The sequence below is a fragment of the Ciconia boyciana genome, chromosome 1 (genome assembly GCF_034638445.1).
Source record: "Ciconia boyciana chromosome 1, ASM3463844v1, whole genome shotgun sequence".
In the NCBI taxonomy this organism is placed as follows: domain Eukaryota; kingdom Metazoa; phylum Chordata; class Aves; order Ciconiiformes; family Ciconiidae; genus Ciconia; species Ciconia boyciana.
Genome location: NC_132934.1, coordinates 125,734,638 through 125,878,046, shown reverse-complemented (window position 1 = coordinate 125,878,046; position 143,409 = coordinate 125,734,638). Strand labels below are relative to the sequence as shown.

At 45.6% G+C, this 143,409-nt stretch overlaps 1 protein-coding gene and 1 long non-coding RNA gene across 3 annotated transcripts; one reads left to right on the top strand and one right to left on the bottom strand.

Annotated features, from left to right (window-relative positions):
* Positions 1-25,296: 25,296 nt before the first annotated feature.
* LOC140647623 (uncharacterized) lies at positions 25,297-26,314 on the bottom strand. Its single transcript, XR_012040878.1, has 3 exons — positions 26,252-26,314; positions 25,916-26,014; positions 25,297-25,777 (listed from the first exon to the last, which is right to left on the bottom strand). It is a non-coding gene; the product is annotated as an uncharacterized lncRNA (long non-coding RNA).
* Positions 26,315-31,621: 5,307 nt separating this feature from the next.
* On the top strand, positions 31,622-134,328 carry TSPAN7 (tetraspanin 7). 2 transcript variants are annotated; one of them, XM_072852421.1, is made up of 8 exons: positions 31,622-31,764; positions 113,303-113,491; positions 115,699-115,773; positions 117,262-117,357; positions 120,440-120,595; positions 125,153-125,236; positions 132,836-132,908; positions 133,232-134,328. In XM_072852421.1, exons 1-7 carry the CDS (start codon positions 31,684-31,686, stop codon positions 132,902-132,904), a joined length of 750 nt encoding a protein of 249 aa, XP_072708522.1. In that variant the 5' UTR covers positions 31,622-31,683; the 3' UTR covers positions 132,905-132,908; positions 133,232-134,328. The 2 variants fall into 2 exon arrangements, with proteins under 2 accessions (XP_072708522.1, XP_072708528.1); XM_072852427.1 differs by having other exon boundaries at positions 133,154-134,328.
* The last annotated feature ends 9,081 nt before the right edge of the window (positions 134,329-143,409 follow it).

The following is a 143,409-nucleotide window of genomic DNA, read 5'->3' as shown; positions in this document are numbered from 1 at the left end:
ACTTTTATGGGTTGCTAAACCCATGAAATATATGGTATGTCTAGGATTTGTTGGCTGCGTTCTTGTGCTATGAACACAGATATTGTAGTTTGCTAACAAAGAAAAATGATGGACCCAACAGGCTATGGCAAAGCCATATCTTCTTTTCTCATTCTTACTGATTAGAGCCGAGAGAAAACTGCTCTGGTGAAACCTCTGGAGCCTTTTGATTTTTCCCATATTAGGCATGAGCTGAAAACAGCCTGGGTCTCCTATTGCCTCTTTTACCTCCAGAAAGGAAAGTAAAGGAAATATTACTGAGCTTTTTAAAGATAGAGTGGAAGATTCACTAGCTGTGACAAAGACCTGGAAAGAATAATGGATTTTTAGGAACGCTGCCTCAAGAGATAGTCTTAGGACCACTAAATCCCTCGTGTCTCTAGCATCTCCAGGTTTACGATAAATGCATCTTCTTTTCTGGACATTTGCTAGCTTATCTAAAGGAAAAAAATCACTTATCTTAAAGATGATCAGCAGGTTGCAAAAGCAACAAAAGAGGAAATGTATTGTATTATCTTTCCTTCCTCCTTACCTCCCATGCAGGATAGAGCATCCCACAAAAAAAAAAGTTCTCACAAACTGTTGCGTCTGAAGACTTTCAGCCAGGGAGCCATGGGGACATGATCCATAACATCCAATGGTGAACTTATTTTGGGTGCTGGAGATAGAGATGATCAAGGATGAACATGATGTAAGCAAAAAATACAGGCATAAATGAATAAATACAGAAGGCAGGTCTCAAAATATATATGAGGCATCACAAATGTATAATGAGGAGGCACCACAAAACGATAACAAAATGCTTTGATGCTTTGCAATGTAAATTCAGAGTTCACAGAAAGCTCCATTTCCAAGCATCACTGGAAAAGACGCGATGTAAATGATCTGCCCAGTTCACATCTTGTTTCACTTTCCTGAAGCTTGTGTTTCTTGGGTGTGGTGGCTGCAAAGGTAAGGGGCAGACTGTTGTACCTAAGGGACGTAACTGATTGCCAGTGAGATGCACAGTGTTTTCTTATGGAGATCTTGCATTTTCTTCTTCCGTTGTTTTGCTCAGTCTCTGTCACTATTCATGTTACAGTTGTTCTTCTGCTAATCTGTAAACTGCTTTGAAATTCTCCCAGTTGAATTATCAGCCAAAATTCAAAGTGTTGCCTTTGTTGGCAGCTAGGAGGGAAATCACAACATTGCATTATACAAAAGCGTTTAGCCTTCTATTCTCACTCCCTCTTTTTTAACCCCTTTTCTTTGGCCTGGATAGAAAGCAATGGCAAGTATGTTATTAACGCTCATGGGGACAATATTTCCATTGTGAAGTGTCCAGGAGATATTCTATTCAATTCATTATTTCAGTTCTGAACTTTCAGACTAATTCTCTTAGCAATTCCTCTAAGTTAGCCTCAGGAGGAAGGGAATTGTTCAGAAATTTTTTCAAAAGCCATTTTAGCTGGTTGAACTAGTACGCATATTTAAAAAGAAAGCTATTTCTTCCTTTCCCCCACCCCGTTTTGTTTCAGCAGTGACAACTATGTAGCCTTTTGCTATGTGGAAATGTGCAGTTTCCTAGTGCCTGAGGTAATGGAAAGTACCACAGGAGAGCTCCGACACACCTGCAGTGAGCACATGTCTGTCTCCACTTTTGTGCCAAACACAGAAAATTCCCACGTTAAACTAATGATGTTTTGAAAACAAATAGTATTGTTTAGACCCGTCAAGATTTACATTAGGGATGGTTTTAAAAGTAGGGTGGGTTAAGTTAGAGAAAAACCACCCAGTTACAGAAATGAGCCATCCGTTTGGTAGCTTGGGTTGAGTCATTAGCATAATTAGAGTCTCCAGAGAACCTTCTAGTGCTGATGGCGCTGTGTAGGCTAAGTGTGGACCTGCCTGACCTCATGGAGGCCAAGAAACAGGGTGTACTACACACAGGAAACAGCCTAAAGAAGATAAATCTATACATCTATATTCATACCATTTCTTTCTCTCACCCACTTGACCCCACTTTCACAAACTGACGCATGTGTATTCTTCTGCCCTTTTTACATATTGCACATTGACTTATGCCGATAGCTAAGAAAAGCAGTTCAAAAAGGTCAGAGAGTGGTGTATTTTTTCCACCTACTGGAACAAGGAAACTTAGGGAACACTGTAACAATCCGTACTAACAATAGCAAAGAGTACTAACAATAGACTGCATTCTCCAAAGAAAGATCAGGGCAAGGAGTGTGTTTTGAAGTGAGTGTAGGAGGGAAGAAGAAGAGCATTTTGTAAGCCAGATCATTTCTGTGTTGTGATCATTACAGAAAAGATATTTTTTCAAAACTCTCAGAAACCAGGAAAGGGGAGATCTCCATATCCTTCCCACAGTTCCTCCTTCTAGACTGGAAAGAAAGCAACATTTGACACGTTCCTGAGGATGAGCTGTGTGCAGTTGTTCTCACATGGGTACAGTGGCAGCACCAAAAAGCCCAAAGCAGATGGTGGGCACGTGGGTGGGGAGTGGATTGCTGAGATTCCAGGAGGAGCAAAGGGAGAATCGCTGGTTATTGGGAGAACTGGAGATGCGCATGGGCACGGCTTCACATGTGTCTAGCCTCCCTTTGCTGCACAAGCATATGGGACATGAACACTGGAGGGGTATCAGCTAGTGGGAGGAATGGGGTGGGACAATAACACTCTGAGATGATTAATAGGAGCATGGTGAGAGTTGCTGTTTATATCTAGTTATTCTTCTCCCCTGTGTTATGAATCATCCGATGCACCAGAAAGTGAGAGCAGATTGCAGCGGAGTATGAAGTGCTCATGCCTGGGTGCTGCTAAGGTGGCATAGGCCATGCTGGCACTGTGGTGAGCCCTGCAGACCTGCTCTCCTCTTCTTTCAGTGAGAAGAGCAGGCAAAGCGTGTCACTGCTCCTCTCTGGGCAGTTCATGCAGGCTTTTGGGATTCGGGGTGGGGGGCAGGAGGCTGGCACATATCCGAGTCTGGACTCAGCCCCGGGTCTGGAAGCGGGAAGAAGGCACACAAAGATCCAGAAGCTGGGAAATACCCCTAGCTCCCACAGTAAAGACACGGATCTGAAGCTGAAATTAGTAGATGAATAGATGAACCAGTAATTCAGACAGTTTTTTGAAAGACTTTCCCAGCCTTCCCAGTAGCCTACTTTTCCACCAGTACCTTCCTCAGAAACCTGTAGCACAAAGCAGCTGGGACGCTCTACAGAGCCTGCTGGAGAAGGATGCATCTGGGGCAAAAGAGTGGCCTTCGTCCAGTCTAGCAAGAGGGAGAGGAAATCACATTACTGTCTGTTTTTACATTCCTGTTGTCAAGATGTTTGTGCATGAGCATAAAAACATAGACATCACAAAGAGATCAGGAGTTGTGTTAGAGGTAATGTTCTGGTGGAAAAACTGGTAAGGAGAAAGAATTGAGAACCTAATCCCATTTTATATCCTCTTTTCTCTGTCTTCAATGTCTAAAATATCCCATGTGGAGTCCTAGGCAGTGTCAATGCCATCCTCTGTCACCAGAGACAGCAGGAGGCACTTACCCACCCAGACCCAAAGACGGGGATCACAACTCTGCATACAGTATTCATCACCATGTGCACACACCCATGCTCAGAGATCTGCCCCTGAAAATAACACTCAAAAGAAAGTCATTGTGAAGAAGATTAATCCGAGCATGTGCCAGCTTGCAGTGATGTGAGGCCACTCACGGCAGGATCTGCACTGCAAGGCACTGGCTTTTCGGGGCGGTGGGCTCAGGGTGGGCTACCCTTACACTGGAGCCCAGAGTCACATTCGGTAATATGACATGTCCTTTTTTCACTTGCAGCACTTTTGCTAGAGGAACTCCCACTTAATACTGTAAATTCCTAACACCAGGAATGTGTCTGTCAACAGGTATTTGAGGAAGGCATGTCTGAGTCCCCATGGGCACACTGTTTCTGATGATGCTATTTCAGAAGATCCAGGGATATGGACAATATACAGAATATTATTCCAGGAATGTCAACAGCACCAGGGCCAAGAGGTCTCCTGAAACCACTTAGAAGAAAATAAAGGCAATCACTCATTTTCTCTCAGTGCTCATACCTAGTTTATGTAACTTGTCCTGGTCACTATTATTTTTGTCTTCCCATCCTATCCCCGTAGCAGATGGTTCATCTTGTGTTAATTTGATTAATAAGATTTCTGGGACAGAGAATGTATCTCACTGTGCTTGCAGTGCGTACATCTGGCATTTCCTAACTTTCAAGTGCTTGACTATGCAACCTAAATAAATATAGCTTTTCGACATTTGTAATATATTTGTATTGCTATATTTATATTAATGATGTATCATTAAACATTGGAAGAAAGTAATTTGAAATGCAAACTGAAGAGAGAGGTGGATATGAAAAAATTATAATATTGTAAAATCTAGAAAATTGCAATATATTCACAAGATGACTGAATGAGGTGTTGCAGGGGTAACTATATACAGCACTTTTAATTTTCAAGTGTCTGACTTTGCAACTTGAATCTTGTTTCTTAACATAAAGTTTTTGCACGTTTTGTTTTTTTCTAATGTAATTTCCCAGGTTTTTTCCATAAAGTGGAACATAATAAAGAACAAATTATATGTAACTATAGCAACCTGCTGCCATTGTGAGAAGGACTTGTACCCCAGGCACAGACATAGAGGATGGGACTCGGCTCCAGACCCAGACACCTAAGTTGAGGTGTTGCTAGAATACCTGTTTACATGTGAGCCACTTACCTCTCCTGCCACTGTAGTCAATGGGGTCTACAGGGCTTCCCTAAAAGGAGCACACCTGGTGCCTTCACAGCTCTCCAGGTTCCACTGAATGGTACTAACTGGCTCTCCAGTGACAGTAATAGGAGCTGAGACACCTACTCCACCTGCAGATACCCGTACTGCAGACAACTATATTTAGTGTCTGAAAGTGGCGATGAATAGGAGGGTTTGAATCTGTTCTCTAATTGTAGGCATCTGGTGCTGTAGTAAATACTCTAGGGAACCTCACTTACTCTCCAGCCACCTCTCCAGAAGATGGTGGGTCTCCTGCTTTTCCTTCAGCCCCACAGAAATTTGCAGGAGAGAGGAGGACATCTGAAATAGCACAAGACAGTTACGTTTGGACAACTGAACTGGGCCCCGAGTGTCCCCTCCAGGCTGGGGAACGGACATACTCAGGGCTGCCGTGCTCAGCCTGCTCCTCACTTACTTTCTGGAGGCAGGGGGTCTCCGCAGCATGCGTGGGCAGTGAGGAGCTGAAACAGTGAGGAGCTGAGTGGGAACACTGGTGTTTAACATGGTGCCCCAGAAGAGAAGGTGCTCTGCTGCTGGGTGCTGGGCTCAGAAAAATGTATGATTGTACAGGGAGAGGGAAGGCCTCTAGCCTGTTCCTCTTCTCATCGCTGATTGCTTCAGCAGAGCTACTGGGGCATCCCGAGAGGAGTGAGATGAGCAGTTTTGCTACAGCCACAGCCCATCCTCAGAAAGCTGATGCTGGCAAGGAAGCAAGTGTTTCCCAAAGATGAAAAGTAAGGGTGATTTTTTGGGGACGATATACTTTTTCACAATTAATCAGCCAAAACCTAACAAGAATTCCACTTTTCCAGCCAAAAGGCTTTGCTGCTGCTGAAAATCCACCCCCCCCAAAAGACTATATATGAAAGTTTCTCATGAAACGTCACGATGGTCTTTTGTAATGGAAAGCATTAAGCAATGTAAAATGACAGGGCCCTTATCCGCTCCTCTTGAAGTAAGTGGTATAGACTTTTAAGAGAGCATAATGAGGACAGAGTTGCTTATTACAGACATGATGCCATTTAAATGGGTGCCTGACAGGCAAATCATCTTGGAACTTGTGAGTACTGCTGTGCCAACCCCCTGCATTGGCTTGTGTGATACTCACCGAGTCTGGAATGCAAATCAGCTGCTCTGGAGGAAACCGCAGCTCTGTGAGCTATTTTCAGAAGACATTAATGAGATTTTGCTTTGGGATTATCAGTACAAAATGGAAAACCCAAGGAGGATAGAAGGGACAATTGCTCTCTAGCAAAAATATAACTACATCTACATAAAACAGAAGTTCAGGTTTACCAAGAGCTAAAAAATTGGTTAGAAATTAATTTAAATGGGGCATCACCTGACTTGATACAAATCTGGTCCCATGCTGAATTAGAAGTGTAGTGGTTTTGTGTATGGACAGCCCTTCTCAATCATGCTACAGGCAGGCTGTCTATAACACCGCACAGTTTGATGTTCTGTCACGTGTCTTCACGGCTAGTGAAGACCTTGTGCTGTGTTCCCAAAATGTGCACAGCTGACAGGTGGTCACTTCCATGACTGTGTCATCCAGAAACATATCCTGATACACGGTCATGCTTGTACCCTGTTTTACTGTAGATGACACGCTCACCTAGATATGTTCAGTCCGGAGATGTGACTTCACTGAGATGTCATGCCCTCTCTATTAATGGCATACTTGGCCACACGTCACCACAGCGGCTGAAAGCCTCTGCGACTTGTTCAGAACGGGCACGTTAGCACACGGGTTTCGATTTCTCCTGGAGTGCGAGGACTTTATCCCAGCTTCCTGCAATCAGAGGTTTTGTGCTTTCCTACGCTGCTTCCAAACCACTGTGTTTAAGAGCTACTAATGATAGATTTTTGTACCCTTGCTGCTGGGCATTTGCGTCGGCAGGCTGTGCGGGAGCTGGAACAGACTCATGATTCTGCCGCAGCGGTGGCAGAGCAGCCCGAGTCAGAGGGCACATCCTCCAAGCTCCCTCAGCACGCCAGGTACAAATAGCTTTATTTTTCTTCATGTGTAGCCTCTACACACTCAGGCCTGGAAAACAATTCTGTGGCGTCTGGGAGGTGGGCTGAATGGTGTGCCCTGGCTGGAACGACCCGTGAATCTGTCTCTGCTTGACGCTGAACTCAAGCGGGGGCTGAGGTCAAACAGTGAATGAGCCCACTCAGGCAGGGGGATGAGGATCGATATCTGGGCTTGCATTAACTGCTCCTGTGAGTTCTTTCTCCAGGCCGAGCCAATGTCCAAACGTCCTAGTTCAGATTTCTATATAGTCTCATCTGAGATCACATCAGCCTTCCTGATGGACACTTTTCTGGTTTATATTCTGAAGCAATAGCCACTACAGATTTCTGCCCGGATTGTAACTAATTCATGTCTGACTCCTCAGGAAGTCTCTGGGAAAGTCCCTGATGTTGTGTCCATTTCTACTTCTCAGCTGCCAAGTTCCAACCTTTGGAAGATGAGGCCATGTTACAATGGAGCAACTTGTTATACTGCCTATTAGCGAAAGGCCGCTGTGACCCCCGAAGAAAATTATTGGAGTGCTATAAGAAATTCAATAATCTTAGTCATAAAATATGAGTGGGTTAAAAATCCACAGTTCTTTGTTTAAATATTGTGTTTTGGGCAGAGCACAGAGCTGCTCATGGTGTGCTATTAAAATACAGTTAGGCAGAATATTATGTACTAATGGAAAACCATACCAGTGATAGCAGAAGAGCTGTGGTATGGAACCAAATCAAACCATGTATTTTGTAACAGCTCAAATGCACCCTGACTCTAACTGATTACTAAATTACTGCTGTAGCTGCTGCATGGACATGCTGGGAATATACAAAGAGTTTCTCTGACTGTTACTCAACTCCTTTCCTCTGTGGAATGACAATTTCCCATTTTTCAGTCTCTGGTACTCCTTCCTCTCTGTTCAGATGTGCTTAATTATTCAGACACATTTAATTATTTGTGTTACTGTAGCACAATTCATACCCCAAGACTCAACACAGTAACTGTCATATCAAGAAAAAAACAAGATGTCACTGAAGACACCCTCTTCTGAACAGGTCATCTCTTCCTTTTCCAGTGGAAAACCCTTTTGCTTGGTTTTATCCTCCCAGCAAGACGCAAGCTTTGCTTTTTCAAGGTACTGTTTCTTTTCTGTAGCTACTGGGTACAGTATACAGCTATTTCTGTATCCTATTTTGTTCTTGTCCTTTACATGCATTTCTCCTTACAAGCACAGAGCCACGCTGTCTGCCATCAGTTCTCCACATTTTTACTCCTGAACTGTCACTATTCATCCAATATGAGGGTCTCACGCCTCCCATTCCATGGTAATATATGTGGATATGCAGTATTATACAGCAGGGTGTCCTGGTTTTGGGCTCCCATTCACAGCTGCCTCAATGAGTTTCTAAACACCATCTTTCCTTGTGTGTAGGGTTGCCCCTATCTGCAGCTGACTCCTCTTTCACTTGGTGCTCCCTTAGTAGGAGCCTTGCTCGCTGACCTCTGTTCCTCACCCTTAGTATGCAATGATCCTTCTTCAGACACATTCGTCCTCAGCACAACCACTTAAGTTTTACGAAACACGTGACTATGCCTATACACGCACACACAAACCCACGTTCGACTCCACCATCGGTACAGTCAGTGCTGTCCTCGCTGCTGAGTCCAATCTGCTCCAGCACGAGTTTGCACATGCACACCCATACCCTGGTGTTATTACACGAGAAATTACCTCCCACTCAGTCAAGTCCCTATTGAGTCTTAACCTCCTTTAGCATAGGAGAGAGCTCATGTCTCTCCCCCGAGGCTCCGTTTCAATGTCCCTTTGTATCCAGGAGGGCCTCAGTGAATCCACTAACCTTGCCCAGAAAAAGCTGCATATGGAGTATTTCAAACCAGTATCACCCGTCTTTTCCTCTCCCCACCCTCGCCATTCTCAGCCTGCTCAGAGCCGCCCCTCAGTGGAGAGAAGAAACCCCTTTCCAGGTATTTTGGCTTCTCTGGGACAAAAAATATTGTACAGCTCCCGTTTTGTTTTTTTTTCCCCCCGAAAAAGAACTGACTTTTGGCTTTGTGCATGAATCAAGACAAGGTCGAAGTGATGACCATTTATCTTGGTCTGCCTCTCTGGCCTCCTCTTCAGGGACTAGGCCAGAAGAACCAGGTGATGGCTCTGTATTGCTTCGTAACTTACTATATTTGTGTTTTCTTCCTACTGCTCCTCTGGAAAAAGATGCTGCCTGAGGCAATGAAGGCTTTATAGCATCCTGAATCATGCCTTACATGAGGCAGGGTGATCTCAAGGGCAACAGTTAGGTTAGGAGACAGTCTGAAAAGTCTCCTGGTCCTCTCTCCACTCCAGTATAAACATACTGGTCTCCTTTTCCCTAGGTTCATTTGCAGCAGCTGTGCTATTTGTGCAGCAGGGGATGGTCACTGAGTCTTATAGATTTTATCCGGTACTCCCTGAACAGAGTTACTGGCAGTGCAAAGATTTGGGAATTTGAGAAATTATGGGCATTTCTTGAGTTAGTCTCTGTAGACTCACCAAAACTGTCTGTAGAAGAGAAATATCCAGTAGAGAGACTTATTATAACCTTTTTTTGTCTGAACATTGATCCTATCTGGTCATAAAGATGAGCGGCTGAGCATGCAACTCTCATCCATTTCCTTAAATCCTCACTATGGCTTTTGGAGTATGCTTTTTTTTTTTATCATCTGGCTACAAATATTAGGACCTTGTTCTCCCTGACTGCTGTAGACACAGGGAAGGAGGTCCTGCTGAGTTCACCACAGAGCAAGAGTCGCTCTTCTCTAGAGCATGAAAACAACCCAGCATACATCAGACAGAAGAGGCATAATAATGACAATAATCTACTCAATGAGCAAATACAGTTTCCTTAGGAGCGGTCCCCACGGTCCCCCCAGCCCCCACAGCACAGGCAATGCTTTTTCTTAGTGTTCCTGAGAGGGCAGGTCAGCACAAAATGGATGAAGTGCAGCTCTCTGCCGGTTTCCACCAGTGCACACGCACGTGCACACACGCGCACGATCCATGTCATGAATCGGTGAAGACAGCCGGAGACCAAGCAACATCCTTTCAGCTGAACCGTAACTGACTCATATCTGATGACATAGAAACTCTTTACCTGAGCCATGCACATAGACTTCAGCCAAACCCTCAATGATGTTCAGTCATAAATCATTAAAAAAACAGAATTTATTTTCCTTAGTCTAAAACTTGAAAAGATATGAACAAATTAGCATGAGATCAGAAGACAGAAATGAAATGAGTTTTGAAAATAAGATTTGGGACAGGCTAATCTTAAGACCAAACTGCTTCCAGATGGGCAGAACCTCCAGGTAGGTTTAACATAGCAACTGGTGGGAAAACCACGCCATGCAATGCTAAGAAAGGAAGGGAGGTGACAGGGAAGAAAGAAGGTGCACTAGTCTGTATAGAAGATGGTGCAAATATTTCTTTGGTTTCTAGGCATCTAGAGAGTCATATTTTTGTAGCAGGCAGCTTCAAGGCACATGTACCTTTTGCCATTAACACAGTCTTCTGCAGACTGAAAGAAATAGGTATGTTTTCTGTACAGACTAAGAAACAAGAGCTAAACATAGCCCGTAGAGTCAAATAATTCTGAATATTCAATAATGAAATTACACTTAGTACTTGCACAATACATTAATTTCCAGAGCAGTGCATGAACAGTAATTAATAGTCATCATAACAGCCAAAAGAGTGTATAAATATTATCCCTGGTTTATAAATATGAGAAAAAGGGGAGGGACAATAAGTGAAATGCCCAAGGCTACTGAGGAGTTATTAGGAGAGGCAAGACGAGAAAGTGGGTATCTGCGGACCTCATCCTCCACTGGTCAGCAAAATGGGTTGTTCTTCACGCCACTGGAAGGTGAGCACAGGCTATCACTGGTGGAGAATGGGGGAGCATTACACATCCTGCTGGCTGCTTTAAATGGCTGCAGGAGTGGTAGGCAATGACACATCGGGTTCTTTGTCTCCCGGTCCCAGGTTCAGATAATAACATCCCCGTACATCACCCTTCTGCAAAGGAAGTATGGTTCGGTTACCAGAAACTCAGGGCAGAACTGGAATCAATTAACTCTACATTAAAACTGGAAAAAAAATCTATGTTAAACATTAATACTGGGAAATAATTTAAGTATTACACAACAGCAGAACACAGTACGAAAGGACTTTATACACATGGGCAAGTTTGTGCACTTAAAGTAAAATCCATGCCCCACTGAAGTCAGTAGGACCAGAAGATTTTACCTGCTTGGCTTTAATGAATCTAGTAATTTGTCCACAGGTTCTTGGTTTGAAGACTGCAGAGGACACCGTATGGTTCACCACTCTCATTATAAAACAACAAGGACAAGGAGAAGGATGGAGGACTTCCATTTCCTAGGATAGGTTAGTAATAATAAAATATTTCCATCACCCTGCAAAGAGGTGACATGAGTGCTTCACTAGCCATCCCTCCTTATCCACACGTTTCTCCTTCAACACCGTTCTCAGAACTGTTACGGCAATATTTATACTCCGCCAGAATCGCTTCTTTTTAAGTAAAAAATGGTTATACAAGCAGACAGCACAGCAGCTAGATGTAACTGTGAGCTCCTCTTCTTCATGTGCACTCCCAATATTTTGTTTTCAGAGGCTGGCTGCAGGGCATCTCTGATAGATTGCTGCTCTCATGTGAACATGCTGGTGGCTGAAACCACCAAAGCTGAGAGCTATGCAGACAGAGACCGGCCATAATCGGGCTTTCTAATTTTACAGCTGCACTACATTAGCACTAGTCGAATTCTGCAGGGCACTGAAATTGATCTCAGCAGTAAAACTGCACCCACGGATGCTGCCTGTATGACCCTGTTTAAATTGGAGCACTGCAGAAAAGACAAACTATTGTGATTGCTTTTATTCCAGTCTCTACAACAGATATTTTCCAGCCTGGTGTGTTGATAGGAGGGAGAAGCAGAATAATCCTTGACTGTCTTAGCTGTGTCAGCAGAAGCCTCTGATGCCGATCCAGCTACACTGGCAAGTGTTTATGTTTGCTGGGATAGTTTGGTTTGCTCATAAAACACAGCTTTGCTTTCTTTAGGAGTGCAAAGAGCAGAAATGGTGATACAGCTACGCACCCAAGCATGAACCGTTTTGTTCAAATCCGTGTGCCTATATTACTATATAAGTAAAGTCCTTCTAGGACCAGCACAGCTTATGACTGCCACACATGAACTTGGAGAAACTTGAGCTACTGCTTTAATATGTGACCAGCTCCAGCTGTCACTCACTCCCCGTTGCAAAGGTTATTGCCCCCTTAGCAATGTGAGGAGAAGGAAATGTCACCTGTTCCTTGGTTGCTCCAAATTATGGTCCACAGCATTACTTGAAGGCCTTAATGTGCGGGATTGTGAATGGCAGCAGATGCAGTTGGGTGCACGTCCCCTTCCGCTGACTCTTACAAGGTCATAACTTTGAATGGAGGGACAGAGCGGGCAGCTGGAGGCGATAACATCTTAAACTGCTACAGCAAGGGTTACCATCTGGCAAAGCCCTTTGTAACGAAATGGTATAAACTGAGTTGAGAAATATAAATGTTAACGAAATATCAGCTGCTAAAGCCCCAAGAAAAAGGGGGAATATGTGGGAAATTTCCTTTGTGTGCCAGCATTGCCTCAGGATTTCTGTGTCTGAAACCAGGATCCAACCCTGGTGCTTTCCCTTTTGACTCAGTCTCTAGCAAGAGAGGGGTGATGTTTTTCAAGCTTTCATGTGCTTGCTGGTAAGGAAGTCTGCAGACTGGGACCTTTCTGGTGCCCACATGTGTGGGCAGGGTACAGTACACCCCTGGGACCTGTTCTGGTACTTGAAGACACCTAAACACCTGAAGACACCTAAACACATGAAGAACCTCCCTGCTTACCCTGACTCCCCCTCTGGCTGGAAGGTGAGGGTGATGGAGCCAGGAGCAGAAGAGGCAAGAGGAAAATGGCTCCAGTTAGCCTTCAGGAAGAGGCAGTCAGTGTCTTCTCGCACAACAACCTACTCGGTGACCACTTGCGTTATTACAGACATATCGCAAGGAGCAGAACCTCCTGCCGCTTCCCAGATGAGACTCAGACTCCCTCTTGCTAGCTTTCCTGCTGAGCCCCTTGAGGCTTGGGAGCTAAGCCCCATTAATGATTGCACAGGGGTCCCCTGTCTAAAGGAGAGACAGAGGGTTCCTCATGCTCCCTGCCTGGCTGCCCTCCATGCTGAGGTTGGCATACTCTCATATCAGACAAAACCAGATCTTCTTAGGCTGAGGAAAGCACGGAGCCAAGGCTGCTCACACTCAAGGCACATTTTCCACTCCCTAGTCTTATTACATGGTGAGATGGCAGGGAGAGGCAGATGAAGAAAAAGACACACTACTGCCACTGCCTTTTCTTTAAAAAGCTGATGATCCTCCTCAGAAAAGCAGTACCTCTGGTGGAATGAGTCATCCAGCATTTCCTACTCACTTCTTAAATTATCAATGGAGAGAGAGGGAGAGAGACGTTCAAAGATGCTGAATTCATATATGGAAGTTTCTAGGGACACCTCTTTCCCTCTCTTAATGGTACAGAGAATTTGCTTTAGGAAGGCTGGAAGAGACGTTTCTACACCATGGGCTAGAGGCCTAAAAGTAGGCTTATGCTGACCCAAATTAGATATCTTTGTGTGCTTGTTTGTGCTTGGACAATACTAACTCCGGACACACACCGTCGGAGTACATCGATGGTGCTCCAACCACTAACTGGACCTCAGCTCATGGGACAAGACCAGAGCCAGACTCAGGTAAAACCCCTGAAATTCATGTAGTAAGGATGACGGATCCTTGCTGTCAGAAGACCACCCCTCGGTCTCCAAGGTCTGCCTCTGCTGCTCCTCCTCACAGGCTAAGTCAGCAGTGCTGCAGCTGCGGTGGCACTTATCAGGCAGCATGCTCCCTTCCCTTGTGGCTCACCCTGCTGCTTTCCTCCCTCCTCTTTTACCACTGTTTTCCTGCCTCTCTCCTCTCTTGCTCCCACTCAGCAAGCTGCTTGTCTTCCAAGGGTAGCTTTGCCCTCCAGGTCAGAGCTGCTGCTAGTGACTGCTTCATTTCTTATTAGTGTTTGAGGAGTTCCCTCCCTGCCTCCTAGGTCTGTCTGCAACGGCTGTAATGACATATCTATGAAATATCTGCACCTCCAGTCTAATAACACAAACTAGATTTCAAGGCTATTGAACTAACAGGGTATCTTAGCAACAAATATTTATTTTAATAACAGCATTCCTAGCCATGTTAAACAAGCACCTACTGCAATAGTCAGAATGCCCTAGAGCATTTTATCCTGTCCCACAGCCCATTTTCTGTTGACACGTGCCATGTTGAGGCATATGACTCATCCTCACTTAAAGGAGTTACTAAAGTCAATGCCAGTGTCCCAGAGAGGTTGCCTTCAGTGTCCTCCCAACTTTTTAGCGCAATATCAGAAAAGAAGCAGGCCACTGCGCTCCTGCTAGCCACCCACGCAGACTTGCTGTGGGGGCTTTCCTCTCACCACCTGCTAGATATTTCTGGTTGTGGCTTATGGTGATCTGCTCAGAGGAGAGATGTTGGACTGCTTGCTTGCATTGCCTGTTTACTGCGTATCCAAAGGCTGCAACACTCCAGCTACTTCCCGAGCAGTGACAGCCAGGCTGATGCCTGCTCTCTTCAGAGTCAGTCCTTGGCTGGCATCCTCTCCCTGAAGCTGTCAGGAAGCAACAAGCGACATCTCAGCTAACTTCCCTGCTACCTCTCATTCGTGCTGCTCACCCAACTCACCACGAGGTTCACCATCCATTTCCTCTAGCCCTTATTAGAATTCTGGGAAGGATTTTTCTTTAAAAGAAATTTTCCTCTTGAAGATTAGATATAGTGGAAACATTCACTCATCAGGAATAACTGCTAACATAACCACCTAGCTTTGCTGTTTTATTGTCATTGTACATTTTGCAATTACCTTTTTCTCCCCCCTACTAGCTAAACCGTGAGACTGCATGTGACATCAAACCATAATTTGTATGATCACGGTTATAAATTTGTGAAAGCAAGTAATAGTTTGCCCTATGGAATAAAATAACACAGCGTGAAATTATAGTAGCATATCTTCATATTCCTTGGGCAGCACATTGTTGCTCTCTGATGGATTGAAAGCTCTTTCTTTTGATAAAGCCCACTAGTATCTGCCTTTGAACTTTCCTAGTGAGCTATTTTAGTGAGAGAAAAATCCAGAGACTTTTTTCTCAGCATATCCCTACACAGGATAAATCCAGCCTTTCTTATCCCCAGCACTCACTGGGGTTCAGCTTTGTTTCAGGAAGGGAACAGTACAGTCATCAGAAAGCGCAGCCTCTCCTAGAGTGTGTTTTCCTGGGGGTTGTCGAGCAGTACATTCTCCGTCCCTCCCTATTTTTCCCCAAACTGCCTCCCATTAACTCGAGTGTCACCAGCAGTGAATCCCTGAGCAGCTCTGCTCCAGGGAGTCAGCATGGTCCAGCCTGGGCCAGCAGCCACTTGCCTGGCTCCTGGGCATGGTCCAGCCCTGGCTAGCAGGCACTCACCCGGCTCGCAGGCACAGCCGCTGGCTCCTCACTGAGTCGCTCTTCTGCCAGGGTGACTTCAGTCCAATTATTTTCTCTCTTCCTCCTGCCACCCTCCACCCCCGGTTACAAATGAGTGTTTGTGTACAGCTCAGGGAGAAACACCTTTCACAGCTTCATAAAAATAAATGTCAGCCTGCCACTGAGTTAGTCAGGAAGTTCTGACGAGGTCAAAAGCTGTTCAAAAGCTGCCATCATGCAGTATTTAGCGACCCCGCCTGTGTTAAGCGGGTAGACCTCCTATCCTACAAACTGTGTGCACGGGCAGGGGAATTGGCAATGACACCCATCACCCTAAAACAGCTACAAGACTGTAAGAAATGTTATGTGAAGAGTTACTGTTTGTACCTGGATAGCTGGTATTAACTTACATTGACAGAGGAGTGTCACTCACCTCTGTCACTCTTGCTTGGTAAGGGTCTCAGTCCAAATCAAACATGTGGTGCGACCTGTGCTCCTCCCCACCAAGTGAAAGGAGTGTTTTGGGTACGATGCTGGATGCTTTTGGTCTGAAGGCAAACAACTCTTCCTCTGATTCTCTCAGCACAACTTCATTAGTGACAAGGACTGAGAGTGGAAGTGACAGCCTCATCATTTGATCTGATTGCTTATTGTGTTAGTTTGGTACGGAAGCACTTTGAAGCTATTAATCTATTGATTCATTCTTACTTGACACAAATTTGATTGCTGTATTTTTTGCCTTTTTATTAGTTTTGTAAATAAACTAAGTAGCATGCTTGCTCCAGTTTATGTTTGCTCTATTATTCATTTTGATAAATTCTATACAAAAGGCCACTGAGCTGGTTAGGTTAGACCACACCAAGGGCCACCTGCCTAATATGGCAAAGGCAAGCCTAGCCATGTGGGTCTTCTTCCACACCATCCATATACAGCATATACAGCTGTACTCCGTCTCCAGCAGCACTACTCACTCCCCCAGTGCATCCTAGTCATAAAGCACAACTGGCTACTCCAAATGCATCACAGTCCTTTTTTCTGATTTATGAGCCACATTTTTTGAAGCTGCATTAACCAACCTTTGCCAGTGTCCCTCTAAGCCTGTAACAGCCCCAAAATATGCTAGAGGTTTTCTAGGCAGAGCTCTTCTTTCCATTCACCCAGAGTAACCGCGCATACATACGCACACGCACATACAGCCATATAAACTAGGGCAACCTGAATTCATAAAAGCAGGCAAGCTGTTGGTGTTTTTGTCTGGTTTTAGCACTGCTGCACAGCTGAAGCAGGAAAAATTGATGCAGGCTATCCACTTAACTTCCTGCTCTCCAAACACAAAGCAGTTTTCGCCATTGCCAAGATGTTCATTTCCAATCTCTGATTCTAAAAGAATCTGACACCAGTTGTAAGGCAACACCTCTTGGTATCAATTTGCTTTTTACAAGGGTCAAAAGAGGAGATGCCATGTAAGCTATAGTGTTGAGTGCTGCTTCATAAACTGGCCTAAAGTTAAGTTTCTTTATTTACAGCTAAAGTAGCAATGCATTTCAAAGCGCTGGTCGGATTGTACCCAGGAAATGAAAGATGAAATATCTGACCTTTAAAAATGTGAGCTCTTTGTCTAATGAAAGTATAGCCACCTCTTCTTCCTCCCTCCTATGAAGGCCGACCTTCACCCCCCAGGCTTTGCAACATTGTCCCCTTCAGTTTCACCCAGGAGAATGAAACACACTTCTCTCTGAAGACTATCGGTACTTTTTGATCATAGACACTGACAGTGGGTGATCAGTTAGGTAAGCACTTAAGTATGGAGCTGGAAATGAGCTGAGAAAACAATGGAGAAAGGTCTCCTCAAGCATTTGTGCCTAAGCAGACAGATGATCCTGCTCAGCCAGGCTTGCATCCCTCTCCTTTGTTTTTCAGCAAACATTTGAATTGCCACTGTTTGTTTGCAGGGATATTTGAAGAGGGACCATAGTTCATCATGCTTGTACACAGACAAATGTACGCTGCGGGAACTGGTACCAGCCAGGTTTAACCCTCACTGTGCGGGCAGAGTTTTTTTGGGAGGACATGAGGAAGCATGGGGAGACCAGGGAACAAAGCAGGCAACACTTTTAGCCCAGACCCACATGACTGATGGCTGGTGGCGGTGAGGAAGAGGAGGAATCCTTGAGACGTGGTGAAGTCCTTGACCAGAGACGAGCTGTTTGTGGTCCAGCCCAGGAGCCTGGAATGAGGCATCTGAGCAGGAGATGAGCAGATGGGTGCAGCTAAAGACAAATTCCTTATGTGCACAGCCCCACTCCAGCTCTGACCTTAAAGATAAGTGAAATGGGCTTGTTTGGGTGGCATACTGAGAAACTGATAAATATTTAGCACATGGTTCAAAATCTGACTGTTCACTGAATGAAATGGACAGCTACCAGCTCTGCTGTCCAGAGGTAAGTGTGGAAAGAGAACTGGGCATCTTGGCAAGATTTCTGCTGGAGCTGCATTCAAACTGCAAACGAATACATCATTCACAAATCCTGCAATCCTTATTACCCTCTTTGCTATGCTAAATCAAGGTCCTCTGTTTTCCTGGAGTTCAGTTCTTTTAACTGAGACGTTTTATTTGAAGAGGAACTCTCCAGTTTAGGGGCAGGGAATAAATTAATAAAAAGATTGGTATAAATCATCACTCATGATTTGGAATAGCTCTGCAATAATTTGGGTCTGTAAAGCTTAGCTAATGCTTCTAATGTAATGTTCTGCCATGAGATTTAATTTACCTTGTGCAAGCCATTTAGTAACCTAAGCACAGATGTAGAAACAACAAATACCTATTAAACCAGATCCAATGGGGTGGATTTGTCCATAGCTAGTTGCCATATCATGGCAACGCTACACAAATGATTTTGGATAGATAGCCTCAGCTCTAAACTCCGTTTAATTACGTTTGCTATTCTCTTATTGTGTTTGTTTTCCATTGAGCCATGTGCATCACAAGCTCTCACGTGAGCTTTCTAGTTACAAACAAGTAATTTACATTAAGTGGTTTTCTTAGTAATTTGTCTGTTATGTCGTTATCTGGACATAGTGCCACACCAAGAACTGGCCCTTTTTCCATGGATTTGGAATGGCTAGTCATCACTCCAAGAGCTTATGACTGATGTATAAGAAAGGATACCACTGAGGTCACAAAAATCATAGTAGGATGTAGTCACAATTACCATATATTCAGTTATTTTAATTAAATCGTCCATGACATTCCCAAGCACTGTCCTTTGTGTGTGTTAGAAATGATATTGCATTTTTCATAACTTAATAGCAAGTAGAAGTATCATGGTTCGCACTTACTTAAGGCAGTATTATCTCTTAAGTAATCTCTTAGTTTTCTTCTCAGCAATCATCATGGTGGACCTGAATTACTGTGATATCTCTCTTGGTCACATGGTCCTTGACTATAAAACTGGTTAAAACTGGCTTGAGCCCAAAGTAACTTGTCATTAAAAAGTTCTTTCAGTAAAAGCAATGGGAAAGCACCCACTGGTTAAAGAGAAGAATGTAAATGGAATTGAAAAGCAAAAGCTAAGAAGGGAGGGTATTCAGCCAAGACCTGACACCTGCTGTACCTGATCCGTGTTTTTCTTCACCATCTTTCTCCAGATAGGAGAAAGTGATATGCTTCTTGCTGTATCACCTGCCTGTTACCCAGGGAGATAAAATTCTTCAATAAAAAAATGAAATGCAAGGCTGTATGCTTTCAGAACTAAGCCTCATTATTTAAATTCAAACTCCTCTCATCTTCAGGAAAAATAGCATGCAGTATTTCATCTGCAGACTTCTTATTCCCATGTTTTGAATGAATATTAACCATGAACAACTATCCTCCTGGAAGAAAAGAGTGAACACCAGTGTTGCAGACCCAGATCCTGGATGTGTACAGGTTCCAGAAGAGACCATTAACATTTCTTTCCTTGTTTTACTGTGCCTAACTAGAGGAAACTCCCAAATGCTCAGATAAGCCTGGCACTGTGTGGCCCTAAACTTGCCTTGTCATCTACCTTCCAGATTTAATTCCTCCTGCCCTCCCTCTACTGCACTTTAGAATAAAACAGAGCTAAATAACTTATTTTTAATAAGTGTTGATTACAAAATGCTCTGGTCCCATCCTGCTTAGATTGTATGAATAGCCTACTGCTAGACTGTTCTGAACTTGACCCTCATTCTGCATCCAAATTCAATGATACAGCCATTCATCAGCTTGATTTTGGTAGTTATACATGCCCTCTGAAACACTACTTTTGGCAGGCTCTCAAAGCACAAGTGACTTTCAGCATACAAATCTCACTGACTTGCTGCATAGTCTCCTTCATGATCCTTGATCAGCATGAGCTCAAGACCTCAGCTGACTAGCATAAAACCAAAAACAGTGCATTTGACAATGCAAATCTGAATAACAATTAATATGCAACCTCAGTGATATCAGCTGGTATGTGCATCAGCTGCTCTGTGACTGCTTTTCTCAACCTCTGTTCAGCTGAGCTGGTCGGCAGGAAGAAGGTGCCCAAGAGGGACCTGCAGCTGGTCCCTAAATGAAGCAAATGTTGCTCTAAGTTGACTTGTCCCACCAAGAACTGTCTGGAGATGGTAACTGCAAAGAGCAGGCCCCTGAATCAGGGGCTTTTTGGTTAGAGAAGAAGTAGTAATGACTCTGCATATTTAGCAATTTTAGAAGCATTTCTATTCTTTTTGACTGCCTATAGCTGAATGTTAGTTAGCCCTGGGCTACCAGCAGGGAAATGGCAGCACAGAACAGGGCAGGGGCTGTCCCTGCCACTCAAATTTAGTACTTGAGGACCAGTTCCCAGGCTTTTTCTAAGATCGCTGGATCTCTTTAAGTCTTCAAAGCCTCCAGAGAAAAGTACAACGTGCCCTGGGATCCCTGTATGCAATGTGTGAGTGTCCCTGCAGCAGTTCTTTGGAAAAGCAGCAGGATATACTTGATTGCTGCAGTGCTTTATATAATCCAGCAACTAAATATGCATATGCAAAGGCATCTAGCCCACCCATAACTGAAGAAGTGTTGTGGGGATCTGCTCAAGTCCACTAAGGCATAATTGACACCACTGCACCCCAACCACCCTTCTACAGAAACCCCTGCAGGAAAAAACTTGGGAGAGTTACCTGGACCCTGGCACCATCCTCCACTCCCTAGAGGGAAACCTCAGGACCAGAAGTGATTCAGCAGAAGACGATGCAGCACAGAATTGATTTGTTTGGCAGCCACCCCACTGCAGGTCCGCTAATGCTGTTGTACAACACCTCTTTCACTGATAATGAGTAAAGCCAAAATCCTTGCCTTTCATGGAAGGGAGATACTAAACATGATGCAGCTTAGCGTCGTTTTCTGAAGATAACTTCCTAATCTAGCAAGTAGGAGTCATCCTTCATAGCGGCAACCCACACGTCCATCCTTTCAGCCATGCTAAACCGGAGTCTTCGTATTTCTCATGGTCCAGGAGCAGAATCCAACCCTCGCCAGAGCAGGTCTTCATGCCCCTTTAATGAAAGAATAGATGAGCACTCAGACTACAAGCCTGATTCTTCAGTCCCTTGTGCATATTTCATGCCACCAAATAACTGTAGTGAAATCTGTGTTGTAAGGCAGTAAAAGCTATTTTGTGATGATGAGGGATCAGGCTCTGTAAAATGTATCCAGAAATTAAACAAGTAAAACAGAGCAAACAGCTCTGGCCTATCAAGGTAATTTATATCCTGTTAACCAGAAAAAAACAGGCACAAGAGACATCTGGAAGTGAAAATTAACTAAAATCAGACTAATGACATAAACAAGAGAGAAATACAGCCTCCAGATCTGTGTAGCTGAGCCTGATGGATATCACAAGCAAGACTGCTAGGGGGTTTTATTTTTAAAGGAACATAACAAATCAGGGAGGAAATTTTCCATTTAAAACCACAACTACTCAATTCAGAGATTTGTGAGGACATAAAAGACACAAGCACAGACGAAAATATCAGCTGCCAACAGCTCTAGATGCATGTTGGGCCCAGGACTAACTGAATAACAATAACCATTATTTGAGAATCATTTTTGTTGCCAAAATTCAAAACTAATATTATTTACAAACTGCTGTATGACCACCTGCAGATCTGACTGAATTGAAAAAAATACATACTCACATACAAACACATAAATAGTCATGAACAACTATTTGAAAAAACTTAGAGTAGAATATGCATTTAAAAAATGCAAGTTAAGCAAGCAAATTCTCCCCCTGTTGCAATATCTTCTTGCACCGAGGGCATTTGCTTCTGGTAGTGAAGGAATTTCTGGGTTTGGTGCATTTCCTTTAAATGTGTGAGAAAGGCTGCACGTGCTCTTAGCAGAAGAAAATCTGGCCACAGTTTTCACCTCATCACTGACCTTGAAACCACTTTACTATTCTCTTGCATATCTAGCTGTGAAATCTTCATCCAAACTGCAGTGGGCTCTGCCATCTGTTTGATTCCCCTGCAGATCTGGGCAGAGCAGTTTTATGATCTGCATTCAGTCTATAATAGACAGTATTTTTATAAAGGTGACAAATGCTACTGCTTAAAAAACTGGGGGGGAAGGGGGGGGAGGGATGTTGGTTTATTTTTTATTTTCAATGTTGGCAAAAATATCTTTATGGAGCTTTTATCTGTTCATGTTACCCCAAAATCCCACCAAAGCAAACATTTGCTAAAATAATGGTAAGCTAAGCAAAGCAGAAATGACCAGGTTTTGGATTATATACCGTTATATCTTATGCACCAACAATACTGCTTCCCAAATTCAGAGTCCACAACATTTCTAAGCACAAAAGTAATTTTCAAATCCCAGGCTAGGTTTGCAGTATGGACAGATTAAATTGCTCTCTTTCCTTACTTAGAAGTTGACCCAATTTGACAGAAAAATCTTCAGGAGAAAGTAAATGTAGAACTCCCTATTTTATTTGATACTACTTTACTGACTACAGCAATGCTCTGAATGTCAGTGGTGTTATCCAGGCACTAAAAACCAAATCCTGCATCAAAACATGTCCCTGAAAGGTGTACCTGGTTCTCTCATCCCTGCATAGAAATGGTGAAGTTCTTTCCCTATGGTACCACCTCCATGGTGCACCCACCGTGTGTCTTTTTTGTCCTGCTCCTGCACAGGAATAATATCCTGTCAGTAATTCATAAGTATTATAGAGGCCCTTGCTGTGCTTCTGAAATCACCAGAACCTAGTAAAAAAACAGTATAAAATTTAGTTTGGCTTCATGTGACTTGTGCAGTTCCATGTGGCTCCTTCACTTATGTACACTGTGCAACTGCCATGCGACAGCCTCCCCAAAGGTGGCCTGTGGGATAAAAGATCCTGCACGTGTCTGTAGGCTGGGCTGGGACTTGGAGAGGACTGTAAAATGCAAGATGGAAGGAAAACAAGCAAATTGCTTCCCTGAAATGGAAAAAGAGAAGAGACAGAGAGACTTACTTAATTTTCTGAAGCCTGTAGGTTCTCAAGCACCAAAGTGATGAACAAGAGACTTGCTGAGTCCTTGTTCCCCACGAGGAACATTCACACAAGCGTCACTGGAATGCCTACAGTGAATCCCACGGACCGATGGCACACTTTGCTTCCCTCATCCATGAAGCCAGCATGATGGCAGGAAGACGTGGGATGTTCTGGTGCTGATCTGCAACTCTTGAGCACCAGGTCAGAAGCCCCAGGAGAAGCTGGACAGCATAGGGAGGTCTTCAGAGATCGTTTCCACAGTGTGTTGCAGTGCTGATGTTTATGCAGCCCCTTTTTTATGTTTCCTTTTGCCATGTGAGATTGAGTACTGAATATAAGTGATATTTACATCATTAAAAATTATTTCAAATTAGTCAATAAACCCTTTATCTCAGTTCCTCATACAGGTATATCTCTGTTGGTTGCCAGTAAAAAAAAGAAACATTAACAAATATATACAATTCAGGACAAACATGTAAAAGAATCATACATTTCAAAGGCAATCAACCATTACAAAACATTATCAGTCTCAGCTATACATGTTAAAAAAGGAGAGCCCTAGTTGATTCTGTGTTAATTAAAAATCTGCATATCTACAGTCTAAGTCTGGTTCCAGCAGACCCAGTGTGAAGGGCTAGCAATGCAGGCAACCTTTGTGCCTTATGTCAGCGACAGTGGTACCGGGACTTGCCTGCTGTGCTCTGTGCTGGGGTCAATGGCACCCGTACAGGACCTGATCTCCTTGCCCTGATGCTTGTTGCTGATACTGCTTTTGGTTCCACCTGCACAGTGGGCTGAGCAGGCAGCTAAAACAGCAAGGGCCTAGGAGAGACTGTAAGGCAAAGACAGGTGGGGGTGATGGTGGCCAAAAGCAGTAAGAGAGAGGGGAAGATGCCTATAAGCAACAGCCACCTCGGGGGCAGGATATCAGAAAGTGAAGTGGAAGAGGCACCCCCTCAGAGCTGCAGGGAGAGGAGGTAGCTGTGTGTTATCCACCAGTGCCCCATAAGGAGGAATGGGAGAGCATGAAGCAAGATGTCTTGATGCCTTTCCTGTGCACTGCCTTGCCCTTCTGCTCTCAACTCCCTTTGCCTTGAGCTCGTCCTTTTGCTCCTGCTGTTTCAGCATATGGTGCTTTGTTTCCAATGCCAGGGAGACATTGTGAACAAGCTGCATATGCTTCTTGCATTCCTTGACCTGAGCCCATCTAGGGTGGGTGGCCAGCTTGGAGCACAAGTATGGGCATGGGCACGGCTGCAACGTAGCTGCAGTGTAGCTCAGGCAGAGAGCACAGGTAGAGTGCCCAGCTTAAAAGCACGTCCCTGAGAGAAGGGCAGCCTTTCCCACCAAGGCTTCACACAGCATTTTCTCAAACACCTCTGATTCAAGACGTGACGCCTGCACCTGTTATCTAAGCTGGCCCTGAGCCCAAGCAGTCAAGACCCTAGGAAGGGTAGGAGGGTGTGCTAGGGGCCTGACAGGCAGTGCTTGTTATAGATCGACATGGATTGAGTCCCCGACTGTTTGCTGCTCCTCCATTTAGAGGAACGGAGCTCCTCACACAATGGCTTAGGAAATTCTATGGTTGTGGAGGAAATGAGGCTGCTCACTGAAGGAACCTGGGAAGGATAAGCAAAGGGTGTCTCCAGGAAAGAGTGCTGAGATTGCTCTTCCAGAAGGAAGGGATGTGGGTGCAAAGCAAAACATCCTCTGCAAGGGAAGAAGAGTTGCTCTCGTCCACCTCTCTCAGCTCATCCAAGAAACAAGCAGTGTCTGAGTGAGCAGTTCACATCTGTTCCATTCCCCAGCATCACAGGGAAGGAGCCTGCTCCAGAAACAGCAGCTGGGCCTTTAAGCTGGAGCTAGATCTTTTGCATGCTCATGTAACAGACACCTGTATGCAACATGCAAAAGGCTGTCCTTAAAAATCAAGACCTCTGCCTAGACTGGCACTGAGGCAGGCACAAGATATGCTCTAATTATGTCTTGTTTCTTTGGTTGTTTTAAGATTTGTTGTCATTATGCCTTATCTGTAATGAATTGTTTTTTAAATGTTATTGCTTTATACAGCTTAATCCTATTTGCCAAAACATGCTGACTATTACATTGTTGCAATTTTTTCTCTTTTTATCACCAGTATGCTGTTGTAAAATAAATGGCTACTTTAAAAATCAATCCTCTTGTTTTCTGAAGGCATGAAGAGGAGTCATTGTTTAGAGGAGGAGAAGGAAACTAGGCACCACATCAAGAGAAAACACATTGGCTCAAAATTCATGCAGTGTACCTCAAAGTCCCTTTCACTGTGTGTATGGTCTCATTTTGCCACCTTGAGCATGGCTATTTATTGAAGAGCTCTTGGGCTGACCGTGGCCTCTGTGACTCTCTTCACACTGTCCCTTGTCCTCCTCTGTACTGTACAAAGTAGGGATTCCTCTGGGTCTCCCAGGGTACCTTATTTCATCCTCCCACTGGGAATCAGGTCCTGCCAGTTGTACCCTGAAGTTAACGACAGAATTAGCAGGTCCCTGATGTGACTGTCTTCCTACGGTGCTTCGCCTTGTCCTACGCTGTTGTGTCACACTAACGTAATATCACTTTCCATTGCAATGGAAGTTCCACATCCCGACCTCCCTCAGCAGCATCCGTGTTGTCCATAGTCCCTCAGCTGTCTCACACCTGAGGTTTCCCAATCCCTCTATCCACAAGCTGAGGACATTCAGGAGTCCCTGAAAATAATGCACAATAAGCAGACAGTTACATGTCAGTCAGGAGTCTGCATCTGTCACACAAGCGGATAGCTGCGCCTGCGTAACAGAAAAGCTGGAATTTGCTTGCTTGCCCCTACTTCTTATGTGAACACTTACAAATCTGCGATGACAAGGGGTAACTTCTGCCAGTGCTGGAGAATAGGCCAGGATCCCCAGTTCTGCCTGCACTTGCTTCAGGGCAGACTTAGGAGAAATCTAGTGAAAACAAATCACGGCACATTCAAGAAAGGAAAAGGAGGAAAATGAAAACAGTATCGAACACTGTGGTGTTCAAATTTTAAGGTGCAGCTCCACCATGCTTCTTGACAGAAGCTAGATAACAGAAAATCATGGACAAGGGGGGCCTCACAGATGCTTCTTAACCCCTCACATTGATCCTTCCAGAAGAAATGATCCAATTCCTCCCAAGGTAATTGTAAATTACCTACTGACCTTAAGAAAATGGCCAGGTATTCCAGGGACAGCAGGACAGAATCTGGTGCTGGTATTCACAACTACAAAGAAAGAAAAAAATTTTAAAAAGAGAAACCACAGTGTGACAAACCAATCTGAGTGACTTGGCAAATGTGCAGGGTTAATTGTCACTTTATTGCTAAAAATGAAGATTATAAAATTGTATGGCTCCATTTTTCTTGCTGTGTGTCAAAACTCGTATCATCTGGAGATGTAATAATGCTTCTCCTGAAATAATATAGATACACTCTTTGCGTATTTTTCTGCTTTCTGACCTCTTACCTTTTCCAAGTCCTCCACCCTTTCTCTGTAAATCCTGGCGATCTTTATTTATCCTGTTATGGTAGTTATACTTAGTCACAAATGTATTTCTGTTCCACCCCCTTCAGAGAGGACACTTTGCATAGCTTTAGAGTAATCAGGAAAGTCATCACAAGCCATCAGAAATGCCTGCCTACAAAACAGCTAGCAACTTCCCTTTTAAATCAAGGTATTTGCTGAGAAATAGGAAAAGTTATGAAAAGCATATTCATATTGACATTACTGATAAAAGCCAGATAGTACATGTCTGCCCTGAAGGGAAACAGGATAAAGGACATCCCTCCATCACACACTCCCTCCTGCCTCCACACAGTTGGTTGGCTTTTGGGACAAAGCTGCTCAAGCTTCGGAAGTAAAGCTGCAAAAAATCAAGAATTTCATTGTCCTGTAGCAAGGAACAATCCAAGCGCAAAGGAAGATCACAGCACGGCAAAGTCCCTTCTTTATCATCAAATAATTATTATAAAACAGCGCTAAAACAAACGTTGCAAGTGGATATATCTAGTTGCCATCTGGCTTCCAGGAGGATGAGAGTATAAACTTTACCTCAGTTTTGTTAATCTCTGTACCAGTTTTGATCTTGTAACTGGCTAGTCTGAGTTGTTAGAGATATAAAGTTCCCTTTTACCACTTTTCTCTCCTAAAACTACTTCTTTTGATTCTTATTTCCTTGACATCTCTTTTTGGCCTAACATAAGCCAAAAGCCTTAATTTACTGCGCATAATTCATAAAGCATGATGTGCATTCCTCTAAAGCATGCCAAGACTTTCTTAAAAGGTCTAAGAAAGTTTCTTAGTATTACTACTTCTTCCCCTGCAAACATGTACTGCTTGCTCATCAGGTTGAGGTGGCACTACGTTCTCAATACTGCAGAGCCACCCCACAAGCCCTTTTTCCTGAACTGGTGCTGAATATGTGTTTCATCCTAACTCTTACTTGTTGCTGAACTACTAAAGCTGATGCCTGTATTTCCTCCCTTATGTCTGTGCTGCAGGACACTGGATCTTCTTCACTGGTTGTTGTAAATAGGCATACCTCAGTTGACTTCATCAACACTACATTTGCCTATCCCGTGGCTTCCCAGGGGACATAAAAAGCCTGAGGCTTCCTTAGAAGACACATTTTGGGGCTTGGGCCTGACAAGTTGGTCCCATTGATGCCCCTGCCAAAAGCTACCAGCCATGTAACATACTGGCTGTCATGCAAGAGCTCTGCTTTCTTAAAGCCAAATTACAATGTGGAGGTGTCGGTGGGACCTGTATGGAGCCACCTGAACTCACTCAAGACACATGAGTGCGGCGAAATTAACAGGCTTTTATTTTTCCCTCTGCTTTCTGCCTTTTGCGAAAAAGATTGTTGTTACTCTGCAATGGACTGACCCAGGCTGTAGGTACTGCTAGCCGAGGACAGCCGCTGGCAGGCAACATGGAGAGAGAAGGAACGAGCAGAAGAGAAAAAAACCGCAAACCTCTGATCTCCAGGGAGGCTGAAGCGAGTGTGGATTATAAGGCTGAATACCCAGTAAAAGACAGCAGAGGTTGCATCCTTTACCTTCAACAGCACCACAGGGAATCTGGAGAAGGCCAGAGTGGGCATGAAGAGAAGCAAGCACCACATTTCATTACACCTACTAGAATTGCAGAAGGGTGTGAAGCCTTATCACACTTGGCACAATGGCTGTTTACATCTTTCCACCACTTTCTCCAGAAAGTTTCTATTTAACCATCAAATAACCAATGTCAGCTTCAGGTAAGGATGGAAGTCCTCGTTTTCACTTTCTACAATGCCATGCTTTCCTGTTGTGGGATGAAGGAGCTCCTTCTAGACTGATGCACTGCAGACAGACCTACTAAGAAAGAGGATATTCCCTGTGCATTATGAAGAAAAAGGAGCTCACAGGCACTGATTGTCAGAAGAATCCCCTGCAAACTGCTAGTGTTTTAAAGAAATATTTTTCAAATGACACAGTTAGGCAAAAATGTCCTGTTTTGAATAACTACAAGAATGTTCCCTCTGCGGGGAGGTGTGAAGAGCAATTATGTTCCCCACTTTGCAAACATGGATTACAGAACTGAAAATGTATTTTGCTTTAGAAAGACTTGCTTTGATTTTGTTCAAGAAATATACATGAAAATCCGCACTCCCAAATCTGCAAAAATATGATAAAATAATTTTAAAAGGTAGATGTGTTTCCAATACACACATGAAGGCTAGCAATTGTTTAGTAATTCCATTTAAGCCTAAAATGTTTGATGGCTTGGTGCTCTGGTCATATTTTAATGGTATTTTCTGTAACCAGGCAGATTTATATCCAGCTCTGTTCAGACATTCTCATTTTTAATCCAAAATTTGCATCTACATCCAATAAAGTATATGCTGCTTGACTGTATGTCAAAAAGCAACTCAGTGTTCCTCCAAATACAGTCTCGGCAGGAGACTATCAGTTCGGGTGGAGATAACATGGAGTCTCTGTTTCTCAGTTCTCAGGATATCATCCCCTCTAGGGACTGACATTCATGGAGCAAGGAACCGTATTTCCTGATGTGGACTTCTTGAACTTCTGTTTTCTCTTTGGTTCCCTGGTGCAAGTTCCCTGGTGCAAAACCCTCTGAGTTTTAACAACATTGTAAAGGGAGGCTCTGTAGGCATTTGTGGAGTTTAAATCCCCAACACATCCTTGTGAGAAGACTCAGGGGCATTATCTCATATTAGGCACTACAAGACGGAGTGACCTAAAATCACATGCTATTGGCAAAAAATGTGAGTCTGTGAAAACCAGTGTCTACCAAAATAGCCATACATGGTTTCTGTTGGCTGGATACTTAAATTCTGGTTGATATTATATTTTGTTTCAGACTTTCTTAAAAACACCTGAAGGGGAGGGGAGGTTCAACCATAGCTACTGAAATAAATGGTTACTGTCCCCTGGCCTGTGACAGCAGCATTTATCTTTTCTACAGCCCATGTGTGAGGGGCAGGACAATAAGTTTCTCCTGCTCTTGCTTAGCTATTTTCTGTCAAAAATCTTACTGCAAAAATCTTACTGTACAGTGAATATTTATAACTGTTGTTAGTGTCAATGTAATTTTTTGCAGTTACTGCAATTATTTACATTTTAATAGCCAAGTCAATAAAGATTTATGCACCTGTCATCTGAATTTTCCACAAAAGTGGCGAATGCTTCAAAAAACAGTATCTCCTGCAGAATACTCCCCCGCCAAGCATCCTTTAAATGCCTTCACTGTCTCGCGAAACAGTAGGCTACCCATTAAAATAACCAACTCTTAAAGTTGTAAGTCAAACCCAGGAAAATCTTGCAGCACTCTTCATGGAAAAATGTCTGCATATTACAAAAGCACTTGCTCAGGGACCATTTTTTCCTCTCTGTTTTTAAACACTGCCCCATGAATGGCGAAGTCTAGTTTATCACTTTGATATGTCTCAGCTGCACTAAACTACATTGTTTTTGTGGCTTGAGGAGATACGCTGCTTAGCATTGACCTTGTTTTGATTTTAATGCAATAAAAGGTACAGCTCGGAGCGCTGCTTTGAGGGGTGTGCAGGCACACCATTTAGGAGGGACATGCTGTGCTCCAGCATTCACTCCCATGCACACATACCCTCCTCCAAAACATGAACCACAGAAAGGAAAACATGAAAGCATTCCCTCCACGCCTGCTTGTGGCCTTGGCATCAAGGCCTTGGCATTGTGGCTCGTGGCCTCGGTTCGGGCTACCGAGGTACATGTGCACACTCATTCTGGCCGTGCTTTTCTTGAAGGCAGCCACACCACAAGCCTCTTTTACCCCCACGTGGAAGAGGCCGGCGAGACCCACACTGCTGCTCTGCTGCCCGGGCTCTGCAGGATCCGTTCCCTTTCCATTCCTAGACTGATATGGTTATTCCTGCTGTCCACCCCTTGCTGGATTTTGCGGTGGGCTGGTAGCTGCAGTGACAATAACGAGAAGCAGGCTCTCTCCAGGGCTGTGTTCTCTCTCCAGGGTGTGTTGCTGCTCGAGGCCCATCCTGGCCTGGCAGAGATGAGCCAGGTCTGTTCCAGCTGAAGCTCAGGGTCTCAAAGACATACAGAAGTACAAGGTCAGTTGAGGCTGGGGTTCAATGTCCAGATTAGCTTTAGGATAGAGTTCAGATTCACGGCTGAGGTGAAGCCAAGGTTAGGGATCTGGCGCCAGCAGCATCCCAGCTTCATGACCTGCTCTTATAAGGTAACATTCATAAATCCTACTGTCTCAACGCCATCACGTGCACGAGAGCTGCCAAAGAGAGGTATGTCAGAGCTGCAGAGCTGCAGAGCCCTGGCCCCTCCAGTGGATCCGCCGCAGAGCTCTTGCTGTTAGATACAGCCCGGCTCACCCACGTTATATGGCTGTAACCAAAGCACTGTTAGACCTGCGCTACTTGCACTTGCTGCGGTCTCCTTACAGATCCGTACGGCTTGAAGGCGAACACAAATTTTCATCCTGACACTGAAATACATTTTCTCCCGTAGGGGCGATTCCCTGTCCAGCTCCGACTTCCCAGCCCCACCTCCCCAGGCAACTGAGCAGGCCGAGTAACGCCTGCGAGCATCTCCACAGGGAAAGGGGCGGCCGGGGGGGTCTTCCACGTCGCCTTTCAAAACCAGGCTCTTTCCCCGCCTGAGATACTCCGGCAAATTTCACCCTGGGGGCAGAGCCCGCTGCCCTGCGCTCGCCCCGCGGCAGACGACGGTTCAGCCAGTCACCCGCCGCTGAGGAGAGCCCGCAGCGGCAGCGCCGAGGCCGCCGGCGGCCCGGGCCCCCCGCGCCCCGCAGAGCCCCCGCTGCCCTCGGCGGCGCCCCGCGGGCAGCGCCCCCTGGCGGCGGGGCGGGCGGCGGCGGGGCGCGCTCCCTCCGGCGGGGGCGGCGGCGGCAGGCGGCGCGGTGAGCCGGGCCGGGCCGGGCCGGGCCGGGGCGAGCGGCGCGGCGGGGCGAGCCCAGCGCTGAGCTCACCTCCCTCCGCCCCCCGCCCGCCTCCTCCCTCCCTCCCTCCTCCTCCTCCCTGCCTCCTCCTCCTCCCGCGCCCAGCCTGCAGCCGGGATCTCAGTATTATGGCATCGAGGAGAATGGAGACCAAACCCGTGATAACGTGTCTGAAAACCCTCCTCATCATCTACTCCTTCGTCTTCTGGGTGAGTGCGGCGCGGCGCGGCGCGGACACCGGCCCACCGCCGGGCAGGGCCCGGCACCCCCGCGGTGGTCGCGGCCCCCACCTGCCCGGGCGGGCGGCGGGCGGCGGGGCCGGTGAGGGTCGGCTGCGGGCTGCGGGGGCTCCGCAGCGCGGCTCCGCCGGGATGTCACCGCTGTACCGTGCGGGGACGTCGCTCTGTTGATGCCGGAACGCATATGTGCATACACATATATATACACACACATACATAGATGTATGCGCGCACACACACATATATATATATAGAAATTTTGGTTTTTGCCTCTTCTTGCGGCGAGCAAATACCCCCGAGCCCCGGCGGGGGAAAGTTGCAGGGGTCTCCCCGGCTGCCGCGATGGCCGCCCCTTTCCCCGCCGCCCCCCTGGCCGGCTGGACCGGGGCGGGGGGGCTGCGGGCCGGCCCCGCTCCCGTCTCCCCGCTGCCTGCCGCATCCCCGTCCCGCCGCGGGGCCCGGCGGGGTGCCGCCTCCGTGCCCGCTCCCCGAGCCCCCCCGGCGCTGGGCCCGGCTCTCACCTGGGCGCACCGGGTGCCGACCTCCACCGCCGCCCGGTATATCCGCCACGCTGCGTTTCGTAACCCGGCTCAGGCTCCCGTAAACCATTGTCATGACCCAGATGCATTAATGGAGTTGCCATGATTGACGGACGGGAGCCGGGTTTTTCGGGCGACCCCGGCGGCTGGAGGTTTTCGCAGCGTCCTGGCCCGTTACTCAGCAGATCCCCGGCATGAGCAGCGTCTGGTGGCGGCAGTCTGCAGCTTAAAGACCTTTTAATGGTACACGGTGACAGCACACGGTAACGGCCCCGGTGTCTGCTGTTAGCGGCCGTAACCTGCCCGTGGTTGATACAACGCACTGAAGGGAATTTGTCACTTCCTAGCGAGGGCGGCTGATTGTGTATGATCGTTTTAATCGCTTTTTGCTGTGAAAAGTGTCTGTGAAACGGAGTAACTCAAATTTTCATCGTTCTGCTTAAAAACGCATTCTTAAACAAAGAATTGCTTATTCATGGCAAGAATGTTTTACATCTTTATAGTGAACATAGGACTTCTCCTGTTTCAACTTTAACTTCATAGGCTTTTTTTAATAAAAAAAACAGAACCAAAAGTAATTTTGCTAATCCATACCTATGGCAGTACCTCTGCGTTATTGGCCCCCCCACCCCCCAGCGTTTAACATAACCCCCCCCCCCTTTTTTAACAATTTTGGTGGTAACCGCAGCAGATGTGCCCGCTGACTGAAATGGATAGGCAGCCGGAATCATCTGTTCTTTTTTTGTTGGCAAGTAGATCCTTCACGCTCATCTGAAGGAGGTAGGTTGCTAAGTTTATACACTTGCCACGATTTAAAGATTCATCCTTTCCAGTGCTCTGTTCTCAACAGATCTGCAAGAAACCCCTCTTCTTCCTGTGATTATGAGCAACTGCAGGAGCTCTGGTGAATTCATGGTATCTTTTCAAATTACGTCTTTTTAAAAGTGACCGCTGTATCTGCTGTAGCCTGAATAAACAGAGGACTTAAATCGGCATGCCCGTTGAGCTAGCACATTTCATGAACGCTAATCTCATTAAAAAAGAGAGAATTGTACATTGAGCCAAGCAGCTGGCTAAGGGCATTTGCGCTGTAGGCTGTCGTGATGCCAGGCCAGGTTGACAGCTGGGACCTCATAGGGTAAATAACACAGCTGAGCTCTGGTTTGGGCTACAGCAATACGTCTGTGCTGGTGGGATGCTCTAGTGCAAATTCTTTTCCTCTGAACTGTCAGGCTCCCGTGTGTCCCAGTCTTCTCCAAGGGCCTGCTAACGTGGCTTTTCCAGTTACTTAAGACCCGACAGCCATCAGGGTGTTTGTCTGTTTGTCCTCTTCCTTGAGCCTGGAAAATAAGGAAGAAAATAAACAGTTGGAGACAGAATCCTGCAACCATGAGCAAAAAAGAATGAATTTCTTTTCCATCATGCTTGCTGTTGCATTGGTTTCCCAAGGCACCAACCTAGGGAAACCTAGGCACATCTCAGTGAGAGAAGACAACAAAGCGCTTGGTAAGGGTCCGGAGTAGTTGACAGCAGACCCGAAGTCTTCGCCAGTTGTTCTTCCTTTTAGCACAGAAGAACAAAAACTAATTCACATTTTTAGCCCCTTTCTGGGCTTTGAATCAACCCATTTAGTAGAAATTGGAGCGAGGCTGCACCTATTGCCATGAGTAGAGCAGAAACATGGTGTGCTCTGGCCGTATCCTCATTTTCTTTACAGGCAAGTTTGAGAGCTGAGGGATGCACAGAGTTGTCTCAACCCCCTCCATTATTTTCTGGGGTGCTCTTTGTACTCTCACAAGCTGCTAGCTCCAGAGTCAGTGTAACTCACTCAAATTAGGTCCCTGTGAATTCTCAGAGCTGAAAATATGGAAAGGATTCAATAGGAGGAACTATTTTAAAAATTTATTTCTTGGACTTATCTAAATACCAGAAGGAAAACATGCCAGTGCCACAAATGGCTGGTTTGTAGAATTTTATTCTGACGGCTTACCCACGGTTTTTTGAGAGGTTGTAAGCTAATTTCTGAAGGAGAAAGCCCTGCATTGCTTAGCTGCAGTTTGTACAGGTTTTTTCTAGCTGTGGGGATGGAGTTGCAGTATAACACATGGAGAAAAGTGGTCCTGTGCCAGGGAGGTACGTGGTGGAAACCCTTCGGATATCTGGCCAGGTGGTTATGGATTGTGATGTGAGGGGATGGGGAGAGAAGATGCTTCTTTGAATCCAGTGAGCTGTTTTGCAACATCCAGAAGGACTTCTCTGTGTTTACATTGTTTATAAAAGAAGAAAATCTATGCATGCAGAATGTTCCTGTCATGAGTGATTATTTGTCAGGCTTAAATATGAATTGCATTTGTATCAATGGGTGAGATGTATGTAGATGAAGGCTTTTAGTATAAGCATTAAATGAGGCTCCACTGACTACATGGGAGCTGCAGGGTGGTAATGAACAGACGTGGCTCATTCAGATTTCGTACTGCATAGCTCGTTCCTTTCCAAATAGGTTTTATTTAATGATATTTGTTATTTCGATAGCTTCCTCTCCTCCCCCTCACCATATTTCTCAACTTCTTTCCGTAAATGTATCAACATGGTAAAAAAAAATCCATAAATAGAGATAACAAGCTTTTTATGTGCTCATATGTATTGTTATTCATAGTACACATTAAATGCCTGAGGTTACCGCTTTTGGTCCTTAAGGGACGTAGTAATAAAAATTCAACAGCCATTTTTTTCCTAATCAGAATTCTGTACCGCATGCATCTAGTTTGGAACTAGTAGATTAAAAAAAGGCAGTAAAAGCACTGCTTGGCTGTTAGCTATTTTTTTTTTTTTTTCCTTTTGGGTATCATAAATTGCTTGCATAGAAATCTGAGATATAACCTGTCTTGTTTTTAAGGGAAGATGAATTTTGGATTAGAATTCAAAGTGAATTTTTTATAGGGGAGTGAAACCTTTAAGCACCCCTCAGTACCTTATATTTATCTAGTTCTTAAGTGATCTTATGTCTTAAAATGTATGTATACTTAATATTTCATTGTAGGCTTTGAACTATATGTTGTTATCAAATTAACAGCCTGCCTCAATGTGTTTTGGGAGGGAGCTTTAAGGGTGCATGCACTGGTCCTTAAAGTTACAGGGCTGCAGAAAATGGGTTTCATCTTCTATGCAAAGCTTGTTGTTGCCCCAAACAGGCACCGTAGCAAAGTGATTAACTTCCAATTTTAGGCCCTGTGAGACACTTGGCACTCGAGTGAGTGCTTTGTGTGTGCTGTCCTGCTGATATGGGGGTTTCTTGCTGTTAATTAATGTAATAAAAGCGTATAAGTAGAGTTTCCATTCAGATATTTTTCCAAGGTAGGTCACTGATCTGAAGAGCATCTTCCGACCAAGATCAATGTTTTGGATACTAAATTAGGTTCTTAGAACTTGGCTTGTCTTTTGGTATGTGATAAAATCAGGACTAAGATACCTATTTGCAATAGTAGTAGTTTAGTTTTCCAAGTTTTTATCGCTTGGAAAATGGACCTGTGCATCCTCGTACGACCCCATGGAGGTTAGCAGGTGGCAGGAGAGCCGTGGACAGGCGTGTGGTGGGACAGGTAAGTGTCGCTTGGCTGCGAGGCCACAGCCAGTGCTGTGATTTTAAAACAGCTTGAAATTGCATGTTTCTGTATCATTCATCTTCTTGTAGCCAGTTCCTCTGGTGGCCGCGGGAATGTGGTGTCACTGGTGTGGCCAGAAGATGGCTCCGTGAAGGATGAGGGGCTCAAGCCCCCTCTGGCATGGGGGGCGTGGGGACAGCCGGTGTCTCCTTTGGAGAAGCGGCCCCCCATCTCCCTCTTCTCTCAGGCTTCCCCGAAAAGGAGGTCGGTGGCGGGGGACTGGGAGCAGCTGCAGTGTCAGGGTGGGCAGCTCCTGGTCCTCACGCCGAAGCGGTACGGTGGAGGTGGCATTTGCCCACCATTTTGGGAGCTCACAAAGCCGTTTTCTGGGAAATGCCCGAGACCAAGAGCAAGCGCGATGGCCTGCTCTGTAACACAAACTTATGGCTGAACTGCTGGCCCATCTTCAAATGCGGCCGTGCATTATAATATGGGATTACATTTGCGTGTCCCTTTGAGCTACTAGTGGCGTTAGTCATCTTTGCTATGAATGTCCAGCTGGGTTGCTGAAATTACTGTTTTTCGCCCCAGAACTTCTTCCCAGTGCTTCTGCATTGGTTTCTGCGTGTGCCTGGTCTTTTTAATATCTCTTACTTACCATGCTTATGTTTTTTCTTTTAAATTTTGTTAATATCTGCTGGAAGACAATTTTAAAGGAAATATTTTGAGAAATGTTTTAGCTTTCCCACATGGCTTAGATTGCTCTATCTTTTGGTGGTTCCATTGACTGCAAAGTCATCATTGCTATATTTTTGCAAAGAAATGTTATTGTTCATACTTAAGTTGCCTGAAATCCAGAAAAATTACACTCTCAAAAATGCACAATATCCCCGTCATGATGGATTTGAAGTGCTCCATTGCTTAGGCACAAACCTCATGCAGTTGCCTCCTTAAGTCAGTTGTTTCCCATTCTGTTCTCATGACATACATGAAAGATTAAAGATAATGGTGTTTCCTTGTGAGCGTAGCCCAAGGTGAATTCTGTTGGCTAAATAAATAACTGCTTAAAAAAAAAAAAGCAGATAGATGGTGTTTAAAAACATAGCTCCAGAGTCAGCTTTCTAAATTCCCTGTTGGGGTACTTACCTGACTTGGCTTACTTTTGTGGGTTTGTTGGTGGGCTTTTTTTTTTGTTTTATCACAGCTGTGGTATAAAACCCCTTAATGACGGTCCTAACGGAGGAGAGCCGTGCCAGCACGACAGCTCCGGTAAGTGCGAGTAAGCAGAGAAGACAAAGCCGTGACTTCCACGTGCGCTCCGTCGCGAGTGCTGCGCTGTTTCTCGTGGGTGTGCTGGGAGGGGGTGCGGGGCAGTCCCTGCCTGTCCCCCGGGTCACCCCTGGGTGGGACGGCGCGGGGGGAAGGCTGCCATTCGGCGTCGGTTGTGCCTTCAGACATCGCGAGGATCTCACGCTGTTCTCCTTGGCAGGGAATTGGTTTTACGAGTGTAGTCGGCTTGCGTATTTTGGAGCAGAGGAGTTGGCAAGTCGGTGTAGTTTTTGCATTGCTGATGCCCATTCACGTTCTGAAAATTGTGTGTGTACGGTACAAATTAGCATTGTACACCTCGTTTAAGAGAGTAATTGACTTTGCTGTTGGTTAAATGCTCCTCCTTTTCTTGCTGTTTGTGTAACTATGCTTACGTCTTGACGGGGTACCTGCTACACTTTGACCTTGGAGTTTGTATCTGGACAGTTCTGTAGTCTGGGGATGGCAACTTTTTCACATTAACAGGTCAGTTTGGACTGGTGAAGAGCGATAGTGGGTGACTTGAAAAGTTTCGGTTATATTTGGGAAGACATAGCATGCATTCATAAACAAGCGGTGGCAGAAGCCCTTGCTGTTTCACAGGTGATGGGATAGGGGTGTGCTGGAGTACTGCTGTATGTGTAGTAAACACTTTGGCTGTTAGCGTTCACTCCTGCTCTAAGCAACCTGTTGTGTGGCCTAAACAGTGTATAATACAAATTTTAGGGAAGGGTGCTGGGGAGGCCTTGTTAGCAGTTTTCTGTCGAGAAGGCAGTGGAGTCCTTTTTCTTGGATGCTGGTTCATACCAGCCTTGCTCATCAAGGAAACGGAGGCAATTATTGTAGGTAAACCGAGGGAATTTAAAATGGATCCAAGAAGCTGATTTAATCTCTGATTATGTGACTATTTATCAATTCCCTGTGCTGTCAGGGAGGTTAATTAGGTTACCTGGTACCATTAGTTGTCTCCATCTCTGGATTTTTATCATCGTTTCTTCAGTTGTTGAAACGGTGCTACAAATTTATGTGCCAGTGAGTTAAGAGATGAGTATCTAGAAGGGCTCTTTGTGCATGTGAGCTTGCAGAAACAACTCCTTCGATCTTTCACATGCTTTTTAAGTCCAACGATACTTGTTACAGAGACGCTAGCTTTACTGTAGTACCGAGTCTGTTCTGCATCCACCAAATTTGCAGGTGAAAATCCTGTTGACCTCAGTGTCCTGCAAACCTAGCTGGCTGAATCCTTAGAATAAAATACAAGACTCCAGAGGTGACTATAGGGAGCAGATGACAGTTACTGTAAGGCCATTTTTATTTGCATAATGTTATTTCTTTAGGCTCATCGCTATTAATTAGCATTTAATCATCTCTCAGAGAATAGATCCTTCACATAAGTAGAGCAGGCCTCTTTCCATCTTAGGCATCTTTCACCGTGGTGGGCAGATGGCTTATATGTTCTGTCTTTATAATAGTTCTGGGTTATGAGAGGGAAGCATTTCAATTTCTCTTGTACTAAAGGGACTCTGAAGCATGGCACACTCGTGTCTTACTGGATTATCATTATTTCATAGCTGAGCTGGTTCTTTGAGCTCTGGGAGTAGGCCACAGGATTTTTAGGAGCTGCAATAAAAGAATGAAAGCGATGCTGTTAATATTAATTTTGCTGTAATTTCCGCATGGTGTTTTGCAAGATGTTTTCCAGATGTTCTTTCTTCATCTATATGGTTGTGGGGACAGTGCTAAAATCCTTAAAAGAAGCAAGCAGCCCCCCTTCCCTCAGCGTTTCTCACCTTCCCCATTTCCCTGAATTGCCGTGCTGAGTTCGGGTGGTGGCTGGTGACGGCGCGGTGCCTGCGGTGACCCTCTCCCGGCGGCCAGGCTGGATGCACCACGAGGCAGGAGGACTCTGCGGAGCAGCCCGGGCTGGGCAGAAGGCCGAAATTGTGTGTTGTCATCCTTTCTTTCCAGGAGTTACTTGCTGTGAGCTTTGAGAAAAGGTTGGGTTTGGTTTGGGCTGCATGTGGATTTGGATGGACCAGGTTGAAATGTTCTTTTTTTATATATTCAAGCAGGTTTTTTTAAGAGTTTATTTGCTAGGAGAATGTGATGGTGTGAATAATGAGGTGATGGACTTAATCTGCAGAAGTCTGTGGATCTTGGGAGCGGGCCTAAGGAAGAGGTTGGCGTGCTGATATGGTGCAGCAGAGAAGGAGGAGAGGAGAGAAGCGGAGAGGGTGAAACCCTGCAAACATCGTAGGAAGAGGAGCACTTACATTTCCCTAAAACTGGGAAGTGAAGGAAGGCCCTGCTGTATGACCCTTACAACCACTCAGTGCCTTAATGCCTTTGAAGAGAAATGAGCAGCTCGGACCTGCTGATGCCACAGGACTGAAGTTATCAGTGAAGCTAACAAGTCCTTCAGGATCTTGTTCCTGACCAGGTTACAGGTACCGCTTCAGAGAATATAGTACTTGGGAACAGAAAATTGCGCTGAACTCCTCCAGCAAAGTATGTTTACAACTCACCCCTAGCACACGAGAAATTATTCTTATTGCAAAGTACAAATATTGGAAAGCAATTATTCTAATTGCTAAGTACATTCCCTGCAACTGAAGTTTCAGCTAGACCGTGCTGAGTTAATCCTTTGGTAAGTTTAAAAACATTTATCATGTGGGCAGAATTTACGATGGGTTGGTCTCCATCTGGCAACAACTTTGAAGTGTTTAGAAAATTCCTTTCAGCATTTTTGGCAATTGGAGATGAAAAAGTGCTCATCTTTGTACGTTTATAAAAATAAATGGGAGCTATATCAAAACCTGAAGTTTTTGATGGAGGTAGTCCATCAGTCCATCATCCAGGGATGAAAACTGTCGGTGATTTGGGAAATCCTAAAAAAAAAGAAGTTTTCAAAGAAACAATAATTTCCTGAATATGCCAGGTAATATCAATATTCTTTTTTGTAGCTGGACTTGAAACTTAGGCCAATTTATGGCATCGTGGGTTGTGTGATGGCATGTGTTGAATCAGTCCAGTTAGGCAGAACCAAGGCTTGCCTTTTTGAAGATCTATAAAGTGCGTTGGCTTCAAAGTCGTATCTGGGGCTTGGGGCCCAACCAGAGTTGAAAGTCAGTAGCAGGGATGGGGAACCTGGGGTCTGCAGGCCCATGCAGTCTGCAAGGATGCACGCCTGGATTGGGATTTCCGTCCATGTTAGAAGATAACACAAAGGTGCATGACAGTGTGTAGCTTGTCTGGGGCTGTCCAAATGCTCTACTCTGACCTCACCAAAGAAAATGTGAAGGACATTGCATATGGTTTATGGAAACACGTGCAGATCAATTCCAAAAGCTGTTTGAGATGGAGGATTACTGCAGATTTCCTGTGGTGAAGGGGAGGGGGATGATCCCATGATTTCTGTTGTATTCCCTAACAGTCTCCTAGCCAAAGCATTTTCATTACAACTTGCTGTTGCCACCACTGCATCAAAAGACAATCAAAACACCAGAAATCTGTCAGGAAAGTTGTGGCTTTTATTCTTGCAAGAATAGGTTAAGATATAAGAGACGACACTTTCCAGGCAGGTAGTAACAGAAGAAAAGATGGAAACTCAATCCTCCTGTATGTGGTTCACTTCAATGGTACTTAACATGTAAGTGCTGTAATTAGGCTTGGAATGATAACATAATTAAGTGCATGTCACTTCTGTTTCCCTTTGAAAACAAAGAGGCAACAGAAGTACAGCTAGGTTACCCTCAGTACCTCACCGCTCTCCCTGATGGCTGTATCTCATTGCTGGGATCATTTTTACTGGTGCAGCTGCCCTGGGCTGGATGTAGGACTTCTCTGTGGTGTGCACTGATTGCAGACAGAGCATGATGCAATCTGTCTGTAAAATAATGTCTTATAGGAAACCAGCAGCTGATGTTATTGCATGTTTGGAGATCTTTTTTTTAACTTTCTCTCCATTTACAGGTCATTGATACTATGTTTAGGTTTCAGCAGAGCTTCTGTTTTTGTATAGCTGCATACTTGAGTCAATTGAAGCAGACCCAGTTTGCAGTTGCTAGCTAATGTTGAGATCAGCTTGCATGTTATCTGGGACCGAGTTTCTCTTTCCAGTACACTTCAGGAAAAACTGCTGAGTTAAATTATGCAGTTAAAAAATTACCTAGAGGCTTAAATTGATCTCTCCTGTCCCAGAACATCTTACAGACCATCACCTGCAGACTTTAGGGGTTTTTTTGCATGCAAGTGCGGTTTAAAAACTCCTGAAGAACGAACCAGGACCTCAACATGTTGGGGAGCTGGCTGTCAGGGGTATTTCAGTATTTTTTCCTGGAACATACAAGCCAAGCCCCAGCATATTCCTTGCTGCCTGTTCTCAAAAAAACAGGAGATGATGCAAAGGGATCGGATCAGGATTTACTAACGGAAATCACACCTTTCAAAAAGAAAAAAATTGTAGTTCATGGGGATGGCATTACGGGTTTATTTTTGTCATGACAGGTAAGACCGGGGCCATGTACAGCCTTTCTAGGAGGCGGCAAGGCCTTGCTGTATTTACTGAGTATGTGCAGGATCTTCATGCAGCTTTCAGAGTGTTTGTGCAAAAAACTCTCGCTGGCAGGATGGTGCAACTGTTGTCTTTGCCCGTGGCCTTGTAGGCAAATACTTTCTTACGGAAAAATACGCCTTTTTAAATCTTTCCCCTTTGGTCTCCCTACTTCAAAGTGATGCTTTCGCTGAGCATCCTCCCAGCATGGAAAGGGCAGCTCAGTGCCCTCCGTCCCCCTGCGCAGCACTGAGCTCACCCAGCCTCAGCCGGGTTTAACAGCACGCTCGCCAGCGAGACACGCAAGACAGGACCATTGGTCCTTGCCCATCCAAGACGGTCCCTGCCACAGCCGGGGATCAGCCAGCAGCCGCCCGGCCGGGGCGAGAGCACCGCCGGGGTCTGTCCTGGGGTGGGCAGGCGTGGGGTGGGCTGTCCCACTGTGCTCGCCGGCCTGTGAAGTTACAAGCCGCAGGAGATGTGCTGGACTAACCAGTGTGGCAATAAACAGAATATTTCATCCAGCAATTGCGTTATTTTCAACTGAAACCAGCAACAAAAATAAAACCTCCCACTTCCAGGAGTTTTGTGTTTTGTAAGCAACAGCTAGTTGCTTTCTGACGTGAAAGATGGTTGTACTTAAAATAGGTACATCTGTGGGAGAGAGCATTTTCACAGCTAGTGAAATTGTTCAAAATGATATGGAAAAGTTGCCTGAGTTTCTGTGAGCTGGCATGATATACATGTAATACTTATGCAGAGAAACAGGTGCTCTTTAACACAAAACAAACCCGGTCCCTGTCGTACGGAAACCTGAGCATGCTGCACCATGGCTATTTTTTAACAGAAGTATCAGATTTAAAGTGTTCCCTCCCCCCTCACTTGCTGACCTCAGATTGCCAGGGGACCAGACAGGATTAATCCCTGTACCCTGAACAATATCCAGTATTAAAGCAAGGAGCTGGGCTGTTTCCTAGAGCAGTGCAATCCCCAAATGATCAAGAATATAACCAAGCCACAACCACTTAGTTGATTTACTCTTCTAATTTCATGAAGTGCTTGGCTTTACAGTTTCATGCCAGGTATTAGATCAAAATGACTTCCTATTTTTTCCAGCACCATCGCATATGTAAAATACGTAAGATGGCAGACCTCTAAATCTGAAGGATATCAAGAAGAATTTCGTGCTAAGTCTTCGCTCTTAGGCAATCAATCAAGCTATTAATGATATAAAAAAAAGAGCCACCTCATCAGCGAGAAACAGTTAACCAGTTTTTCTTCTAGTACCATTCACCAGCTGATCAGTTGTGCACCCGAGCCCAAGTCTGTGTGGCAGTAACATTTGCCTTCTGAAAGCATATTTGCTCTATATCATATGTTAGTGCAATACCGGTAAGCAAAAGGATATGATATAAAAAGACATTTTAAGAAGAATTAAATCAGCTGAGCTTGATGAGTACATGTGGATGGGCTGAGCTTTGTCCATATGAAACGTATAAAATATCTTGCAAAGTCATCTTGCTCTGCTTAAAATTACTGAGAATCATATATAACCAGAGTGTCTTATGCAGTCAGCTGATTATTTTTGAAACTCACCCGTGCTTAATATTCAGGTTTGGTGAAACAGAAAGTTATTCTGGCTTGGATCCCACAGAATTCCCATGGAGTTGGGGCTGGGAGGGTTGATCACTCATTCTTGTGCTGGATGTCTCAGCATGGTAAACCTTTTTTCCCTTCCTCTGTCAAGACAGAAGACTTGTTAAGTTCTGCCTCCTGCCTCTAGACTTGCTTTGGTTGCCCTTTGATTTTGCAGCACAATGTCATTTCACAAGAAGATGTGTACTCCTCCAGCGCGATGGTTCCACTGAAGCTTAGATGGACCCCAAAAGAGGTAGAATTGCATTTAAAATTTTGCAGCTTCTATAAAAACAAAGCCTAAACTAAAGAGCGCGAGAGCAAAAGACTCGCTCTGTAGATGTGTTGATGCGATAGTCTACTGCGAGATCACACGTGAGTCGGCTGGTGGATGAATAAATGCTGGCATCAGAGGGCACGGCAGAGTGCACATTGTTTGGATTAAATTCAGAGGAAAATGGAGCCTGGCAGCTCCCTGTATGTTGATAAGGTGGGGTTTTTTACAACATTGACAGTTGTGTATTTTGTTTTCTCTGTTCTTCAAATACTGGTGGTCTTAAGAAGCATTGTGTAATTATGGGAAAGCTAAATATTCATTTTTATTTACCAGTGGTAGTCCTTAAAAAATAATAGTTGGTATGCCCATTTTATAGACGGAGACATGATGCAGGTCAAGCAATATGACTAAGGAACAGTTTGGTCAAATTTTGCACAGCTGTGAATCAGTTATTTTAAGTCCCTGACTGTAATAATTATTACATTGTAGCACTCACTTTGACATCTTATTTCAATTGCAGGAATAGCAAGCTGAAATAAAAATTGCATTTTACCTGCTGCTAAGGTAGCTTGTAGAGTATGGGAATATTTCTGAGGAGTCTAATGAATACTGCTTGTGGAAAGAGATTATTGGATGGAGCAGCTGGCTGTAACTGAACTATGAAATTTGTAGACCGTGATGCTTCTTTATTCTGAAGTTGCATACACAATGCACTGGAAAAAGCATTTCAGGTTGCCCAGTATCTTGGGAGAGGGAGCAGAGCTGCCGGTGCATGACAGCAGGCCCCCAGGTGAGCGGGCTCCCATGGCTGGGAACGATCCAGGCAACTTTCCTGACTTCATAGATCAGGCAAGCCTTTTCGTGGCAAAAAAAAAAATTTCCCCCCATGCAGGGCATAGGGGGGATAGTTTCCCTTCAAGGAAATAAGTGCACATTTCTGTAGATGGATATCCACCTCTATTTTGAAAGATCATTTGGCTGAGGTGCAAGCATGTTGACACACTTACCCCAAAGGAAGGAAACTTGGTGTGCCTGCTTAAGAATGTCCTCATCCTCTTCATGCTAAGTGTCAGTGATCTGTTATCTCCCTGGTACGTACCAAGTGTGGCAAGCAGGATCAAGTTTAAATGTTGACCTCCAGAACAAGCTAGTTTGCTTACTTTTACCCTGCTGCGGACATGAAGATACAGAGAAGGATTTTGCTATCATGGAGCTCTGGTTAAAGACCAGTGTGCAGAATGTTGTGATTTGTGGATTCTGCCAGGTTTTCTGAGTGAGATTGTCAAGCGCTCCTAGGAATTGGACTGACTTCTTAGCTAAAGAAGGATTTCTCTCTCATTTACTCGTGCAGTGGATGCTATGACAGCTGCGAAGACTTACTAGCAGTTTTCTTTGCTAAATTTTAATCGGACAGCTACAAAGTACAGTCTGCGTGGGGATGGCAGCTCTCAGGAGTCTGCTTCAGTGCAGGAAAAGTGCACTGGGGCTGAGGCTGGGTTGTGCTGGGAAGGACAGAGTGGGCTTCCCAAGCTGCATTTAAGGCTAGAACAGCTTGTGAGGATAAGGGTTTCAGGTAACTTATTGCTCAGAGGAAGCATTTAGTTTGGGGCTTTCTTCAAGAAGGGAGTTTGTTCATGCTGAGAGCCTATTCTGTATTCGGTATTGTAGGTCTGTGCTTTCTCCCACACCCCAGCGAGGCCCTTCTGGAAGAAGTTAATGCTGGCTGCCCTTAGTTTTGTGTCAGAGTTAAATTAAGGTTTTTCACTAGCTGTAGATTAAGATGTATTTTGTTGTTTGGTGGGTGTAGGCGGGGACAGCTCATGGAAAGAAGTGACCATTCATTTTAGTAGGCATCTTGAAGCTGAGTGGGTTTGGGTGAATGGCAGGCTGGTTTTCTTCTGATGGTCCCTGTGCAGTTTTATTCTAACATCTCTTGTAATGGCTATTGCTCAGCTGGTCAGGCTGAGAGCAGAGCAGAATAGTTTAGAGCAGTCACTGTTTTGTTCTTATCCTCTTGTATGGTCTGGTGAACAAGAGGGGAAAGGGCTCAGCAGGGACTCAGCAAAAGGTCATTAATTTCTCTGGCATATCTGGACCTTGCTACCTAAAAAAGAGAATTTTCAGGTAAGCTACAGCATGATTTCTGTTTCCCACTTCTCCTTCTCCATAAGTGGTATCGTGTAGAGACAGAGACTGGCCTGTGGCTTAGTTCATGCTTTGGTATCTTTTATCACCTTATTTGGCACAGTTTAAATTACACTTTTCAAATGGTAAATTACAACTTGCTTAGGAAAGACTTCTTAATGGCATTTTTGCTGGCAGTTTATTTCATCCTTTTCACGTAAGTAGTACCAATCTAGTATCTAGTGGGGCTGCCTGCTAAGCAGTAACAGATGGCCCATGCTAGCTAGGACAGGAAGGATCATAGGGGTAGGAGCCAGTGTCATCTACATATGTGTTTTGGATTGCATCATGAACAGTTCCCAGGAGGGAGCACAGCTGGCACTGGAATTGTGGAAATCTGATTTTTGGTATTCTTTATTCCAAGTCTTGGCATACTTGAAAATTAACATATGTGGTTCATGTTGGGCTATATCAATAGTATTGAAATTATACCCCTTCTTGGATAAAATCGCTGTCCTTGCTGGTTTTCTCCTTTTTTTTGGCTTATCCTGTAATCAAAAGTACTGTGTAAGAAAGTATACAGAAGAGAGCGGCCAGTTCCATTATGTAATCTTGCTTCCATGTACGCTGTACCACAGGATGGCCTTAAAATGTAGTAACTAATGCAAAACTGACGGAGGAAAAACAGAATTAGTTGTAGACATTTCGGATCAGTTTTTCCCCTGCTAGCTTTGCTCCTGCACTAAAATGCTTAGCTACCATGATGGGCAAAAGGCCGAAGAGGAGGGGGGATGTATCAGAAAGTGGCTGCCTTGCAGAGCTCCTGTCCTGGGGCCATCTCTTCTTAACGCTGGGCTGGCAGCATCCTCCACGCTCCGGCTTGGTTTTCATCTGTAGCAGCAGGCATATCTCTAAGGGGGCAGGGAAAGAGCGTGAATGAAGGAAGCTGTGATCTTAAACGCAGTCTGTGGAGGTAAATCTTTGATTCTGCTAAGGTGGCCAAGGCTTAGCCACAACCACTGAAATTACAGCTTGCTTTGTGTACTGTATTATGTTGGATGTTTGTCAAGGTGCCAGCAGGCAAAGGCCGAGAGATCCTAGACGTGGCCGTGTGATTGTGATTTGGTAGATCAGGCCTTTCAGAGCGCTCTTACAGTATATATTGGTATCTGTCTCCTCTTGACGCTAAATAACCATGTATCTGGGAGGCAGGAAACTGTCCTTTTTCACATGAATAAAAATGGGAGAAACTTCTTACTGAAAAATTCTCTGTCAGACATGGGAAAATCTTCGCTTTGTGGGTTTTTTCTGGTTTTGTTGTTGTTGTCCTAGGAGCTTGCCATGCAGATCCAGTTTAGAAAGTAACATTTCATTCAGTTCTCCCCTTGCCACAGTTCTGAACTTAAATCCTTTTCCTTCCCCCTGGATGAACAGAGGCTAAGCAGTCCTTGCTTCATGTAAGGTAACTAGAGCTTATGTCAACCATGGGATGATGTAATGTTCTGACTCTTTTTCTCAACAGTAGGATGATAACCCATAGTAGACAAAACACATTACAAGTGCCCAGAGAATGATGCGGCAGATGACCTAAGGTGATCCTGTCAGGCTGAGACCTTATCCTTGGGCAGCTGAGCAAGGGGAAGACACTTGTCCTCAGCCTGGCCTGGAAGCATTTGTCTCACAACTTGGCTTATGAAAGTTGCACTTCCCTAGTGCTGCATCGCTGTGATGACAGTAGCTCCTGCTGTCTTGATGTCTGTCTTTTGAGCATAAGCAGAAAAGGTTGGCAATGTGTTATGAAAAGATCCACGAGGACTGCCTCTGAATTGCCCTGGGAGAGAAGGGGAAACCAAGTAAGGCAGTGAAAAGTCCTCCTCTCCCTCTGCCCCACGTACAGACACTTGCTTGAGTCTAGGGTAAAGCCAAATTTTGCATGGACTCACTTAGAAGCTTTTCCGGTCATTCAGGAAATAGAGACACAAGTGGTACATCTGGAGCCTCTTGCCAAATTAACGCAAGACTTCTTATTTTGGGAACTGCCTTCCCTCCATTTAAAGCATCTTTTGCCTCATTTGGTATTAAAGTAATCTCAAAGGCAATTAAAGCCTTCTTTGTGCCGGTCTGTGTTTGTGAACTCGCATTCTTCCATAGAAAGTAATTCTCCTCGGCTTATAGAAACTAATAGCTTTCAGGACTCTAGTGACCATACTGCCTTCTGCTGAGTTTCCAAGGAAGGGCTGAGATATTTCAGAACTTTCTCTTCCAGGTGGTCACAGAATTCCACCACAAAGATCTCTCGTTCTGTCAGCTTTCTTCCCAAACCTGCCTGCTTGTGCTAGCAGGATTCTTCTGCATGTGTTCAGCACTAGAAAGTCAGAGGGGCTCTGTTCACGGTGGACTAAAAGCCTTTCTTTGATATGATGTGAGTCCCCTGGGCAATGCTGTCACAAAAGCGACCACGTTTAACAGTCTTTTCCATATCCTTTCACTTTCACCTTGCTGGCCTTAAGCTGGAAGGTCATTTCAAGGCTTGCTCTGTGTGAAGAAAAGTAGCTTCCATCGTCTGCCTTAGGAGCATTTCCATCCTGGGCATATGCAAGACAACTGCATGGTCTTTGTGCGATACATCTGCAAAGCCCCATTTCTGGGTGCAGCCTTCTGAGAGTAATTCTGTGCTCGGCTCTTAGTTTGGCAGAAACCAGCTCAAATATAAGGAAGGTCCAAACTTGAAAGGACTGCAAAGCCCAGTTCTTTGTAAAGGCAGTGGAGCTGTGTCTCAGCTAGACATGTCTTCCTAGCACAGTGTAGTATTGCTCAGAGGTGCCTGGGTGATGGACGTAATATGGCTGTGATTCAAGGTGGGCTCTTCCCTGCTTCTCAGGAGAGCTCACTGGCTGCAGAGCAGGGGTGCACAGATTTGACTTTATTGGTTTTGGTTGTACAGCTGCTCCACAGTGCTGCATTGTGCACTGTAGAAGTGCCCTAGATGTCCCTAAACTAAACTCTCCACAATGTTTGAACTTTTGGTTTCTGTGAAGGCACCTCATAGACAGTTTGGAGTGCTTTTGTGGTGTGGTGAAGGGATATTAAGATGTTTGGGGAGATGGGTTATTCATATATATATAGATATAGATAGATATACCTTTTTTTTACCCCAGGAACAAATTATTCTATAATTTATCTAGTAAATCAGAGGATTTTAAAAATTTTTGTGGGGTGTTTTTTTTTTTTTGCAATTTGTTCAGAATCCCTCAACTAGTGTTTGGCACAGTATAGATGAATTGCTGCAGAGTTCTTACTGGGAATTTATTTTCCCTTATGAATTGACCAGGTTAAGAACTCAGATGAGTTTGCCTCTCCTGTGGGAGCTAGAACTGCTGCAGGATGTTTTCAGAGCAGTGAACTTAAATGATCGCCCCAATCCTGTGCGCTGCTTTTTCACCAATGGTCTCGTTTGTGGAGACAGGACTAGAAATACATTGTTGGTCTTTCAGGGGAAGAAAAGATGAGTTTATCCCCACTTGCTCCAGGAGCCACAGAATACAAGGCTGTGCAAAATGGTCAAATGCACTTACCCTGGATGGAGGTGACAGCTGAGTCTCTTCTGGCTCTCCTTTTCTCTGTTAGCTCTGTGATGGAGTGCTGTGGCATACCTTCTGGAGAACGGCAAAGGAGGGACCACCTGCTCTTGTACCTACGTTGCTGAAGGGATCAAAGTATTTAATGCTCACTCTCCCTTGCGCTTCCCTCCTTAAGCTCTGCTCTTGAGAAATAGCTCATTAATTTGTTAGCAGCCTGGTGACAAAGAAGGGGGCGGAAAGCCACTAATAAATGAATTTGGTCCGGGTCAGGTCTCCCCATACCAGTCAGGAGCCTGATCTTTCCATCCTTGTTGCGGTGGGGAGATCAGGAGCTGCATGGTGAGGAAGGTGCTTCCTTGTCGTGCCGTATACTTGTTTGGCTGCTGCTCATACGCTGGCTGCTATATATAAAATCTCTTATTGGTGGACGTGAGAAGTTACCTAAGAAATGATGGCAAGGGCTGTATAGCTTACACAGATTCCGAATTTAACGACCACCTTCCTCCCAAAACTTCACACCAGAGTTTAAATATATACCTTTCTTTCCTTTTCAAAGATCTGTGTGTATATCACAAGTTGAGAGGCAAAAAGATCTTTATAATATGCTTTGACCTCATAAGTCAGCCTTGCAGATAGATAGAAATTGGCAGGTTCCTTTTGTGTGGGCTTGGGAAGCACTGCTAGAGGAAAAGACAGTTCATTAGCTGCTTAGGAAGGAGAATATTGGTGTCATAACACTCTCCATTGCTGGCCTTTTCTCTAGCTCACTGGTGAGGTCTGTTACAATGAAACATGAACTTCTTACCTGACTTCAAAACTGTCAAGAAAACCACAGGATGACTGTAAAGTGTAAAGGTTTGCACTTGGTTCCTGTTGTAGGAAGACATTGTGGATTTTCACATTACTAATGCATATTTCAAATTGGGCAGAGGAAGTGAGGACGCCTGTAAAGACAGATTTTACTAGGCTTTCTATTTCAGCAAACAATATGTGAAAGATGATTCATCTAGAAAAATGGGAAGAATTTAGGTAACTTGATCTCTGATGACACAGAAAGATATTCAAAGGAAGAAAAACTCCAGCATCGTTTGTTTTGAAACTCTCTTTATGAAGTGCCGTAGTTACCCACAAATATCATACTGCTGAAGTTTTATATGTCTTTGCTCCTGACATACCTGCCAGTGTTTCTACAGCACGCCTGGGTTGCACCTTCGAGGCTCCAGGCTTCAGGAATAGAAAGACAAACGGTGAACAGTTTGTCCTGAAACGCCTAATGATAAAATGGTATTCGTATGTGTATCTAACCTAAAGAATAATAATAACAACAACAGCATCCTGGAATTCGTCCTGAAGTTCAAAATTCACTCTGCTTCCGATGCCTCTAGCTTATGTTCTGGTAGAATAAAGCAGCAAAGCATTTATCCCTTTCTTAATACTTGTCTGTGGCTAACCAGCAGGTTCCCTCTGTCCCATCGGGTGGTCCCTTCCCAGGCAGCTGCCATGAAGCTTGCTGGGACCCAGCCCTGGAGTCAGTGGGGCACGAAGGATGGACCTGCAGCATTTGTCTTTTGATGTGAGGGTAGCCACAAAGGTTCACCGGACTCCTCCTTCATGGCGGCAGCTTGCCTTGGGCCTTTCTGATGCCTCCTCTGGCAGGTACTATTTGCCCAGTACTTCCAGATGGATATGTTTAAGCAATCTTCCCACATCCCTCAAATGTATCACCTTTACAGCTGTTTGTTCTCTTTAATTTCCTTTCAGACAGGCTCCCATGCTTTGGGATCATTCTTTTGGAGAAGGGTAGTGGATTTCTTTGGCTTTTATGATGGCCACTGCTACCTTTGCTCATCACATTGCTAAGGCAGTGCTATTCCCCCACCGATACAATCCAGTCGCTCTTTCCTAGGTAATAAGTAGCTTGTTTTTAAAGAATCCCCATTACTATCTCCCTTTCACCAGGTTCCTGATGTGGCTAGTGTGTTGGCATCCTCATTTAAAACCAAACATTTCAGTCCCCCCCCACCTTAGTCTCCATCATGTGTTTTAGACTTCCACCATCTTGTGTACAAGTATATACATTTGTTCTGGTTCCCTATTTTCCCATGTCTTTTTTAAGTGGGACAATGTATTCAGACTTCTCTTTGTTTTTTCCCCTGTGCTTTTTGCCAGCTCCTGTCCTGTCCCCAGCTTGAAGCTGCAGAGATTTTATGACCTGGTCCACAGGGAATGCATCATCCTAAACACTGTGTGCTTTTGCACTTCCCCATTGCCTTTTGTTTAAAAACTCCTGGTGAAATCCTTTCTCTCTCTTTCTATTTTTTTTTCCCCACCAAGTTTAAAGGTTTAACATCTGATTCTGGTTTGGTTTAGATGAATCTGCCTTCCCCTCTGTGGGGTCCCTCTATCTGAAACTCTACCCAGCTCATCAGGACTCCAAATGCTGCTGGGGCTTTTAGGCTGTGGTACAGTCCAGGGGTTCGAGAGCTCACTGCAGGCTGTTTTCCCTTGTTCAGCGTTTTTGGAGAGTTACGTATTGGGGGGGATCAGCCTCTTGGGCGCTGCTAACACAGGGAGGGGGCAACTGCACTGCAGTGGCAGGGCATCCAGCCATGGGGCAAAGGGGGTTTATGCCAATGCTGAATAGCACAACCACGCTAAATCCGTCCCATGCCAGCTGTATCTTGGATTTGTAATGCTTTCCCAATGAGGCCGCGGTTATTTACTGTGCACGCTCAGTATGGCCACCTGCCCTGCCCTCCTTGGCACCCGTGCCCTGGGCGGCATTGCTCGCCCTCTCACTCAGGTCCCTGCTCTGCCCTTGAGATGCATTGATCTTTTTTTTCCTTCCTACATTCAGCAGCGTGCAGGGAGAAAAAAGGCTGCATTGCATTAAAAAAAGGGAGGGGGAAGAGTGAGGAAAAAATGGAAAATAAAAGTGCGAAGGGGAGTGCAAAAGCATAAACTTTGGTGCAGTGCTTGCTGACGCGGGAGGGAATGGCATCGGACGAGGCACTGGCACGCACAGAGATGTCGGGAGTGCAAACTGGGCTGCAAGTCCTAAAAAGCTTTCTTGTCATCTCATGCGCAACTAACCCCCCTGGACAGTATGGTCTCTCTGTGAGTAGATGAACCGTCGCTTGCTGTGTGAGTATCGGCAGCGCCGTGCAGATATTCCCCAGAGGTTGTGGGCAGGCTGCCTGCGGTGTTAGCGGTGACCAAATGTCTCCCCCCGTGCCCAGGCAAGGCAAAGCCCGGTTTGAAAACAAACAAGTCAAGCCCAGGGTTGCGTCACGTTGCGCTCATGCGTTATCCTCCCGTGGCAGGCAGCGAGGCGGAGGGTCTCGGGTGCCAGGCAGCTGCCGTGGGGCAGCAGCCCTTTGCTTACCCTGTGGGGTGGGGTGGGAGCAAAGAGACCGACTGCATCAGGGGTCCCAGCCCTTCACCCCCCGATGCCGTTTTGGGAGTTTCTCTAAGGCCGTGATAACATGTAATGCCTTTGGGGCAGGGGTTTGGCCTTTCTTTCCTTTGGGCTTTTCTTCCTTCAGACGGCTTCACCCGCCAGGAGTGATTGTGGATGTTGGTGCTGTCGGCTGCCTGTTTCTAGCTGTGTGGAATGTGGGCACCAATGACTGACAGAATTTGGCTGTGCAGGCAAAGATGTAAAAGCAGAAAGGGTGGGTTAATGGAAAGAGAGGAGGGGGACTTATGAAGGAGGAAGGTAAAAGTTAATAGAGAAGAGAAGGGCAAAGGGAAACTGATGCTTGAGGCAACCAACCAGCCATTTGATGGCCAGTAAAATAAGTAAGTGGCTAGACAGAATAAATCGGGCAGATGGAAGAGGAGATGGGGCTGGCAGGGCGTGCTGTTTTATTGCCCTGTGCACTTGCTTTCTGGGACATTTCACTTTTCCTAAGGTTGCCTGCCTCAGTAGCGGTGTGCCTATATACATGAATGATGGGCAATATATCAGAGCTATGGGAGTACTGCCGTTCTGCATGTGCGTGATACCAGGTAACTCTAAAATGCTGCAGCACTCGGTATGTAGCCTTCGCTGTGGGGTCGTTTCATGCCCCTCTCTACTCTCCCTTCGGTTCCCCGTCCCTTGGGGTGGGGAGCTGCTGCCCCGCTGACCCCCCTCTTTGGGGTTGTGCAAAGAGGGAAATGGGGTGGGAGCAGGCTGGTCTGTGGGATCAGCGGGTCTCAGAGGGGACTGCGTTGGAATAGAAGAGGGAAACCTCCGGTCGGGTGGCTGCAAAACTCCCGTCAGCCCCTTTCTCAAATAGCGTCGTAATGTGGTGGCTCTTGGTGGCATCGAGATTCACAGTGCTTCCACCGAAAAAGAAAGGTGCCAATGGCGTTGGCCATTAGCCATGTAAATGTTCAGGCAGAGCCAGGTAGGAGAGCACCTGTGCCTTGAATCAAGCCCTACACCTTTCCATATGCTCGTGTATTTTAAAACGGCATTTTATATCCTGGCCACATAGGAAAGGGAGCGCATATCGAAGATACTTTGAAAACATCTCTGGCTGCAAGTACTTGTGTCACCTTCTGGGCGACTTGGCACAAAGCCAGCTCCAGCAACACCTCTGTCTGTCAGTCCTGTTGCCGTTAGTAAGTGTAAACACTGAAACCCCAGCCGTGCCAAGCAGTTCACTAGCTGCATCGCATGTGGCTGCTTAATACGCTGCTGCTGAAGGCGTTTGTGCTGTGGGAGTGGGGCCCTTAGCGCATCCTAAAGCCAGAGGACCCCACACGCCCAGTTGGGTGTACAGCTGAGCGGGCTCCAAGGGTTACTTTCCACCCCATTCCTCTTACATTACCATTTTCTCCCATTTCTTTTTCTTCCGTGGAATTAGAAAGCCAACAGCACTAATAATCCTAGTTCAAAAAATAAGTTTCAGAAATTCATGAGCTGCCTGGAGGGGAACAGAGCATCTCTTTTGTTTACAGGAGCAAATATTAGATCTTTGCCAGTGCCTGCTGCAGAGTAGCTTCAAGAGACTTTTCTGGTGACGGTAAGGGACAGAATATGTTGAGACGCCCAATAATAGTGAAGCTGTGCTTATGGTGGGCAAGCCTGTGCTGACAGCAGAGGACTGTTTCAGAACATTTGTACTAATAAACTTTCTTTGTGCTCCGCTTGTTTATCTGCTTTGTTCCCTTAAATGATGGTGCATTTGTGGATAATTTCCTCCGCTGGTAAGCTACCCCCATCAAGTTGAAAGCTGTCTATTTTTAAAATGCCAGCTGCCTCTCACATAAAAAAGCCACTGCTGATGTACCGTTGCTTGCAATGCATTATTCAAAGTCCTTTTTAGACTCTCTCAAATAAAGAGCATCATTAATATTTCAGCAGTCACTGTGATTCTCTCCAAGGGGGCTCCGTTCCTTTTCTCACTTGACATCCCTATATTTTTGTGTGTAGCGAAGATGCTTGGACTTTGAGTTACCTTTGGTAGAGCAAACTCATCGTTTTCTGGAGGAAGTAGATCTTAAAAGAAACTTTGACCTTGAGACTGGTGCTGAGCAGATACCTGGCATACCTGGTATACCCAGCATCTTACCGCAACCTTCGGAAACAGGAGGGGTTTGGGGGTGGAGGGGCTGCTTTTGTGCACTGAACGCCAACTGTTGTGCTCCATCGCATGGACTGATCTTTCTAGCAGGCTTTGCTAGTTTAGAGGGGAAATAGGAAAGGGAATTTGAAAAGGAGAATCAGAACAGGTTGGATTTCTTTACGTAAAGATTTACTTAATAACGTTTTCTTACTTAAATATTAACTGCATTTGCACTGATTTCAAAACCACACTGAGGGCTATTTTCTTCCTTCTCTATTTTAGGTACAAAATCTATGGTAAGGCTGGGCTTTTGAGAATGAACATAGTGATTTCCTCACCTGAGGTGCTGGTGGCAAATAAGTACCAGGCAGGTCTGGAAAAAATGGCTCTAAAGAAGAAAGGTTGTACTCCAAAGAAAAAAGTATCAACCATTCTGAGCTCACTGCATAAGAGCAGTTTTCTTAATCCATAGGGATCTTACTCCTTTTACATCCTTCTGATGCCACGATAAAAGATTCCTTTGGCTTGATTGTGCGTGATGGGTTTTGATGCTGGGACATGGAGGTCTAGTGATACAGAGCTGCGTAATAATTTTAAAAGGTAGTTTCTCAATACATCAAGCAATTAAGTGTTTGAAGGGAAGACAGGTGTTCAAAGCCGTTGCTCACCCGTGAAACGAGAGCGAGAGTGATAATGCTTGCTAAAAATCAGTGCTGCGGTCCCTTGGGTGCAGGAGAGCTATGGGCTGGAGTCTCCCCTGCAAATGGAGGCAGCTGGGGGAAGGGATGATGAAGAGGTTGATCTAAGTAGGGTGGGGACCATCAGTTAGCAAAGAAATAAAGCAACCACAAGCGCTGAGGGGATTCAGACAGTGGGTAACGGGACACGGCATTGCCTGCCTACGGTGTGCCTGGTTTGCACGTCAGGCAGTTCTTGCAGTGTAAGGCTTCCCGTCGGGACAACGTGCAAGTGGAAGTCTGTGGCTTTGCTTGCAAAATACTAGAAATGCTGTGAGCTGCAGTGGCTGGGCACCCAGAAACTTGAATGCTTGTTTGCTGTTGAAGAAAATGATTCCAACCGGGCTTGTTAAGAATAGCTTAATATTTCTCTCCCCAGTCAGCAGCAAAGTGACATTATGGGCAAGAAGTAAGTTTGGGGGGCTTGGGGTTTGGGGTTTGGTGGTTTTTTTTGTGTTGATGCTGCTGTGCTTTAAACTACAGTTCATGTTTAGTTATCTGATTCAGTGTGAAATTGAATTTCACCTTTAGTTTTGTGAGGTAAAAAGCAGTTTTGAAAAGTCCCTATCCTGCTCTCCCAAAATGTACAGAGGGGTTGTTTATTCCTCCAGGAGGGAAATAACAGCTGCTGTTCTTAGAAAATAAAGATTTTTTCCCCCACTTCACTGGAATAACTCGTGACTTTCCCAGTGTAATTTGTTTAATATTTAAAAAAGGAGCCTGGCTTACAAGCTGTTCAGAAGGTACAGGGGAGCATGCTGCATGGTGCTGGGAAGACAGGGGGGGTGCCAAAGCAACGCTGGTATATTTTGACCAAAATATTGTGTCTCTAGTTCCTACGGATGGGGAAGGTGGGGGGGTTAGGCAGTTGACATGTCCAGCAGCCTGCGGAGGTCACGCAGACCCCGTGGGCTTGTGCGATGTCCAGCGCGGCAGGGCGAGCAGCTGAGCTGCAGGACCCCGGGTGGAGGTTGCAAGCTTTGGCATCGCCATGTTGTTAATGGTGGGCGAAGAGCGGGGCGCGCGCTGGCCGCAGCACCCAAGGAGCGACCTGAGTGCACGGGAGCTGCGTGGGGGCCGGTGGGCACGGCGGCTGTCTGGGGGTGTGGAGCCAGGGAAGGATGTGTGCCACGTCTCTGTCACAGCCCCTTTGGCGTCTGCAGGAGATTATTGTGTCACGGGCTTACAGGCTGACCTTAATCTTCCTAATACGGGATCGCTCTCCCTGAGAGGGACAATAAACAACCCAGATTTTCCTCCTGATGGTAATGCGGTAAGCAAGCCCATTGCTCCAGGGAGGAAGCGTTCACAGGGCGCTGAGACGTGGAGGATGGAAAGAGTGCCCTGGGGAAAATGGAGGAGAGACGGGATTTCTTTCTACTTTCTCTACTGTGTGTCTGCCAGGGCTTTTGGGATTAGTGTTCTCTGGTGGGAAGTTCCTCCTTCCCAGGTTGCTTTTCCTGGCCAAGGAATCTTTTCCCCGTTGCGCTAGGACTCCCCGAGGTGCTTTGGCTGGCTGCCACTTGCTCTTTCAAATCACTGGAGGTGTCTGCTTCTTGCTCCCTGTCCCAGGAGAGAGGGGAAGCATCTCTTTCCTTTGTGTTCTGGCCCTGCTACCGCTGCCTTTCCTTCAGCAAACTGTTAGCTACAATTAAATGGCTGTTACCTGTAAGTGTGGATAGGTGGCTTGCTTTTGCAAGGGTTACAGATGGGTCCCAGCCCGAGGGACCGGTCTGAATGCTGTTTGGAGGAGTCGCACCCAGCTGCTGGTTAAGTGGTTGACTCTCATTATTTTATCTAAATAATTTATTCTGACTGCTGGAGAAATTGGGGCCATTGTGTCTGAGGACCGGCTGTTGTAAGAGCAGATGCTCCAAAGGAAGATGGGTGCTTGGGTCCGCCTGAACTTGCAAATGGCTTAGCTTGGGAAATATGAGCCAGATTTGTTTTAAAAGCTCTTAAAATTTGCTGATGGAAAATCTTTTTTCCAACATAAGAAGCAAAGGCTCTGTGCGCGAGGGGGGAAAAGACACTGACCAAAAAGCAGAACAGGAGTTCAAATCTTCTGGGCAGATGTTTGATCCAGTGTCTTAATGGATCGGGTTAGCACATGACGATGCCTTTTTGAAGCTTTATCCACTTCTTTTCAAAAGTTGTATGTTTTCTGGAAATGGCCTTCAACAGACAGTATTGGCACTAGTTAGCTTTTTTCCCCCCAGATTTGGAAGATTAAGATTTTTGTAAAGGGACAAAGCTGAGATACATGGATCTCTTGTATTCCTGTCCATTTTCTTCCCATCTTCCAAGTCAGTTCTGAAAGAGGTCTCCAAGATTTTGTTACTGAGTGCCTCTCCCAATGGGAAGAAGACTTTCTGCAAGCCTCCTGACTCTTATTTGCTCAGAAAGGGACCAGGAGATTCAGTCAGAAAAGCTGGTTTGCTTGGAGGAGAGCCAAGCAAACAGGCACTCGCACAAATCAGTGCTACTGATAGAGAGAGACACTCCTAGAAGTGACTCAGAGGAATTGGCTAATACACCCTGCGGCTACAAAGAAGCGTACAGAGCAAAATGTTGTTGTCAGCAGAACATCTGATGATGCAGTAGGTAAACTTGTTTTTAATGGAAACTGGGAAGTGAGGCTTGGAAAAATGTCAGGTATAGCCTTCTAGGTAGAAATTGAATGCTATATTCTTGGATGTTTGCAAGACTAATGCTTATTTAAGAGAGTAGAAAGTTAATTTGTTAATTAAATGTTTTGTCAGCTTGCTCCTCAGTGCCAGCTTGTCTGAGTCACCACTTATCAGCCCAGCCTTCCTTCCTACAAGTGTCACAAGCTTAAATTTTTACCACAGCTTGATCTACATGTACTGGAAACCGAACTCTGCTCATTTAAACCTGTGCAAATATAAATGTAGCCTGTAGCATACCCAGCGTGGTTAAAATTACCTCTTTTGTGGGAAACATGTCAGAATTGTTGAGCTGGCTCAGGTTTTCTTCTGGGAACAGCCATCGTGCTGCTGATGGTACTGCAGAAATGCTGTTGGGTCGCACCAATGGACAGGCAGAAGAGGAGAGTGTCAGCGTGGTTTGGCGTGGCTGTAGGAGCACTAGAGAACTGAACTGCTGCTGTGCGAAGGAGAGAGATGGCACGTTGCAAGTGTCTATAGTGCAGTGTCTACACTTCCTTCTGGTTTTTGCGTCCTTGCCCTGGAGGTGGGGGTTTTGCCAGACATCAGTGCAGTCCCACACAGCTGCAGCCTCTTCCCAGCCAAGTTTTTGAAGGGAGTCCCAGCAGGGGAGGCTTATGGGAGACTCGAAAATGTAACTCGGAGCAATGAGAAAATCCATGAAGCACCTGTCGTGCCGCCTCTTGCCTGGACAAACATCTGTTCTTAAATCTCTTTGGGAGGGTGCCACTTCGGAGCTGAGCTCTCCCAGCTTCGGGGTACTTTGGCGAGGGAGCTCGAGCTCAAGGTGCTGCCATTGCTCCTTGCTCATGCAGGGGACAAGAAGGGAGGCCTTTTGCTTCTGAGGCTGCCCAAGCCGAGAGGCTAGTGCATACGGATGCTGAGGAGAGCCTCCCCTTCGGCTGGCCGTCCCGTCCCGGTGGGAGCTGAGGGGGCTCGGTGCCGTCCAGAGGTGCCAGCACTGCTGTAGGCAGAACCTTGCTCCACTGCTCCTGCCAGCTCATGACCTCTTGCAGAAGCAAAGCCCTGCTCATTTGCCTTTTTGGTAGTAGGTGAGGTGTTAGGCAAGTATGTGCGCTGCTGGTTTACAGCCCTTACAAGAGCATCAGCAAAAGAGTGCGCATAATTTTGCTAAGCTTGTGCGTAGCTACCTCAATAAAAGGATCAACTGCTGAAAGTTTCTTCAAAACAAGAAAGTGAGGCTTTCCTGCAGGCTTTTCAGTAACGCCTTAAAGCGCACATTTCACCAGTACAACACAAAATGGCTCTTTCTGCTAAGTACAGTGACAGTGCTGTTACTACATAGTAAATTAGGGTTTGGGCCTGAAATTAAGCTATTGGGGCTTTTTAACACTATTAATAGGAGTGATTCAAAGGCTCTTTTCCCCTTTTCTTTTTCTGCCTTTTTTCCCCTCACTTCCCCCTTCTTGCTTTTGGATCTGAAATGATTTGAAATTGCCCCAGATGGACCTTCTGGGCAGAATTACCCAAAACTGCCTAAACCTAGGCAGCATAAAGAATATCTCCTTGTGCTTGTGCCCATTAGTCTAATGGGAGTGAGGAGTGAAACTCTTGGCCAGACTTTGCAAACGTACCTCCATGCCTGTTTATTTTGTGACCTGTAGAGTCTTCACCTTCCACGCGTGCCTTGTGCTCATGAAGGGACAGCTCACCGACCCGGCCAAGCTGAGGTCTCGCGTGCTCAGACTTGGGCTGGGAAAGCCAGTTTGCCTTGCAAATTCACTAAACCAAGTAAGTCTGCAAGTTGGTTGGCTGTGCAAACCTCTCCTGAATGAGCTGTGTTGTGCCTTCTCTCAGAAGCACCTCTTAGTCCAAGAAGTCCAGAGTGAGCCACCTGTGATACTGTGCAGGGGAAGGCTGATTCTTCATGGCTGAATCAGAGGTTGAGTTTTATAGATTTTTTTTCCCTCCTGCCCTCCTCTGGATGCACAACTGCTGCTGATTCCTAATAGGCACAACTCTTTTCTTCTTTCTGTGCACAGACCATTCTCTAGAGCTTTATTACCCTCAGTTTGTGGAAATGCTTGTTGAAATGTAGCTCATGATGAGCTTTGCTTAAATATTAGTACCCGAAGCACTAAAATATTAAATTATTTTTAAAATAATTTTTGAATCATTAAAGAAAAACAGAGAAAATAACTTTTCTAGAAGACCTATTGGTTAAACAGGTGGGAAACCGTACAGCTAAGGAGAAGGAAAAAATCATTGTTCTTTCTTTTGTTCTGTTGTTGTTTTCTTTGTAATTCTATGATGTCCTTTGTGTAGTTCTTGTGCGTTCAGATATAGAAGGGGCTAACTTAGGAATGCCAGGCGTTTTACCTCTTTCCCAGACTGTTTGGCTATCCGGCATCCTTCCCGTACCTCCGCTTTCCTCCCTGGCTGTGGGAGAAGAGGCCGTGGCAGGTAACGTCGGGCAGTGCTGCTGGATGGGGCTGGCTCTGCGGCAGGGTCCTCTGCTGGTGGCTGTGCCAGGAGCGGGAGAGCTGCACTGCTGCTGCCCGGGGGTGGACTGGTTATCACAGCCAGGGCAGCAAACAGGCTTCTCCAAAAACTGGATTTCCCTTTGCATTGTCTCCAGCTCCCTCTGTATCTCCCTCTCCTTCATGCCCCTGCTTTCCTGTCTTTTTTTTATCTTTTTTTTTTTTTTGGGGGGGGGCAACAGTGTTTGCTTGGGGAGATTTTCTGTCACCTTCTTCTGTAAGAAATTGCTTCCTTTTGCAAAAGATGCATTGCTTCCTAGCAACTCCTCTTGACCTAGAGAGCATCGGACACTGATTGTGCAGCTGCTGATGTCTCTATGTTTTGCTCCTTCTCCGGAGAACCGCTAAATGCAGTAGATGATTGTCTGAAGGCACTGAGCTCATTTGTCGAGAGGGCGGCAGTGCTGCTGCATGGGCTCTTGCCCACAGCATCTTGCATCACATGCTTTTTGGAAAATGCGGTTCCTTGATTGTGGCGGGGGGAAGACTGACTGCCTTAGAAAGCTGCACGAATGTCTAGCTGGAAAGTACGATTTATCCTCAGTGCACTTTTCTGCAAAACCATACTCCCTGGCATAATTTGTCCTCGTATGACTAATGCCATTAACTTTCATGGCTTGCATAATCAAGTTCTCACATTATCCTACCCTTCACTGTATTTTACTTTGCTTCTCGTTCTCATCCAAGCCTCTGAGGAACACCATGTGCCATTCTCACTGGGGACAAACCCATGCCAGTTGATGTTGAAGTGCACAGGCTCCGCTTCTTGTGGCCATTCGGCCACCTAAGAAGCAAGGATAGTGGGTTTATTAATTTGCCCTAAACAACCTTTGGAAGCATGTTTTACATTGTAAGTAATTTCAGGGTTCATATTTCTGTTTTCAGGCACTGTCAGCATCAGTAAGAAATAAGGATTGAGACCAGTAAAGGATTTGTGCAATGTGCACCCAGCACTGGGGAATAATGGGAGCATTGGCCTTAGTCCAGGAGAAATGTGACCCAGTAAACTGCTTAAAAGACTGTTCAATCGCTCTCTTTATTATGCAGCAGCATGCAGGCTGTATAGAGGATGAATAGCATTTTCTTGACTGCTGCCAAAGAAAACATTTTCTACGCTGTGTATAGTAATTTTCTCCACTTTGGTGTCTCGGCTGGCAGCAGAAGAGAGCTGCTTCTCACCTTTTCACAGGGGTGATTTGTAATGGTGCAGCTTGAACTGAAGTGAGGCATAGGGGGACCCTTCATGAGTGGTTTGCTTCCTTCAAGCCTAAGCACAGCTCAGCTGGTCAGTATCTTTGCAGAGGAATCCACTGGCTTTCCGTAGTCGTATAGATCAGGAGCGAAATAATATAGGAAAAAGTTCTTTTTGAAGAAAAGCACCATAGACAATGGACAGCTGGATGGGAACGGACGGGAGGGAGAGACCCCTCTGCCTGTCTCTGCTGCAGGGAGCTCTGCTGGGGGCTGGGACGGGGACTGTCCCCTGACCTGGTCCTGCCGTACACCTCTGCAGGAGACTCTGCCCACACCCCCAGCGTCTTAGGTCTTAAGGGCCAGGGTACTGGAAAGGGCCATAGGGCTGTGTTTGTCTGTGCTGAAGCTAATCTCGCACCCAGTCCTGGGAACTTTGACCACCGTTGTGCAGCATGGTTGCTCGGCTGGAGGTGGGGTGAGATGCCCTGGCACCTGGGGAGTGTGGGCTCCTCTTGCAGCTGGCGGCTGTAGCGTACTGCTGCCACAGGCTCCTTTCCCGGGGCTCCTCAGCTCCCCCCACCACTTTGGGACGACGGGGGCAGCACTCAGACACCTGTAAGGTATATTTTACCCCTGCGTGCCACTTCCCCGCCCTTGGCATCCCCTTTTCAGCGCATGGCAGGAGGAGTGGGAGACCTTCCTCTGTTTCCCTGGGCACCCAGGCTGCTTAAAGTAGGATGCGAGGCTCCTTCGTCCCCTTCTGGCAGCGCTGCTGGTGAGCAAGCCCTGGCTACGAGATGCTGGCCACGAGCAGCCTGCAGTGGGCCAAGTCCTTGCACTGGACTGTAGGAGGTGCGGGTGGTGGCCTCGCTCTGCCATCCGTGCATGGCTGGTTAGGGCAATTCCTTTCACCCCTGTGCAGTTTCTCTGCAACAGATGATCCAGCTTTGGCTGCCCTGTGTGAAAAGTACTGTCTTTGAGAATCAACATCACTGTTTGACACCTGCAATGATGAAGCAACCAAACAAAAATCCTCAGTAACGTCAGAAATAGTGCAGCGTCTTCAAGTGTTTTTTTTAACACCTCCAGCCTTTTCTCTAGCCTTTGCCCTTCCCAATGGTTTATTACTTTCCCAAAATAGGTTTCCTAGGAAAAAAATTTTCCACTAGATTCATTCTGAAGCCAGAGTGACAAGCTGTTTATTTATTTAGTCGGTTCTATGTTCCAACCAATAAATTAATCTTCTCTGTGTTTGATTTTTGAGCAAGCGAAGCTAAGAGAAGGGGGAATGCGTATCAGAGATGTGGGGTTTTGTTTTTCATGTTTTATCAGCGCTTTCTTTAAATAAAAAGCTTAATTAAGCATACCTTTCTCATTACAGTCTGTATAAATGTGGCGCCTAAAGAACATGAATTGGAATTGAGAGTAGTTTACTGTTCCTCTGCAACCCATCATTTTCTTTACAAAAACAATTCCTGCATATAATTATGCGGTTATCCCAATTATTTGGTTATCTTTTGCAACTCCATACGTGACTCAGAGATTTTCCTGGCATTCTGACAGCCTGAGCTTCCCCAGCACTCAGACTATATTTTTCTCCCAAGCTTCTAAAATTGTGTTAGAGTGGAGGTTTTTTCTGACTTTTTAAATCTAAATTTGTTTTTTATGCTTCATAGGCCACAAAGCTCACACTTGTGTGTACAACCCATCTGCACACAAAACAAGAATAAAATATGCAGGGTTCATTAGTCAGATGTGATGAATGGCTTGAAATGTTTAATTAAAGAAAAAACACAAAAGGCCCAGTGAATCAGATGTTCACAGAGTAATAGAGGTGGGGAAAAAACTTTGTAAGTGATATGCTGTTTGAGATGTAGGCTCCCTTATTTGCCCACAGTTAGTTCCCACCCATGCCTTTCTGCAAGGAGGATCAGCCAATAAAATATATGACATCCTCAACATTTTATTTCTCATGGAAATTCTGCTGTGTTAATTCTTTTGCCTTGATGATGGACTTTTTGTCCTCGATCTGGTTTAGAGCTAGGCATTTCTCAAGTTGACAGCGTACCTTTGTTTAAGAATGAAATGCCCAAATCTTTCCCAGCAATGGCACGGCCCTTTTGTCTTAGAACTGAAGCTTTGGAAAAGTCTGTTCCCGTTTAATTTTTACGAAGTAGCTTGCATAGCCAAACTGGTGACATCCTTGCTAATCAGCACTCGCAAGGTTAAAAAAAAGGCACAGAGAGAAAGTAACTGCTTTATTTCTCTTGCTGTTGCTGTAAAATTTTGGTGTATTTTTAAACCTTGCCTGACGATGGATGCTGCTTGTGAGCTTCTCATCAGCAGAGAAGCTGAACAGAATGGAGGTTATTTCAGTTAATTACAGGGTGACGTTATAGCTTGAAACGGAGAATAAGGAATGAACAAGCACTTTTGAGTGCTCTGCCCATATTCCATTTTGTGCAGGCATGCTCATAGCTGTATCTGTTAGTATATTTTTAAGGCTGTATTCAGTCTCAATAGGGTGATGTTTGTCTGTGGGCCTCCCTCTTGTTCTGTTTGCGACCAGTGTATTTCTGACAATGCCTGCACTGTCTCTGTGCCGTGAGCCGAACGGGTGACTCGTAAAGAGGACTGAGATGTTATAGTGGCTTGTCAGTGATGCTCTTCATTTGTATTCTGCTCAGGGAGCCAAGCCACTGAGGAAGAGACGTGCCAGAATGCTTTCCCTTACGAGAGCCTCTGCCCTCTTTAATTTTCCCTTGCACTACTTTACCTCGGTGAACCTTTCTCTTTCAAGGTGTAGCTGTTTCTGCAGCAGAGAGCTTGGCTTTAGACGATGAAACAGATGGGATGTGCAGTACCTATAAACCTGTGGGTTGTTTGGGGCTGTTTTATTTTTGGCTGTGAAATGCAGCGTTAGGAAACAGAAAGCTGCATTGAGAGTATCTGGTGCCTGCCCTCTTCCTGGCTGCGCGGGGGGATTTGTGTGGGCAGAGGAATGCGAAGTATATTGTGGGAGTATGGCCTGTGCAGGGCTGCTTCTGAAGCAATAGCTAGTTCGGCTTTTTAGGGAATGGCACATGCCCTTGGAAACTCGTGAATGGGAAGCTCCCAAACTGCTGTTGTTTTAAATTGAAAGAGCTGGTTTTGCTCTTAATCTAAAAGGCTCCATGTTTGAGACTTGACTTGCTAATACAGTATGTTTTTCCTAAAATGATGCAGTCATGCGTCCTCGGTGGTAAGGTAATGTGTAGACAAAGTGTCCTCACTTGCTCTGCTGCTTGAGATAGCGGCAGCCTGCAGAGAGAAGGACAGACGTTTTAACACTATGAGGTAATTTTGCTCCCAAATTCTTGAGTACCCTCTTGTTAAAAGTCTTCTGGTTTTGTTCTGTCGTCTTCTGGAAAGTGAGGGGTGCTGGTTTACATGCTGTCATCCTTTCTTGCTTTAACTGCAGCAGTTTCCGAGTCTGTTACGTGATGGTCCCATTTTCAGGACTGCTGATGCAGCATACCACCGTCGCAGGAGAGACCAGCCGCCCTTGAGTAATCTCCTTGTGCACTGCACTGACAGGGGCCAGGTGACTGCTGGTTATCTCCCGGCAGCCCGTGATTAATGTAAAGTTCAACGGCACCAGCTTTCACCTTCTGCCACGCAAGTCATCCCCACCAGCGAGAGAAAGGTCTGACTGTGTTGGTGTTAGCTCCAGTGTGTGCTGCTGTCCACATGCCGGTGTGATTTTTCTCTCCTTCATCCTTTCTGCAGCTCCCTTTTGCCCTCTGCCCCTGAAGGCTCCTGTGTAAAGGCCAGATCAAAGAGTCACCCTGGAAGGAAAATGCAGAGCAGAGAAAAGACAATTTTGGTGAGGATTGTAGGTCATACATCAGGTCAAATCAGTCCCCAATGGAGACAGCAAAGAAAATGTAATGTTGCAAGAGCAAATGCAGTTTGCTGAGGCAAGGTCCTTGGCTGGTTTTGATCGCTTCAGGGTCATCTGCATGGCTACCTACAGGCTCTCTCTGCACTCAAACTCATATGGTGCCGAACTCTTTCAAGTGAGGAAAATGAAGATCAGGAGGAGGTTGCTGGACGTTGGCCAGGGCGAGTGCCTGACTATTTGTGTGAGCCACGCTAGGAACAGGACAAAGCTGTTCCTGCCTTGGTATCCCAGGGAGTGCCACGACATGAATGAAGGATGCCCATTTCTTGTACTCTGCTATTAATTTCCTCTGAGGCTTTCATTGTCTGCCTGCCTGTCCTGGAAGACAAAGATCTAATTCTAGATTTAGACAATTACAGGTCAAGTCAAGGTCAGTAAAAACTCCTGGATATATTCCTAAAGAAAACTGTTTCTCAGTCCCGCTTCTCCGATCCTTTTCATATGTACTGGAAGCAAAGGTCTTGATTTCTTCCTGAGTTTCACCAGCTTTTGATACGGTGGGTGCTTCAGGATCCTGGTTATGTTGCTGCCGATATTAGGAAGAGAGAAATTTCTTGTTATTGGAGAGCATTTTGGATGAAGGCCTGGTAACCAAAAGAAAGTTCAAACAAATTCAGCAAATAATAGATCCTGGACCCATGCTAAACAAACACGTGATGGCAAAGAAAGCCCTTATCTTCCTGGCCTGTGAATGAATAAAAGTGGTTCCTAATTTCAAAACAAAGATGGCTGGAAAGAGAAAAATAAATGCTGTTACAGTCAGAAAACTAGTTATTTATTATATCCTAGCGGGGATATGGATCCTATATACAGAGCTAGAACAATGATACCCAATAACTTTCATGACTCCTTTGCATTGTCGTAGACTGATGGAAGGTGAAATCTTGTTACCTCTTTTCCTTCATCAGTGATGGATGTAGGGAGGAAGCCACATCACAGCAAGTGAGGCAAAGTAGAAATAGTAGGTGGGCCTGTTTGGTCCCTGACTCATTTGGAACCGAGTATCAGAAAGAGAGGTCACAGCATCCTCTCAACGGAGTAGGGTGATCTCTTGAGGTCCCAAAGCACTGTTGTTTCCGTGCATTACGTATTTGTTCTTGTCGTGACAATCACTGTGTCAGTGGAATTTTCTTACGTAATTAGGAGGAACATGATCACCTTCAACCCTGAGAGCAAATGAACTTCTTCAGCAGCAATTTCCATTCACGTGTGCACTGCATACCGAGCGGAAGAGGAATACCATGGATTTTATGTATTTAAGCAGAACACAGTCTGCAACTGGAAATGTCACTTCTGGTAAAGTAATTTTATGTGCTGGTGACTGGACGTTTGTCATTTGAAATTTTCATTTGAAATTAAATTCCTCTTGGCCCCTCTGCATATCAGGTTTTGGGTTGATGAGCAATTTCTCGCAAATCTGTTCATCGTCTCTGTTATGCGTCCTCCTCTTCTGCTTCTCCCAGCGCCATGCAAATTGATGGCAAGAAGAGAGCGTGACTCAAATTGTTATTTGTTAGGCCTTCTGGTTTTCTCTCATATAGGAATTTTGCAATTTCAAAGCTAATCTTTCAACCACAACTAGGCATGTGCAAAATTGATAAACAGGGAAAGCAATCACCCTGCTTATGACTCCCAGGAACAGGCCAACAGATGTAGTCTGTGGTACTGGCTAAGCAAAGTCTGTGAATTAACTATATTTTAATCAAGTGAAGTGTATCCTGGGGTTGCTCTGAGACAAGTGTTTGAGTAAAGGATCAGCTCTCTGTTCTGCAACATTTTCAGCAGGCTTAGGAAGACATCTTGGAATTAAGTAGGCAACCTTCCCCAAAACGCTCTCCTGACTGCAAGTTTTCAAGACCTTTAAGGGAGATCTCACTGCCTCTTTCTAATACTTTGACTTCTGACTAGACTGAGCCTCTAATGCAGATGTCAGCGTGTTCCCAATTATTCTGGCAACGTCCTTGAGCGCAGCCATCTCCAGTCAGACAAGATCTGTACAGTTGAATATAGCAAAGTGCTGTTTCAACCCCAGTATGGGTTTCTTCCAGCTGACATAGCATTTGTTCCCAAAGTCAATTCCAGTACAATTCTTTCTTTTTTTTTCCCTTTCTCTTTTTTCTGGTTTCTCTATTCCTTTCTCCTGAAACCATTTCAGGGAAGGGAAGTCACATAACTTGTATTGGCATCTGAAAGACACAGCTGAATATGAATTTACAGTTATTTTTCAGTTGATGTTCTGTGCCATTTTTGGCAGAAATCTCTTCCACAGGCTCAACTATGGGAGGAGAGGGGATATCTGAATGTACTTCGTTTGGGATGTTCATATTTAAAAGTTTGCCTTTCTTCCTCTTTAGAGCTAGCTGAGCTCTCTGCCTGGCTGTAGAATTCCTGCTGTAATATATCTGTTGGTGTTATTACACTGAAAAACAGGAAAGTGTCTCTGTGCTTGCCTGATAATGTTCTTTTGTTATGAAGAAATTTTGCCAGAATCAACCCATCTTCGATTGGTGTATGAAGTTTCCAGAATAATAATGGATGCTGACTTCCAAATATTTAGAGTTCTCTAATTAGAAGAAATTATCTCTGTGCTCTGCAGTAGGGGAACTGTGTGTGCCTTCCTCGCCCCCCTGGCCCTGAGGGGGCTGGAACGAAGGCTGCGGTGTAAGAAAGCAACTGTTGATCTCCTGTACCATGCAAAAGACCCATGAGCTGTGGGATGGCACTGTCCTGGCTTTGTAATGTTTTCCAGAGGGGCCATGCCCCGCCAGGAGAAAATCCAGTGAAAATGGGCAGACCCCAAACCTTAAACAAGACCCAAAACATAATTTGAAAGGTTATGCTTTTCTTACTTTGCAAGAAGTTAGGCCTGATGTTTCAGTGAGGATGCAACATAAACTGTTCCTCTCCAGAAGTGTCCTAAGTTGTGTTTAAAAAAAAAAAAAGGCTCTAGAGCCAGGGCTAATGATAACAGTTTTCAAAGAAGTGTTACCCTAAAAGTATGCTGACGTCCCATACAGACTAACATCAGTGAGAACCCCGAAGCACGTTGGGATGCTGTGCTCCCTTATGTAGTAAAGGATGTAGCCAAAATCTTTTAAGAAGAGAAATCTAAAATCCATCCGAGACCTCATGTGCTGGTGCTGTAGAGCATCTTCTATTTGTGGCTGACCGCATTGATCAGGAAATAGCTGGAAGTGTAAGCATGGGTTTCTGGGTGAGGTGCAGCGTACACAGGTAAATGTTAGGGTGCACGCGTACAAACCTTACTGTGCTATCTGTACAATAAATCTCGTGATTCCAGCCAAGCCCTGAGCTAGCCTCGAGGCTGCCTGCCCAGCTGGCACAGAGCGTGCCCCTGACACAGCCTGCTTCCTCCCAAAGTAGGCACTGACCATGGGCGTTTCTCTCCATTGACTCTGCTGGGGGACGAGAATGATATGTGGCTGAAATTTCTCTTGTTCTGCTAAACTTACACCTGTTGAATCCTGTCCTTAGTAAAAGGCACTTCCCTGCCATCACATTGACCAGATAGCACAGATGGTTTGTGACTTTTTTTTCGGTATTAATGAGGTACTCGATGCATGTAAACTTCACTGGGGTTTGTTGTAGCTCCTATGGTTATAATATTGTTGTAGCTTTTAGTGCTTACAGTTGTAAAGCTGAGATTCATGGAAAACTGGGAAAAAATGGGTTGGAGGGGGAAATGCCAGGAGGTTATCAAGTTCTTATCCCTGCTCCTGGGTACGATCAGCAATACTTCAGTCAGTCATCACTGGTATTAATCTACCCTGTGTTTGAACTCTGCATAAAATCTATTCCCGTGCTTTATTATCATTATATGTGTTTTTATAATGTTTGATCTGAGTCATTCTTGCTCCAATTTCAGCCCATTATTCCTTATCTACCGTGGTTATGGAGAACAGATCATTCTGTTGACTTTTGTAGCATGTTTCTATGTACATAGAAGTCCATTATCACCCTGCCTATCACTCCTCTCTAGATGAAAACAACACACTTTTCTTTAACTCCTCCTCACAAGTCATATTTTCTAGATATTTTTCTTGTTCTTTGACCTCTCTTCCTTTGGTCCCCATATTTTTTTTTAAAGTACTTGGTGCAGGAGGTAGTACTTCATCTGGGGCCTTATGAAGCCGAGCAGAACAGAAGGATGACCTATATTGTAGGTGATGTGTGCTCCTGTTTATACATCCCAGCGTGTTCAGTTTTCATAACAGTATGACTTCACTGAGTCACATTCACCTTACGGTCTGCTCCAGCCCAAATCTTTGAAGAGCTGTTGTCTGAACAGTTTTCCCCAACCTCTATTTGTGCAGTTGGTTGTTCCTGGGTATGTGTAATAACTGTACTCCTAGCCATGTTGAATTTCAAAGCATGTCTTCAAATGATGAAATAATCTCATATAATCTTGTCCTCTGGTATAATTGCATTCCCTCCAGACTTGTGCGCTGCAAATTTTAATAAGCCTCCTCTCCTTCACTAATGTCAGTGTGGAATAGAACCAAGAAGAAGAAGAAAAGGGGGAAACCTACTTGACAGCTTTTTGCTTTTACAGTGACCCATTAATGACACTTGTATCCAAAGAGGTGTGTCTATATGGGTAGAAAAACGTATAAAAATATTTTTATACAGAGGGATCTGGAGCTTACCTGTAGAAGTGAAGACTCATGGGATGCTAATATATTAGCTTTCTCTTCAGTTTGACTATAGTCAAGTTGCAACAGTGAATGATTGTCCAAAACGATGTTGGTGTAAGTGCAGGTTCCTCACTCAAAAATCTTAATTTCAGATAAAAATCATGCAGGGAAACATAAATCAGTCACAAACATAAGAATTTTGGAAGCTGGTAAGTAGCAAATATTGGTATGGCCACTTTCCTGGCTTCAAATGTTCAAGAACATGCAACTAGATGCTGGCATTCGGGAACGTTGGCATTGAAAGCCCCCATGTTAAATGCCCCCATAGACTTGAAAGCCAATATATTTCATAGACTGAAGGCAAATGTAGGTTCAAGTACCATATCTATCCTCAAATCCCTTGCCAATGCGTGGGTTTTACAGTAGGTACTTTTCATAGTACTTTTGCACTTCTTTATGTGCATCTTTGATGCGACAGCTGGGGAGAATGGAGATAGCACGCGTGGCACTGACAAATGCTCAAACTGAAATAATCCAGAAAAAGAGCCTTCGTGCCAGTTTGTCTTCGGGTTTCTGATGATAATAGCAGATGTCTGCAGTGATGGAAGATGCAGGCTCCTGCTGTGAAAGACGGTAATAATGAGCAGCATTTGATGAGCTGACTGTTTCATTCTTACTGATGAGTTGATACTTTAAGGATACAAGTAATTACAGCAACTTTGATCAGATTTAGTTTAGGTGCAACTGGAATTGATTCCAAGAGAGGCAGCTTGCGTCGACTGAAAAGTAACTAAGACGTGATATGGCTGGGTACACTATCTTGCCAACTTTATTTTTCATTCCTTCTCCATCTCTGTTTCCCCATCTACTTAGCACTGATTTTATGTTAAGTATCTCCTTAGACTTGACTTGTTGTGCAGTCTTTAATGTTTAAGGTTGTGTGGCATCATTTTGCTTGCATGTTTATCAGAAATATAGGGAAAACAGTCGTCTTGTTATATATGAGTCTTACAGTGATTCACTGGCAGGGCCAAACTGAAAAACTACCCGCCTATTGCTGCAAACCGTGTGTGCCTCATCGCCTGCTTCAGACTGTGTTGGAAGAAACCTGAGGGACCTGTACAGGATGAGAAATGCAGTGGCTGGGGCTAATGCTGCACTTCATAGCAGTCATTTGGGGCTGGTGCACAGGAACACTTCCAGGGAAAGGGTACTGATACCAAAGTATCTTCACACATCGCTGCTACTCATGGGATGGAAAGTGCCTGAGGGAAGGACAAAACTCTGTAAACAACTCTGAGATGGAAATACGTGCGGCAGTCCTTTCGGTTGTTTTGACCGAGGGTAGGCCAGCAGGAGGTCTGTAGCAAGCTGTTGCTTTCTCCCGGTCAAGGAAAACATTTTAGGAGTAATCTCCCCCTGCTTTATTTTGCTTTTCATTCTTGTGAAACATTGGGGGTCGAAGAATAAGTGGGCAGCAGTTATTGTTTCATGGCCAGCGCCCCAGGGAAGCGGTAGCTGTGCTGCTCGTCAGTCACCTGCCTTCCTATGGAAACTGCAGGCAGGGACCGCTGCAGGCAGCGGGTGCTGGCTGGCTCTGACAGCTCTGGCTCCACTTTCTCTGAAAGATGCCCCAGATCTGTAGGGAGTTGAAATAAATATCCCTTTCCCCCTCCGTAGGGTCTTGCCTTGAGTTTTCTTGCATCGAGAAGGACCAGGTGTGGCGTGTGCTACCTTGCTCTCAGCCAGGTGTGACTACCGAGACGTGAGGCTGGAGGAGCAGAAATGGGCCACCGCTCTGGCCGGGCAGACCGCTCCTCCCGCATCTCCCCTTGTGTGGCGGTCGGCAATTAAATGGTGGCTGTGAAGTGGAGGCGGGTGGGAGGGGGTCATTTTTGGAGTGCTGCTGGTGAATGTGTCGCGGAGCTGCCTGCCTTCACACCGCCCTGTCGGCGGCGGCCCCATCGCAAGACCGGTGCTATAATTAGCTGGTGGCAATCAGCAGCCGCTTGCTTCTGTCGCAGGGATTCAGACTGAAGCCGTAAATACGCAGAGCTATGGGGTTTTTGCTTTAATGACTGTAAGTATCTTCCCGATGCCAAAACCAACTGGCTTCCTTAAGCTGAATTTCAGACTGATTTGTGGTTTTATTTTTGTAATTGAACAGTAGATTGGTCTTTGCTTTCCCCAAGTAAATTGTAGGAGATGTGTTGAAGCATTAAGAGGCGTTATTGATGTTTCTGTGCAACCCCTTCAATTTATAATAAGCTTTCATCTAATTAAAAGACCTTGCTGATTGGAATACGTGCAGATGCCTTTCTGGAGAAGGTCTCAGTGCATCCCTTTAACCCATGTCCTTACCATGTTAGTCTGCTCTGCTTCAACCACTTGGGAATACAGGAACTCTTATGAGGTTGGAAGCTTCCTTTTCACTGAAGGCATTTTCTTTACTTAATGTGGCAAGATCGTCGGCATTTTTACCTAAGATTGCTTTCACCACTGACGGATGGGCAAAATTATGTACCCCGCACTCTCCAACTTGCACCATTTACCTGTGCCTATCTCATGGAGAAGAGATTGTGACAGCCTATACTGCCACATGTTGCTTCTGCAGGAGCTAAAGCTAGGGGAGGAGGATACCGCATCCTGTTCAACTCTATTTTTCTTTTTATTAACAACATGATAGGCCAGTACATCAGGATTTGTTCTGACTTTTAATAGGTCAGTTAACTTGCATGGTTTGGTATCTGCCTCATCTGGCAAGTTATCCATTTCCATTATTTTTTTCTGTGGTAGTAGGAAATGTGCTTCAGGGTAGGACTCAAGATGGTGCAAGTTGGTGGCTTCACTGAAAGTTCTTAGTATTAAATCTGTCTTCTACTCTGTTCTTGCATCAAAACCTTTCAGTCTTTAAAAGCAAAAGAAAGGCATGGAAAACTCCATCAATTGGGAAAGGATAGGTTTAATTTTAAAACTACAACATGCTCATGAAGATTTCTTTACCCAGATGAATGAATGTATCCTCTATGAGATTCACTGTAGTGTTTCTGTATTTTTTTTTAAGTATTTCTTTAATTTACGATTCAGCCGCTGCTAATATTTTCATCTATATGTCAAAGATGTGAATACTGATTTCTATACATATTCACTCAACGTATTGCTTGTTTTAAGAGTAGAAGAACAGGTCTTCTTTGAAACTGGAAGGCAAAACTTTGGATATAGTGTTGAACAAGATGTCTTAAATCACACCCTCTCAGTCTTGTTTCATGACCCCAGCTGTTGTGTTTATCTTCTTGGTGAAAGCTAGGAGGTGGTTTTTATTATTTGCAATGCAGAGGCCAAGAACTGGCCTAACCTCCCCTCCTCTCTCTGAAAATGTTCATCGTACTTCAGGGTGGGTTTTTTTTTTTTGCTGGCATGTCATCCTACAGCACTAGCACTTCGCTGGCAGTTTTTAACAATATGACTCTGGGAAAGGAGAATGAGGTCTCACTTCTTGGTGAGCAGGGTAGGATCCAGAAGTCTGCATCATATCAGACTGAGCAAGGCTGATTTTGACCTGATTCTGTCAAACTCAAATGCCAACAGTAGGAGCTTGAAACATGAACTCTTTTTGGTGTCTGCACTTGCAGGGCATGATCGGCCTGCCCTGCATTTGGTTAGAGAGCTGGACAAACAGCGTCTGGAAGTATACTGGGTACTAACGACCTTTGGGGGCTTTTTTCAGGGTGTTTTTTTCACTCTATCATATAAAGTGTTCAGGTTTGCTTATCGCAGAATTTGGGTTGTGCCTTGACGGCCCTTTTTTGTAGGTGTGATCAGCCCTTAGAGCACAGCTCTCCAGGCTTTGCCTTTAATTGAGGCTACTGGTCTGCGTGGAGTCTCATCTAATGCCTGTGCGCTTCGTACAGCCTCCTGCTCTCTTACGCAAGGGTAAGGCCATTTATGTTAAAAAGCACACAGCGAGCTCAGCGGGTCTGTGCCTGGATCTCTGTGGTGTGGCTTTGAACCATTAATCTCTCCTGTGGTTGCTGATGCGCGTTCAGAAGCATGAATGACATCATAAGGCTTTAAAGCTGACACTGTCAGATAACTTTGCAGTCTTATCTTTCAAAGTCAAATGTTTTTTCTTCAGATCCGTACATATGTTATAATCCTGAGCACCTTGTTTGCCCCCATCTCTTCCCTTTGTCTGCCCTCTTTCATGAATTATTCACTGTTTCGTAAATAAATAAGGACGCAAGTATATTTTGGGAGATTTTGCAAATGCTGTTTATAGAATAAATTTGTTCGGTACAAAAGATAGCTCTAAAAAGCATTTGGCATCAGATAACAATGCTAATCCTAAGCACCTGCTTCACACCTAGGTTGCTGTAACCCTAAGGACCAGATCAGGAATTTTTAGGAGGAAGTACTGCTTGCAATGTATGGTACTCGAAGTGTGTGCTGCCTGACATACTGTGGAACTAACGTACAGCCTTAGTGGCTGTATTTATAGCATACAACAGCCAGATACACCACAACAAGCAGAACTGCTCTTCAGTGTCATGGGAATTCCCTGGTGTTATGGCTTAACAGAAGGATGGGGCCATCTCCTCGCTGAGACATTTGGTACTCAAACCTTCTGAAGCGATTTTCATTAGACTGTGCCATGTGCCTCACGTACTGAGTGTTTTATGCCGAGGCTGGCACAAACCAATTTGTTGACGCTCTGTTTACCTTGTACTCCATACCGTGCTGTGTTCCAGATAGCAAAGGAGAGCATTGTGTCTGCTGCCCTCATCGCCTGGGAGAGGGATTAGGACGGGAAGCAGAGCATCCACTGTAGCTGGAGCTGTTGCCCATATATCTGCTGCTCACATAACCGATAATCTCCTACATTCAGCACGAAGCATCCGGAACAAAGTGCTACCCGCACCGTTCCCCTGCTGACATCCGTCATTCCAGTTCCCATCTGCTCACAGGTTTCCAGGGCATCAGCTGTTCCCAGCTGCTGGTCCTCTTGCGTATCGCCCAGGTCCCGGGACAGGCTTCATGAGGAGATGCGCAGTACCTCCATCCTAAGGGCTGGCAAATTACTGCTTCCAAATGTGGCTCCTCAGATTTTTCATACTTGCATGTGGATGTGTATGTATATTAATCTAATGCAATGTATAAAATCATACATGTGGAATTTCTTGAAAAATAATCAATTTGCCATATGCTATTGGCTGCTTTGCTAGGCTTCTCTCTCCTCACCTGATGTGCACTCTCAGCCCCATTTCAGTCCTTGAATGTCTCCAAGTGTTAGACATGTCTTTCAGTCACTCAACCTGCCATAGAAATACTTTTCTCCTCTGGACCTCTGAATTTCTCTGCTTGAAGACAGTCAAAGGTGGAATTTAAACAGCCATAACTTTAATCACATTCTTGGACTGCTCCTGAACAAGATTTGCACTGCAAGAGAAGTGGGAATTTTTCCTTTCCAGTGGGACTTGTAGCACTTCTATCTTACCTTGGAAAGGACCCAAGATACCAATTTTTAACATTCTTACTCTCTTCACAAGAAAGTGTAAGTATTCTACATCATCTAAGAGGCTTCGGCATCCTCCAAGCCTTGTATCCATCATATTGAAAGGATACAAAAAGTAGTTGTAGTAGGATTTGAAAAGCTGTCTCGTGCATTTCCAGAAAGGTGACATACGGAGGATGCAGGGCAGTGGAGCGTAAGGGTGGCTGTTTTTAACATTTCTGTCTTGCCATCCAAACCCAACTGTGGCTTTACCACCTGTGTACAATCTATGGTTTCAAACTCATGCTGAAATCACCTTGTATGCTCTCCTTCCCCATCGTATATTCCAATTCATACTCTCAGACTTTGCTACAGAGTGATTTAAAGGGACTCTAATGGCAGGAAGAATGTGGCTGCTGTAGAGTCTCTAATGCATCCTTCTGTATTTTGCTCATCACTGACAGAAGATTTGGAGAGGGTGGAGATCTGAATAAAGTGTGTAAAATTTGCTGCCAATGGCATGATAATTAAAGGAGAGAAGATAACAGTATATGTAATAATATTGTTACATATGCACAAAGCAGGGCTGATCTTAATGTTGGAAGTTGGGTATTTCTGAGCTATGTGCCTTTAAGACCTACATAATGCTGCTGCATTACCTTAGGGTTTTTCTTTTGAATTTCCAGCTTCAGAAAACCAAGCTTGCTTTTTTTTTTTTTTCTTCCTTCCCCTGACGGCACTCTCAAAACCTGGGGGTGTTTATATGAAAGAAGACTCACTGCATATAAGATATTATGGTGTGATAAGACATGTTGCAGTAAATAGGGGTAGAATCACGTGGACTTCACTATCATAGAGATGGCATGGTTGACTTTGTTTCCTCCCCTTTACAATACCAGCTTTTTGACTTAGGACAGCTACAACTGATTTTTCTCTATTGCTCTCTGACATCTGGTGGCAGCACCAGGTAATGCAGTTAATTCGCTTTAAAATCTTGCCGAGAGGGTAGCACAGACATTAGATTTTGAAGCTTCAGTAGCTTTGCTGCAAAAGAAACTAACTTGGCTCTTGGCGTTGTATTTTGGTGTGGTCTTCCCCCCTGGGTAGGAACACTCCTACAAGGATGGGATTCGAGCAGGCCAGACCCTTCAATAAATTGTGTTAATATATCTCACATTAGAAATTAAATGGTAAGCTTGCGTTACATGGTGCATCTTGATTTAAAATGTTGCCAGTGAAATTTCACTAAGAACTGCTTTGGTGCTTAGAGAGCACAAGCTTGATGATAGCAATGCTGCAGAAGAAGTGAAGGCTTTTGGCTGTCTCTTCGATATTTTCTTGCTCTAACAGTTAAATCCCCAAATGAGCTAGAGTTTGCTGGTTAGCTCTGAGAAAATGGCCAAGCCTGAAAATAAAATTATGCTGTCATTCTCTGCTAGAAAGAGAATTATTTTTGCTTTTACTAGAAATGATTGAGTCCTTTCTGTTCCTTTCTCTTCCTCCCCTTCTTAAGTGCTGAGTAGAGGCAGAAATGAGGGTAAAACAAGCAAAATGGGCAGCAGATGCACATACGTCTGTGGCAGGTGCAGCAGTATATGAGCTCACTGCAGTTCCAGCACAGGGGCTTCAGGTTTGCGTGTGGCTGCCGACACGGTGTCGGTGAACCTCCCCCTGATACTCGGGTGCTGTGTCACTAACAAATAACGTGGTTGCTCTGTGAAGACCACTAGCAGGAATAGATGGATAAAATGTTGTTAATAGGAAGGGCAGCTTGCTTTGTAATGGTTTGGTTTATACCTGTTTCTGCCTTCTCGCTGGGTAAGGGTAGTGAGACCTCAGTGGGGACGTAAAGTGTTAGTGATTAATTTTGTGCGGGGTACTGCAGATTGCGCTCCCGTTCCAATTTTAGGCAGAGTGCTTGAAAATCCATGTTTCTTTTCCTCCCCAATCTCCAGTCCCAAGATAAGAAACCAGCCAGCTAATACTGGGAAGCGTAATCCCCACAGCTTCTTAGCTGTGCAGTGAAAAGCACTGTGTTCCAGAAGGGGCTTTTCCACCGTGACTCCTGGTTTTGCACTCTGTGCCATCTTGCCAGTTCTTATATGTCAACGGCATGACATTATCAGCAGCTTGTCCCATGTTTCTCTGGCAATCAAATGAGCCAATGGCTACGAGTATCTTCTTTTTATTCTCTTCCTTGTTTTTTTTGTTTGCTTGTTCCAAAGCCCCCTCCATACTGGATTTTGTCTAAGAGATTGCCCAGCTTTCCTTGTCAGGCACAGTTGCCATTTATTCATTGCCGTGACTCTTCTGGCAGAGTAGATGGCCGCATATTCCAGTTCTCAATGTTTGTTGCTAGATGACCTGGAGGCAGGGCAGAGCAGGAACAGGGATGGCTCTTCAAACAGCCCTGCTGGCTGCCCCCAAAAAAACCTGAGGCAAGGGTCAAGGTTTATGTCCATCAGCATTGCAGGGCTGAACTCTGCATAGAAGAGGCTTTAGGAAAGACTGGCCATGTTCAACAGGTGGGACAGTTTGGTGGCAGCCTGAATTCCACTGGAGCCCCGATGCTGATGTATGTCCTGCTGAAATACCTGTGGAGCCTTGGTCCTGCTCATAGGAGATGCAAAGCAGAGGGACTGCGGTGGACTTTCGGCTGCCCTGAATGTGCTTCTTGGTAACTGGTTGACGATGCTAAAGCCTGCTTCGGACTTCACAGCACAGGACACTATTAGATGTCTTATGGCAGAAGAAACCTGCTGGGAAGCTACTGTCCCGGTGGAAGTGGGTTTCACCAAGGTGCCTTGGAAAGCGGCCGTGGTTACAGGCAGTTGTTCGTAGCAGAGCTGGTTACAAGGGTGCAGATGGCAATCAGGGCTCAAGCTGACATGCTGCAACTGCGCTAGCCGCGGGATCGGTCACCACTGAAATAAGGGCTTGAGCTCTACATGAACTGACACTGATGACCTCTTGCCACAGCCTTCTGCCTTCTCCTAAACAGGTGAAGTCCCAGCCCCGGGAGCCATAACGTGCTCTGGCCATGCAGGACAGATGGGATAACAGAGGGTGTTTTGGGGAGAACAAAAATGCTCCAGCACAGTAGGAGACAGGGTGCCTCTGGACCAAGCATCTTGTCTTGAAGGGCAGCTGCATGTTGTCGCTCTTGCTCTGGCTGATGGAGCCAGGCTGTGGCCAAAAGGACTGAGAGCTCCAGGGAAAGGTGTCAGGGCAGAAAAAGAAAGGAACATCAGGATAACTTGAGCTTATCATCCCCATCCTTTGTGGTTTGCTTTGGAAAGTTTTAACAGAAATCACACCATAGGAAGGTGCCCAAATTAGTACTTCCCTTCCCACTTGCCCAAATTGGTACTTCCCTTCCCACTTTGTCCTGTCATTGGTAAGACCGTGAGTATAATCCATTATTTTGGAAGTATTTTACACAGGGACTTTGGTGATATCTGCAGAGCCTTTTTCTAGCTAGACTGTTACAGAGACATTTCATCCTTGTTCATAGTGTCAGTGTGCCAACCCGTGTCGTAGAAAAAAAAGCCCCTAAAGATTAAAACCTGTGTTTTACAAGGACGTTTAGTAGTCCGAATTATACCCAAGTCCATTATAGCTTATTCGGTAAAATATTTACCATATGTGTTTTCCCACTGTGAAAGACAGCTAGACTTGATTAGACGTTTAAATGCTCAGCTGTTTTGAATGAGGAATCGAGATGAAGCTCTTGGATGGAGGCAGAGGCAGCAGGAAGGACAGTATCAGCCTGTGAACTGCCGCAAGATCTCCCAAGTAATAAAACTGCACTCTGCAATCTTTTGTGTTCAACATGACTTAATCTTAACCTACATAGCAATAAATTCTTGCTCACCAGTGAATAAGTCATCATCATATGAAAGTCTGCTCAGTCCTTTTGTGGGGAAAGAGCAAGTGGTTTTCAGTGGGTTTTCAGTGAAGCCGGGGGAGTCTTGGTCTACCTCCTGCCATGGAGAACGGTGTCCCCGTCATATCAACTACCATCTCCTCTGTGTGGCAAAGAGCAGTTTCTGCTCTCCTTCCTGTCAGCTGGCTTTTGTGTGGATGGGAAATAAACTTGGTGTGCTGAAATGTTGGGTTCCATGTAGTGCAATGGCTTCTGCAGTGTAGCCCACACCTTAGTAGAGAGAATGTTTCATGGAACTTCAGCATCGTGTAGCACCCCTGGAGTAGTTACACCAGTCACTTCTGTATAAAAGTATTGATTTTGTGTATTTTAGCTACATTTACCGTGATTTAGCAATTGGGTCTAAGTAGTGACAGGACAGCTCTCTGCTTGCTGTCGAACACGGCATATGACTTCAGAGCCAGTAGCACAGCCTATTTGTAAGCACGTCCCAGCACTGCTTGCTTTTAGCATCACTCTGGGGAAAATAAGCTCGGGAACCTGCTGCCACAGAGCTAGGAGGGCTTTGCAGTTGCTTCCTTTTGTACAGCAAATGCCTCTGCATTGGAATAGAAGATTTTGATTTAAAATACCTCTGCACTGAAATAGAAGATTTTGATTTAAAAGCTTCATTTAACATTTGGGAGAGATTTTTTTCCTGTCCAGTTACAATTGTTAAAGTAGGTCAAGGTTGAGATCCAGATCATCATAAATCACTCCCCTTTTAAAGGCAAATGTTTTCCTATGTGGCCCGAGAGACTGAAATCAAGTCTGACAAGGCACACAGACCTGCATTTTATTCTTGGCTTTTCCGCACTGCCTCTGTCGTATTTTTCTCCATCTGGAGAGTGGTGCTTACCTTGCACTGCTGTTGTGGGGATTAATTAATCCCTCTGTTTGCACAGCGCTTTGAACGTGCCCAAATGAAATGCCGTTACTTTAATTGCCTTGTGGCTCTGTGCAGCCTCCTGTGACAGCGGGGTCTGAGAGCCAAATGGATGGGCAGAGCCAGGCCCCTCTACCCGGCGAGCAGCCAGGGCCACCCAGCATGCTGCCTTCTGAGGTCTGCCTGCCCCACCTCCCAGCCAGCCCAAACGGAGGGGGACGCCATCCCTCCCGCGGGGTGCATCCGACCTGTGGGTTGGGCACAGGCTTACCAGGGCTGGTGCAGACTCCCGGGCTGTTTTCTGGGCCCCGTGGCTGGAGCAGCTTCTGGAGGAGGAGCTGTCTGTGCTGGTGATGAGGCTGCGTGGGAAAGCCTTCTTCAGCAAGACGAGCTTGCAGGTTGCAGGTTGCTGTGCATCTAGCACTGACTGCTGGAAATTTGGACCTAAATTTAAGAGCCAAATGGTTATATTAAGTTATCTATTGGTGTTTGGAACACAAGAGGGGATTTGGCCTTTGCTTAGAAGATGTCAAACCACCACAGGATGATGTCCTACATCATATGCAAATGTCTGAGGACAAAATGGTCACTTAGCCATCTTATAGGTGGATTATCAACTTTATCTGTAATCTTCTAGGCATTTAAGGCCACAAACCCAACCACAGGTGCTGTCTTTGGAGGGCAACAGGGTTTGTGTATTTTTTTGGCAGAGAGCTGTCTTACGTACTTGTGGTCTCACCTACTTGAATTTTCGTTGTTAAATAGCTGACCGTATTGTTTTGGAGGGGAGGGTTGGTTCACAGAAGAACAGGGGCAAGTTAAAGGCGTAACAAGGATATTAACCAACTGTAGTTACAGCAATAAGTATTGGCATACCAGTGATTGATTTTCTTTACATCTCTTCTTAAAAAACAGACACACTAGTAAAGCATATAGGGCTTCACAGATGGGCTGTAAAATATCAACAGAAACACTGTGGTGGCGTTTGCTGTTTCATTTCCTTCCGTCTCTTCATTTGCTGTCTTACTTTATCGCTCTTCATTTTTTGTCTTGTCAGTCTCTATTTCCTCTGTTCCTTGTTGGCAAAGCTATTTCCAAGTGGCACTGGCTGCCAGCATGGTGATGTTCATGCAGTAGTGCCCCCACCTGCCAGCAGCCCATAGTCTTGGTGAGGTTGGCTATATGGGAGCTGCAGAAAACACAGTCCAGAAATGGACAAGGGATGGTAAGCCAGAAGACAGAATTTACTTTGCTGTCATCATGATGGTGGATCCTTTTCCAGTGATATATTGAGGACACTTGGATGCCAGTGGGTGGAAGAGGAGTGTAAGAGAACACAGAGAGGGAAGGGCCTCCAGAAAAACATTTGAGTTACTAATCATGTGTCAGGAAACAAATTTAGGATGACAATGCTGCATGGACAGTGGTGGCTGTCGTCAGCCCGTGGTGACCTGCTGGAGCAGTGGTGTGGGCTTTCCCTTGCAAGGAGGAGGAGTATGAAAAGGACATCTTTCTTAAGTTACCTAAGCTGAAGAACTGCTGCATACGTGTAGCTTTCAGAAAATTCAGCTCAGGCATGAGAGAGGAGCTGTGGGGAAGGCTTGAATTACTCCACTTCTCTGAAGAAGAAAAACAAAACAGGATCGTAGCTACAAAAATCCATCCAGGAACACCACATTTCATTGGCATGTTTTTGGTGGAAATGCCAGTCTGGCCATGAACATGCTTACTACACATCGTCTGAAAAGATGCATTTTGATCCTATAAGAACTGAATTTCACCCATCTTTATTTTGTCAAGTGTATGCTGTATTAAGCATTCCTGCTAAATGAAAGATTTGTTGGTGACTCACAGCCATGGGAACTGTGGTGTGCGACCTATACATTTACTGGAAAATCAGAGCCTGGAGCTGACAGACTCAGCCCGAATCTCACGTTGGAGTGATACCAGTGTGTTGTGAGGTATGGATTACTGTCTTTTCCATCTTTCTCCATGTGCTTTGCCACAATGTAAAGGGCCTATGGATGGCATTTGATATAAAGCAGCATCTCTAAGAGGGTGAAGGATAATGATTGATGAGCAGCACAGCTGACTGCCTGTGTATGTGTCACTTCAACATATACTGACCTGCCTTCTTCATTTAAAGCCGTATGCCCTTTGCTTTCCTCCTGCCATGGGCTGCATTTCACAAAATGACCCAAAGCCTTCTTGAGGGCACTCCCTTAGTCATCAGGTTCCTCTTGGCCATCCCTGGAGCTCTTTTATACCTTCTTGACAGTGTCCCTCATGCTAGCTACTCTGACGCGAGCTCCTCCTCCAAAAAAAATTAACACAGTTGCCTTGGGTAGCGTTCATTCTGCTAATGTGCTTTGCTGTGATAAGAGGAATGACTGTCACTTGAGATAGCTGGAAAAGAAATGAGGAATTTATTCAGCAGAGTACAAATCATATTGCTTTCTCTTCCAGGGAGCCAGCAGGTACCAGTGGTTGGTGTGAGGTGGAGGATTGCATGGTATCGGAGACATGACTGTGATCCACACCACTCGCATGCTGCGCCTTCGTCATTCATTGCTTGCTCCCGTCTCCCTCTTTCCCCAAAAAGTGAGAGGATAGAGCTGCTGTCTCTTGTTCCCTGGCCGACGGAGGAACAGCCTTAACGCTCCTCTTCCTATGTGTCGTGTCCTCGCTGTTAAAGCCCCGTGTAGGGGCCATTCTTCTGCCCTTCCCACTCAGCCCAACAGGGAACCAGGGCTCCTTTCCATTGTCTCTGCCCGGGCTGGGCGCCATGTCCCCACCATGCCGGGGCCTTGTGCTCTGGGTGGTGTGAGGCTGAGCCCCACATTCAGGTTCTGCCACCTCTGCCTGAGGGAAACCAGTATGCATGGGTAGCTGGGGCCCCTGGGATGGGGAGGCAGAGTTTACATCTTGGCTTTCAGCAGAAATGCCCAGGCACGCCTGCACGGCTTCGGCTGTTGGCTCAGCTCTCGCTGCCCTCATTTTGTTTTGGTTTGGTTTGTTTGGGGGGGAGGAGGGTGGAGCGTGGGAGGAGTAATCCCCTGTGGCCGGAGGGTTACCCTTCCTCTGGCTTTACTCTTTGACATGCTGCTGTTCCTTGGCTCCTTCGGCCCCATCTGCCCTTGCAGTTGGTGGTGCGGGAGCTGCGCGAGCAACGCTCGGCCGAGCAGTGGTGTCGTTGAAGCCTTGCCATGTTGCTCAGTGCCCTCTGGGACCCAAGCAAGGCTGCAACCTCAGTTTCTTACCTTCAGTCGCCTAGTGTAGCTCCATACCTGCGGGGTCTATCGTGTGCTCGCTCAACCCACCAAAGCCTGATTCAAGTCCCCAGTTTCCAGGATGCGAGGCCTTGGTCAGATCTGTTTGGCCTGGGGACCATGCATGACCTGAAGAAGGCAACTCCTTCCAGCAGGAGCAGCCCAAACTGCAGCTCCGCAGGGTCCGGCTTGGTGGCCCTGCTCGTTTTGGCCCTCACCTGGGTCTCATCTCTCTGCTGCCCTGGGCAGCTCCGTGCTTTGTTTTGCTGTCCTCCTGGTGGCCATCGGTGTTGGAGATGACGAGATGTGCTGGAGCAGTAGGTGCACTCCCTTGCAGGTGTTGCCTGGTACAGTTGCAACCTCTCTCCTGCTGCCCCATTTCTGTGGAAAAAATGCAATCCCCTTGGGAGCTGGCACGGGAATGGAGGATGGGAAACACCCTCTTGTTTTTCAGACCAGGGTCCAGAACTGAGGCAGGAGGTTAAGCCGCTTGAATATACTCATCTGGGGTTTCGTAGGAGAAAAAACATTTGAGCAAAACGTGCGAGGTTTAGTTGTGAGTTTGTATGGGGTGCAGGGAGTGGCTTTGTGTTTAGTTTTGACGGAAGTATTGTTAGAAGCAGGTCAATTATGTCGAGTATTCCTGAGTTTTCATTGGCCTGCGACGTGACGCCAGCCAGTTGTTAGAAGTTGCATTTTTGTTGTCTTTCACTTCTAAATCGAAATAAAGGAAATAAATTTCATCAGAACTTCTGCTCAAACATTTACTGCGCTCTCTCGCTACCTCTTCAATGCTTAAAGTTGGTTCAGAACTGAGTATTAATAATTGCATTGTATTCATTTATTTTTAACTTGACTCTAGGCCTGAAAGCAACCAAGCAGAAAAAGTATTTAATAACCGAGAAACTTAGAGGAGCAATACACATAGCCCAGTGCTGTTAACGTCCTTCAGCAAAAAAGATTAAGTGCTGCTGTCGTCATTTAAGCTTCGGGGGGGTGGGCAGGAGCGGGGGAAGGGAGAGGGGAGATGTCTGATCCACTTAATGCAAAGTATAAATTGATGCCGTTTTAATTTTCTTCTTATAAGATTTACCACTTTACATGTAAATACCAGGCAGCAATGTGGCTATGCTGGATTTCCTATTCATATGGAGAATGTGTTCATCTACTGGAACTTAACTGATCACACTGAGTTAAGGGGAGGATAATAAAAAGCTATGGAGTGAATAATGGAAGGATTTAAAAGTGAGGCATGGGGGCCAGAAGATAGAATACAGCATAATTTTGGAGGTAAAACTACAGTTGAGATTAACAGTATATTTCTGGACATCTGGCTGATCTAAAGTCTGTCTGATGATTATCTTGTAATTGTTAAACCTGCCGCCTTTATGTATGGGATTAGGCCTGCTTAAATATGCGTGCAAAAAGCAGAATGGTTATTGATTTTGTGCAGCATAATTTGTGTGGATCTTAGTTTGGAGTCTAATGGGTTTTATTTCTACTTTAGTTCATGCGTATTTCATTCTTGTTTTGCTTTTTCTCAAAAGTAATGTCAAAACAAGAGTATCTGTGAGAAGCTTAGTGATAGGAAAGAGTTTAAGATAAAAAAGTTATCATTTATAGAAGAACTGATTTAGAAAGGAGAATGGGCATCTTATTAGTTACTAAAAATGCATCTTCTGAACAATTATATGAAAATTAGCATCTAATAATGCTGCATCTGTATTTAATCCCTTTCCCTGTTGCAGATTTTTAATTAAAGACTCTTTTGTCTTTACGCCAGTTAGTTTGAGATCCTAACCTTTGTGCTTAACAGAAATGGTTGCAGGAGCTCTGCTGACATCCTCAGCACTCTTTGTAAAGAAAGAAAACTACTAGGAAAAACTCATTAATATCAGCTCCCATAGAAACACTCAAGCATTAACACTCATTAGCAGTTGTGAGCTCGAGAGACAATAGGGAAGGCTTTATTAGGCGAGAGGTGGTAAATGGAAAACTGGCAGCAGAAAATCAAAGTTTGATCGTGAATAGCCCCTCACAACTGCGACATCATCTAATTGTTCACGTGTTTGCCTTTCCATCGTGCCCTGCTCACAAGTGTCTAAGGCCACTTAATAAATAAATAAATAACCCAACCTTCACCAGCAAGAAAAAACAATATGATGGCTCAGCGCCAGCAAAAACTGCTCTGCAGCCGTCTGCTCAGCATCAGCCCAGCACCAGCCAGCGCGCTGTGAGCGGGAAGTACAGATCATTCCTCAAGGCCTGATGGTCAAAATGTCACTGATTTTAAAGTGACCTTTTCCTTACAGGAACCGTCTCCGCTGGTGTTTCTAGTTCCACATCTATATTAAAAATCCACTGTAAATGTGTTGTGTCCATATTAAAAGGCTAAGGGTAGGGAGTTGAAATCCTGAATATTTTGGTATGTTCTTCTAAGATGGATGAAATGAAAAAAATGAACACATGTCACGGGATGTGAGAGAAGGAACAGATTAATGCAGGCACGAGAGTGGTCAGAAAAGGTGGTGTTTATGTGGAGTCAAGTTTCTAAAGATGTTTAGGTACCTAAAGGTGCAGATGGGTCCTGGGGTTTTCAGATGGTCTGGCTGCTGGACCTCTGTGCAATGAAAGACAGTCCTTGGAAATTGGGTGCCTATTTTCTGCTGCATTATCCCTTCTGAATATCTTGGTGCTTTTAAAAATTTTCCTATTTACATGCTGGGCTTCTTACAACCTCTGGTAATCTGGTATATAGTAGTTATGAAAGCTGCTGCCTCTGTATTTTATCCTCTGCCCCGTGATGCCCATTCTTGGGTGCAGTCTTCATGGTTTAGTAGTGTTGACAGCCCAGTGTCAACGCTGGGTTTTTGGACTGAGAGATCGACAAAGGAAATAGAGGACATGGGAGCTCACAGCTCTGGCTTAGCATTTAGATACCTAAAATCTGTTAAAATAAGCAACCTGTAGTCTACCAAGTGCCTCTGTGGATGGAGACTTCTGAGCCTTTATTTCAGTGTTTCTGCAGTCAGGCAGGCATTATTTTGTGGGTGTAGGTGCTCGCTTACATCTTAAAAAAGGAAAAAAGAGATCTGAAAACTCTGTTCAAGTAATGCTGGATGGATTTAGAGAGCGCCATGTGCTTGATGCTTCAGAGCAGGGGGTTGAAAGTTTAGCAGGCATTATCAAGTTGGAATATAAAACCTGTAAACCAGAATGAGATCTTCCCCACAAAAATACCTACGCTTTTTTTTCCAGCCAGCTCTAATTTAAACTGGCACTTTAGCCAGTTTTATGCGTGATCCACATAGTTGCATGGGTCATGTGTGCTTGCAAAAAAGAGTTAAGAGCATGACTGAAAACTACCCTTAGACCTTGCAGTTGCACCATCATGACTCGTGCTGCTGCTGGAGGAAGACGAGGAACGCAGTAGGCAGGTTCTTCTCTGGGCTGAGTGGAGGTCAGGCAGAGCAGAAGTCTCTTGCAGAGAGCCGGGATTTAGGGGCAGCTAGCCAGGCTAAAAGACTGATTATTGGTATGTTTTAACACTGAAAAAGACCTAACATGAATATGGATTTTGTGGTATGTAGATATTTCTAGAACTGTAGAAATACGGGATGGAAAGCATCTCCTGGAGGAAAGAACCTGACTCCCTACTACCACTGGTAGCTGCATCATCTGATGCCTTCGTGTATTGACCAAACTGTCTCAGAGCTAAGTGGCTGTTGCCCTCAAAAGTCCTGGTGAAAGGCTATTCAGAAACTCATTTGTATGAGGGGTTAAACGCCTAATTTTATCCCGAGACAATACAGTTGTGGTTTTCTACCCATGCAGTTCCCTGGGAGTGAACAAGGGAAGCCATCTGAGCTCAAAGACAGTTGGACTTATTCTCAGGTATTGCTGTGTTCAGCAGAGCAAGCCGCATTCTTCTGTTCTTTCCGCATACAGTAGGCTGATCAGAGGTAGAAGAGCTGAGCTTTTCTTCTCTAGACCTTCCACGCTCTCATTATGTCATATTTGAACATGAACAGCCAGAATCATACTCTACTCCAGAGGAAATTTCATCAGTGCTTTGGTCTGTAGCACCCATATTTCCATGTGCCTACTGGAAATACATCATTTGCACAAGCATTTTTCTCACCTGCGTTGCATTGGTAGCTAATACTCACCTTCTGAGCAGCTAGTATAGGTCTTTCATCTGTAATTCCTGATGACTGAGACCAGCGTATGGCAGAGATGTGTATTCGTATGCTGAGGACATTACAAAGTTAATCGTGTTCCTTCTGTTTTGGTGTGAAATGCCTCCATTTCCTCCAGTGTCCTCTGTGTACAGTATTCCTCTGTGTGACAGTGTTGACCAATTTCATCACCAATAAACCTTCCTTAGGATATTCCTAATTTTTTGTGACGCTCGTAAAAATAAGTCAGCTCCAATGCTTGCAGAATTTCTCTAATAACTCCTATCGGCAAAGGCTATTGCAGCTTCCCCAATTTTGCCACCTCCTTTATCATCAGACTGTATCTGTACTGCTTTTTTGTGTTTTCCGCGTGGTGCTCTGTCAGCAGGCTTACTGAAGGGAACTCGGATGGTTCCAGTGGTATTTCTGTTGTATAAAAAGTGAGTCAACTTCTCAGAAAGAGTTATTTGGGTTAATTTGCAATAATTAAGTTTCAGTAAGCCATGCTGCATGGCTTTATACCACTTCCTACTTACTCCATGCCTTCATTTAATAAAGCAAGTAAGGCAAACTAGAAAAAAATATTTTTATATTAAAAAAGAGCATCTGTTTAAGTTAATAAAACAATTTTTTGGCTTCATTTAGCAGCAGTAATGCAGTCAATGCTGCTGAAGATGTACACTGGTGATCTTGATTTGAAAACTAGTGCTGGTTTTAAGTTTTGAAAGGAACATTTTCATAATAATGTTGCATTTTAATGGGACCTTACCAGTTTAAGAAATAACAGTGAAGATAATATCTTGCTGATGGCTTGCTGCCAGGTGCCAGCAATTCTAAAAGAAGGAGGCAATGGCTCGTACCCAGTGGTATGCCTGATTGTAAATGCTGCAAGAATTTTTCTTCCAATAGGCAGGGCTTGGTTTTCCATTTCTGTTGGCACTTTATCAGCGTGGACAATGAAAATGATATCAACAATTTCTAACAGGTTTTACTTTCTCCTTATATTTGCTTTCTTAAACAGTGTAATTCCTGTAACGATGCAGCAGGGGAGTATTTACTTCTGTTGACTTTAAAATATCCGTTTGAATGAGAAAATTCTTTTGTTCAACACATGTAAATGTGTTTCAGAAACCCTTTCAGATCTGAATTTTTCAGCAAATTTGGTCAAAGTAAGTTCAGCTTACTTTGTCAGGTTAGCACAAAGGGGACCTTGGCTGTGTTTGAGCAGTCCTGTTGGGGGAAAGGGCAAAGTACGTAGAAAGAACATTTTTTCATTATAGTTTAAGCATTGCTTTGCTTTGAAGGATACTCTTAAGTATTCTTTACATGATCCAAGAAAGTAAGTAATACAGTGTAGTGGAAAAGAGCCATTCTGTTCTACCTTCCTGTACCCAGCAGATCACGAGTGGCTTTTGAATGCCCCTCCAGGGAGGGAGGAGATCTAGAGCTTCTGAAACGCTGGCAGCTTCCCCGTGGTTTTTGTTAGCTTCCCTTTGTGTTAGGCTGGCATTTAGAAGAGAGCAAACCTACCTCTGGGCTGTAGAGCCCAAGTACCCGGCAGGCATGCCTAGAAGGGGGATGCCCAGGCACCTGTGAGGAGCATAAAACAAGGAGATGGAGCAAAATAGCAGCCAAAGATGAAAGAGGATGAGAGAAAGATGGTAGAGCCTCCTTAAAACAGTTTTGTTTCTTTTTCGTTGGTGGGTGAAGTTATATACCAAAACTGCTACTGCCAGGTAACAAACTTTAGCTAGTTTTCTTCAGGAGAACACATTTGCTTTTGAAGATTTGCTTTGTTTGCACTTATTTATGCTTTTTTCTCTATTTATGTTTCCCTGTATTCCTTCTTTATTTATCTTCTTTCCGTTCTTGCTCTCTCAGTAACAGGGTGTTCTGCTGTGCTGTCAACTAGCACAAAACAGCTAAGGTGAAACTTCTCCCAAGCGTTAAGTACTTTAGAGCCAGGCCTTGAATTGTGCTGGCAATAATATTTATGTATAATGGGGGCAACGTACTTGTATTGTGGGAGCATTCTCACCTTCTGACTTCCCAACCTCAATGGGCCATTTTAGTGAAAGGAAAACTAACTTTTGAGAATTTAACATCCTTTTATTATATGTATGGTGTACCCAGTGAGCAGGTAGCAAGAGCAGACCAAATATAACTATTCCAAACTTACCAGACTTCCTTCAGGTTTGGTTTCAGCCTTCTCTAGGATGTGCTGATGAGTTTCTGTGTTTTTCCCAGTGAGGGACAGGGGGACGCCTGTGCTAGCAGCATCGAACTCCCCAGTGCTGCCCCGTGTGCAGGAATGCGACAAGTATTGAGTGGTGCCTGCTTGTTATGGCTCCCATGAGTTCGTCCTCTCCAGTTTCACAGAGCTGTGACCCTTGCACTCAGTCAGAGAAACCGATTCTCTCCCTGAAGGGGAGGCATCTTTTGGGGCATGCACTTGCCTCAGCTTTGTTTTGTAGGCAGCTTCATCTCGCAGTGGCATCATTTATCCAATGTGAAGTATTCTTGTGATATGTTTTTATTTGGACACCCGTTTATCCATTTGTGCCTTTGTATCCAGCCATAGTTTTTTGCCTTTATGAATGGCATACATCTTAATGTCTAAAGAAGTCCAGGTTTTACTTCTAACCAAAGTGTGCTCCTCTCCCCAAGCCAGCGAGAGCATCCAGCGCTCCCGATCATCCGTTTTCTGTTGCTGGCTATTAAATAATACTGCTCTGCTCTGGGAACAGATGCATCAAGTCCCTTTCCACTGTCTAGGGCATGGAAATGGTTGTTTGTTTGTTTCTCCTGCAACTTCTCTAGTAAGATCTAAACTGGGAACCTGGAACCTGGGGTCAGTCTGGGAACCTGATGGCCTGAGAGTCAAATCTTGTTGCCTGTTCTATTGGGAGGATGTAAAGGTAGGAGGAGTTAGATGAAAGTGACTTGCATTGTGCAAAGAACTCTGTAAGTCAGATTGTTTTTCTTTCTTGCTATATTACAGAATGGTACTTTTTTTTAATTGAAAAGTCATTCATTTGGTATTTCATTCATGTCATGCATGGTGTTTGAGTAACCTACAGGTCAGTGAGTTTCAGCCCTTCTGTGCTCAATTCACAGTGTATCTATCTGAAATATCTTTTTGAAAGTCTGGCCCTTTTGGCACAAAGAAAAAGGATTCATTCTTGTTAATTCTAGATTTTCATGTTTCTTGTTGTGGCATGTTTTGGGGTGCTTTCTACTGATAATGAAAGCATCTCTGCAGCTGCAGTGCAGCAAAGTGCACTGCGAAATGCATCACGTCTTTGCAGTGTAGAAACTTGTAACCAAAGTACCAAGATCAATGTAAATGAAGTATGAATGGAAATATCTGTGTATGAAACCTCCGTAAGAAACAGCAGAACAAGCGTTAAAGGAACAGCATGTTTTGCTATGGGGCACCCTTCATGTAAGTTAAATCAAGGAACCAAACAGCAAGAAGAGGAAGAAAAACCTGACCTAAAGACAGGATAAGACAAAGAACAAGACTAGACCCATAAGATACCCAGATAAAGAAAAAAAAAGAACTGTGAAATTCAGGAATTTTTGTCTAAGACTTCTGTGAGGAGTAAAACAAAATAATGAGGCAGAAGTTTCTGAACAATATTCACTCCTGAATGGTATGGAAGATGAGCCCCAAATCAGTTTTTTATGTCCCATTGAGACAAACCCAGGAGACGTTGTGAAGACTAGGCACCCAGCATCTCCTGGCCTCTGTGGTGTGTGTACGCAGGTGATCCTGGCCAGACTAGTTGGTTGGAGACGTGCATCTTGGTGCTTATGAGTATTTGCATGTGAGAGTGTCAGTAAGTAAAATCAGCTTTGGAGTTTCATAAAATAACATCACCTTCTGCTTCCATGACGTCTTACACTGAGTTTTGTTATACTACACTACTCCTACACCTGTAGGCAGAGTCTTGAAGTCCAAGAGAGACTTACAGACTGAGGAAGCCAACGATGATGTAGACTCTCTCAGAGAAGTTCCTGTTACTTGTTGGGCTGTGTATTCTTCTCCAGGGGTTGATCTTGGAGCACTCCCTGTTGGTAACACTTAGATAGGAATAACATGTTTTTTGAAGAAGCAGAACATGCTGGAGCTGTTTGTCAGGGCTGTCACAGCTGGAAGCAGCCTCTGTTGTGCGTTTTCTCCCTGTAAATCCTAGGAAAGTACACAATTCCCTAGCTTTGTCCTCAGCAATGTTCAGGCAGGAGAGCTCCCCAACAACCTGGCATGCTTGGAAGCCACAAGGTCCACCTGTTAATATAATCCATATTAAAATGTAGGTCTTTATATTTTTATATGTTGATTAAGTAGGAGGATGTGCTCCTTTTGTATATGCCTGGGGTTTGGAAGTGAAAGCACTGTAATGTGTGTTAATAATGTGGTTGGCAATATGAAATGGAAAAGGTATGTCTGGTCTTTTCGCATAGTGTTTTGTGTCAAGGGCTTTTTGGGTTTTGGTTGGTTTTTTTTCATTATATGGGGGTGAGTGTAGCAACTCTATTTGCTGTTGCCTTCCTTGCTGATACTGCTGCTATTTTGTTCCTGGGCCGCCAGGCTCCAATACCTTAAGCTTAATGTTGCCCATTTGGTAAGCCACCATGTCGCCGGTGTGTCATCCTGGATTAACAGTGAGCATCAGCTACAGCCAGATAGGATGGCAAATTTGGGAGCTACATCCCTGCCTGGAGCCAGTCACAGTACGGTCTCAGTGACAGCTGCTGGCAGTGTGTAGTAAGAGCTGGTGAAGTAAATAGGAAAGCTTGGTAAATGCATGTAAGAGAGTAATCAACTAGGAATGTGTATGGCTCATGCTCAGCCTTTTAATGCCTTCTATTTTCTTTCATTAGTAGGTGGCTCCCCAAATTGGAGCATTTAAAGATCATAGATGAAGCTTGAACAAGACTGACTGGCAACAGCGCAAACATGAATTTTACGACAACCAGTCAAATGAAATAAAACAGAATGATGTGTGCAATGATGGTAACATTAGCTTGCCTTACTGCTAATATGAATGCTAGTAAGATAAATATTGAATATCTGTAAATAAACTATCATTATACTAGCATGAAACCTCCCTTCAAACTGTAATTCTTCTTGAGAAAGAGGCGATGGTTTTCTTTAATCTTTTCAACAGGCGCTCTACACTGAATCAGTTCCTTTAATTGCTATTCTAAAACATATAACAGTTTTTTTAATGCCTACTTTTTATATTTATCTTTTTACTTTCCATTAATTGCAGTACTTCCATTCAAGCTTGAAAATGAAATTGCTTCCTCAACATATTTCTTCTCTGCTGTGTGTAAACACGGGCTTTTTTTATTAGCCCTATTTTCAGTGAAGCTGAAAGTGCACTAGCGCCGAATGCACAGAGAGACTTTCGCCAGTTGTCTTAGTTACAGTCGCTTTAAAGGAAACTCAGAAGAGCTGCCACGCAGGACAGACCTCCTCTCTTTCTCTTACTGGGGGGGATTTATCTCGTGTTTGGGGGAACTGAAGAGCAGCACCAAGAGCCAGCGGGACGGCCGCTCACCTCTGCCTTTCTGGTGGCTGCTCTGAGCGTCTCAGCAAGGCTTTGCAAGTTGAGAGTCTGAAACTGTGTGTGCCAGAGGTAGGGATCGTGATAAGTCCTCCTCTCTCCTTTCGTTTAAACAATCCACCTACTTCATTTATTTGCTTTGATTGCGGATTTGGTTAGTAAGTATGTTAATGGTATATCAAAACCTGATTAGAGCTGATGAGACGAATAGGCATAAAGAAGTCTTAAAGTATTTAAAAATGAATCATCTTTCATAGCAATAAGATATGCAAAGTCCGGTACAATTTTGTCCATCTGTCATTTAGGACATCACTGTAGTTGTTTCAAGAAAAGAAAACTCGAAGGAGAGAGGAGCAAGCGAACCACCTTCTGCAAATCTTCCACTGCATCTCAAATTAGCAGGAGCATTCCTGCTCGGAAGTTTTTAGGTATCTCACTGGTTTTGACAAAGGATGTTTTACAGGCCAGATGGAGGTACGTCGGCAGGGATGAGCGGTCCGCAGATGAAAGCGGCAGCCATTGCCTCCTGAGGCTCTTCTGAAGGGACTCACAGCAGCTCAGCTACGTATAATGAGAGCGTTAGTGCCTGTGCTCCCAAAGGAGCTGTGGCAAAGCTTCAGGGTGGGATGAGGGAATCCTGCATGTGTCCCACAGCTTCTGGATCCACACCAGAACGTAAGCTGAGTTTAAGCGGTGGGAGACCTATGGTTAAAAAGCTTTTCTGGTGGCCTGACCGACCTGATGGAGAATAGAGTTGCAGGTTAGTTTGTATCTCAAAAGAGCATTAAAGTACAAGCAGTACAGTTACATGGGTGTTATCAGCAATCTGGTAGTGTCAGCTGGTATTACAATTATCTGATATTTTCTACTGCCTTTTTTTTTTTAATAACACCACACAACTTCACAGCTTCAAACATCTGGGTTTAAATTTTTAAGGTTTTGTTCCTGCTCTGGCTGACTTCTTTTTGTTTTGTTTCAGCCTGGATTTAGCAGTTTGAGTGCAAGGCTAGATAAAGAAATGCAGGGGGTTTTGACATGAGAACACACACAGTCATACACACACACTCAAAAGTGTCAGTATTTTCATTAAGCAATTCTAACGTGTAGCAATAAACAACTTATATGTGAGGGATATGCCTTTATTTTCAGACCCATACAGATGTGCAATACCCACAAACACAGGCACTCCTACATCTCAACTATTTAAGCAACAGTATGTGTATATGTGTAGAAATATAAAACACAATTCAGTTGTTTCTTTTAATGTAATCCAGGGACTTTTGGTGAATGATCACAGGTCATAAACTATTTTGAAATAATATTTATAAACTATGGTGTGTCAGCTGGGGGGGGGGGTGATCATTTTGAATTTTGATTCTTGGAAATATTTTTCTATTAATAAGATGGTGTACTGTAGTACACTAGTACTACAGTAGTAGTAGGCCAGTTCACTGCAACCTTGTGCTAAGTGCTAGGACCATGCTAGGGAATTGTAGCTTCTCTTCTGCAGTCCTTCAAAGCTGCCTTGTGACTTGCCCCTTTCTACCAGCCTGGCTTGTGGAGCAGTCATCTTTTTTCCGCTGAGGTTAAGGATATTCTGATCGCATAGCCTCACACGCACAGCCGAGCATCACCTCCTTGAATAGCCAACTTGCTTGCGGATAAAGACATTGTATCCCTGATAAACCTGCAAGGAAGGGAGTCGATGGTCACTCCAGCTGGCAACTGGTCTCCCTGAGAAGGCCCCTGACACCCACATAATTGTTTCAGGGGTGTGTGTGTCTGATTTATCCATAGGCAGTTGCCGATTTTAAGGATTGTGCATTCTAAAAAGGCACACTTACACATTTCCCAAAACTTTTAGAAGTTAGGAGCTGGCTGCACATGGTGTCTGTTTACTGTGTGGGCTCTGGAGGAACTGACAAATCTGACTTTCATCGGCCTTCTTCCTCCTCCTTTTAGCTGTTAGGAAGATAGGACTTGAGAGAACAACCGTGGTGATTAAATCCATCTCCCAGCAGTGCAGGAGAGTGCACGGAGCATCTGTGCACCACGGTCCATGGGAATGCCTTCCTGTTGGGGTTTAGAGCAGATATTTCCTTCCTCCCTCTAAAAAAGCATTTGAGTATTAAAAGTGACTTCTGGCTTTGACTTTGGCTTCTTTAGGAGGAGTGGCACACGAAAAACAGAGCTGCATGCAAATGAAAAACAGAGCAGTATGAAAAACAGTTGGGTAGATGGAAAGCCAGAGTGCTGGACCTTGACTGGGACAAAACTGGGTTATTTTAGAGTAGAACAAACCATACTTTTGCCCTCTTTAGCCTTGTTTTGTTACTTTTTTTGCTTCCTTGGCTGCGTTGCTACCTGTGTTTGGGAGCAGCTAAGGTATGGGTGAGAGCAAATACAGATGGTTATGGAGTACATCATTGGTTTTGAAGGACTGACTTGGGTACGCTGAAACGAGAACACTTGCCTTCTCATGATGGCCCACGTGAGCTGTACAGCCACATAGCGGGGATCCACCATATGTACACTGCCTGCCGAAAGCAGACCTGTATCCACTGGAGGAGTTCACTGCGGCACTGGGCCTGAAAGAGCTGGAGAGGAAAACATGGCTCATGCGAAAGGAGAAAAGGAAAGAGCCAGAAGTTTCAATTATGAAAGAAATGTGTTATTTCTGGAAAAAAGCAGTCAGAATGGCAGCTCTCAGCTCGTTCTGAGTATGATTAGGAGAATGTAAATAACCGGTGATTTTCCATAAAATGGGATCAGTACATTAGGGGTTTAGTTGCAATAATAAAATCCTTTTAAAACGTTAAACAAAGCCCTTATCAGATCATTACATGTGCTCCTGAGCTGATTTTTGCATGGATTGAACTGAAATGAACACTGCAGCTGACGACCTTCTTGGCAGAGGTGGCCTGGCACTGCACGGGTGGAGGCTACGGGTGGAGGCTACGAGCCCCCCGGCACCCTGCTTCTTCTTCACAGGCTCCAGCCAATTAGGGATTTTAGCAAGGCCCTCCTGCTCCCCACTTGTGCCGCTGCCCAGCAGCCCCTCTCCCACGGGTGAAGGGAGGAAAGCTGCCCAGCTGTCATCTTTCGCAGGCAGCGGTCGTGTTGCCAGCTTCACCTCCTTCCCTCCCACCTCGCTCCTCCACGAGGATGAGGCTGCTCCTCACCTCATTACTCTCATTTCCACCCTAAATGCATTTGTGGCCAGCGTGTGCCCGCTTTGTTCCCAGCGTAGTTGTCCTTTGACATAAATAGCTCTCTCTTGTCCTTGGTGTGTAATCCCCTTACAGGCAGGTTCATATCCCCTTACCCCTCTTTATCCCACTTCGTGCGAGGCTTTGAAAGCCACGCGTCTCGCCTTCTGCTAGAGAGGCTCTCCATTGCCTGGGAGTCTTTCTTTATGCCTGTTGCAGTATCACCTCACCTTTCTTGAATGGGGATAATCAGACTTATGCCCATTGCAGATTGCATTACGGCATTGCAGATGGGGCTCACCAGTGCCTTGTGCAGTGGCAGCCCGTGCGCAGCCTCTTCTGGGAATACCTTGCCTTTGGAAATGCACCATTGGGTTGCATGTGCCTTTTTCTCTATGTTTGTGCCATGAGTGGTTCCTCATAAACACCATGGTCAGCTGGCATTCAGAAATCCTTTTCCCCCACTATTATTTGCAAATTTAGGAGCTTGAAACTTCTGGCACTGGTCCCAGCAGCACGACCTTGAATTTGGTACTATTGGATTGCATTGCATATCTATTATCGCACATTTCAATGCCGTATTCTGCTATTTCTGAAGGTTATTAGGAGCATAGACGCTTGAATACAAAGCAGTTCCGAGAGAGTTTCACACCACTGCTGTTGTGTGTGGTGACTAATGAGCTTGTAAATGATTTTTTAATTCTTTTCAAGTTTTCTTACTGCTAAATCTTAACTTTGTAAGACCAGCAGATAAATAAACTGATAGCTCTGCTTTTCCTCCAGTTCCCACAGCCTGGAGGAGAAATCGCTCTGGGTCTCGTGCTGCTGTGGATGTCCTTACTGCCTCTCATTATATTCAGAAGGAAGCTGTGTAAGATCAGCAAAGTCATAATTACAGAAATATAATAGCCATATGGACAGTGGCAGACTAGTGCCTAGTTAAGGATGGAATTGGACTGATCCTGCTCTGCATCTGCCCCAGAGTTTTTGTGCGCCCAACAGGCCTGGTTGCTACCTTTGCTCTCCGGGCACATTGCTGGTGATGGTGCAATGGAGAATCCTTTTTCCACGTGCTGACTATGTGCCTGTGTTAGATGGGTGCAATAATTCCCTGGAAGAGCTTCCTCTCCTAAACTGCATTGCACCAACTCCCTTTCAGAGTTGTTTTGCAGAGTCTTTGCTGACTGTATCTATTCTGACAACTTTTATGGTGTCTGCTGTCATCCAACGCTTGTGCGAGTGCAAAAGAGTGGTTTTTTTCTGTACATTTGGCTCAGGATGCACACATTATATTTTCTTCCTCTCTAGAGCTGGGTGAACTGCACCACATGGTCACTGTATGCTCACTGCATGTTCTGGTTTTCGTTTTATTCCTGTTGAGAGATGAAGAAGTTTTGATGATTTGCTTGGGTTTAAGATGGTGTAGCGTGACGCTGTAGTTTGTTGCTACATGTCTGAAGACTGGTACACGTGCAGGGAGGAATTCCTGTGCTGACTGATCCGCTGAAACTACCAAAACTCCTTCACGGGAGACTCTCTCAAAGTCTTCCCTACCCTGGTCCGTCCTGAGGTGCAAGAGAGTCTTTCCACTGGAGTCTAGATCATTCTTGTGGCAGCATGGGCTTTGAACGTAGTGCTAGTCTGATGGCCGTGGATAGCACTGGAGGCTGTTTTTCAGGGTGTTTCATTTTATTCCTTTCTTCACATAAGGATTATAAAAGTTTAGATTTTGCATGGATTTATTAGGAGGGAAGCAATCAACGAGCATTTAAGAAACAATAAAGGATTTAAATAGGGGATATTACTGTTTCAAAACATCTAGTCTTGATTATCTTGCAGTTTTTATCTTTTGAAGCCTTATATCTCAGTAAAATTGGAGAACTGTTTTAAAGTTTGAGGTCAAACTATGCTGTGTAAACCACATTTCTGTCATCTTTGTGTATTGCTGCTGCAGGGATTTGAAAGTGCGAATATGAGGGACAGCTGCTGCATCTAAGCTTCCAAAAACTTTCAGGTCCCACAGGTAAATATTCTCTGGCTATGCAGTTTGCTGATGATCTGTGAGTTCCTTCTATTCTGCTATATATAGTACTAGACCTTCAAAACAACCACTATTTCTTTGGTTAGGATTATGCTTTCTTATTGATATTGAACTGAATATACATGTGTTTAAAGTTATACTTGTTGAAGACTTGGCAATTTTCAATACCATGTTAATCGTTCAAAAATAGATTTTGACATTCTTAAAAGCACGGAAGTTCGGCAAGGAGGGAAGGACATCTCTAAAAGAAATGGAAGAAAGTAAGCCTAGCCTGCCCTAAATATTTGTTAAACAAGCAAGTAAACAGAAAAAAAAATAGTGGCCACAAATTTCAGACATGAAAGGAGACGTGCTGGAGCGTGTCCAGAGAAGGGCAACGCAGCTGGTGAAGGGTCTGGAGCACAAGTCTGATGAGGAGCGGCTGAGGGAACTGGGGTTGTTTAGCCTGGAGAAAAGGAGGCTGAGGGGAGACCTTATCGCTCTCTACACCTACCTGAAAGGAGGTTGTAGAGAGGTGGGGGTCGGTCTCTTCTCCCAGGTAACAAGGGACAGGACGAGAGGAAATGGCCTCAAGTTGCGCCAGGGGAGGTTTAGACTGGGTATTAGGAAATTTTACTTCACGGAAAGAGTTGTCAAGCATTGGAACAGGCTGCCCAGGGAAGTGGTTGAGTCGCCATCCCTGGAGGTATTTAAAAGATGTTTGGATGAGGTGCTTAGGGGCATGGTGTAGTGGTGGTTTTGGTAGTGTTAGGTTTACGGTTGGACTCGATGATCTTAAAGGTCTTTTCCAGCCTATACGATTCTGTGATTCTGTGATTCTGAGACTCATAACTTTGAGGAGGACCTGCTGGTTTGTTTAGCCAGGCAAATGTGGAGGTTTCAATCATCTGAAAGGGTATGGGTTGGTCTGTATCCACCTTGACAAGCCATTGACTTGCGGTGCCGCAGCGCCAGTGCCATGCCGTGCGCTCAGGCAGGGCAGCGCTGCCCGTGCAGCCCCATCAGCTCCTCAGCAGAGCACGGCCCCGGTGTCGAGAGCGGCGGTGCGGCAGGGCAGTGCCAGGCTGCCAGCGATGCTGTGCTCCACGCATGCCGGCAATGCTCCAGGCTGGTGTCGGAGGAGAGCTGTGCTAGCAGCTCTGAGGTCATCGGTGGACAAAATGATTGACTCATTTAAAGGGCAGGCTGTTACAGGGCTGCTTTGTCTGACTATCGAAATCTTCAAAGGGATGGGTTCCCGTTCTTCACCTGGGACCAGAAGGGACAGCCTGGAAATCCAGTGCTGAGACTGAGAGTCCACCGTGGGAAGTTGTTCCACCTCTTGAAGCCCGTCAATGAATAGCAGAAAGGCAGAGCTTGGAGCGGGCCACAGCTATCCTGTGATGTGGCTCCTGCAGAAGAGAGTCCTCCTGTAGTCACTGGACATCAGTCCTGACAGTGACTTTCAAGCTCTTGGCAATGTTCTCGTCCACCAGTCGGTGATTGCCCAAGAGGAGTAGAAAGAGAGGTGGACACTGTCATCTTTGAGAGCAGCAGATGGAAACAAAAGTCTTCTCTGGTGAAACAGACACTAACTTGGGGTGACTGGTGAGGTGGGGTGCTCTTCTTTCTGTGTTCATCCATACCTAGGATGCCAGGGCTAGATTCCTCTGTGGGTGCTCTGCCCGCTGTCAAATCTAGATGGTGACTTAATTGCCTCTCATCGACTCCTCCCATCCCAAAGACTGCTGAACCATTAAGACTGGTTTTAATTAAGTTTAACCTGGGTGCCAGAAGGTTTGCTTCTCCTTTTGTCACGTACAGGAATGCCATCTCTGCTTTCCCATCCATTAGCCTTTTGCTGTGCTGGAATTCAGTTGCAGTGTGGTGAAAACTCCTTGAGTTTGGATGACATTCATGGATAAGCCATATCCCGACTTTAGTAGCAAGAATAGATCTCTAGCCAAATACCAGACAGACTAGGCCCTCTTCAGAGCAAATACATGACAGAGGAAGAAGGATATTCAGAAGAAAAATCAAGGAAAGAGCAGCTTAGCTGCAGGTGAGGTTTCAGCAGTGCAGGTGCAGCATTTGCAGAGCGTCCTGGAGGTGTGTTGACCAGGTGCATGCTGCAGAGATGCTGCCTCACTGCCGCATCAGGTCTCTGTGGTTGGCCTCCGCTGTCACCATGTGCCTCTTGGAAGGGGATGGAGAATGTCAAACACCCATCAGTGCAATGTCAAGCTCGAGCAGCATTCTCGGTCCTGGCTTTGTGCCTTAGCCTTTGCCCAGCTGCTGGCCCTTGAAAACGGAGCTCTGTGAGCCCGATTCGTGACAAAGGAGGCTATGGCTGTCTGCCGTCTCTAACCACAGCTCAGCAGAGGAGCTGCAGGTGAGGGGAGGTGAGGCCCGGTCCTGCTTCCGTCATGGCTTGGACAAAACAGGTGACCTGCTGCTAGCCACCCACCTGAGGTGCGTGGTCCTGCCTGACGCAGGCTGCAGCTCTGCAGAGGCTCTGGCTGCTGAGCAGGTCGAAGCTGAAGCCATCCAGCCACTCTCCGGAAACAGCCTGTGCCCCCACAAGCTCGGTCCAAAGCAGGCTTGCCCCCCACCAGCCTGGTTTTTGTTCTGGTGGCCACAAACCGCCGTGCAACTTCTTCACAAGTGACCACAACTGACATGCATAGGAGCCATGGCACGCGCGATGAATCAGTATTTGGGAAGTGCGAATGGCTGCAGGGCTCTAAGCCATGCCCCACAAGCTAACGATGGGTGCTGAAGGCACCTCCTTTCTCTAATTACATGCTTTAGCTTGCAGAGTGGGATGCCGCTTTTGATGTCTCCAAACTGTAAGTTCTTTTTCCTTAGACGTTCAGTCATGCATATTTAAAGCTACATTTCAAGAAATTAGGTCTGAAAATTCCCAGCAGAAATGTATTTTTGCACTTTATTTTTATCCAGAGTTGACCACATTTTTGTCTGCAGCTGACTTAAAAGACACATCAATTAATAGAGCCACTGGTGACTAAACTGTAAAACAGAATATTTTCTCTCATTTAATGAAGTGTCTTACATAAAAATAAGCATAACCCTCATGATGAAAAACTTATTTTTACTAAGATTTCCAAGTTCTGTAAGTGCAAGGTGTAATAAAGCTGAGTTTGCACCATAAGAATATGACTTTTTATTATAACCATTCATTATGTGCATGGTCTTAGTATGGAGATCAGGTCCCAGATCTCATTATTCTTCCTGAATCTTCCTACAAGTGGCATGTAATTAATTATTTCCTTATAGGAAAATTCTATAAGAATAGGTATTTGCTACTGCATTAGCAAGAAATGATTAGGTTTGAGCCACGGTGCAAGGGTGTTTTCAAGCTCTTGCGTTGTGTTCCCCCCCCACACCGCACTCTTTGTTAGTGCTTTTAGGACTTCTGGGGCCATATCCAGTTCTTCATCCTGCAGCAAACAAAATTACTCTGATGTTTTCTTCCCTGCTGTTCATTAAATGATCATTGGCCTTTTCTCCTGGTTGCAAGGAGAAGGCTGCAATCATCTCTCTGTGATTTTTAACGTGTTTTCCCTACAGAGTGATACAGCCCTGGTTGTCATTTCTGCCCTAGCCTGCATGGAAAGTGTTATTAAACCTTGGTGTATGGTTAGTGTATGGATGGGTGGGGGTGCTGGGAGAGAGCTGGGTCGTATACACAATTTGCATTTCCTATCAGAGGTCATTTAACTCTGCTTCCTTGTAGTTGATAGAGGCATGGTTAAAGTTAGGGATAAGTACACACTCTGTTGTCTGCAGAGTCGGTGGCGAGTAGCCAAAATCAGCTCCGTGATAACTCAGTATTCAGTCTGGCATCTATCTGAGAGTCAGCATTTTACTTTCTTTTCCTATTTTTTTTTTACCAGCACTACAGTTTGACCTCTGAGGATGTTAATCTGATGGCAGGTCAGTCAGGACAACTATTCATGTACTTGTAATAGTGTCCCAACAAGGAAAAGCACTGAACCTTAAAAATATTTTTTAATAGGATAGTAGTCCAGTTACAGAAAGTAGCTGTGCAAGAACAGGTTGTTAAGCTTGGCATCAGTGTGTCTAATCAAAATCTCCTCCACTGTATTTCAGGGCAAATCTGGTGGCTGTCCCCAGCCCGGGTGCACTAGGTACTCAGCTCTGACCTGGTGGTGACATGAGAGCAGAGGCAGCATCCCCGTTGCTGTAGTTTGCACATGCTGGTATCCCTGATGATGGTTTCTGCAGGGAGGGCATGGGCCAGTAGTTTTAATACATGGGAATCACAGTTTTGGATGGAAACAGCAAGAGCTGTGGTGGGTAATCAACTTTGTGACAGCAGCTAGCGCTAGACGGATGCTGAGCAGCAGGGATCATAACTCAAATGGATTGCTGGGGCGAAGGGACGAAGCAAGAGCCGTTGTGCTGGACACCCGGTGCGTGCAGCAGGAAGACACAACTCTGAGCCCAAAGAGTTGCGGCCTACCCGGGTGAGAGGCAATGCATTGCAGAGAGGAATGTCATCTAACAAATTTATCTTATGGCCTTTTTTTTTAAATCCTTTTGGCTGGATTTTCTTAGGAAGATATTACTTAGATGGGAAGCCGGCAGGAAAGGAGAGGAAGAGGGACAGGCTTGAGTTAGAAGAGCAGGGAGACAAAAAATTGTCATGTCAGGTACTGGGGGATGCATTAAGATATAGTGAAGTCAGGGACTGGAAGGCACTAGAGCAGTTATGTACCAGAATGGCTACTGAAGGTGTTTTCTCCTAACACAGTGACCTTTACAGACTGTCTCTCAGTTTGCAAATGGTCTGGAAATGGTTATTCATTGGCTTGCAACTTTTTCTTCAGTAGTGTCTTCACTGAGTAGAGTATAGTTATAGCGGATCTTGAAAACAGGCAAGGAAGTTTTACCAGAAACATTTGTTTCTGTCTAGCATCAGAATTTCTTTGTTTTCTTTTTTTTTTTTAAAGCATCTTCATTTTTAATGGAAATACTAGGCAGCACCATTGGTGACTGCACCTCTGGTGGTGGTTTTGTGTTTCACTTTTTTCTGTCAATGGGCATAATTTTTTATTTTTTCCAAAGGGGAGGTAAGGGCATGAACAAGTTGCCTTCTTCCAAAGGTACAGCTCATGACATCTTCATTTCTTATTAGCTCCAGCAGAGGTCGATCCTGTGCAAAAGGTAACCCAAGTTGGTTTTGTAGGTGTAGTCAGGATCACCAGATGTGAGAACAGAGGATTCAGCTGTGTTGCTGGCTTACATGCATCTCCACGTTGCATCATATCTTTTCGTATTGTTTTGCTCCTGCCTGTGAAGAGCTGACATTGAAGCTCAAAGGAGGACTGATGTGTGTTTTAGTTGCCCGCCTGCCTGATGAGAGTCCAGAGGCTGAGGCAGGAGAAGATTCAAAGCCAGCCACTCCCATTGCTCGGCAGGCTGTAAAGCAAGAACATTTTGCATGTGATCCTTTGCCTATTTTGGGAAAGTTATAAAATTTTCAGAGGTAGGCCAGTTATTTTTAAGCTTCTCTGGACGTGCTTTTAATGCAGGATTTGTTCTGGATGCTGTCAAGGTCAACTGTTTTCTTCACGAAAAAGTTTCCCTCCTTTGGGGAAATGTCTGGTAGATCTAATTATCTGTGTGCCTTGGTCCTCTCTCATTTCCTCACAGCCTGCTAAACCTATAGCTAGACCTTTCAGCTTCAGCCAAGATGGATTGCATTAGTTCTTGTCTGCCTTCCCCTGGCTTCATCCATTTTATGGACAGACTTTCTCTACCCTGTTTGAGGAGAAGATTGCAGTAGACCTGTGCAGAGACAGTGTACCTCTACCAAAATGCAGGGAGGCTGGTGTTTGGAAAAGGAAGTATTGGAATCGAGGAGCTGAAAATATCAGCAACATGGGCATTTTCCTTGCATCTGACTCTTTGCTGCTGCTTTGGATCTCTTTTTAAGTTGCGCATATTTTACATTCATTTAGCAAGGCTGCAAATATGAAAGGAAATAGAAAAATGATACCTACAATGAGATCCTGATTAAGGAAGCTGCCCTCCTGCATCTCAGTTCTGTGGATAAAGAACCGGCCCAGGGAAATGCTGAGCTCTTCCCACTGCTTTTGGAAGCAGTAGGGATTGCTGCGTGCTCCCTATCAATCAGGATTAGGTTCCAAATTTTATTTTGCCAGAGCTTAGGAATCAAAATAGCTGACATCTGTAATTAACAGGAGGACATGAATTATGTAGACAAATAAACTAGCAATTACTGCTGCACATTTATCTTCACCTTTGTAAATGATAAACTTTAAATGTTCCATATGGAAACCCTGCGTATAAATTAGTTCCTCTGCATTTGGGCCTCTTGAATCTCTGTGGATGTGAGATGTACTAGCTTTCATACCTCCTATCTCAGTTTAAGGCAGCAGCTCCCTTTATACCATGCTCCCAATGCTCTGTGAGATGTGGGGTATGAAGACAACAGACTCAGTTAGGATGTAGCGTGCATTCAGTTTAAAGGGGTACATAGTGTTTTCCTGTCTAATTCTGACAGAATTAAAGTTAGTGCACTTTCAAAAATTATTCTCTGAATCCTCTTCTCTTATTTACGTAGTTCGTCGCTGTCACTCAGAAGGAGGGGGTTGATAGTTTAATCTTTGTCCCAGCACTATTAAAAGAAGTAATTGTTAGACATGATTCTGTTGCCCTTTCTTGAGAAACTGCATGTGTTTAGCATTAGTTCTGATTTCAGCAATGCCCAGTGTTATCAGAATATCCCTCTCCCTGGCTCCTATAAAGCTGCAGCGCATACCCTTGTATTAACACTGTCGGCCATAGCTTTGTCTGTGTCTCTTAAAAGCAGATGGTTTATTGGACAAGTGAAGTCAGACCTAACATTCGGTTCAGTCGTATTTCTGCCTGCCTGTAGCATGTTAACTTTTTCACCACATCCAGTCAGCTCCAGAACTGGGGGCAATACTGCAGATAACATTGGAAACATCTGTACTAATGCTGAAGGAAGGCAAAAGAGTGAGAAAGCCTGCCTTTGACTGAAATGGGTGACTGGTGGGATGTGTCTGTGATACCATGCTTGAGGAGAGGCAGGACAAGGCCAGGAGAGATGCTTTGGTGGTCCCTGGGCAGTCTTGCTGTCCTACTGACAGTTCATTCAGATGCGAGAGTAGATGTGTGATACACAGCGTAAATGTGAGATATACAGAGATGTTAGCTGGGAAGGAGCAGGGGAGCATAACGATGCTTGGGAGGCCAGTGAGGTTTGGGCATGATGCACCCCAGAGCAAGGGGTAGAGCTGGTTGGGGTTTTTTTTTCCCAGATTTTTTTTTTTTTTAAGCCAGAACATGCCAATTCATCTAGATTAAAACACTCCACAGGAACATCTTGATTTCAGTGGAGTTTTTCTTAGAAAATGACCAGGTGGCCTACCTGCTTCATTTCCTGCCATCTCGTCGGCCGAGGGTTTCTGGGCTGTGTTTGCTGAGCCTGAGTTCAGACGCAATGAAAAGTGAGACCTGCTAGTGCTAAACAATGCGATTTCTAGTTGCATGCAGTCTTTACAATCCTTGCCCTACTCGGATGTCTCCTACATTGGGGTTTTTTTTAACCTTTAAAATGTTTGACCTAAATGAAGGGCAGGCCTAATAATGTTTTATTGAATGCTACATCTCGGGTTTCCTGGCTGAGGAAACGTGAGTCTAGGGGCTTCCACCACAGTGCATTTTTTTAAGGAAGACATGATCTACCTTTGATGAAATCCAGGATTAAATAGCTTTCTAATAATGTTGAAGGCTGGAGAAAGAGGACAGGAAAGAACCAGAAGTTGCAGGGTGCGTGCAACCGACCTTTCTTTTCCTTTTCTGGTCCCAAAAAGAAATAGTGATTCAAGTTTGCTGGTCTTGAAAGGTCGGTGCTGTAACGGTGTATCAAAGGGTCTCTTAATTTTGTCAGTTGCCCTCAGTTTGGCATGTCTCAGCCTATGAACCTGGAGCAGGTATCAGTAACTTGCAAACCTGTGCTCTGCTGAGACTGACAGCAACTTCTCCCACCCAGGGGCAGGCAGGAGAAGACAGCTACGCTGCCGATCTGCTGGTGTGCTGTGCTGCGCTGGAGGGGACAGGAGCCGCCCCGGGGGTCTCAGCCCCACGTCGAGAAGGGTTGTCCTCGTGCTGGAGCAGCACTGCAGCAAGGCCTGTGGCGGGGCGGTCACCAGAGCGAAATAAGAACTGCTTTGGTGGTGGCTGCTAGCAGGAGGTGCTGTGGGGAGTGTCAGGGATGGGGAGTTGTCGTGGTTTAACCCCAGCCGGCAGCTCAGCCCCACACAGCCGCTCGCTCGCTCCCCTCTGGGTGGGATGGGGGAGAGAATCGGAAGGGTAAGAGTGAGAAAACTCCTGGGTTGAGGTAAAGACAGTTTAATAGGGAAAGCAAAAGCTGCGCACACAAGCAAAGCAAAGCAAGGAATTCATTCACTCCTTCCCATCGGCAGGCAGGTGTTCAGCCATCTCCAGGAAAGCAGGGCTCCATCACGCTTAACGGTGACTTGGGAAGACAAACGCCATCACTCCGAACGTCCCCCCCTTCCTTCCTCTTCCCCAGCTTTCTATACTGAGCATGACGCCATATGGTATGGAATAGCCCTTTGGCCAGTTTGGATCAACTATCCTGGCTGTGTCCCCTCCCAGCTTCTTGTGCACCTGGCAGAGCATGGGAAGCTGAAAAGTCCTTGACCAGTGCAGCAACAACTAAAACATCCCTGTGTTATCAACACTGTTTTTAGCACAAATCCAAAACATAGCCCCATACTAGCTACTATAAAGAAAATTAACTCTATCCATCCCAGCCAAAACCAGCACGGGAATGCTTCAGGGCAGGGCACGAGACCTTCAGGGCTGGGACGTTTCCTCGCTGGGTGGACTCTGAGGCGCGGGGCTCTCCCGGCAGCAGCCCCGCGCCAGGCTGGAGGGAGATCACCATACGTCAGGAGGTGAAATGAAGCACTTGGGCCTGGAAACACGTGCAGAAAGGGAGCATCCATCAAAATAGCGTGAGAGGTGGGACAGTTTGCAAGCATTAAAAAGAGCTGACCAAAGCCAGCACAAATGGTTTGCAAGCCCATTTGTGGACATGAAACCTGTCTGAGTTTCTGGGTCTTGTTATGGCAGTAGGATCTGGCCCTGAGCACGGATAAGCCAGGCCTGCCCTGGCTGCTGGCACAAATCTCTCTAATGATGTTGTCTGTTTGGGGATGGATGCGTGCTTTGACTGTTTTATCCAGGGGTGGGCTACAAACTGCTTAAACCAAGGTTTGTATAAAGTCCAAGGAAAACTTCAGAGCTCTTTTCTGAATCCAAAGCATTGGGTATGTTTGTGACAGACCTTGAAACCTGATATTTTGTTGTTTGTTTTTTTTTTCTTTTGCTTTCCCTTAACTACACCAGAGGACAGGACGGCACAAAAAGCTGGATAACGTCATGATGTAATAATCACAGCTTCTGTTTTTCCATCCACGCTGTGAGTTTTACATCCATAAGCACTGAGGGTGCGTTTCACCTGCCTGGCTCTGGTTGCATGCAGTGTAGGTGGCTCTGCCTCGAGCCCCCGTCACCTGTGGGACCCAGCGCTGTGACCAAGGGGGTGGTCCGAGATCTGCTTTAGGAGGGCAGGGTCTCCACATCGGGGGTCCCAGCAACGGCAGCGAGTGAGCAAAGCTCCCCGACGCAGCTGTGAGCCCGGGCGCTGCCAGCCCAGCCCTGGAAGTTGCTCCGTGGGCTTCATTAGTCCTGCCCCGAGGGCAGCAGCCTGCCCGCAGGACCCCCCTCGGCCCCCTGCCTGCGTGGGGGCTCCTGCCTTGCACTGGGCCACGGAGGCAGAGCCGTCATTAGCCCCTGGGCAAGGAGATGGTGTGGTACGTGATGGCTAGTAAATATCGAAAATGGCTGAGCTATCGAGGCAGCCCTTCCTTGCGCATTCTTCCTCCGATCGGCTGCCTCTGTGCGTATTCAGACTCTGAGCTTGAAACCATAAACAAACAAACAAACAAACAAACAAACAATCCATGAAGTCAGAGGTGCTTGAGGGAGGCGGCGAAAGCCAGGGTTGCCTTCATCACATCGCACTTGTTGCGGCTGGCATTGCGTAAAGTGGGGCCGAGGCTCAGAGAGACCGCTCTGACCCTTCTGCTCCCCCGGGGCTGTGGGGGGAATGGGGTCCCAGCCCTCCAAAGAGCAGCTACTGACGGTTCTCCCACAGCTCCCTACGTTTGGGCAGATCTCTCCTGTAGTCACTTTTTAGAAGCAAACATTTTTTCTTTGCCTTTGCTAATGCTTGTTTTTCTGTACCACTCCAGATGTCTCATTTGGGGCACCGTAGCCTCTGCAGCTGCCAGTTCATTTCTTCTGTGTCTGCTGAGGAGCTGGGGTGGGGTTGTGCCCCCCTTTTAGCACAGGATGTAGTTGTCATAGCTTTGCCAGGACAAATCTTAACTCTTGGAGGGGCCATGCGAAGGCCAAGTTTTGCTGTAGAAGCCCACCGGTGGAGCAGGACTGCTGCTCTCGTGCTCTGTGTGTGCTGGCTGTTGCAGGTGTTTATATATAAAGCTGCTCTGGATGGTGAATCTTGGCTCAGGGGGGGCTCTAAAAGTCAAGAGGCTTGTGGTCGCTCTCTTCTGCCTGCCAGGATATCTGAAATATTTTGTACGTCTCCAAGAGAAGATGCGTTGATCATATCCATATATCTATCTGCCACTGTTTATCTTGATGATTTCCTAATCATTTTCCATTCTGCCACTGAACTATATGATCATGGTCTGAAGGGAAACATTACAGTGGGAAAGGAGTGGGGAAGACTGGGGAGAGACTGTGCATTGCAGGAGGTGCTCCGGGTTTCCTTTTAGACCTTTCAGATGCGAATGGACCCCCATCACCTATGGGGCCTGACCCACAGGTCACGCTGGACACAGAATTAGGCTGGCGTGGTGGTTTCAAGTCAAATGAAGGAATTGCTTGGTTGATCAGGTACAGCCATACAGGGCTCATTTCCACAGCCTCTTGGGGCAAGAGGTAGAGTAGGAGAAGATGCGTAGAGATGGTGAGTGGCAGGAGCAGTGTGTATTCCTGCTGCCCTGTTTTCAGGCCAGCGCTATCCTGGTTTTCCGTCTGCCCTTGTCCCTCCTTCTTTTAAAGAAAACAAACCTAAAAACCAAACCAAACAAGAGTCCAGTACATTGATTTTTCCCTTGATTGTGTGATGAAGCAGAGAGATAGGGATAAAAAGTGCATCTTGAAAATAAGGAAACAAGGTTTGCCTTTGGGTGGAGGTGGGCATTAGTCATACCACTACTCGTGCTCGGTTAAATACAAGTCATGAAAAAGTTCACGGAGAAGTCTTCTGGTTTTTCCTCTTCACGAGTGAAATTCCAGCCGGCACTGCTGCAGCCCGAGGCGCATCTGCAGCGTGTCTTTGTGGAAATGTCCCATCCCCTCTGCACAGTGCCAGGCTTGCTGGGGGTTTAGACCTCCCCACAAACGGCGGGATTTCCTTAGACCCATGTAAATCAGAGCTCTATTAAGGAACAAAAGAGGAATGAGCCACCGAGAGGCTTTGCTCCTTTTTTCCAAAGTCTGTGTGTACCATCAATGGGATAGGCCCCCCTGAGACGGGGGGGGGAACCAAGCTCTTAAAATGCGTAGTAAAGGGTTAGTAATTGTTTCAAATAGCCGGCTAAAAATGCTTTTTATTACAAGGCTTGAGCTCTCTTTCAAATGTGAAGCTGCTTGTTCGTTTTGGCAGCGAAGGCTGCTTTTACGTCTCCCCGGGGACAGTGGTAAAACTTTCAGCAGCTCAGGCGCAGAAACCAGCCCTTTGTCGAATGGGAGGCGAGAAACCAAAAGTTGTTCTGCGGATTTCCGAGTCGCCCACAGCTCGCTTTCGGACTTTGCCGATTAATCTGCACCCTCTGAGAAAGCTTTTGTTAGGGAGAAGAGGGAGAGAGGTGAAGACAGTGTTGTGTGTGGATGGGACCAGACTCAGCGGAGGTGTTTGATGCCTGTGGGTAGGTAAGCTGCTTGGTGATTTTTTTGATGTTCAGCTGTTAGTTGGTGGGGTACAAGAGCAAGGAATCAGCACTTTTCACGCAGTGGCACTGAAAGATGGACAGGAGCTGGATTTATTCCTATCGCCACCGTGGGCAGGAGAGCAGAAATCTCTGCTAATCCTGTCCCGACGGTGTGACAGAAATGCCGACGCCTGCCGCAGCTGGTCAGGGGGAGCAGGGGAAGCTTAGGGAGACAGAGGGATGGGATGGGTTTCCCTGGCAGCGCTGCACTGTGGTGTGCTGAGTGGGGGCATGTCCTCCCTACAGCTCTGGGAGGTGTGGGGAAGGAAGGGGGTGAGCTAGGAAGTGTCAAAATTGCCAAGGGAGATTATTTTCTCTCTGGTATAGAAGGGATCTCCTGTCTCTGAGGACACGTTAATTTGCTTTTCTCTGTCTGGTCTCCTCTCTTTATTCTCTCTTTTTGTGGTTTCTTTTCTTTCCCTGCATCCCTACCCCTGTATCTTTCTTCAGAGCATCTATTTTGTATCCTCCCTCCTCCTGGTATTTTCCTTAGGTGGCTCTGATTATTCAGCAGCTCTGGTGAATGCGGTTCCCTCTCCGGAGAGGGAGAAAAGCTGCACCAGAGCAGCACTTGCTGCCACTGCCGCAGACACAGCACGAGCAGAGGACGGGCACCTTTGCCTGCTAGTGCTGAGCAGCAGGACGGTGGAAAGGGCACAGTGGGAAGGCAGTGCCGGAGGTGCACCCTGCATAGTCCTTTTTGAGCCAGCCTTGGTAAAAAAGCCAAAAAACTGCTTTCCTTTTTTCCTTTGAGAAGGCTTTCCCTGAATTAATTCACATCAACCTGTATGAAAAGTAGCTGAAAGATCTTACAACATAGCTCAGCTGGGATTTTTTAGGGGCAACATAACTGTGAACAGGGATCCCCTCCACAAACAACTGCAGGGCAACCCTGGTGTAATAGTGTTGAATTTCAAGATTTCACAGCAGTATAAAGATGTTCACAAGAGAAAACTTGGAAATGTCAGGATATTTCTTCTGCCTCTGCCCCTCAGCAGTGGTCTGGAGGAGCTAGTAGGAAGTTTTGGGGGAATTCAGGAGGCATTTGCAGAGCTGGCACTCGGGACCGGCCCTTCGTGTCCCATCTTCGGCCGTGCCGTGGAAATGAGTTACGTGTGTACAGTCTTGAAGCAGGCGTGTCAGCATAAGGTGGTGATCAGCAGATGGTGCAGGCATCATCCCTGTTGTGGCCACTGCTCGGTGTCGGTGTACGGCACACCAGGGGCTTCCCCTCCGTCCCTGCTGAGGCTGGGAGCCTGCGTGCCCCGGCTGCCCCGCGGCATGGTGGCCTCTACTTCTACGTCTCGGGCAAGAGCCTGGGCGCTCCCAGGGCCCACTGGTGTCTTCCCTCCCACCCCGTGGCAGGGGGGAAAGCTTCTGCGCAGCCAGGGGCTGGCTTGCTGTATAGCCTGGGGAGTGGGGGAAGGCTCACTTGCCAGAGTAATGTGCTGCAAGGGACGCTCATGTTCCTGAAACTTTGGCATTAAGAAGGACGGGACGTCAAGCAGCAGGTTTTTGTGGTTCAGGCAGTTTTTGTGGCAAAACTCAGGAGGTGTGAGGTGGCGGCGGTTATTGTTGGCTTTTGGTAAGAGCGATGGAGTTGCCCACCTCTCTCAGTGGGCTGTAGGAGCAGAGAGCCTGTTCCTGCAGGCAGTACACTGCATCCTCCCTTGGCCATTGTCAGCTTTGCAGTGGTTAGTCCTAGATATTTGTCCTCCAGTGGCAGTCTTAACGTAACATCTCCAGATGTGGGAAATTAATTTTCTCTGTCCATCCCTCTGGAGTTAGTAAAAGTCTTGAAGATTCCTTCTGCCAACACAACAGCACCAATGAATCTCCTCAGGATCACTGTGTATTGAATTTGGACGCCTTCCCTGGTAGCTCCTGATGGCTTTCTCCTCTTGTTTTGCAGATTACAGGCGTTATCCTTCTCGCAGTCGGTGTCTGGGGCAAGCTCACTCTTGGCACGTACATCTCTCTCATTGCTGAGAACTCCACCAATGCCCCCTACGTGCTCATCGGGACGGGTACCACAATCATTGTCTTCGGGCTTTTTGGCTGCTTTGCCACTTGTCGTGGCAGCCCATGGATGCTGAAACTGGTAAGCATGCCAAAACGCCTTAAGCAGGAGGGGAAGAGGTTTTGTTGATGTATTGGGATTCCCCCCACCCCCTGCCAAGCTTCACCAGATGTTACCGTGGGTTTTTAGGCACATAAGCTGGATTTTATTGATCTTAATGTTCAACACGTGTGTCTTTTGGACAAAGAAGGGGGAAAAAATCTTTGCCAAAACCAGTTGTTGATTGAGTATGAATGAATTTTGCTACCGCACAGCATACAGGCCCATGTGTGGTTGTGCAGGGTGAAATGCTGCTGATGAATTACTCTGTGATTAATTCTACAATTGTTGTTTTTCTGTGAGCCAAATAGATAGGTATATTTACAATCTTAAAAATGTCCAAAGCATCATAAATGTGAACTTCATCTGAAGTATAGTTTAAAGGGGTTATTTTAATACTCTGATGTGAAATCTATGGAAAAAATAGTTAGTGCCTTCTAAAAGCACACCAGCCTTTCTTTTTCTCCTAACATTCACTACAATAAAACAAGTCAACCCCAGAAAACAAAGCTCTGTATGGTATGTTTGTTCTCATCTCAAAAGCAGCATGGACTCAAGGTACACTAAGCAGAGGTACAGCAGCTGTCTGTCAGTCCAGTTTAACCTCTCTCCCTGTAAGTTTCTCTGTTCTGAGTTTTCCAGCCCACCTTAAAATGCAAAGTAACTATAGGTTAAGCAAACCTATATGATAAACTGTGTTTCTAGGAATATTCAGGAGCAAAATCCTACATGTGTAATGATTTGAAAGGTGGAAATAGCACTTGTGATGCACTAAGATAGTGGAAAAGGGCTTGACAGTACAATGCATCTCCTGCTACAATATTTTGGGGCTGGTTTTCTAAGGAGATGGGACAATCATTCTCCAGTTTGAACCGGGTTTTTAAAAAGGACGTCTTAAAGAGAGTTAAGTTGCTCAATTGATGGCACAGCAGGGGAGAGGTAGCAGCTGCAGATCGGTCAGCAGGTATATGCTGGTGGCCAGCGGGCAAGTATCTACCGCTGCCGTAGGCGCACCGCTGCTGTCTCTTGCTGGTGACGTGCTGTCAGGGCGTGTGTAGAGGCTTGTTGGAGTTACTGCGGTCCAGATGGGAAAGGGATAAAGGTGAAAGAAGATCTAAATCCATAGGAATTCAGGCTCTGCTAGTTGCTTTGTAAGTCATGTAACTTTTTTAAAGGTATGCCACTTACAGTGGCATGTGCTGTTCCAAGCACATGGCTTTATTTTCATTGTACACATAAGAAATTTAACTTTCTTTCTTTCTTAACAAAACTTTCTTTCTCTCCTGGACAGAATACAGGCAGTGATATGACAGCTGCATTAATTGTAGAGAATGATTTTTCTACTTCTCCCGTCACCAACAATCTTCCATTAAAAATAAATTTCCCTCTTTCCACTAAATGCTGCTAGGACTGAATTTAATTTAAAATGTTTCCTTTTTTAATTAACTGTTATTTAGCACATGGACAAAAAAGGTAATTTTCCCTCCAGAAGATTAAGCCCCAACTTCAAATTTTACCATCCCGCTTTGCATTTTTTAATTTACCTTCTTTATTTCTGCTTAGATGCATTTTTAATAGTTTAAACACTGAAAGCGCTGTTTTCAAGGTTTATTTAGCTCTGGATCCAAATGCTGCTCCTAAAGCCAAACACGGGCCTTGGCTCAGCAAAGTATTTGAGGCATCTGTCTAGTATTACCATGAGAATATTTCCAGTGAAGTCAGTGGTTCAGTTCATTCATTGGAGAAACTTCAGGAATTGGGCAGCAAATCCCAGTCCAGCAGTGAGATAGATAAACACGAACCAAAACACCAGGAGAAGCCTATTTACTTTAGCAGAGTGCCATGCAAACATAAAGGGTCTGTTTGTATTCCTGATTGCCAGATCAAAACCTGAGTGACTTGGATCCATCTCTGGCATGTGAGTGTGTTTTAATTTATATGAGAACGCTAAGAAATGTGGGAACAGAAATATTAGAAAAGCCAGTAATTAGACAATACATATCATTTGTGAGTTGTATAAACACATATTCAGGCAATAACCTATGTATTGCCTCCAAAAGACGTTTGGTGTATTAACATCTTTAAAGGGTCTACAGCAGAAAGTTAAATTTTATGTGATAACTGAGCAGTATCTGTGCTGAGACAAAAGCCTGCCACATTCTGACTTCTCTTGCCTCCTTCCTTTTCAGTATGCCATGTTCTTGTCCCTGGTGTTCCTGGCTGAGCTAGTGGCTGGCATTTCAGGGTTTGTGTTTCGCCACGAGGTAGGTGGAAATGTGCTGAGTTTGCATATGGCAGTGCCTCCCTGGGCAGGAGCTGCTGAGAAGTCCTCTGGACCGTGGAGAATGTGTAGGTCGCTGAGCTCGGCGGCTCCATACGCATCTCCAGGGATGCAGCTGATGCATGACAATAACCTGTACAGCTCTTAAAAACTGATGTGATTCCAAATGAAAGGATTTAACCAAAGCTCTTGGCCTCAGCTGCCTGATAATTTACTCTGGAGCTATCGTTTTTTGTGTGTCCATCATGTCAGATCTTCTTTACTCTTTTACATATGCTGAGGGCTGCAAAATAGATTAAATACTTTTCTTAATCACAGCTTCTTCAGCCAGGCCAGTGCTTGTTTATATAAGGCAGAGAGCACTCTGCATCAGACTTGATGTTTTGTAAATCTTTTTCTTTTATTGGGGGTGAAAGAGTGGGATGGGATTTTGTTTCTATCCTGAGAATAAGGAGAGATTAGAAATAGAGTGAGGTAGGAAACTGGGACAGGAAGAAGCTTTAAAAAAGCATGATGGTCTAGATTTGTAGTAGCACTTCTGCTTTATCCACTGTAATCAGGTCTATCTCTGGCTTTAAGTCCATGGACCTACGTGCCATTAGTGCTGAACCAGGACAACCCTAGAGACCCTCCTTGTCTCGTCTGTTTGTATTAACTGGTTTCCTAGTCTCCTCTTTTGACATGAGATTTCCCTTGCTACGGGCTTTTCTGGTGTCTACCCTTGCAAGTGGTGGATAGTTTTTAATTTGATCCTGAAATACCTGTCCATCTGCTGAGGATTGCCATTTCATCCGGCCTAACCTGTGGCAGCCTCAGTCTCAGGTTGCTGCTCCCTTTCGGGAGAGCCAGTCTCTTGTGAAGGTCACAGCTACATGGGTTGCCCAAATCATCTGCGACCCTGGGTGGTCCCTTTACCACCCAGTCAAAGTGCCATTCCTGGTGATGTGCCTGACCTTCTCCACCTGAAAGACCTCTTGTTCCTTACCCAAACGCCTTTGGTGCTGCGGATGAGGGCTGCCACCTGGTCAGGGGGGATTCATGTCTTCTTTTGGTGCCACTGGCTTCTGTCACCAAGGAGTTTGCACAAGCTTCAGCTCCCACCAGGCATCCATGAGCAGAGAGAAGCATGCAGCCTCCTTCAGACTAAGTGCTGGAACAAAGTGTTTGGGGAAAAAGCATCAAAGGATATCTTTCTTATAGGTTAAGTAATTTTCTGGGTTTTAAAATGTAGCAGTTTGCTGGGGTCGTTTTCTTTCTGTGTCCGATAGACCCCACTTGAAAAATGGCATGAGTGACGCCTGACAGTTAAGAGGGAGCTCTGCCAGCTCTGAAAACACACTTGAAAACGAGTGGGAAGGGCTCATTTGGGTGCCTTGTCAGGTTTGGAAATGCATTTGCTTCCTGTGAAAACTGCTTCAGATGTTACGCTTTTCATTGCTCACATGGGCTGTTTTTTTTCTCACCCTCATAGATCAAGGATACTTTCCTTAGGACATATACTGAAGCAATCCAGAATTACAACAAGAACGATGAGCGGAGCCATGCAGTGGATAACGTACAGGAAAGTGTAAGTCTAAAACTGGATATCAAAAATGAATAAATAAAGAGAGACAAAGCATACATTCAGATTTTATCACAGAACGTAGATAGCTCAATCTGCAAGCTGTATATTGCAAGCAAACTTAGAGGCTGGAAAAGCTGATCTAAAGAAAAAGTATTTCAACTGATACGCTTGTCCAAGATGCCTAAGTTTTAATGAACAAGCTATGTAATCAAGACAGGGCCTGTCCCACTTGCTTGTTGTTGGTCTTGAATTGTTGTTCTTGCTTGTTGTTGGTCTGCTTAGGGACATGGTATAGTGGTGGTCTTGGTAGTGTTAGGTTTACAGTTGGACTCGATGATCTTAAAGGTCTTTTCCAACCTATACAATTCTGTGATTCCGTGAATTAGGTAGGTCTTGTTGTAGGTCTTGAATTTTGAATTAGGTTTTAGGAGCCAGTTTTATTCCTTAAGAACAAGGTGTTCTTAAGGGAATCTGTCAATAGGATTATGAAATGTTATAAATTTGAGCTGGATGAGACAGGATTTTATAATCTGGCACCCTGTATCACTGATAAACTGCAGCAGTTCTCTTCACAAGTACAGTGAGAGGCAGGCAAAGGAGACCTAGTGAGTTTAGCGAAGAAACTGAGTGTATTTTCTCCAGAGGAAAAGGAGGTGCACAAATGTGCTGCTGAGGTTGGCAATGAAAGCTGTTCTCCAGCTGTGCTGGAGGGATGGATTAGGTGCTCAGTGGAAGAGCCTTTCTGACCACGGGGTGTGGTAGCAGGGCAATGGGAGCTTTCCTTGCCTTCCAGCAGGGCACAGGGCACGAGCAAATGCTGCAGCATCGCCAAACTAGTTGGAGATGCCAACCACAAGGGACTAAGTCCACCAACTGGGTGGAGAACTGGGTAAAGAACTGGCTGGATGGCCGGGCCCAAAGAGTGGTGGTGAATGGAGTTTACTCCAGTTGGCGGCCGGTCACAAGCGGTGTTCCCCAGGGCTCTGTGCTGGGGCCAGTTCTGTTTAATATCTTTATCGATGATCTGGACGAAGGGATCGAGTGCACCCTCAGTAAGTTTGCAGATGACACCAAGTTGTGTGGGAGTGTCAATCTGCTTGAGGGAAGGAAGGCTCTGCAGAGGGACCTGGACAGGCTGGATCGATGGACCGAGGTCAATTGTATGGGGTTCAACAAGGCTGAGTGCAAGGTCCTGCACTTGGGTCACAGCAACCCCATGCAACGCTACAGGCTTGGGGAAGAGTGGCTGGAAAGCTGTCTGGCAGAGAAGGACCTGGGGGTGTTGGTCGACAGCCGCCTGAATATGAGCCAGCAGTGTGCCCAGGTGGCCAAGAAGGCCAATGGCATCCTGGCTTGTATCAGGAATAGCGTGGCCAGCAGGACTAGGGAAGTGATCGTGCCCCTGTACTCAGCACTGGTGAGGCTGCACCTCGAATACTGTGTTCATTGTTGGGCCCCTCGCTACAAGAGAGACAGGGAGGTGCTGGAGCGTGTCCAGAGAAGGGCAACGCAGCTGGTGAAGGGTCTGGAGCACAAGTCTGATGAGGAGCGGCTGAGGGAACTGGGGTTGTTTAGCCTGGAGAAAAGGAGGCTGAGGGGAGACCTTATCGCTCTCTACAACTACCTGAAAGGAGGCTGTAGAGAGGTGGGGGTCGGTCTCTTCTCCCAGGTAACAAGTGATAGGATGAGAGGAAATGGCTTCAAGTTGCGCCAGGGGAGGTTTAGACTGGATATTAGGAAATTTTACTTCACTGAAAGGGTTATCAAGCATTGGAACAGGCTGCCCAGGGAAGTGGTTGAGTCGCCATCCCTGGAGGTATTTAAAAGATGTTTGGATGAGGTGCTTAGGGACATGGTGTAGTGGTGGTCTTGGTAGTGTTAGGTTTATGGTTGGACTCGATGACCTTAAAGGTCTTTTCCAACCGATACGATTCTGTGATTCTGTGATTCTGTAACTACAACACAGAGCGATAAAATTCACATTTAAATTCCTACCGGAAACTGTACCATGGCAAGAAGCTATCCCTTCAGCTCACAATACATTCTATAAGCCAATTTACTTTCATATGATTGTAACTTGCTGAACAGTTGAAATTTTAATGTGATTCTATTGATGACTTCTAGATCTTCTTTAGAAATTACAACTATTATGTTGGACCCCTCAGCATGTTTGAAACTGTGCCTCTAACCTGGCTTCTCTGAGTTAGCAGACTACTGCACTGCTCTAAACTGAGTATATTCTGCTGTCAAATGGTCTGTTTGCCTAATGTTAACCTATATTTTGAACTTCTGATTCCCTGGAGTTGGCTAAACTAAATAGTTTTGAGTAATTGTTCAGAGTTTCTGTTGTAGCAAAATGTTAATTTCATTTGTAGCTCTGTTTTCACAGGAACTGCATTTATAAGCCCTTTTCATGCAGAAAATTGAGCACGTACTCCATATCTTTGAGTGACTGTCTTCTAGCTTAGCATCTAGAGCAGAACATCCTTCCCAACTTGCAGTTTTTCAGCTGATTTCATAGACACACTCTATGAACATATGGTCTCCTTCTGTTCATGGCTCAGTGAATTTTCCTAGAAATTATTTTGGTGAGTTAGAGAGGCTTGCTTCACCTTAACAATTTGTACTAGTTTGACCCTGTATGTGTTACATGTAATTCTATGTAATGCTTTGGGCTTTTTAAGGACATTTTTTTTGACCGCATTGTGAGGCTCTGTCTTGAATTTCCAGGATCATCTTTAATCGAATAAATAAATAAGCAAAGGAAACAAACAAACGAAAAAAAAACCCAACAGACCTTCAACTAAAAAAGATGGCTTTATGGCTGGACCTTTGTCAAATGTTACAAATAATAGCTCTGCTCATAAATACCTCTTTTTTGTAGGTCGTCTGCTCCCATCTTCTGTAAATGACATTCCTGATACTTTCGTGATAAATGGGGCAGGGGGTGGTATCTGCTTTTGAAAACTGGAGACAACCTGTCTTTATTTTGATGATGAGCTTATTAAGTGGGTAGTGATGATCCCGCACTAGTTTTAATTCTGGTTTGTTTGCTTCTTTTAAATCCATCTCTTATTCCTCATAGCTGAGCTGCTGCGGCATTCAGAGCTACACCAACTGGAGCACCAGCCCTTACTTCTTCAAACACGGCATCCCTACAAGCTGTTGCATGAACTCCAGTGACTGTAATACTCAGGATCTGCGCAACATGACCGTGGCTGCCACTAAAGTAAACCAGAAGGTACCAGTACCGTTGTGCCAGAGGCAGTTGTTATGAAACCATCCAGTACACCAGTGGAGCGTATGGCTGCTTACAGTTGCGTTTCGTTTCAAATGGTTGGTTGACAATGTGTGTATTGGGCTGGAGTGATGGTAAGGATGGGCTTTGCCCTCTGCTTGCTTTCAAATTCTTTAAGCTGGCCTTTCTCAAATGACCAGGTGCAGCGACATTTCTGATGAGGAGGGGATTTGTTCTCCTCCCTCGCAGCAGAGGCTGGGGTACGGCACTGCACACAGGGGCAGCGCTGGCTGGGCACAGGGCTGCGAGTGGCACGTGCGCCCGACTCCCTTTGAGGGTTAGGTCTGTCAGCATTTCTCTGCTTCTCTGCTCGTCCCTGCTGAATGCGGTGGGTTTTTGTTGAGGACAAAGACGTAGCTAGGTGGAGGGAAGGACAGGTTTTACTCTTGCTTATGTTCAAACAGTAATTTCAGTGCTGGAGCCTAACTGTCATCCCAAACAGAGAATACAGAGGTGATGGACAGCAAGTGTTGTGGTTGGCTGGTACATTTAAAGTGACTCTTCAGAAGATCTTTGAACATGTGCTGCTGCAAGTGTAGTGCAGCCAAAGTGACCCCTCCCCTGGGGTCACCTGAAGGAGCAGGTTGGGGAAACAGAATAGGGTTGGGAAAACAGGAAGAAAAGGAGTAATTGGAGAATAAAAATACAGAAAACACAAAGAAAGGGAAGAATAAAGAGAATATAATGCAGCATATATAGCAGACACTGCACTGCAGAAATACAACTCAAGTCATTGCTTTAAGTGCTAGTGCATCACCAATTCTTTCTCACTTGAGATTTGCAAGAGAGGCAACAGACAGTTCGTTGGTAAAAGGAATATTGTGGCCAAGTCATAAGTTGCAGTATATCTTAGTCAGACTTAAGGATTATTTTCTTTTCTGTTTTTGTTTTCAGAGTTGAATTTCAAAAAATAAATACAAGTCCTGAGTAGATAACAGGGGAAATATGGAAATGCTTTTCTGTCTTCTGTTTCTGTCTTTTTCACCTCAGTCACCTGTGAATCAGGAGGTTGGAGGGGTGGCTGAGCACAGCCTGAAGCATCTTTCTTTGAAAACCAGTCAAGTGGACAGCATTTTCTAGCATGTATTTAAAAAAAGGATTATTTATATACTAGAGGATTATTTTCCACTGAGCCTTTCTTTCCTATAATAGGTTAATGAGAGCCACTTGTTGCAGACATGTGGAGCATTAGTGACATCCATCTGTTATGAAACTCGCAGTCGCCACCAGCAAAGTAATCTTGCTGGGTTGCATGAGTATGAAGGATGAGCCACTCCATTCAGGTGCACTTTGTGAACTTGGGGTAACTTTCTGGTTTTGTAGAAGTGGAAAGAAGGTGAGAGGCAGGACGGGGTGGATCTAGGGGATGTGCAGGACAGCCAGCATCCCCTGCAAGCAGAGTGCCTCCTGGGCAGCCCGTCCTGAGCCCCTGCTTCTGCCCACCTTCCCAGCAGGAAAGCTTTCTGGTGCGACTGGTAGTCTACCAGCAGGTCCCACCTTTCCAGTTTGGGATGGCCATGCACTCTGAACCTTTCCTGGCTGGATAACTGAGCGGGTGCCATTTGCATTCCCACCAGCCACCTGATGTTTCCCCAAAGTGCGGGGCTTGCTCTGCACGCTCTGCCTGCACAGAGAAATCCCTGTCCACTTGCGAGTTCCTCTTGGCAAAAGGTGCCTGCAAAATTGTAGGAAGCAGCTGAGGGATGACTGAGCTTGTTCTAGTCCAGGGCTAGTAACTCACTTCCAGCCGTGCTTGCTCCTAAGCGTCTCTCCTGCGAATGCACAATTTGCCTGACAGAAGAGGAGTGCTGATTCCTCAGGAAGCAGTTGACTTAATTACTTGATTTAATTACCTAGGGGAAGTTGGAATGTCCTGCGACATCTGAAAAATTGTGTCCCATTTTCTGAGATAGCCATTTGTAATCAAAGGTTGTAAAGATTTCTGTTTAGCAGTTGTGAGATCTCTGAGTTGTCCCAAGTGTTTGAGCAAGGTGGGATGTTTCTGAAAGGGGCATGAGAATAAAAAGCAAGCAGGAGGAAACATTGTGTGGCCCTATGCTTTCACTTCAGATAGGAAGCAACGTCATTGCCTCTGACCCAAGCCCCTTGCTCGTCTTGGAAGTAGGCACTTTGCTCTGTGTGTGTTGGAGAAAAAGGAAACTACATATTGTCTGTGTTGTGGAAGACCCTTGTTACCGTTCCTGTAAATAAGTATATTTGGAATACATCTTTTTGGTGGATCTTGCAAAACTATCAGTAAGACAAGTTCTTGATGAGCTAATCAAATTACTAGCAGTTTATGAGGCCTCAAGATGAATTATCCAAAGAGGATTAAACTAATTATCTAATTGCAGCACTAAATGACAACATTCCTGGATTTTCTTTGCCAACTCTGCCACTAACTTGCTTAGTGACCTTGGGTAAATCATTTAGTTTCTCTGCCTGTTTCTTCATCTCAGATGGGACTAATACCTCACTGTAAAAGCTGTCATTAGGATTAGCTAATTAATGTTCATATAGTGCTTTTAATCTTCAGAGCTCATTACCAACAAGTCTCAAGAACTACTTCTGTCTAAAATCTTAATAAAGGAACAGATGCATGGACTGAAGAATGATCAGATACTTGCTAAATTGTCACTTCTGTCCTCTGAATCAGCACCTGGATGTGTGCACACAGTGCTTCACATACTTCTGTACTGTATATGCAACTCTTGGGTGCTTCTTGCACTCTCACTCCGTGCACAGTAAGGACTGAGCAATTAAGCTGTATTTATGCAATGCACTTCAGGAACCAGATGATTGTGATTTAGGAAAACAGAGTCTTCAAATGAGGAGAGCGATCAAAACTATCTCCCTTTTATGTTTTTTTAACAAGATCTTCTGTCTCACTCAAATTACCATTGCTGCTAGATGTTGCATCTCCTGAAGGCTGTTGAGCAGAACAGATTTCGGAAGAGCTGGGAGAACATTAAGCCATGTCAGACAGAATGAAAGCACTGCTTGAGAAATCTAATCTCATTTCATAACATGTAAGACACACACAACTACAGTTGCTCGATGTGTTAAATAAGCAAGCTTGAATCTGATATACTGTACACTGTTGTAAGACGTAATTAAGGATTAATATGTACACTTAAACATTTCAGAACTGAATTACAGCTGTGCTGGTCCTCAGCTACTATTAGGTTTACCACTTCATTACTCTCAGGATTAAATAAAATGTCTTCTGATATTATAAAAGAGGTTAAAGAAGTGATACAATTCAGTTCATGAATGGCCTGTCTCTAACAAAGGACATCATCCTTTCCTTCTAGCTGTTATTTTTTACAAGCATCTAGTGCTCTGAAGTCATGTAAAGAGTTCCTAAAGTGTTTGCAGAAGTGAGGAGGCTGTGGATGGAGGGGGAATGCAGAGACAATTCTTTCTTATGGGACAGGAGTCCAAACTGGGAAAGGGAACTCACTGTTATTTCCATTTTTTCCAACTTCTGATAAAGTGGATAAAGTTATAACATTAAATAAAATGCCTTGGGACTGGCTTTACACTGAGAGTGGTGTTGGTCACTTGAGGAAGCATGACAAAAGGGGCCAAGAGGTGGCTTTGGTTTCTGTGGGCAGATAGGTTAGTAATGAAAGAAAAAATAGACGTTACCCTTTTTTTCTTCAAGTTTTGCATCACTTGTTTAGATTCATTTAGACACCACAAACTAGGAAAGCTAATTTCAAATGCTTTTTTGAAGGGTAGAGTAGGTGAGGGGAGAAACTTGGCAAAAATAATACTGAGGGCGCCATCGCAAAAAAGCCTATCCAAGAGAAGGGCAGAAATGTGTATGAATCTTCTGGCCCCGGTGTGGGCTGTGAATTGAGGCACGAGGAAGCAAGTCAGCTGATGGAGTCGGGGTCTGAGTTAGAGAGAGAAAATTGGGTTTGGGGAGCAGGTCAGGGAATTTTATGTCCAAGAGCAAACGAACCAAGGAGCTTCATACAAACCCTTTGATAACTTTGTTACATGGTTTAAAGTTATATACTACTCAGTACCTTGCCTGGTGTCCTTTGAGAGCTGAAAGCAAGCAGAATGCCTCACTGGACACCTGAAGCATGCTTTTATTAAATATCTGGAGTATTAAATCAGCATCATTTATTCATTTTTGACACCTGTACTGTATTATAATATTACCATATATTGTTACCGGTTTGGTTTCAGGTCAAAGCTATATTAATGTTTTTTAAAACAATGCAAACTGACTTTCTTTAATAAGACCTATAAAAATGAGTGCAACGTCACATTTAGCTTTCAAAAGTACTGAAATACATTTGTTTCTAAAAAGAACTGGTTTTGCTACCACTTTCCATCATTCACTCAGAATCGCTATTAAATAAAAAGGTGACATTGTCGGAAATTACAGCAAAAATATTGTCTAGCCCAAGTCCATTTTAAATGAGAAATTTGCATTCGTGGCAGGGAAGGTCGATACAAGGAATGATTATGTTTGTTTTCCAGGGCTGTTATGACTTGGTGACCAGTTTTATGGAGACAAATATGGGAATCATAGCTGGAGTGGCTTTTGGGATTGCATTCTCACAGGTAAGTGCATAAATGCTTCCCTTCCCCCCTTTTTTTTCCCCTCTCTCTTTTTCTTTACCCAGACTTCAAGGAAGGAACGGTTACGGAAAGGGACTGAACTCAGCATGCTCATTAGTCCTGAGGTCATCTGTTCATTGATTTTCTTTTTTTCAACTTAAATGAAGTTTCTCCTTGGGAATATCAGTTACGGTTGAGCTAATGACTAGCTCAAGGAAAACAACTTGTCCCTCCACTGGGTCAAATAGAGGTTAACCCAATAAAACATTGGCTTAAATGGAGCATAAACAGCTAAGAAGACAAATAGCTTATCCATTGTTTGGATAGGCTTCTCTCTTCTAAGCACTCTTATTTTTTCTTAAAGGAGTCTAGAATTCACTAAGAGTGTACCTTCAGGCCTCCCCATCCTGGACCTGGAGCCTGGAGGAGGCACCTGGTTTTGGTGACCAATTTTTTTTTTTCCTTTTAGCACTGAACACTGAGCAGAGATCTGCCAAAATCAGATTATTAAACCAACTCCTTCCCTGCACCAAAAGGAGTTTGGCATGAGAGGGACAAGAGGAGAGCTAAGAAGGTGTTTGCTGCTCCCTGATATTCAAAGTGCCTTTACCTAGACAGGCGTTGGGGAAACTAAAGGTCTGGTCAGAATCTTCTGATCAAGAGGCAGGAAAACATCTGCATCTTTCAACAAGATGCTCCTTTATACTAGTCACGTCATGTGTGATGGCAAGGACTCTCCTGGAAACATGGAAAAATGAGAGAGAGGGAAACATGGGCAATCAAAAGTGCTTGCAGAATAGTTCAGCAAAAACGCACAGCAACGTGTATGATGCCTGAACCACTTCAACCTGAGAGGCAATCTGCCTTCTTTCTGCGAAGAGTATATCGTACAACTGCAAATGTCATATTCTAAAACAATCATGCAACTTTCCTTTGCTTCATTCACACAATATTAAAAATCTGGGTCCTGAGGCAACACTGAAAATGTGAATATATCTGTTGAATGACTTATGTTTATCCAGTGGCTGGAAAAAATGAGGTGCTAGGAAAAATTATTTGACTGCTTCTTAAAACTCATGAATTCTGTTAGCAAGCTGTAGGTTTACACTGTGCTGCACTGGAAACAAGTGATTTGCCAGTGCTGTTGCCAGTGATGGGCGAGTGAGTTAACGGGAGGGCTGTGGCTGCCCTCTTGCCCCTGCTGCCCCATGGGGTCAGCCCGTGCTCAGCTGCACGGTGTTTTAGTCACATCTCTCTGAGGTTTAATTTGCTCAGCAGTTACAATGGCCTCCAGTTTCTTCAGAGTAACTGCCCCCAAGCCATGTGGAAAATGGGCACCACGTCCTCTTGGTCAACGTACGCACAGCCTGAGGGAGCCCTGAAACTGGGCTCAGACCAGCTGACTACCCTGCCTTGGGCATACCTGGAAACCTGATGCCTTCTAGCCTAGGTGTTAGATGTGAGAAGCCCAAGATTTGGCCTGTCAGCCTGTTTCATGTGGGCATAAACGCTGGTTCATCATACCACCAGCCACCCTGGGCATTTGCGTGCATCTTTGGGATCCCGAAGCGGTGAAACCACCAGGCTGGAGCCGTTCGTGCATGGAGCAGGGGGAGTTTTGGGGTTTTTTTCAATAGGCTATTCTAGTTCTTGTTGAATGGTCACGGTTGTCTTGATACTCTTCTCCAACCTTGATTATGACTTGAGTACTGCTATAGGACTCTGAGCTCTTACTTCAGTTTGGTTTCTAGACAGCCAGAAGGCTATAAAGCATCTTTGAAAATGCTTTGTGTAAAACTTTCCAAAAGAAAAATGGGATGAGTAGAATTTTACAATTCACATGCTGCTGGGGCAAATGCCTCCGTCAGGACCAATGCTGCCTGAAAGCCTTTAATCGGTGTATCGTAGGTGTGATAGGCAAAGCATCATCTTATCTTGCCTGAAAGTTGTTTGCAGCTGGGAGGGAGACTGTAGGAAGAGCGCAGCTGGACTTGTTAGTATTTTGGCACGTGCCGGGATGTTTACTCTCGGTCATCGGTTGTTGGTGAGCTCGACACAGGAAGGCGGGCGGGCAGCGCAGGCAGAGCGTGGTCCCTGCAGCGGGAGCCCTTTGGCCCAAGGCGAGATGAGCGTGACAGGCTGCAGGCAGCACGGGGGGGAAGGCACTTTGCCGCTGCGGCTCCAAGTGAAACCCAAAGTCTGTTTTGCTGTGGCGTTGGCAGCTCACGCTGCCTGATGGCAGTGTGCGCCCTGCTGCCAGCTGGGGATGTCGCTCCCCTGCGTAAGCGCAGGGCGCTGGCACTCCGAGTAGACACTCACCTGCTTGGGGTGTTTGCGGGTGTGGAAAAAGAAGAGAGGGGATGCAGGGGAGAAAAATGCATCTCTCGCGGGGTGTGAAGAATAGAAGGCGGCCAGTGATCATTTACTGCCTAATCTGTTTTGCTGGACCCAATTAGGGACGGTGTTTACAAATTGATTTCAGGTTAACTGTGGCTGGCAGTAATGCCAGGCAGTGCTCCAGCTGTAGGCGAGGTTTCGCTGTTCCTACTGAGAATAGGTTTAATCTAAATAAAAGACAAATTAGATCATGTTGCTCTTCTACAGTAAAGCATGCTCAAGGGCCTTTGCTTCACATGATTTGTTAGGTGTTGACTAGCATGGGAATGTGCTGATTCCCAGAAACAGGGGAAGTTGATGTCATGGCACTGCACATCTCACAGGCCTGGCACAGACCTCCCGGTCAGAGTCAGAGTTTTAAAAAAACTGCTGTGTTGCTGACATTGTTTGTACTGCTCCTCGGGTTTGAAATAATAATAATAAAATACAATTTGATTGTTTTTCGAATCAGATGCCAATGCTGACTTCCAGCTGGAATAATTTCAGTTTAGCAGGTGCTCTTCAGAGCAGCAAAATGATTGCTGTGTTGTGCCCAACAGAGAATAAAATTATGCCAGCAGCATAGATGCTGAAGAGTTTTGCCTAGATAAAACTACAGCACAGGCGTTGGCTTAAGGGGCACAAGAGGCAGGGTTTGGGGAGGAGTTATAGGTTGTGGTTGCAGTAAGGTCCCTGAGTAGGGGAGTCTCAGTGCAGTGTTAAGGCCAAATTATTCCTTTTGTACTGAAGGACTGGAAGCCAGGCACTCTCCACGTGCTCAAAACCAGTTCCTGAGCACGCACCGTTCCCACCATTTGAAGATACGTTCTCACGCGGCTACAGTCCCTCTCTACAGTGCAGCACCCACCTGCGCTCTTTCCTGTTAACGTTAATGTGGGTAGCTCTGCCTGACTGCGGATGCAGTTCTGGTGCGGACACCATCCACCTTGTCTGCTGCAACTCCTGTCTCAGTATAGGGAGGCTGAGACTTGGCCCTAGCACAGGATTACACCTCAGTCACCCCTTGCACCAGGGTTAGGGAGTGGGATCCCTATCGGGATCCAATATGTGACTTGAAATCTAATATAAGACTAATTTTTTTGCCTCTAAATACTAATCACTGTGGATTCAGCATGGAGATAGGACCTGTGCCAGAGGCATACCACGGCACAGGAGGCTGACTCAAGAAAGTGATTTGTGACATGGAAAATTTGCTGTCTTCTAAAATAGAGGCAAGGAACCTGGATGCTTGAAGATCTGTGTATTGAGAATATGGCCAGGTAAATCATTCAACTAAACAATTATTCCTGATAAATAAAAAAATCCAGTTTTAGCTTACCTGATCCACTGATGCATTCCCAGTTAGTTCAACACATTTCTATTTATAGAAATTCTCTCAAAGAATGAGAAATGGTGAAGACACCAGGACCCAAAATAAAATGGAAATTCAAATTGCACTTCAGTTTCTCTTCAGTATAATAAGATGTAATAAAAATGTCATGCAGGACAGCTTCCAGTCAAGGTTAACGCCTGCAAAATAACTATATTAAAAAGCCAGTTATCATGTTTGTGATGGGAGATAAGATTGCTAGGAAGTTGCTGTGGATGGATTTCGGTTGTCAGATCTGAGATATGCATGAGATGACTGCTAGAAACCATGGAGAGATGAACAACACATGCACTGCATTCTGTTCTCTGGAATGAGCTTTGCCAACAGGGTGGCAGGGAAGAAGGCACACCGGAGGGATATGGATTTCCCAGTGCTCTAAGCCAAATAATTTGTCAACATTTTTAAGTTTCCTGTGGCAAGACCAGAGGTACCAAGACAAGCTCTCAGTTTTCTGTGTAATAGTTCAAAGGACCAAGATAAGCTTGGAAAAAAGAGAAGAAAGGGGGAAAGTGAGAGAGAATACAAATGCAGAACCAAGTCTGGCATCTCAGCACTCAAAAAACTGGGACTATTAAAAAAAAAAAAAAAGTGGATAAAAGCTGAGATGGGGCACTTGAGAGACAATGGGAGCAAAGGGAAATGAATGCAACTTCTAGCAGCTAGTTTCTTTGCGGGGATCCTTTTATGCCAATTCCTCTGGTTTTTCAAAGGAGCTGCGGGGACCTGCTGTACAATAGGATAAGGGGCTTCCTCCCGTCTGAAGAGCAGAGGTTGCAAGTGATCAAGCAAATGCCGAGAGCAAGGCGGGGGTGGAGACCGCTCATTTGTGGTTCGCAGACTGGGAGCCTCTAACCTGATTTAAATGCAAAGGACTGTAGTTATGACTGTAATGAAAGAGCAGCGTGAGGAAAATTCAGCAACTTAATACAGTATTGCCTCTTCTTGGCTACAGGAGGGACAGTACTCTTGTGGTTAAATGTGGAAGTCTACACACCTTGGAAAATACATATTTTTATATGTGTTTAAAGTACTTCTAGGGTATTTATTATAGCTCTGCTATGTCCTGGTAATAGCTAGAAATGCTGTAGAAAATGTGTATGCAATGGCTCGATATGCATGCCATTATTTTTTAAATATAGAAGTTTAATATTATGGTACTATAACCACTTAAATGCATAAACCAGCATATGGTCAGAGCTAAGAATTAATAAGTGAGCCAAAGATCAGAAAGATACATTCATATGTAACCTGCCATTCATCTTACGAGTGACTTGAGTAAATCAAAACATTGTCACGTGCCTGCAAACGCTACAAAGCTTAGACACGCTGATTATTAGAGTTACAGCCTGTGTAAAACAGAAGAGCCCCTAATTAAAGGTAGCTGGGGAGGTCTGCTACAGCTGAAGGGGGAAAGAAAAGCCCATGGCTTCCTATTTGTACGGGCTGCAGCATCTTTTCCCTTGTAAACCTGACACGAGCAGCAGATTGTGGCCGGGAACAATGACGGCCGTAACCTGGGTGCTCACGATGGGAAATCTCTACTGTTGGACTCGATGATCTTAAAGGTCTTTTCCAACCTATACAATTCTGTGATTCTGTGATTCTGTGAAATAATAGGTACCTCGTGGCATAGGCATTAAAAAAAAAAATCGAACTTGAATGTACATACGGTGTTGGCCATTGTAGGATGAGGGAGGAACTGATTTGGGGCTGGGCTGGAATTTGCTCAGTGAAAATAAATAGGATAAAAGCTGTGAAGTTCATCTTAATGAAAAATGCAGTAAGGCAGAGAAGTAACCTCTGAGACCAGCTGAGGAAGGTGAGAGAAGGCTGAAAGGTACCACAAACACAGAAAAGGGATAGCGAAGCGATTGGGACAGGGTCACCCAGAGGCACTTACTCTGTTCTGTGTGTCAGAGCACGGAGAAATACATACCAGGCGTGCGCTGTGGGAAATCTCATTCTCCAAAACTGAACTGAGCTAAAGAAACACCGCACAAGTAAGCAGTGGGAGTGTTAAAGACTGTCTAGGAAACGCACAGAATGTGGTGGGTTTTCAGCAACACTTCTCAAACAGCCAAATTGATAAAATCATCCTCCTGGTGACTGGAATATTTAAGCGTGGAAATCCAAAGCCCAGCCAGAATATGCTGGCATCCTCATCGTCGCCGGTCCGTGGACTCCTGGGCGAGTGTGTGAGCACCCCAGCTACCAAATAAGTTTCCTGCTGGAACACTCGTGTGGAGGAGTTTAGTAGAAAAGGCAGCCAGATGGCTAAAATGTCTTCTTGGTATCAAGTGAGATTTTAAAAAGCTGAGGAGGGTTTTCAGCATGTACATCTCTTTTGGCAACTGTGAAAATACAGCCCGCCAAACCTAGTAGCTTAGGTTTTTATTGGAGGTTGGTCAGGAGGTGTTATCTGTGCCTCACGTCTAGTTATAAGCAAGGCAGTGTCATCCTTGGTATTTGGTGCCAAAATCGGGCGTTGCGTGTGGGGGATGGTGGGGATTCACACTGCTTTTAAAGATGACTCCAAGCCCTTTTGAGATGCCCAGAGCAGTCCTGGTGGACACTGAAAGAGGAGAGGGAGAGGTAGCAGCAAATTTCTGGCAAATGAAGCGTGTCTTGAGCAGAAACGTGACGTCTTAGCAGCAGAAAACAGTTTATCCGGATTTGAGGTACCTTGGTTTGGTCTTGCTCTGGGCTGATGCCAGCCCAAATCAAGCAGTTGGCTGGTAGAGAGGATGTATATTTTGATGATGATCGCATTAACAGGGAGCACTGATGGTCTAGGGGAAAGGACACGCAATCCCAGGCGTGCAATAGAAGAAAGAGCCCATTTGGACGAGCAGCCAGCCCGGCGTCATCTACGCGTGCTCTGCGGGGTCTGCGGGAGCTCCGCCGCTGCCAGCAGGTTGCGATCCCCCTCCTTAAGCACCCCTCCCTTGCCACGCGCTCTGCCCGGTGCTCTTGCCAAGTGCTCTTGCCACGGCTGGGGCAGCTGCGACACCCCCTGCTCGGAGCCAGGCCCAGGGAAGGCTGCTCCGCCTGCAGGGACGGCCCTCTCGCCTCACCCCCATAGCCAGGGATGAACTGTAATAATCTGGATATGCTCATGAGTTAATTAATTGACCAATCCAAATGAGAAAAGCGAGGTTGACTTATTTATAGTATACTAATGCTGTTGGCATATGCAGGAAACGCTAACAAACTGCAATAGGCAAAACGTTGAAATGACTGAGTGCTTATTGACGAGTGGAAGCCAGGGATCTGTTTTCAATAATCTGAGTGACAGCCAAGGGAATAGTGAAAGACTTTTTTTAAATTTATTTCCAGATTTATAACGCTCATTTCTCCGGTGCTGCATCGTTTGTAAAGAAAGCATAACCACTCCGGGGCATTAGGAAGCTTTTCCCCAGCACACTGTTAACAAATTTAAGGGGGCCGCCAGCTCTCGGTGGTGGTGGGTGCTGGCGAGGGACCCAGGTGGAGCTTGTGAGTGAACCGCAGCCGGTAGCGTGCCGGTACCCTCGCCGGCTTACCCATCCACGTCTGACTTGGCCAGGCAATGACAATGGGTTTGAAAAGTAGTAAAAAGACGTGCTGTCTATCAAGTAAATACGCTCTGATAACAATCGAGAGGAAGATCCAACGGAGAAAGACAGGAGATTTTAATGCTGTTTTTCTGATTAGAGCAGTCCTTAAAATAGGGCATAATTATGTTGTGCATAATAACTCCAGAACATGAAATCTTTGCTTACCCTTGCCTCTCCTTTGCTCTGCGTTCATTTAATTTAACTTAACTTCTACTCTACTTCTATTCTTGTCCGGAACAGTTGATTGGGATGCTGCTGGCATGCTGTCTGTCCCGGTTTATTACTGCTAACCAGTACGAGATGGTGTAACAAGGTGAGCTTTCCCCACTTTCTATGTGGTATGCTGTATACGCTCCGGTATATTGTCGTGGCTGTGCTGCTTCTGCTGAAGATAGCAGGCAAGTTTTAGGTGCTCCGCATGCTCATCAAGAATTAAATCTTCCCACGGGATTTTTTGCTTTGGGATTTTCATCCCAATATTCTGTCTGGTTGAAAAAAAAAGGTGGGGGGGAAACATCCTATTGAATGTTTTGTCATTTCGGCTTTCTTCTTGAAAAGGGAGGGCAAAACATCCATCGTGACCGCTGTTAGCAGCCGAAGCAACACACGTCTTTTCTTTTATCCTCCCCGACCCAGTCTTTCAGGAGTGCGAAGTCCAGAGCCTGTCTCAAGATCAGGAGCTGCAGAACTGGAGAAAGACTGAAACGAATGTTATAGCACACACTGTCTCTTGCACGCACGCACGCACACCCACACCCCCACAAGCAAGCACGTGCGCGCGCACACTCGCACCCCACCTCCCGAACTCTGTCCCATGCGTAGTGTACCATTCTGTGAAGTACCGCGGTGCCACCGAGAGCAGCCAGGTCCCCTCGGCCTCCGGACCCCGACCCCATCCCCGCAGCTCGGCGTAGGACGGCACCGTATGTATGTTCTTGGTCACACAGTAGTTGCATCGTAAGTTAACAAAGGTAATTCATTAACAGCATTGGTCGGGCTGTGCATGTAGTGACTGGAGGGCATAATTAGCCTTTCACCATGGTTAATAAGTGTTGCACACATTCATATAAACCGGTATATGAAATATATATTCTTTTGGTTTTATCTTAATTTCTTTTTTGTTTATTGCTTTACTAAGGTTTTCATCCTTTCCCCCTTCCCTGCGCCTGCCCCCCTTCCCCAAAAACAAAGGAATCAGTAACATAACATAAAGATACTTGAAAATGATGTTAAAATGTTGTGCTTGAAGGGAACCGTTATTCCTGATGTTCTTCTACATCTTTGATTCTTACTCAGTGTTGTATGCCTAGTGCGTATCCCAGTAGGCTTTGTCTAGTGCATTTTGCCTCTGAACCTGATCCTGTGTAATACTGTTATTAAGCTGTGTTGTTGCTTACTGTGAAGGCAGGAATTTTGCTTCCTTTATTTTTATTAGGTAGTTACGAACTAATTGAACTGTGCTGTACTGCGGCCTTCATACTTTTTTCCTGTTCTTTCTTTTCTTTATTTTTGCATTGAGGTTGCAGGCACCAAATACACTGTTGAATCAAATCGAAATAAAAACACACACACACACACACAAAATCACAAAAAAACAGGCATATGAAATATTTTTGGGGGAAAGCAAAAGTTTAAAATCTTTTTAAAAAAAATAGGACTTTTTTAATAATGCCTCTATCTAGCATGCCAACGAGAATGCATTGATATTGTGAGTATTTGTGATATACGTATTAATAAATGGAACCATTACAGATTTCTAGCCGCTTCCTTTTCATTCTTTAGTGGTAACAAAACCCTTTCGAGGGGGGAAGTGAACATGAAACACAAGTGCACAGCTTGGAGTGACTTGTCTTTATGCATATTTTAACAACTAACTTGCTTGTGACAGAAAAAACGTTATTGTCCTGGAAAAAAAGAGAAAGAGCTGGAATTGTTTCAAAACTCCTAGAAAAACCTTCCACAGCTGGTTTCACCATGTGACAAATGCATACCCTCTGCTTTGCAATTTTTCTTCTTGTGACTGATAGGATCTGCAGCGTTTAATTATCCCGTCCTTAGCACTGCACATGCCTTTGGCATTAAGCAGCTCGCTCTGGTTTTGGTGAGGGTGGGGAGAAGAGAGATTTGGGGTTGGGGGGTGGGTAATAGCCGTCTTTGCTGCGTTTGTGGAAAGGCAGGCACTCACCTCTTTCTCCTTTGAATACGTGAGGTGTTGAAGATCCGATGGGAAGTCCATGTAAGTTTAAACCTGGAAGTTTTGGACCGAGCCCTGACATTGGCAACGCAGACAGAGGAGACTAGAGGAGGGAAGCCCTGTAGCCTTCCGGCTGTGGAGGAGCTGCGCAGTGCCTGTGTCCGCACAGCCCGTACAGCTGCCGGAGTCCCAGCCCGTCCTCCATCCGTCTGTCCATCCGTCAGTGCCACCCACCCGGTTACGTGACCCTCTGCCTGGGGAGGGCTGCCCTGCCTGGTGCCTCCAGCATCAGCTCCCGATGAACCTGCGAGTGGTGCCGGGGCGGTCGGTGCGCTTTCACCCACAACTAAAAGGGCTTGCAGCCGCATGAGCAAAAACCTGTCAGCATATGCCGAGGCAGTGTGTCTTAAAATCCCTGGAGGCATCTTTGGCTTTATTCAGAGAGCACTTCCAGAGCAGGGCAGGGTGGGACCATGCTTGCTTTGCCAGGGGGATGGGAAATCAGTACTCCGTGTTGCTCTAGAAACACAGGTAATGGTTTTTATAGATTTGATCCACTGCCAAAACGAAAAGCTGTGATTTGCTGCTCAGTCTCTGCTTCTGTATTTGATTACAGCTCAGAGCTTCACATTTGGCTTCTGTCACAATTTACATTTTTCAGCCCAGCTCTCAAATGCACAGCCCCACCGCATGCGGTCTGCGGCAGGTCGTGTTCCTGTGGTGCCCAGGAGCCGAAGCTCTGGCTGTGCTGAGAGCCAGGCGCACCGTAACGCGCTTCCACAGGCCTGCTTTGTTCCATGAAAATCATGAGCAACTCATATTTTCTAAATCATTTATATTTTCTCTGTTGTAAGCTGTTGGTAATGGGGACAAAAAGGCTTAGTACATGTGTGTGAGAGGGACATTAAGGTGTTGGGGAGTCTGAAGTGTATTTTGTGGCAGGATGCTGTTATGGCTGGGGATGCACTGACTTCCAGCTGAAGACCTGTTTTCCCAAGGTCTCCTGTATCTGAGATGTTCCCCTACCACTGTCAATGAATAGCACGTAGTGAAGTTTGTAGCACTTGTCCTATGGAAGCGTGGAAGTTATTTTACTGACTTTTTTTCCCCTACTTGCTCCCTACTTGGAGCAAATAAAGCACTCACAAAGGCGAGTCATCCGTCTCCCTCCCCTTCCCCCTTCTTTCCCCCCGTAGCCTGTTCTTGGGGTTCAAAACTAATTTGAAATAGAGATTTGTAAATAAGAGAAGAGGAAGCTGGTCCACCAATTTAAATCTGCCCTCAATAAAGCATCTAGCACAAGGGAGCAGGACATCTCTAACTGTGGAGATCACCAGTACAGGTCCCGTATAAATGCTGGGCAGTTTGCGTGTACTTTGCTGGGGACAAAGCTGCTCGGCGCGGGTCGCAGCACTCACATTTGCAGTCCCTTCCGAGGGCTTAAAAACAGTCGCAGCCGCTCGTTCGGTTGCTGGGGCTACGCGATGCTGGAGCGATGCCCGTGTCCCGCAGGCGCAGGAAGTTTGCGGGGGGATGTTTTTCCCCACCAGAAAGAACTGGCCCACAAGCTGCCCCAGTTTCCCTCCCCTATTCATCCCTGGGCAGGTCTCCCCTGCCCCACGGAGGGGAGGGAGGGGGGCGAGGCTGACACCTCCTCCCTCAGGAGCCACCCGTGACTTTCCAGAGTGGAAAAGCACCAGCCTCTTCTCGGTTTTCTTTCCTTTTTCTTTTTTTTTTCCTTATTCCTGAAAGAAAGAGTTGTTTGTGCCAAAAGCTGATTCTTTCAAAGACGCTGATGTTGGGTGACAGGTCAGCAGGCCCCCAAACTGCTCCAGCTTGCCCGTCCCCATTCAGTAAGGCATGTGCTCAGCTTTAAGGCATAAGCGGTGAATGAAGTCCATTCAGCAGGGCCCTTCAGTGCGTGCGCAATTGTTTCCCTCAGCCCAGCAGCACTCCTGCTTCTATGGGGTAGGTGTGTTAATTGGGCTCTCGACAGCTTCTGTGGAGAGGATCAGGCTGGTGAAGGACCCGCCAAGGGCTTCCCTGGTGAAATCCCCCTGGCTCGGGCTGGGGCCACGCAGCAGCTCCGGCGGGGAGGGTTGCGCTCCTGGCAGCGTGGCATCCCCTGCCCTGGGCACAGCATCCCCCTGCTTCCGTTCCTCCCTCCGGGAGGGAGAAGCGAGGCGGTGGAAGGGAAACAAAGCTGGAGCTGCTGAGCGTGGGTTAATGTCAGCCGGGCACAGATGTGCGGGGTTTTCCCTCCAGAGGTGAAGCTGCCACGGGGTACCGGGGGGCTTTGCCTCAGGGGCTGGGGTCCACCCCCTGGCATGACGTGAGTCAGTGGCGGAGGGGGCCGGTTCCTGCTGCGCTGGGCTGGCTCTGGCTGCCTGACCCCTCCCCGGGCAAATTGCATTCCCTGCCATCACCGGACCCGAGCTGGGCAAAAGAAGGGTGGGCAGGTTTGGGAGTCAAAGCGGGTGATGGGGCGACTGGACGAGTCCCAGGAGAGGTGGGAGGAATGGGGCATGGCTGGGAGATAAGGACAGTGTGAGACGGAGCAGGACTGTGGGAGGAGGAGGAAGGGGCTTTGAGACCACCTCCTTTTGGTCCCAGTGAGCTGCTAGCTTGCTTTGGCTGCAAGGTGGACCAGCGGCCTTATCTGGCACGTGCGTCCCATCCTGAGCTGCCTCCCAGGACTTGCTTCTGCTGAGGAGAGCCCCGAGCACTGCCGAGAGGATATGTTGCTGTGAAGGTGATTTTTCACAGTAGCATCAAACTGCGGCTCTGGGAGCAGGGGGCCGTGCTGGAGGGCCTCGCTGGCTGCCGCCATCCTTGGGCAAGCATCGCTGCGGAGGAAACGAGCTTTGCAGGACTGCTTACGGGGTTCCAGCCTGTTGCTCCTCAGAGGACCCAATGCAGGGGCTAAAATGATTTTGTCTTCCGTGGCTCTTCCCCTTGACTTTAATGGCTCATTACTGTTTAAGATAATTTTAAGATTAGAAAATTAATTTGCTGCCAGCCAAGCCCCGTGCATAAAATACCTGGCATCCCACTAAAGGGGCAGGATTGATCAGGATGCCAGACTTCTACCAGGGCTGAGTTAGGGCTGCTTCAGTACGAACCTGTATAATAAAAATAGAAATCTTCATGATTCAACGTACAAATGCCACTTCTGCTTTTTTGTAAGTAAAAGTGTTTTGCCCCCGCAAATGTGTAAAATCTGGTCAACTTTCTGCAAGCTGCTTTTACCAGCTTAGCCTAATTTTGAAGAAAAAAAGCTGTTACTTGTGCCTTTTGCTTGTCATTGCACCTGTTCCTGTTGCAGCCAGGAAACGTTTTATTCAAAGGACATTTCATTTTTGTCCATCACGACGTACGTGCGAGCTCATTAAAAGCAAGCCATGCTGAGACAGCAACTCCTCAAGCTCTGGAGTCTGTTCTGCTCCATGGTAACTGCAGTGTGGCTATTTTTGCTCTCTGCTGAAGCTACCTATAGGTGACACCAAGTACTTATTTTAGATTGCGGTCCTTCCGTGTAATCGCTAACTGGAATGTGTATATACAATATATACACACACATATGTAACATCCCTGGTGCGCTATACAACAGTGTAACTCTGAATGTGACATACATTCCCAATGCAACTACTAAGTCACCAGAATGCTATTTTTTATTCACCATACTCATATAACACAGTGTCTTGGCCAAGACTTTCAGAAGCAGTAGGTTTCAGGCAACCCCCTGGAGGTATTTCCAAAATGCTCTAGCTTTCAGAAAGTGCCGAGCAACATACCTTTGGGAATCCAGCCCTTTCAAAACCTCTTAGGGCACTCAGAAGTGAAAAGTCATTTTTGAAAGCCCTATCTGTTCTTAAAATGGAGATTGTTCATCCAAGTAAAAAACATTAATATTTTTTAAATTGCAATTATTTCCAGAGGGGAAGCAAGGGCAGCTTTCTGGGTTGCATGGGAGCCATGGTTTGTGTGCTTTATCTTCTTGAGTAGAGAATCAGAAAACAGATGTGAGAGAAGGCTTGATGCCCAGTAGGAGAACCGCTGGGGTGGGATAAGGGGAGAAAAAAGAGCAAAAAATATATAAACGTCTTTTTTTTCAGTCAAAAGGGCTTGAAATGGTAAGTATTTCACCCTGATCATGTGTCTGACACGGCAGTGCAGCAATCTCCAGCTCCAAGCTGAGCAGGCTCAGTAGCCCAGGCCTGCATCAGGGGGGTCTGCAGCATGGTCCGGAGGGGACTGTTGCCTGCCAGGACTCCTCTTACGTCCTCCTGATGGTGAGAGCAGCCTGTTGTGGGAGTCTGCAGGTGTCAGACGGCTAGAAACGACTGCGGTGCACATGCAGTGAAATTCATGGCCAGCATCCATCCGTGGCACTACCTGAGGCTTTGCAGGGGCCGGTTGACGCTGGTCGTTTCCTGCTCTGGCTCCCATGGGCTTGCTGTGCTTCTGTGGGATTTACCTCTCATGTCGTGTTTGTAAGTTATTGCTTGCTCGAAAGAACTGGTTAGTGCTTATGTTGATTATTTGGTATCTTCAGCCCTGTAGTTATTTGTAATTAAAAGCAAACAAAAAATTGCCCAGGATTTTCTTCATCCTGGAGGTCAGTGTGACCCAAATGTCAGATGAATGAGTCCTTCTCCCAAGTATAGGAACTGGTACATTGAGCCCGTGGGTTATTGCTGTGTGCTACTCCATTTAGCTTCATGCAGTCCTGGTACCTGCGGGGCCGGGGACTGCCTCCTTCCTGCAGGCGAGGTGGAATTCAGCCCTGCAGGGAACCAGCCCGAGCCCTGTGCGCTCCCTCTGCCATGCCAGCACCAACAGCCTGCCAAAATCAATGCCGTGCCTTGGGGGAGCATGGAAAACAGGTCTCCACCTGCTGCGTGGAAGCATGAGGCAACATGAAGGTATGAGACTCAGAAAACCCTGGCCGGCACCACAGCAGGGTCGAGCACTGAACTGAGCGTAGGTCTTTGTAATGGTGGGGTTTCCTCCCGATGCTTATCCGGATAATCTAGATGCTCCCTGCTTGTTCGGACAATGCATTTTAAGAGCTACAATGTGAAAAGGAAATCAAAAAGCCAATCAAAATCATCTCTATGAGACCCATTCAATAAAAAAGTTATTGGCAATTAGCACTTTTTTTTTATTAAAAAGTAATTAGCCCTCCTGCCCTGAGAATTAATGAATGCTTTTCATTACACCCCAAGGGGTAGTCAACCCAGTAATAATCCACTTCAGATGCATGTTGTTCTAAAACAAAGTTGTTTGATGACATGGGCGGCAGGACGGTCACAAACAGGAGGCAATCCTGCTCTGGTGAACACTGGGGCTGGTTGCTTCAAAATGAAAGACCATTAATAATTTGCTTGGATTAGTGCACTAGACTTGACTTCTTACTCATTAAGGAGATGAAGCAAAGCATACAAAAAGACCAGTGCCTCCTTTGTCCCTGGGTACAAAGCTTAGGAAGCCAATGGAGATGCACTAGTGCCAGCTACTACCTTTTGCTGAATGTGTCTGTAGAGCTTGACAGGGTGGAACATGACTTGGCTGCGTGGTTGTCTGGACGTGGCGATTTTACCATCTGAGAGGTGTTTGGCAGCCGAGTGGCAGAGGGTTGTGTGTCCCTGCTGTCTCCCTTCACTGCTTAACCCATTGGCACTACAGGGAATGAGCACCAGGCGACAGCATCCCTTCCCCACTACTCCTATTTGATTGTTGGCGTTTTCAGCAAGATATGCGTCGGTGCAGATGCAAAAATCACATTGACGTCTCAACTCAGTGGCTGTCCTGCTCTGACAGCCCATCTGCAGTCATCACGGCTGCCTGGTTCTCCTCAGGGTGGTAAGGCACGGCACAGGCAGGTGGTCCCTGTCAGGGGAAAGCCCTCAAAGAGTGAACAGATGAACGACAACTTCCCTTCCCCTGCCCTGGCAGCATCCTTGCCGCTCCCTGGGGCGGCACTCCCCTCCCACCCACGCGTCCCTCGTGGCCCTTGCTCAGCCTGGGTCTGGTGGGGACCCAGGCTGCTGCTGCTGACCAGGGGCTGCTGGCATAGCTTCCTGCAGCCAGGCTTTGAAAGCTTCCCCTTTACTTTTAGAAACCTGAGGATTCCAGTGAAGAGCTGACTCCTCCCCTCCAAGCTGGGCTGCCACATTAGGAAGAGGGGTCCAGGATGATGCTGGGGAGCTTGGCCCCCAGGGCTTTCCCTGTGGCAAGACAGTAGGTAATGGGAGGCCTAATCAGGGAGACCAGCAGCAAATTTACGTGCTGCAGATATGATCTTCCTTGCCCACTTCTCCCCCATGCCATCTCACACTTATTTGCTAGGGAGCCCCTTCCCACGCCAAGGCAAAAAGATGCCTCCAGCCTCTCTCCTTTCCAGCCCTCCCTGTGCTCTCCTGGGGAGCAGGGACCTTCCACCCCACGGTGGGGACGGGGACTGCCGGGAGATGGTGCTGCAGCCCCGGGGGCAACCTCTGAGCACTGGAGGCAAGCGTGGCAGCCGGCTCTGGAGCCAACAGAAACTTTAATAGCCAGCTCTACCAAACGCCTCTGTGGTGGCCACGTCTCCGCTGCTGCTCCACACTGCGTGCAGCAAGATAAAACACTCGGATGAGCAGTAAATGTAATGATTGCTTAACTTGCATTGTGGTACTGCCTGGAGGCGACAGTGCGGTGTCAGAGCACCGCCTCGCTGGATATGTCAAGGAAATACAGTCATGCCATGGATCTAAGGCCGTAGGTGTAAGCATAGGAACAAACAGGGGCAGAAAATAAGGAGAATAGAATTAGGCAGTGTGGAGGCTATTGGGATGAGTGCAATGAGCACAGGGCTGCGTTACAGTTGCTTTAGGCTGTCTCGATTTTAGCATTTCACAGATTATGGGTGCCTAATTTCGCAGCTGTAAGCTTCTTTGAGCACACATTTGTTTTGATGTAATTACTTAAAAAAAAAAGTACATGGGGGGAAATATTTTTTCATGTGGAACCATAACAATCCTCTGAGGTACCCTTAGCAGGGCTGCAAGCCCTGGATCAGCCCCCTTGCTGCTTGTCACAGCAGCTCTTTATGGGATGGTGGAGCGGGACTGCTCAGCTGCTGCAAAGAGTGGGCTGCAGAGAGTGGGGACTAGCGGGGTGCTCACGCAGAGCACCCGGCCCCCTGGGGAGGCCGATTCCCATGCTGTGTCATGATTTTAGTATAAAGGGAAAGAAAAGGCCCCTCAGTTTAATATTCGCTAGAGTTTTATTCCCCCCTTTTTGCTCAAAGGGTTGGCAGACCTCCGGGGCAAGTTTTACAAGGGGGAAAAAAATATTTTTTTTTCCAATTCAGAAGTTCAGCTAGCTGTAAGTAGCTTTGAAACATGAATTAGTAATCACTTGACTGCCACATTTAAAGTATCAGGGCTCAAGGATTACATTTTTTGTAATATAATGGTATTTTAAATTAATGTATTTGTATTTGCAATTTTCACTTTTTAGAGAGTTCCCCTTTTTTTGGTTGATTTTTGCTTTTTTCAACAAACAAAATGGATGAAGACTTGGTGTGATCTTACTACAGAACCGAGGAAGATCAGGGCTAGGTCTCCTATGGATTCATACAGCATGCTGGAATCTGTATTTTCCATCATTCATTTTTTTGCACTACCAGGAAAGGAAATTTTTGCAGGAATGGTTGAACCTTGAAAAGGAAAGTATCCTTTAATGCCATCACAGCCACAGTGCCAAGAAACACTAGCTGCTAGTATCTGCAGCTAGGACAGGTCAGACTCTAAGACATAAAGGCAGCTACGTGCTCAAAACCAGGTGGAGTTACAGGGTGAGTATGTTTTGGCTCAGTAGGAGCTGTGACCCAGCACGCAGGTGCACTTACTGAAGTGGGAGATGCTCGTAAACCCTCCCATAAATTACTTGCCCTGCAAAACTCCCATTAATATAGCACTTAAGGAACCTGTGCCAGGTAAGCACAGCAAACGTAAAGCCTGGATGGCTATTACCCACGAGCTGCCCCGCACCAGCCCCTGGGCCAGGTCTGTCAGCCCCTGGCAGCCTGCGGGGTAGTCACCGTCCTTCCCAGGATGCTGCCACCGCTGCCGGATCCAGCACCTCCTCTTCCCCCCGGCTCCGCATCTGGACGGCTTTGCCGGGCTTCCTAAGGACGGCTGTGCACGGCAGCGATTCAAGAGCAAGGGCTAACACAGTAAGGAGATGGACAGCTTTGCTCTTCTTTTGCATTTTATCCTGACTCTTTGAATAACTTCCTGCAAGTCCTGAGGTGAATGTGGTCTGCCTAAGTTTCCCTATTAGGAAGGGAGGTAGTGGCGGTAGGGTGGGAAATGCACAGGAATGCAGGCTGCCCCTGGGCAACTGGAGTAAGGAGCTCAGCTCCTTCCAGCTACAGAGGTGCAGTCTCCCTTAAAAAAAGCAAAAAACAACAAAAACCCAAAATTATAGTAACTTCCGAACCTGAACTGTTTCTCTGCTGTTTTTAGTATTTCCTAGTGGATCAACTGATGCTTGTTTAAATAATGGCAAATGCAGCTCTCTTTGGATGACTGAGATGATTAATAATAGCTCTTTTGCAGAGTCAGACTGT

What these genes read in the sequence shown, in the direction of transcription:
- TSPAN7 (XM_072852421.1), top strand. Translation starts at nt 31,684, where the DNA reads ATGGCATCGAGGAGAATGGAGACCAAACCCGTGATAACGTGTCTGAAA. An exon ending in GGTTTGTGTTTCGCCACGAG is followed by an intron (nt 115,774 to 117,261) that starts GTAGGTGGAAAT and finishes TCACCCTCATAG; the next exon opens with ATCAAGGATACTTTCCTTAG. An exon ending in TTGGGATTGCATTCTCACAG is followed by an intron (nt 125,237 to 132,835) that starts GTAAGTGCATAA and finishes TGTCCGGAACAG; the next exon opens with TTGATTGGGATGCTGCTGGC.